At 41.8% G+C, this 122,085-nt stretch overlaps 1 protein-coding gene across 2 annotated transcripts; it reads left to right on the top strand.

Annotated features, from left to right (window-relative positions):
* Window positions 1–7,356: 7,356 nt before the first annotated feature.
* On the top strand, window positions 7,357–120,608 carry LOC115527059 (dynamin binding protein). 2 transcript variants are annotated; one of them, XM_030334442.1, is made up of 18 exons: window positions 7,357–7,427; window positions 27,693–27,828; window positions 45,311–45,465; window positions 47,208–47,330; window positions 58,320–60,296; window positions 97,342–97,535; window positions 98,381–98,480; window positions 99,427–99,574; window positions 100,391–100,408; window positions 101,125–101,324; window positions 103,343–103,473; window positions 104,420–104,524; window positions 108,682–108,810; window positions 110,684–111,016; window positions 111,411–111,590; window positions 113,163–113,361; window positions 116,796–117,337; window positions 118,959–120,608. In XM_030334442.1, the coding sequence occupies exons 3-18, from the start codon at window positions 45,321–45,323 to the stop codon at window positions 119,142–119,144; spliced, it is 4,710 nt and encodes a 1,569-aa protein (XP_030190302.1). In that variant the 5' UTR covers window positions 7,357–7,427; window positions 27,693–27,828; window positions 45,311–45,320; the 3' UTR covers window positions 119,145–120,608. The 2 variants fall into 2 exon arrangements, with proteins under 2 accessions (XP_030190302.1, XP_030190303.1); XM_030334443.1 differs by lacking the exons at window positions 7,357–7,427; window positions 27,693–27,828; window positions 45,311–45,465; window positions 47,208–47,330; window positions 58,320–60,296 and adding an exon at window positions 74,966–76,289.
* The last annotated feature ends 1,477 nt before the right edge of the window (window positions 120,609–122,085 follow it).

Below are 122,085 nucleotides of genomic sequence, written 5' to 3' on the forward strand. Positions count from 1 at the left end.
CCTCCAGAACTCTGAGAAATAAGCCTTTGTTGTTTAAGTTTATGGTAATTTGTTACAGCAGCTGGAGTAGACTAGGACAAAGGAGAGATAAGGGGCCACTAACTTTCTCATTTTCTATTAAGGACAATTAGAAAAATACGATTGCTATCTATTAGTATGATCAATTCATAAACGCCAAATATTAACAAAGATATAATGTCAGGATAAAAAGAGTCATATAAATCAAATTATTTTTTTCACTTTGCTAGAGAAGAGCAAATGTTTCGTCTCAGGCTGGCATTTGTGAACCAGTAGTTTAATGATGGGGCCTTAGTGGCTCAAATAACTAAAAATTTATAAGCGGAGTTTTCAGGCACAGCTGGATCCAGGTACCTGAATTATGTGGTCTGGACTTTTTCTCCACTTCTTGATTTCATTCTCTTTGGTGGTGACTTCATTCTCACATGAGCTCTCCCCATGGGGGGACCAGATGACCAAGCAGTCGCTTCAAGCTTCTGTTCTACCAGTCTAGCAACAGACTATTGATTCTTGGGCCTGACTCTCAATAGCACAAATCGGTTTATGTGCCTGTCTCTATGTGCCAAACAGTGACACTGATTGGTCAGTCTCGGGTCATATGCCCAACTCCTGGAAGGTAGGGGAAGGTTAAGGGTGACTTATAGTATAGTTGACCTTTGAACAGCATGAGGGTTAGGGGCGTTGACCCCCACCCCCGTGCAGTTGAAAATCATGTATAACTTTTGACTTCCCCAAAGCTTGACTACTAATAGCTTGCTGTTGGCCAGAAGCCTTATCAATCAACTAGTCACATTATGACATAATAGTCATAGTCAGTTAACACATGTTGTTATATGTTTGTATGTTATATGTACTACAAACTGTATTCTTACAATAAAATCAGCCAGAGGAAAGAAAATGTTATTAAGAAAACCATAAGGAAGAGAAAACACATTTACAGTACTGTACTGTATTTATCAAAAACAATCTGCATATAAGTGAAACTATGCAGTTCAAACGCATGCTGTTCAAGTGTCAAAAGTAAACGAGAGTTGGTTCCAATTTTTTTTAATCAAAAATTGTTATCAAATACAGAAGAATCAATGGTTATAGACAAAAACAACAAAAGAGCATTACAACTTTGTTAAATTCAAGCAACATTTCAATTTTGCTCTGACTCTTAAGTGAATTCATTCATTCCACAAACATTTATGAAGTATACCTATGTGCCAGGCACTTTGACAGGCAACAAGGATACAAAGATAAATTCATAGTCCCTGCCTTCAATGAATTCACCATCTGTAGAGAGAATGAGGGGCTGACACTTTATAATAGTATGTGAAGCAGTTGAGATCAGCCCTATCAAAGGCCAGAGAATCATAATCCATGTTGTCCTTCAGTCCCCTACTTTGTTTGGCTAAGGTCGACCTGACTTAGTACAGTATGAAGTCAGATGACTCTTTCCTATGAAACAGTGTACACTAATTCAAACAGATAATTATCATGGAGGAGTTGGGAGTGTGGGAGAATGTGAACTTGACCACAGCACAACAAGAAACAGCAATGTGGCCCAGCTGCTTAAATGGGCAATGCCTTCCCAGACTGTGCTAGAGACAGCACAGCCTCACATCAGAAGAGCACAGTCCCACCTGGCCCCACAGGTGTCAAGCTTCCTCTGGAGTGTGGTAAATAGTTCCAGGCACATTTTCAGGGAAGACATTGAAGGTCACAACATGACTAAGCCTCATGGACCCACCAGGATAAAATATTGCCAAGGGAAGACAAACATGGCCAATTCAGAGGACAGGTGTGAAATCAGTTGAGTGGGAAGCCCACATTGCACAATGGAAAGACTTGGATACTGGCAGAGAGTGGTTTGAATCCTAGCTTTGTCCTTTACAAGCTCCATTTTCTTTTTTTTTTTATTTTTTTATTTTTTTATTTTTTTAATTTTTTTTTTCAACGTTTATTTTTGGGACAGAGAGAGACAGAGCATGAATGGGGGAGGGGCAGAGAGAGAGGGAGACACAGAATCGGAAACAGGCTCCAGGCTCTGAGCCATCAGCCCAGAGCCTGACGCGGGGCTCGAACTCACGCACCGAGAGATCGTGACCTGGCTGAAGTCGGACGCTTAACCGACTGCGCCACCCAGGCGCCCCACAAGCTCCATTTTCTTGGGCAAGTCAGGTTATTTCCCAAGCATGGGTAAAGAATCATGAGTAGTACTCAAGATGTTCTTCAGGATAATTCAGGTGGCACAGGAGCAAACTGTGGGTGATGCTCTGACCCAATAATCAGTTGGCGAAAAATCGCTTAGTGAAAAAGTTGTTCTCTGATCGGTTTCTTTAGATCCTTCTGAATACATCAAGCTGAAAGTTTCTGTTTGGTCCTAACTTTCTAACACAGGTTAGTTTCATTTTTTAACGAATGCGGAGTGGCCTCCAGCTCAGAATTAGAATTTACTAACACTGTATATTATTTCCACTGTACGTATTTTAAGGATTATCGCCTATGAATTACAGTCCATACTGGTTTTGCATTTATGGGAAGGGTACAAAGTCTCCCTTAAAAAACAAACTGAGTAAATTTATTTTTATTTTTATTTATTTTTATTTTTTTTAAATTTTATTTTTTTTAACATTTATTTATTTTTGGGACAGAGAGAGACAGAGCATGAACGGGGGAGGGGCAGAGAGAGAGGGAGACACAGAATCGGAAGCAGGCTCCAGGCTCCGAGCCATCAGCCCAGAGCCCGACGCGGGGCTCGAACTCACGGACCGTGAGATCATGACCTGAGCCGAAGTCGGACGCGTAACCGACCGAGCCACCCAGGCGCCCCCAAAGTGAGTAAATTTAAATAAAAATATTAAACAAAAAATTAGAAACATGGTATAGGAATGATGAAAGTGTGGGAAGCAGTAGGCAAACTACTTAACTTCCAGAGCCTCAGTGCCTCATTGACAAGCTAAGAATGACAAAACTCCCTGGCTGGGTTGTTGTCAATCTGTGCCGGGAAAAAACAATCAATATTACTTGGAAAAGGCAAAGATGAGCTTGTTTATTTTGCTTCATTAATGTAGACAACCAGGAAAAGAAAATAAAGATGATTTGTAAATTTATAAAATATTTTGTAAAAATTATTGATTCTATTCAAATGGGGAATCCATTTTTGGGGGTAATATTTTTCTGACCAACAGATGAAAAAAAAAAAAAGATAATGCTCTTTTTTTTCCCAAAATCTTTTTAATGTTTATTTTTGAGAGAGACAGTGTAAGTGGCAGAGGGGCAGAGAGAGAGAGGGAGACACAGGATCCAAAGCAGGCTCCAGGCTTCAAGCTGTTAGCACAGAGCCCGACACAGGGCTTGAACTCAAGAACTGTGAGATCATGACCCAAGCCGAAGTGGGACACTTAACCAACTGAGCCACACAGAAGCCCCTGTATGGTAAGCTCTTAACTGAAGGCCAGGCCTCAATAAACATTTACTATAAAGTTATCTTCAGTTTTTCAGCTTCCCCTTTCTTTCCACTATCTTCTTCCTGATCCCCAGATACCTTCTCTCTTGTCTTCTCATGAAAATAGTAAAAGATAGGGTAATATCACTTAGATATACCTTGACGGATACATGAAAGAATGAGGTTTTTTTTCAAAGTATTACCTCAACTAGGCATTTGCATTTTAAGGCAGATTTGTTTACCCTGTTTGATTTTTATTTCTAATTATGAAGAATTCCTTATTCCTCATTAAACCAATTTCAAGCTTCTGTAAATAGAGAAGAGAAGGAGCTCATAGGGAATACTATATTAATGTATAAAAAGGGCCCTGAAGATAAACACAATACCATCTTTTCTTAGAACTCAGAGGCTTCCTTCCTCTTCTAGGAAGAACAAACCAGGGATTGGCTTTAGTCTTGCCATCTGGTGTCTATGCCTAAATGGAACCAGATTGCCACTGAGGTCTTCTTATAGGAGTTGGCCTTGCACTAGCACTAGACAAATGCCCTCCCTCCAGAATCGTCCCAACTCCTCCCTTGCCCAAGAGAGCATACTTCCTCTGCCCTTTCCTTCTTCCTCCATCCAACCTGAGTCCTCTCCTTTCTGTCCCGGTACATTCTGGCACCATTTTGATGAATAGTTAGTAATATTTCCAAGTGATGTCTTCCTTCTCTAACATCTTAGAATGCAAGCCTATGCCTTATATATTCTATCACTAAGATATCGAACCACGTCTTTAATAATAAAGATAGGAATATATTCTCTGCACTTCTCCCCCCACCTTTTTTTTTTTTTTTTTTTTTTTTTTTAGAGCTGGACCCCTGGCTATTCAAAGACTAACAGATGACTCCCACCTTGAGCAAAGCCAATTTAGTTTAGTTTCAGCAACTTGCTACTCTCATCAACTTGCCATCACTAGCAGCAGGTTGTGGCTGTGACATGATACATTCCAGAGGGAAGTCAGGGGGAGTTGGCTTTGATTTGGGGCCAATCCATGCCACACTGTTAGTGAGGCAGTCTATCATAACCGTGATGGACACTTCAGATGCAATATGTCCTGACAGGTTGAATTTAGGTTCAGACCTCAGAGATCAAAAAACGACACAACTAAACAGTTTTGATCAATGGGATTAACCAAAACGCAATTGAACCATTCCCTGTTTTGGCTTATTGAGGATTTTCCAGGAAAAAAGCCAGTCAAGCTTTTTCACTTTAACATTACACATCTGGATATTGTCATTATTGCTAACAGAGAAGTTCCACATACATTTATCTCCATTGATCCTTTTCATTCTAGTCTCTTAAAATTTAGGATATTTTATAATGAGTCAATAGGGTGACTGAAAATGAAATTTGCATTCTTTACCAAGACCCACCAGGCCCAGGATGATCTTCACCCCGTCTGTTTTCAGTTTCACGTCATAATATTTGCTCTCTTGCTCACACTGGCTTCTCTTCTGATTCTGAAACTCATCAAGTTGCTTTCCACTTCATGGACTTTGCACCTTCCGTTTCTCCTTCTTGAAAGTCACTTCCTCAGCTCTTAAATATTTATCTGATTCTTTCTCATCTTTTAGGTCTCAAGCGAATGGTTACATCCCCAGGGACTTCCCTGACCATTACTATATTCAAAGAAGCTTCCCACCACTTACCTAGGCCCTTATCAGGCCAGATATTCATCTAAACCACAGAACACAGAGATTATTTTCCCAGTTCCCTCAAAGACTGTATATAATTTGTACCATTCCAGTTGCACAGAAGTGAATTCACTATATACAGTGGATGCTTAGGGCACTCGGACTTCATTCTCTATGATCTAATCTATCTTATCCTTTGGTTTATTTCCTTCACTGCACTCATCACATCCTGTCACTGTTTGGTGTATCATTGGTTTATTTATGTATTGTTTGTCACCATACACTAGAATGTGAGCTCCATGAGGGCAGGAGGCTTGGTCTGTCTTAGGCTAAATCCCAAACATATAGCACAATGTTTATGGCATCGCAAATGTATAATAAATCTTTGCTGATGAGTGAGAAAATACTATTTTGCCTTTAATGATTTAGAATCTTTGCCATGCCCTAGGGCAATGATTCTTAAACTCCAGTGTACCCAGTAAGGAACCTTCCTCCAAAGATTCAGATTCAGTGATCAGAGCATTCCAAAATTGACTGTTTAAGGTAAAAGAAAAAGATCATGTTGGATTGGGTGTATGTTAAGACATTCAAAATTGTCTTTTTAAAATGAAATGCTTGATTTCTATTTCATCTTGATTTCATATGACATTAGAAACATTACAAAAGTACATCCAGTAAACACAAAATTGTGGTTAGTTGAATAGTGACAATATCTTCAAAAATAAAGGCTATAAATTTGCAATGTTAATTACTTATTCTTAGGAAGAAAAGTCACTGTTTCACAGACAAATGAAGTGTTTGTTAACAATTTTGTCAAAACCCAGAACGCTGATATTTTAGCAGAGAGTTTTCTGCCCACAATGTTCACATGCATCAAAAAAAGCAAAGGAGAATAGTATGGTAGTTCCTCAGAAAGAAAGAAAGAAAGAAAGAAAGAAAGAAAGAAAGAATTACTATGTGATCCAGCAGTTCTATTTCTGTGTATAGCCTCACAAGAACTGAAGTCAGCGTTTCAGACAGATATTTGTACACCCATGTTCATAGCAGCAGGATGGACAACAGTCAAAAAGCAAACGGATGGAGTTAAGTCGCTGACAGATGAATGGATAAACAGAAGGTTGTATACACACACAATGCAATATTATTCTGACACTCACTACAACCAGGATGACCCTCGAAGACACTGCTAAGTGCAATAAGCTAGTCACAAAAGGAAATACTGTAGGATTCCACTAATGTGGGGTGTGTGGTAGTCAAATTCAGAGACAGAAAGTGACAGTTGGGTGGAGAGAAACGAGTTAGTGTTTAATGAACATGGTTTCAGTTCGGGGACATGAAAAGGCTGTGGGGATGGATGGTGGCGAAGGTCGCACGACAGTGTTGAATGTCCTTCATGCCACAGAATCGTACACTTAAAAATGGTGAAAATGGCAAGTTGTATGTTACGTGTGTTTTACCACAAGGAAAGGGGAAAGGAAAGCCCACGAACGTTTTGAAATAGAGGTTTCTCTGTTGTGCGTACACAGTGACAGACTTGTTGAATTCTTCCGGATCTCCTAGGTGGATCCAGAAACGGAAGGCACACAAATTCAAGCGACAGGCCAGCAGTGGGACTCTGTGGCCTTTACCACACAAAGGGAATCCTGCGAGGATTCGCGAACAAGTTAAAAGCGGTCTCTCAGCCCCGCCCAGTCCTTACATCGTGTTACTCCTCGCTTTTAAATTCTCGGAGTTGTCCTGAGAGACTTTCCTCAGGGGAAAAATGGGACAGACAGAGGCGCGCGTCAACCTTGTGTAACGTGATAAAGGAAACTGCCTCGGGGCGGCAAAGAGGACGCCACCACAGGCAGGAACCGAACGGGCCTTCCCTCACTGGCATTTCGCCTCTTTTCCAGGCTGAAGGGCCGGGTGGGGTGAGGGACTCGCTCTGAGCCGGAGCCGCACGCGGCCTGGGAGGCGGCGGGCGCCCTGGCCGCGCCGGCGCGTGCCTCAGTTTCCCCGGCCAGAGGCCTTCGGAGCGCCGCCCCCTCTGACGCCGCAGGGCGGGCCGACAGGGGGCGCGAGCGCGGGGCGGGCTCCCGGAGGTGGGCGCGCGGGGACCGAGGCGCCCCAGGGCCGCGCGGCCGAGAGAGGCGGAAGCCGGGGCGGGAGGCGGGGAGGCGGGAGGCGGGGCGGCGGCGCTGAGTCACACCGGATCGGCCCGCCCGCCGCTTCCAGGGGCGGAGGTGACAGCGGCCCGGGACGGGCGGCCGCAGCCAGCTGCCCGCCGCGCCGAGGGACCGCTGGGCGGCGGAGAGCAGGTCAGGGCCGGGCGGGGAGCACGAGTCGCTGACCGGGGCGGCGGGCGGAGGGGACCCGAACCCCGAGGGACGCGCCGCGCGGTCCGGCCTGCGCCACCCCTTTCCCCGAGGCGGCCGCTGCCGTGGCCGGGAGCCCCCCGGGGGACGGGGGTGGGGGGCGCCGGCCCTCCTCGGAGCCCGGGTCGGGTCCCGCCCTGTGAGGTCCCGGCGAGTGGCAGAGGCTGGGCGGCCGGCAGTCAAGGGGATGCGGCCGTGGGCTCGTTAAACGGTGTCAAGCCCGGGGCTCTTTTCACTGCACCGCCCTGCCACTCGGGCAATGAGGCGGAATTTGAGAGCTGGGAAAGAATTCGGCATTAGCTCAGCCCCCTGATTTTACAGATGAAGAAATCTTCTGGCTTGCTCAGAGTCCCATCCAGTCGGTATGGGAGTCCGTGATTCTGTGTCAGGGAGGCAGGGAGGGATGATTTCCGAGGCAAGAGTAAGACCTGTTTGGCTAGAGATGCATGTTTGGTTATGCTGGAGTTTTGCTGTTACCCGCGCACACCTGCATTCCTGCCACAGGTCCTGACGTCCACCAGGCATCAGTTTCTCAAAGTGCTTAACCTTGAAAAGGGTGACGGTGCTGTCAGTTGCGTAAAGGAATATTGGGGTTACAGACCGGTCAGGTCTGCTGCACATTAGGTGCTGTGGAGAATGCTTGGGGTGTAGAGTTCGTTTTTAAGTGCAAAAAAAGAAAAAAACCCACCCCGCTTTAAATGCAACCTCATTATCCTTTATTTTCATCAGGCAATAATGAATGGCTCTCCCAACGTGATTCTGTTATATTGGTAACTTGCCTACTTTACAGTAATTTGCGGATCTTGTGTTGAAACACTTTCTTTACCTAATTAGTGATGCTGTGGTATGTGGCAAGCCAGTGGCAGGCTTAATGTTTAGGGTTTGAGCATAATTTTAGCTCCAGTTGTTTGAAATAGCTGAGTTCCAGGGGGGAGAGTAGCACTGATTAACCCCTAGTTGCATTTGGCAGACGAAGTCCCTGGCACCGGACAGGTGTGCGTTCTCAGTTAGTGCTGTGTTGATGACCCTCACAACAGGAATAGATTCCAGGTGATGAACGAGTTAGTTTATCCCTCCCCACCTGTGTTTCTCTAAATTATTGAATTAAAGGATCTCTAGCCCGTTTCCATCTCCTGACTTTATGTGTTAATTTGGAAACTGCCACTCATTGTGACAACAGAGAGTTTTCATAAAACAAGTCACTTTATCAGCATTGGCCTAGAGAAGTGAAAAGTGATTTTTCTTTTTCTTTTTTTTTTCCCTGGGTGCTTAATTTATTTGATATGAACAGGTTTCCGTTTTGAATGATTTCAATAGGTGTCAAGCCAAATTAAACATGCCTACTTTAAGACAATTTTTTTTCTGTCCTGCTTTTTATGTTTTATTAAAAAAATTTTTTTTTAACGTTTATTTATTTTTGAGACAGGGAGAGACAGAGCATGAACGGGGGAGGGTCAGAGAGAGAGGGAGACACAGAATCTGAAACAGGCTCCAGGCTCCGAGCTGTCAGCACAGAGCCCGACGCGGGGCTCGAACTCAAAGAGTGCGAGATCGTGACCTGAGCCGAAGTAGGCTGCTTAACTGACTGAGCCACCCAGGCGCCCCGCTGTCCTGCTTTTTAATTGGAAGATATATAATCAAACAAAGAAAAGTCCTTAAAGAAATCTGAAATAAATAACAGTATGATACCATCAGTTTCTTAGAAATAATGTACAACCTGTGATTACTTTTTTAATCTCAGCAGTGCCAAATGCCATACGTAATAACCTCTCAGCCATAGTGCAGTTCATAGAAATCAATCATATCAATCAAATGAAAAGGAGATTCAACACACAGATCTGAATGGAATTGCTTAAAATAAAAGCATCACGCGTTTAAAAATTACAGATACTTCAGTGTTCACTGACGTTCAGAGACTGGAATGGGGTGCTTTGTGAGAACAGCTAAAATCTGACCTGGGAGTGGGGTGTATGCGGTGCACAGATAACTTTTGCAATAAACTGAGAACATTCTGCCTCAGGAAATGTGATAAGATGTCATTTCTGTAGTGCTCCTATTGTATGTATTTTCGGCTGAGATATAATAATCTTTATAGACAATCTGTCCAAATATGTACAAGTTCTTTATTTTGCCTTGTGGCCCTAAAGCAGAGCCTTTCCCACTTCTTGTTTCCTTTTTTTCTGGCTCCTTCTCAGTGGCCCTCTTTCCCACAGAGACCCTTTCCCGTTCCTCTTTCATCCACATTGCAGTTCAGAGCCTCCTTCAAGCATTGCTTGAACTTACACCACTTCTTCTCCCCTTAAAGAATATGACAAATCCTAATTCTTGAGTCACCATGTAGGATCTCCTAAACACTAAGGGTGGGCGTTCATTTTTAGAACATAGTGCAAGACTCCTTGAGACTCTGGTTCTGAAAAAAGGGTTCAGTGGACTGCGTTTACGTTTTTATCTCCTGTGTACTTGGAGGCTGCAGTCGAGGAAGCCTTGAGAGCCAGCAAACTCACTTATCTCTGCCTCAGAAGGAAATCCTTTCATAGGATGCATGGTGAATCTTCAAATGTCTTATTGCCCTCAACCTTGCCACTTCACAGGATTGGGCTAAAATTAGCAAAAAGCTATTTTTCAAATTTGAGATACTTCAGTGATGTTTCAAATTGCAGATCCTTTTTACATTGTGAGGATTTTTTTTAAATGATAAAAACAACTACAGTGGAATGCAGATGGAAACTTGCATGCCTATTCCCAGTATAAGGCTTGAACTATTCTCTAGGCTTATTATCCTGTTTCTGAAGTCAATTTCTTACCTACAACATAGCATTGTTAACGGGATTATCTGCTTTGACATTCTCAACTGGGATTGGTTTCTAGCTAAAGTGTCCTGAACATTCATTCAGAATACTTATGAAAAGTTTCACAACAACCGTCGAATTAAATAATTTCTTATGCTCAGCTTAGGAAGACATCTGCATAAACTAATTTTCAAGATTGGATAATGTAGTCTTGTTGGTCAGGTGTTAGTGATGAGATTTCAGGGGCATCTGGCTGGCTCAGTTGGTAGAGCATGCAACTCTTGATCTCAGGGTTGTGAGTTCAAGTCCCACATTGGGCATAGAGCTTACTTAAAAAAATTATGAGATATTAGTCTCTCACCTGGAAAGGCAGAAACCTCAAGTAGCAGCATCACAGAACAGCTCTATAATAAAAGGGCCCTTAAACCAAAGGTGTTAACTTTTGGTTGGGTGCTTTATCCTTGATGCTATAAAAGTCAGCCACAGGAGATAAAATAAACATAGAGTAGCTAAAATGTATTATTTCATTTTTAGATTTTAGGGCTTTCTAACTTGAAGGATGTAACCACCGAAACTGAGGCAGCATGGTGGAGCAAATAGGGCATTACACTGGGGGTCTCAAGTCTGAACTCCTGGATTTTGGTTCTGATTTGTTGATTCATTCACTACATGTTCATTGAGCACCCCTGTCCACCAGGCACTGTTCTAGGTGCTGGGGATACAGCTGTGAATGAAACAAAGCCCTGTTGACATGCCATAGAATTCTAGTGGAGTGGAGGCAGACAGATAAAAATGTGAATGGATAGACTGTCACGTGGTCGTAGTGCTATGGAGAACTTGAAAGAGGTGTAAGTGGGAAAGCATAAGTCTAGGGGTGAGAGGGTGGGCAGGAGGCCTCCGCTAAGATCACTTTTGATCTAGGACTTGAAGGAATTGCGAGGGTGAGGGTGTGGGGCGGGGGGGCAGAGGGATGAGCAAGTTCCAGGCCCCGATGCTGCACATGTTTGGCATGCGTGAGGGATGGCGAGGCGTAGCGGCCACGCAGTGCCAAAGTGGGTGAGGGAAAAGCTGCAGCAGATGAGAGGTGGTGGAGTGGGAAGGGGCACATCAGTGTAGGCCATTGTAAGGATTTTGGCCTTGACTCTGAGTGAGGGGGAAGAAGCCAGTAGAGGGTTTTGAACAGAGTTGCTCATGATGACTTAAGTTTGACAGGCTCCCTCTGACTGCTGGGTGAGAACAAAATGGGGACAGGGCAGAGTCAGGAAGGCCTTCCTTTTCATGCTAGCTGTGTGACCCTAAACCGTAACCCTTCTCAGGGCCTTAGTTTCCTCATCTGTAGAATAACCAGGTCCTTTCTAGCTCTAGAATTTTAAGATTCTAGGTAGCGTGTAAGATTTCTCGGGGGAGGCTAGGGGATTGCCTACAACGGGGTTCTAAAAGTAAATAGCTTCAAATGACCTGAAAACTTGATTCTGACCTGCCTTTAGCTGAATCACTCCAAATCAAGAGGTAATCAGGTCTTTTCGGTCAGGTTGTCAGGTCATGAGAACAAAAACACTGCTTCGTGAATAATCTCTGCTGATCCCTTTAGTACTCTGCTGATCCCTGAATTTTCTCTTCCTGCTTGAAAAAGGATGAAGAGCTGTTACTCATCAACAGAGCTGGCAAGCCAAGTAGCTTTTGTTGTTAGGAAAGTTGGAAACTTTGGGGAAGGAAACAATTCTAATTTTATATTTATCATAGGTCATTGAATTCTTTTTTTAACATGCAAGGGGTCTGAAAGATTTCTTTTGCTTTTAACTCCCTTATCCCCTTCCCATTCCCTGTATGTATCGTAGGTACTTGTTCTAATGCACATGTGTTTCTTTTTGTCCGTATAGGATCTTGCAAAGTGGTGATGTTTGTTTTATATGTATTTCAGTTTATAATGTTGCATTTCATTTCGCTTCTTTTTTTCTCTAAGTACTGTTTTGAAGATCCATCTGTTTCTATGTGCACGTCTAATTCTTTGTTCTTGACTGATGTCTTACACTCCATGCTGTGTGCTCAAACCACAATTTTACTTATCTGCTGTCTGTGTGATAGATACTCAGGTTATCCCTACTCCCTAAGATATATATACTACTGCCATGAGCATCTTCATACCTGTCTGCTTATACAGCTGTGAGTATATATTCAGAAGGGTAATGGGCTTGCATATAATGAATTTGATTAAATAGTGCCAGATTCCTCTCCACAGTAGCGGCCCCAGTCTCTCTTCTGCCAGAAGTGTTGGAGGGTTCCTTTACCCTCACATCCCAACAGTGCTAAGCTTTACCCAGCTGTACATCTTTTCTAATCTTGTAAATACAAAGTGACCTCTTATCATTTTAATTTGTGTTTCTTTGGTTACTAAGGATTTTGAACATCTCTTATATATAATAGCTTCTTCTATAAATTGCCTATTCATATCTTTGCCCATTTTCTATTGGAGTTGCTATCTGCATTGTTCACGTTTAGACTTTGCAGATGTCTTCTCCTTGGTCAGCTGTTAATTTTGCCTTTGTTGTCCTTTGATCAGGAAACATTCTGGGGCAGTTGGGTGGCTCAGTTGGTTAAGTGTCCAACTTAGGCTCAGGTCATGATCTCACGCTCTGTGAATTCAAGCCCCGTGTCGGGCTCTGTGCTGACAGCACTGTCTTTTTCTGTCTCCTCTCTCTGCACTCCCCCACTCATGCTCTTTGTCTCTGTCTCTCTCTCTCTCTCAGAAATGAACAAATGTTAAAAAAAAAAATTTTTTTTAAAGAAACATTCTTAATTCTGATGTAATCAAAGAAATTCTTTGACATGTTTAATACTTGTGGAGTTTTAAGAAGTCCATTTCAGTAGCTATTTCTGTAACTCATCGAGAGCCCTCATTGCATGTGATGTTAGATAGCGATCCAGTCCTCTTACTCTTCATTTAATGAGGCAGTATTTCCAATAATATCTCCAAGAACATCCATGCTTTCCTCCATTGAGTTGTGGTACCCTGTCTCTCATCAGTGGTTTCCATGGATACAACTGGTCTGTCTCTCAGCCTCTCTTCTGTTCCATTAGTTTGCCAGTTATTGCTCTATGTTTTATTGCAATGATTTTGTAGTAAGTTCTCATGACTGGCAAGTGTCCTGTCTCTGTTCTTCATTTTTAAGTTTAATTAGCTATTCTTGGACCATTATTTTCCCATATAAAATTTGGAATTAAGTTTATAAGTTCCTCAAACATTTTATTTTTAAGAAATTTTTATTGGGGTTACATTGAATTTATAAATTATTTCAGAGAGGTTTGACATCTTTTTGATATTAACTCATTTCCTCCAAGAGCATGTAATTTGTCTCTCCATTTATTCAGCTTTTTTTAAAAAAAGAATTTTGTTTTATTTGGAAATAATTTAAAACTAACAGAACAGTTCTAAGGTTAGTACAAAGAGCTCCTGTATATTCCTTACCTAGATGTACCAAAAGTTAGCATTTTGCCATATTTGCTTTATTACTCCCTCTGCTGTATTTCTATGCATGTTTTTTTTTTTCCTGACCCATTTGAGTTAGTTGCCTTTTTATCCCTAAATACTTCATCAACTCATTTTTAAATCCTTTATTAGAAATTAAAATGTTTCTCCATAAAAGTCTAGGGGGGCATTTTTGGTTAAACTAATTTCTAAATACTTCCTAGTTTTTGTTGCTATTGTGAATCATGTCTCTATTATTATTTTCGATTTGGCTATGGGTAGTTTAAGAGAAATGGTGTTGATTATTGTATGATCTTGTATCTGACAGCCTTTCTTCCCCATCTCATACAAATAGCTGATTCTGGGTCCCCCCCCCCCCCGCGCCCCCTGCCATAGTTAATCACATTCTTTGAAAATAATGATAGTTGTTTTTTAATGTTTTTTTATTTTTGAGAGAGAGCGAGCACGTGCACGCAAGAGAGAGTGGGGGAGGGGCAGAGAGAGCTGGAAACAGAGAATATGAAGTGGGCTCCATGCTGACAGCAGAGAACCCGACGTAGGGCTTGAACTCACAAACCACGAGATCATGACCTGAGCTGAAATCAAGAGTTGGCCACTTAACCAACTGAGCCACCTAGGTGCTCTGAAAATAATGATAGTTTTATTGCTTCTTTCCCATCCTTATACTTTATATTCCTGCATTGGCTGGAACTTCCAGGACTATGTCAAAATAGTTGCTATGCTAGTGGTGTCTTTGTCTTGTTTTCAGTCTTTAAGAGAGTGAGTCTAAAGTTTTTCCATTTCATATACTATTTGTTTTAGGTTTCAGACTTGTTTTTTTTCCTTTTAGAGAGAGTGCACGAGCTGGGGTGAGGGGTAGAGGGAGAGAGAGAGACAGAGACAGAGAGAGAGAGAGACTGAGAATCTCAGCAGGCTCCATGCTTGTTGTAGAACCTGACATGGGGCTCAATCTCACAACCCTGGAATCATGACCTGAGCTGAAATCAAGAGTTGGATCTTCACCAGGCACCCCTGGTTTTAGATGTACCTGTGTCAAGTTAGGGTGTTCTCCTCTAGTCCTAGTTTATTGAACATTTTCATCATAAATGAGCATTAAGCCTTATCAGCTACTTTTTCAGGATTTGTCACCAAAGAGCTAAGACGGCATCGGAAAGGTGCGTACCCAGATTCTAGGCCTATGCTAAGGTTAAGTTTTAAGCAAAAGAAGATGAATAAGAGTCTTCAGTACTTCTGAGCCCTACTTATATAAATTTATGGTAAACATTTCATGTTTCTAATATAAGCTTATTTCACCATTAGATCAGCCTTTCCTCCTGTTAAGAGTCAGAATTTAAATAGCTGGTGTGAAGAATGGGAAAAAGAGCCATATTCAGCATCACAGCTGGGGCCGTCAGCATGATTGTAAATAGAAGACCTGTAAAATTATAGTTTGCTTACTCTGTGGATCCGTCTCTACTCCAGGTATAAATCTTATCCAAGTATATCTCACAGGCTATTGAGATACTTTAGCTCTTCAGCAACCGTAACTCCTGGGGAGTTGGGCAATTGATTTTCATGGCCATCTCTTTTGGTATATGGTTGGGTTTTTTTTTAAAGTAGCTATTTTTTTCCCAATTATAAAAACTGTACATCTTCATTGTAGAACATTTGCAGAAATATAGAAAAGCAATTCTTTCGTCCTGGCTTTTAGCACCAACTTGGAAAAATGTTGGTTATTTCTCTCTCTCTGGCCTTTTTTGGGGGAGGGGCAGAAGGAGGGGACGTGTTTGTGGAGGAGGAGAATGCACTTAAATTTGGGCTATATATAACTGTATCCCCCTTCCTCTTTCAAGGTTAGGCCGTCAACTCTTGTTGCTTTGATTGATCCTCTGAAAAAAGGCAAAAAGATAGGAGTAACTTATGGGGTGAAGTAAATGCATGCTGGTTACTTAGAAATTCTGAACAGGCTATGCCTGGGGGAGCCATTGTGCACAGAGAGCCCAGTCTCACTCTCCGAATATGGGGCAGTTGAAGCCCAAATGCTAATAGACCGAAGACTAGCTTGGCGCAGGAGAAGGGGAGAAGTCTGTCTGATGTCACTTTGCTTCGGTTCATTTAGGACTTTCCTTCTTTAGGCCATTTTCAGAAAAGAAAAATATGGAGAATATAGTTGTAATTTATCTTCTTTCGACTCTGAAATAAACCCAATACAGCTGTCTTGTTTCCCTCATCACCTGCTATGTGCTGAGTGGTGAGGGAGTGGTAACAAATAGCAGGAAGTGAGAATTTCTAGGTTAACATTCCTGTCAGCTGGAAGATTCCACATCCAACTGCCCTCCCCTTCTTACTCCCCATCCCTTTGTCTACTATTTTTTGGTTTTGTTTTTCATTTTGTCCTACCTAACACCTGTCACTTCCTAAAATGCTGTCTGCCTTCCCCATCCCTCAAGGAGGAAGTCCTTCAATGGCAGGGACCTTCTTTTGTTCACTGATAAATCCCAGGCAGGTGGCCGGCACATAGTGTGCTCTCAACAAATGGAAGCCGTAAAATGAATCAGTCTGTAAAGAGGCAGCTCTGTGATACACAGCAAGGAAATCTAAGGGAGGGGTGAGGAAAGAAAGTCCTCTCGGCCTCCTTTAAATACATGGGTCCAATAAGCCAGTAGAATCCCCGTTTCCTCCTTGACCTTGCGTACGTAACCTTCAACCAGCCACAGAGCAAATTTTTCTACCCCTGTTTCAGCAGTTCCTGTGGAGTGTAGGGTTTCTGAGAGTGGAGTGTGGGTGTCCGTGTTGCTGACAAGCACATGGTGGGAGGAGGGCCCCGGAGAGAATAATCAGTGCTGACGTTCTAGCCATGGGTTGTGGGCCGGGCACACACTCTGCATTGTTTTCATGAGGTGATTCTCTTAGGATAAATGATCTGCCCCATCAGCAGGAAAAGTTGCAATGGATGTGTCGGCCTGTGCTGAACTCCCCAGCCTCACACCCCATGTCCTCCCACTTTCTAGTTTATTCTGCCCTCCCATCCCCAGGAACGCAGAAACCTTTTGGCGTTTCTGCCATTTCTGGATCCAGTTCAGGATTGTCATGATGAACACTCATGTCGCATATACCTGGTTACTTTATTATAAAGCGAGACCTCAGATTATATTGGTGGTAGCACAATATAGGGCGCTAAAAAAAGTTGCCACAAATGCATCACAGTGTTGCCCTGGAGGCCAGTGTCACAGACCCAGTTTGTCTTGTACAGACCATTTTCTGACTCATTGTCCTGATATACTGCTTTTGCTTATTACTCTAGTGTTCAATACTTGTTACCCACTGTTCCCCCCAATAAATCTTAAACCACTGCCTGGCCCTCAAGTCTGATCCAAATCTATATATATATTTACTTTTATGTCCCCATTTTCTACTCTCATCATTTATCAGCTTTCTTTTCTACAGCAATAATGATAGCAATAAGTATACTATTAATTATAATTATGGGGGTGCCTGGGTGGCTCAGTTAAATGTCCAACTTTGGCTCAGGTCATGATCTCATGGTTCGTGAGTTCAGGCCCCACAGTAGGCTGTCTGCTGTCAGTGCAGAGCATGCTTCTGATCCTCTGTTTCCCTCCCTCTCTCTCTGCCTCTCCCCCCCACATTCTCCCTCTCTCTCTCTCTCTCAAAACTAAACATTAAAAAAATATAATTGTGAATATTTCATCTTTTATTTTACTGGGTTTCACTAACAGTCTGAATTCAAATGAAAGGGAAGGAATATAAAACAGCAATACTAATATCATAATGGCAGCTAATATTTTAGCCAGTCACCATACTAAAAAATATATCCTCATTTAATCTTTACAATGGTTTTATAAGAAGGTGCCAGTGTAATTGTCATCATACATATGGAGAAACTAAGGTACAGATTGGTTGAGAGGGGCACCTGGCTGGCTCAGTCGGTAGGGCATGTGACTCTTAATGTGAAGGCCTTGAGTTCAAGCCCCACATTGGGTGTGGAGCCTACTTAAAGAAAAAAAAAAATTGGTTGAGAAACTTGCCCTGAAGTTATACTGCTTTTAAGTGGTAGAGCTAGAATCTCAGACCCGTATCTATCTCCAAAGCCCATGCTCTTTTTTTTTTTTTTAATGTTTATTTATTTTTGAGAAAGACAGAGCACTACTGGGGGAGGGGCAGAGAGAGAGAAACACAGAATCCGAAGCAGGCTTCAGGCTCTGAGCTGTCAGCACAGAGCCCAATGCGGGGCTCGAACCCATGAACCGCAAGATCCTGACCTGAGATGAAGTCGGAGGCTTCACTGACTGAGCCACCCAACCCAAAGCCCGTGCTCTTAACCAGCATGCCATATGTAGTAGGCCTCAGGTAAGCAGGTAACTGAAGACAAGAAGTGACACACAATCTCAGGGTTATTGAGGACTGTCCTTTTCTCACGCATGCCATGTTATTTATTCACCAGTGCTCTGGGTTGTGGAGAGCACGGGAGGATTTTTCCTGGAGCCTGAACCCTCTGTGGGGGCTCCTCTCCAGATCCTGCACCAACTGCTGCAGACAGAGCAGGTGGCACCTCAGAAAGGATGGGCTCCGAAACTGTCCATCTGGGTAGCGTGCTTTGGCTTTTCAACCTTTCTCCTCAGGAAGTATTTAAGATTTGCAAAAATGAGGGGCGCCTGGGTGGCTCAGAAGACACAGAGACTGCTTCGGATTCTGTGTCTTCCTCTCTCTGCCCCTCCCCTGCTCACACTGTGTCTCTCTCTCCTTCAAAAATAAATAAACATTAAAAAAATAAATTAAAATTCCTCATTTGTTTCAATTTTTTAAACAATTGACTTGTTTGAATCAGGATCCAAGAAACGGGCACATACTGCATTTAACAAATGTGTTTCTTAGGTGGTTTTTAATTGATAAGTCCTCCTTACTTTTTCACTTTAATTTTTTAGTTACAGTTTATTTTATTGAAGAAACTGGGCTTTTATCTTCTAGTTTCCCACATTCTGGATTTTTAAAATGTTTTTTGACTTAACTTTATTGACCTAATGTGAGTTAAGTTACCCTTTTAATCTGTCAGTCACTACAGGAGGTTCCAAGTTATTCAACTTCCAGAAATAGAAAGGATTCACTGGCCCACATACTGCTTGGTCTGGCCCAAAGGTAATTTCTGAGGAGTCTTCCAGAACATCCCAGGTGACAGGGAATGATGTTATCAACAGACTCTCCATATTTCAAAACATTTAGCCTCAGAAAGAATTTTATAACTTCTAATTGGCAAGGCATTTCTGTGTTCCCTAGAGTTAGTGGAGAGAACGGCGAAGGCAGTGAGTAGTCTGCTTTTCTTCTTTTAGACAGTGTTTGTTGCTTTAAGGATTTCTGGGGCTCAGTGCCAGAACCTCCTTGGGATATTATTGTCTTACAGTTTAGATCTGCTTATCAGGAAACAGAATCCCCTAAGGGTCAGGTAGGAGGAGAATGAGTTTACATTAAAACCAGACGTTGGTTAGTGGCTGTTGGGGTCCTGTATTCTCAAGCAGCTAGCGGGACTGTGGCATATACTAGTATATACATTTTCCAAAACCATAGTTTTCATTACTTCTTGCTGCTGCCGCCTAGGTGTCGTTGGTGTTGTTTAGTAATTATGAAAGCTGGACCACTGTAGACATGAAGAAGTCCAGTTTTGTCTCGTTTTTCTTGTAGACTTGCTGCCTTGAGCTGCTAGTCACCTGCGATAGTTCTGTAGGGCAGTGAGTCAGTATTAAAGTACAAGGAATGAATATCGTGGAAGTACGAAGCGGTGCTTGGATTTATGTATTCACTGACTTGAAGATTGTAAGAATACAGTATCTCAGTGTCAACATTTTCATCTGGTTTCAAAGCCAAATGGTTAATAAACCAAGGCTAAAAATCTTAAACACAGAATGAGGAAGGCATGTAATCAATTTAAGTATTTTAAGTAACTTTATTATAAGGCTACCTGCTTATTTTAAGAGGTGTGCTTTCAGGCATTGATAATAAAGGAATGAATCTCTGTGCTTTTACCAGAATGTTCAGACTCTATTACACTCTGTAGGTGCAAGTTAGGCTTGGTCTTTTTTCTCTTCTGGTGACTCTGAAAACTAACAAAGTAAAGCATATTTATTATTGACAATTAAAGTGTTAATCAGAGCGATTTGATAGTTTACTGATTGTTGTTCCTTGCGGTGGTCAAGTAGCAATAAAAATAAGCACCTCACATTCACATCTGATCGCAGATGGCAACAACACATACATGAGATCATGTGTTTGAAAAGCAAGCTGTAGATTATTAGATTGTAATAATGTGTGTTGTAAAACTGTAGTGCCTTGCAGAGTGCTGCCAGCATTTTAGTGAGTCTAGAGTTTAGGGTATATGGGCGGTGGAGCGTGTCTGGAAATGAGGCTGAACTTGTGAGCGGGGACCAGGTCACGAAGGGCTTTGTACAGTCTGCAGAGGAGTTTTAGATAACTTCCACAAGTGATGATTGGGAATCCCTTGTGGAACTTCAAGCAGCAGAGACTGATAGAATTTTGTGTTTAAAAAGATAATCCTAGTCACAGTGTGGAAACTAGAACAGAAGGAGACGAGACTGGTAGGGAACCGGTTAGGAAGATGTCACAGTAGTCCCAAAGGAAAGGTGGTGAGAGTCTGAAGTAGGGCAATGGCAATCTCAAACTTGTACATTTCAGCCCCAAAGAGCAATTTTTAAATAATTTTTTAATGCTTATTTATATATTTTGAGAGAGAGGAAGAGAGAGAATCCCAAGCAGGCTCTGCAATGTCAGCGTGGAGCACGAACGGTGAGATCACAACCTGAGCCAGAATCAAGAGCCGGTTGCTCAACCAGGTGCCCCCCCAAAGAGCAATTTTTAAAAGGTTGATGTATTTGAAGGATTTAGTGTCAGTGATGCCTCTAGAAGTTCAGGATTTTTTTTAGAAGAGTAAATAAATTAATTTCATATCCCTCTTCTATCCCTGGAAGGCATTTGGCAAAGGTTTGCTTGGACCCAGATGCAGGGATCTCGTTCATAAACTGCTGCCAAATCGTTGTGGGTCTGTTGTGAATACACAGCTCATTTAGAGCTTAGAGTAGAGGGGGTGTCAGTTGCTTTGTCCTTGTGACCAGTAACCACAGAATCACATTGTTCCCCCTTCTCAAGAAGATTGTAGCAATTTTGGGCAGTGAGCCCTCCCGCCTCCCCCTCCCCAAGTTGCTACCTCCTCTGTATTTTTCATGTTACAATCAGTTTGAGTGATGATGATGGTTCTCTTACCCCTCCTCCTCCTTCATTATCATCATCATCCTGCTCATAGCTGACATTTACAAAATCTATGAGTACATACTATTTGCCAGGAAGTGTATTCAATGTTTTATCTAAATGGTTAAACTTAATCCTCCTAACACCCTATAAAATAAATTACTATTATTATCTTCAGTTTACTGATGAGGAAACTAAGGTTCAGAGTTCTTTAAGTAACTTGCCCCACGTACATAGCTTGACAAATGGTGGAACCAGAAATCGAACATAATTCTCTTTAATTTTAGAGTCTGAGCTCTTAACTGTTATGATGTGGTTACTACTTAATACAAGTTAGTATGATTTCTCTTTTTAAATTTGCTCTTTTTTGTAGCTCTGCCCAGTAAGGTCCATGTAATCAAACACAGTTTATTTACCCTCCATCTGCAGTTCATAGCAGGTATAAAACACAAATATAGAACATTTTTAAGACATGAAGCACAGGAAAAACTGTGGGGGAAAGTGGTGTGTGGGCAGAGTAGGGAAGCTATTTAAATTTCTAGCCTTTTTCAAGGCAGAATATTCATATATGCCTTCACTATTTTGCTTCAAGTATAGCAATTTTGGAAATAGGAAAGACAATTGTAAAAATCGAGATAACAATTCAGAAACTATAAAATTCATCCTCTTAAAGTGTATGATTGAATATGTTTTTTTGGAGTGTGTTCATAAATTATGCAACCATAACCACTATCTAATCCAAGAACATTTGCTTCACCCTAAAAAAGAAATTCTGTACTCATTAGCAGTCATTCCCCATTTCTTCCTGCAGAGACACTTTCAACCCTACAATATACCAAAACATATCCCAAAGCTATGAAAAAGATTTTGAGAAGAATATTTATCCATGATCCCCTTCTCTTTAACACAGATAATAATAATAATAGCAGCCAACATCTGTATAATGGTTACTATGTGTAAGGTACTATTCTAAGTGCTTTACGTATTAACTCATTTCAATTTCACTATGACCCTATGAGGCAAGTTCTATTATTATATCCATTTTACAGATGAGGAGATTAAGGCACAGGGATGTTGAGTAACTCACCTTAAATCATATAATTCTAATAGGGGATGGAGATAGGATATAAATCTGGGCAGTCTGTGGGGCACCTGGGTGGCTCAGTAGGTTAAGCGGCTGACTTCGGCTCAGGTCATGATCTCGCGGTCTGTGAGTTCGAGCCCCAGGTCATGATCTCGCGGTCTGTGAGTTCGAGCCCCGCGTCGGCTCTGTGCTGACAGCTCAGAGCCTGGAGCCTGTTTCAGATTCTGTGTCTCCCTCTCTCTGACCCTCCCCCGTTCATGCTCTGTCTCTCTCTGTCTCAAAAATAAATAAACGTTAAAAAAAAAAGTTTAAAGATAAATAAATCAATAAATCTGGGCAGTCTGACTTTGTAGTCTGTGCTCTTAATTATTACATCTGTTTTAACGGGATCATATCTACATTTGAAAATGACAAGAGGACCTTGAGAATGTTATGCTGAATGAAACCAGTCACAGAAGACCACATATTGTATGATTCCATTTATATGAAATGTCCAGAAGAGGCATATCTATACAGAGTATTTATAGAATAGCAATTTACAGAGTGTAAATTACTGGTTGCCTAGGGCTGGAGGTGGGGTGGAGAGGGTGGAAAGACTGTTGGTGGGAAATAGGAAGTGACTGCTAATGAGTATGGAGTTTCTTTTTAAGATAATGAAGATGGGGGCTCCTGGGTGGCTCAGTTGGTTGAGCATCTGACTCTTGATTTTGGCTCAGGTCGTGATCCCAGCGTTGGGGGATCGAGTCCTGCATCAGGATCCGCCCTGAGCATGGAGCCTCCCTAGGATATTCTGTCTGTCTGTCTCTCTCTTTCTTTCTTTCTCTCTCTCTCTCTCTCTCCCTCCCTCCCTCCTTCCCCCCCCCCCCGCCGCCCCTTTCCCCCGCTCACACTTACTTAGTCTCTTTCTAAAAAAAAAAAAAAAAAAAAAAAAAAGTGTTCTAAAATTGATAACAGTGAAGGTTGCAACTCTGGGAATATACTAAAATCCATTGAATTGTACACTTTAAATTTTTTTTTTTTTTCAGCGTTTATTTATTTTTGGTACAGAGAGAGATAGAGCATGAACGGGGGAGGGGCAGAGAGAGAGTGGGACACAGAATCGGAAACAGGCTCCAGGCTCCGAGCCATCAGCCCAGAGCCTGACGCGGGGCTCGAACTCACAGACCGCGAGATCGTGACCTGGCTGAAGTCGGACGCTTAACCGACTGCGCCACCCAGGCGCCCCTGAATTGTACACTTTAAGTGGATGAATTATATATATGTGAATTACAACTTAATAAACCTGTTTCTTAAAAAAAAATATGAAGAGAAACAACCAGAATTATTTTTCTTAGACTACCTTTGTCTTCATCTAAAAAAAATTTATATGTACATACACACACATCACCTTTTTCTCTTTTATTTGGGGATACTCAGTCACTTGCAACCAATTCTGATTCTAAGCACTCTGCTTGCCTACTCAGACATTCCAGATGCTTCCAAGTACCTAAAAGCCCAACCTCCTTAACCTGGAAGTGAGGCCTGTGAGATCCCATAGAGCTCTGTGGGAAAGAATAGCATGATTATCGGGAATGTGACTATATATTTTGTTTTTTTTTTTTTTATTAAATATAATTTATTGTCAGATTGGTTTCCATACAACACCCAGTGCTCATCCCAACAGGTGCCCTCCTCAATGCCCATCACCCACTTTCCCCTCTCCCCCACCCCCCATCAACCCTCGGTTTGTTGTCAGTATTTAAGAGTCTCTTAGGGGTGTCTGGGTGGTTCAGTTGGTTAAGCGACCGACTTCGACTCAGGTCATGATCCCTCAGTTTGTGAGTTCAAGCCCCGCATCGGGCTCTGTGCTGACAGCTCAGAGCCTGGAGCCTACTTCAGATTCTGTCTCCCCCTCTCTCTACCCCTCCCCCGCTCACACTCTGTGTCTCTCTGTCTCTCAATAATAAACGTTAAAAAAAATTAAAAAAAAAAAAAGAGTCTCTTATGGTTTGCCTCCCTCCCTCTCCATAACTTTTTTTCCCCCTTCCCCTCCCACCTGGTCTTCTGTTAAGTTTCTCAGGATCCACATAGGAGTGAAAACATATGGTATCTGTCTTTCTTTGCCTGACTTATTTCACTTAGCATAATACCCACCAGTTCCATGCACATTGCTACAAATGACCAGATTTCATTCTTTCTCATTGCCAAGTAGTATTCCATTGTATATATAAACCATATCTGCTTTATTCATTTGTCAGTTGATGGACATTTAGGCTCTTTCCATAATTTGGCTATTGTTGAAAGTTGAAAGTGCTGCTATAAACATTGGGGTACAAGTGCCCCTATGCATCAGTACTCCTATATCCCTTGAGTAAATTCCTAGCAGTGGTATTGCTGGGTCATAGGGTAGATCTATTTTTAATTTTTTGAGGAACCTCCACACTGTTTTCCAGAGCGGCTGCACCAGTTTGCATTCCCACCAACAGTGCAAGAAGGTTCCCGTTTCTCCACATCCTTGCCAGCATCTATAGTCTCCTGATTTGTTCATTTTAGCCACTCTGACCTGCGTGAGGTGGTATCTCATTGTGGTTTTGATTTGTATTTCCCTGATGAGGAGTGATGTTGAGCATCTTTTCATGTACCTGTTGGCCATCTGGATGTCTTCTTTAGAAAAGTGTCCATTCATGTCTTTTGCCCATTTCTTCACTGGATTGTTTTTTGGGTGTGGAGTTTGGTGAGTTCTTTATAGATTTTGGATACTAGCCCTTTATCCAGTATGTCATTTGCAAATATCTTTTCCCATTCCGTCAGTTGCCTTTTAATTTTGTTGATTGATTCCTTTGCAGTGCAGAAGCTTTTTATCTTCATGAGGTCCCAGTAGTTCATTTTTGCTTTTAATTCCCTTGCCTTTGGAGATGTGTCATGTAAGAAATTACTGTTGCTGAGGTCAAAGAGGTTTTTTTCCTGCTTTCTCCTCTAGGGTTTTGATGGTTTTCTGTCTCATATTCAGGTCCTTTATCCATTTTGAGTTTATTTTTGTGAATGTTGTAAGAAAGTGGTCTAGTTTCATTCTTCTGCATGTTGCTCTCCAGTTCTCCCCGCACCATTTGTTAAAGAGACTGTCTTTTTTCCATTGGATATTCTTTCCTGCTTTGTCAAAGATGAGTTGGCCATACAGTTGTGGATCCAATTCTGGGGTCTCTATTCCACTGGTCTATGTGTCTGTTTTTGTGCCAATACCATACTGTCTTAATGATTACAGCTTTATAGTAGAGGCTGAAGTCTGAGATTGTGATGCCTCCCACTTTGGTTTTCTTCTTCAATATTACTTTGGCTATTCGGGGTCTTTTGTGGTTCCATACAAATCTTAGGATTGCTTGTTCTAGCTTTGAGAAGAATGCTCTTGCAAATTGATTGGGATTGCATTGAATGTGTAGATTGCTTTGGGTAGTATTCACATTTTAACAATATTTATTCTTTCAATCCATGAGCATGGAATGTTTTTCCATTTCTTTGTATCTTTTTCAATTTCCTTCATAAGCTTTCTATAGTTTTGAGCATACAGATCTTTCACATCTTAGGTTAGGTTTATTCCTAGGTATTTTATGATTCTTGGTGCAATTGTGAATGGGATTAGATTCCTTATTTCTCTATCTTTTGCTTCAATATTGGTGTATAAAAATGCAAACGATTTCTGTGTATTGATTTTGTACCCTGCAACTTTGCTGAATGCATGTATCAGTTCTAGCAGACTTTTGGTGGAGTCTGTCAGCTTTTCCATGTAGAGTATCATGTCATGACTATATATTTTGATATAGAACTTAAAACAGTTTAGTGTGTTATATCATCCATTCTGCAAATATTTATGGAGGGCCTTCTGTGTACCAGGCAGTGCTCTAGGTGCTTGATTTATATCAATGAATAAAATAGACACAAGATTCTTTGCCCTGTAGAGTGTAGAGGAGATAAGGTCTAATTCTATAGGCTTCATAGAGGAGGTATTATTTAAGTTGGATCATAAAAGATACCAGGATTTTATCTAGATGATAAAAGTTAAGTGTGTTTGATGGAAGAGTGAGGTGCCCAGCCGGTCCAGTCAAAACATCTAGCATCTATATTGTGTCCTTTTTTAATGTTTTTAATTTAATTTTTTTTTTTTTTTGGCTGTGCCACAAATAATTTTAAAGTCTCAGTGGTTTATACCAACAACCATTTACTTTCATTCTCATGGGTCTCTGGCTACAGTTTGGCTAATCTAGGCTGGACCAGGTAGAATTCAAAAGGCTTTCATTTGGGTTCAAGTCTCTTTCCCCTTGTCTTCCCTCTGGGGCCCTGTCTGAAGAGGCAGTAACTTCCCAGGGCATGCTCTTCTCTTGGTGGGTATTAGAGCACAAGGGGACAGACCAAATCGTACAATATGGTGTAAAGCTTCTGCTCATATTCTCTACATTGGCACTCTCAAAGCAAGTCACATGGCCAGTCCAACAAAAATGTGACAGGCAACTGTACTCTGCCCACAGTGGGAGGCACTGTATAGTCACACAGCAAAGAGTATGGAGCTGTAATTCTGTTATAAAGAACGTGATGAATTTATTTTTATTTTTTTATTTTTGAGACAGTGAGAGACAGAGCATGAGCAGGGGAGGGGCAGAGAGAGAGGGAGACACAGAATCTGAAGCGGGCTCCAGGCTCTGAGCAGTCAGCACAGAGCCCGATGCGGGGCTCGAACTCACAGACCGCGAGATCATGACCTGAGTCGAAGTCGGATGCTCAACTGACTGAGCCACCCAGGTGCCCCAAGAAGGTGATGAATTTTGAACAGCAATTTGATCAACAAGAGTATTATAAGTACAAGAAATAGCTGGACAATGGGGCACCTGGGTGGCTCAGTCGGTTAAGTGTCCGACTTCGGCTCAGGTCATGATCTCATGGTCCGTGAGTTCGAGCCCCGCGTCAGGCTCTGTGCTGACAGCTCAGAGCCTGGAGCCCGCTTCAGATTCTGTGTCTCCCTCTCTCTCTGCCCCTCCCCTGTTGATGCTCTGTCTCAAAAATAAATAAACATTTAAAAAATTTATAAAAAAAAATAGCTGGACAAGGCATGAATACAGAAGCGAATAGACATGGGTATAGAAATGACTAAAAGGTGTCAAAGATGTTGTTAGAGGATTGGAACAAATTGTGAATTATGGTGCTCCACTGATTCACAATACTAGTTTTCTGTGTTACTGCTATCAATTTTAAGTCACAGCACTATGGTGTAAAGACAGTAAATATTTCTTTATTTATCTAACTCATATTTTACCTATCCCAAGTTCTCTTCCACCTGGTTGTTGGCAACTTTAATTTTAGGTATCATTGGAGTCCTTCCTTCCCTGCACCCAGTAGTATCAGAGAGATTCCTGGATCTACACAGTGGAAAACTGGAGGGGGAGCTGTATCTTTAGGCTACAGTGGTTGCTTCCTAATATTATGGAAAATCCTACCATTCACATATACAAATTTCAGAGAGTTTAAAATGTAGAGTTAAAAAAAAAGGTACTCTATGAACTCAAGAAGTTTAATATGAAACATTTGCGAATACAAAATGCTATGAAACGCTTCTGTCCTTTCTCTCCTAGATGGAAAAACCGGTATCAGACTTATATTCTCACTGTAAACAACTCTAAAACTGGGAAAACACAGGAGGCAGCTGTTTTCAGGCATCAGGCAATAGGCAGCGCTGGTCTGTAATCCTGGAAAGAAAGGAAACACCAGGTGAGTCCTGTATTCACCCTGGCTCTTTGCCTGGGAACATTTTCCCAATTACAGCCCAGGGAGGTGGCACTCAAGTGAGAGCAATGGGCTCCCTGAACAGAGGAGGAAGAACTCAGAGTTTAGGGCTACCAAAAGGGCTGAATTGTAGAACAGGGTACAGGAGGAGAGGGAGCAGCATGTAGGTGTAGGGGGCAGGAATCTGCTTGGGTATTTACCTCAGTTCGTTGGCCAAGGGTCAGGTTGGGCATGCACAGGGAAGACTCTGTGAGACCTGATGCGGAATGGCTGCTGTGGGGCTGAGAAGTGAACAAAGACACCTGAGGGTGCACAGTGCTCAGAAATGTTGGTGTTCTAGTCCAGCCAGAGTGAGAGAACTTGATGAGCATTTAAGGTATGAATTTGGGATCCCAGATAGGACAACTTTAGGAGTGAGTACAATACCCTATAGTAGGGGCACCTGGTGGCTCAGTCCATTAAGCATTCGACTTTGGCTCAGGTCGTGAGCTCATGATTCGTGAGTTCAGGCTCTGCATCAGGCTCTGCATTGATGGTCTGGAGCCTGCCTGGGATTCTCTCTCTCTCCTTCTCTTTCTGCCCCTTCCCCCTCCCCCTCAATAAATACATAAACTTAAAAAAAAAAAATACCCTAGAGTAAAGGCTGTACCTTAAGACTAGGGACAGAACCAAAATAAACCCACCTGACATGGCATAAAACCAAACCTATCAGGATCAAGAGGAACTTCCAGTAATTTAACTGCTTGTCAAACCAAAATTCAACACCCATTAAAGGAACACAACATAATCCAGACTGTGTACAACATATCATCCACCATACTTAGCATACAATAAAAATTACAAAAGCACAAAGAAGTGAAACTATGACAAGCAAAAATGTGACCCATCCTATGGAGAAAACATACAACACATCCTATGATGGTCCAGGTGATGGATTTAGCACACAAGGAATTTAAAGCAGCTGATATAAATGTGTTCAGATATTTAAAAGAAAAGATGGACATAATTAATGAATATATGGGGAACACTGGCAGAGAAATGGAACTATTAAAAAGAGCCAAATGGAAATTCTAGATTTCCAGATGGAAAAGTACAATAGCTAAAATAAAGATTAACTGGATGGATTCATGAGAGCAGGAGAGACATGCAGAAGAAAGAGTCCAATGAACTAAATAAACTGAATCTAAACTGAATAGCCAAGAGCAAAAAGATTGTAGCTAGGGGATAACAAAGCTGTAGTGACTGTGAGGCAATATCAAGTAGTTTAACATATATCTAATTGGAGTCCCATAAAGATAGGAGGAAAGACGAGGAAGAAATATGTGAAGAAATAATGACCACAATTTCCCTAAATTTAGTGACAGACATCAACCCACAAGTCCCAAAATCTCAGTGAACCTCAGACAGTAAATATGAAGGAAACAACACCTGAGAACACTGTACTCACCTGCTGAAAACCAAAGATAAAAACAAAAATCTTTTTTTTTTAATTTTTTTTTTATCGTTTATTTATTTTTGAGACAGAGAGAGACAGAGCATGAACAGGGGAGGGGCAGAGAGAGAGGGAGACACAGAATCTGAAACAGGCTGCAGGCTCTGAGCTGTCAGCACAGAGCCCGACGCGGGGCTCAAACTCACGGACTGTGAGATCATGACCTGAGCCGAAGTCAGACGCTTAACCCACCAAGCCACCCAGGCACCCCAAAAATCTTAAGAGTAGTCAAAGTAAAAAGATATGTACAGAGAACAAAAGTAATAATGATAGCTGACTTCTTATCTGAAATTGGCAGAAGACAGTGGAACAACATCTCTAAAGTTTGAAAGAAGAAAAACAAAACTGTCAATCCAAAATATTATACTAAGCAAGAATACCTTCCAGAAATGGAAGTGAAATAAAAACATTTTCAAATAAACTAAAGCTGAGAGAATTTGTTGCCCGGAGACTTAATATTGCAAGAAATGCTAACGGATGTTCTTTAGGCTGACGGGAAATGATACCTGAAAGAAACTCAGATCTGTAGAAAGGAATAAAGAGCACTAGAAATGGTAATTATATAGGCAAATGTGAAAGACTTTTCCTTCTTTATTTAAAGGACAACTGATTATTTATAACAAAAATGGCATTGTATTATCAGGGTTTATAATAATTGTACCAATTATTTATTGCTGTGTAACAGATCTTCTCCAAAATTAATGGCTTAACACAAGAAGCATTTATTGTCTTACAGTTTCTGTGGGTTGGGAATTCAAGAGTGGCTTAACTGGATGTTTCTGGTTCAGACTGTCATGAATTGCCATCGAGATATTGTCTGGGGCTGTACTGATCTGAAATCTTGACTGGGGCTCTCAGCTCTCCTTTTAAGATCTCAAATAGCTATTGGCAGGAGGCCTCATTATTCATCATGTGAGCCTCTCCATAAGGCTGCCCGAGTGTCCTCACGAATTAGTCTTGGAAATCACATACTGTCGCCACCACCACATTCTGTAGTTTAGAAATGAGTCACTAGCAAAGCCCACAATTAAGAGGAAAGGAACTATGCTCCTCTCTTTGAAGGGAGCGGTATCTAAAAATTTGTGGAGATACTTTAAGGCTACCACAAATATGTAGAGGTAATATATATGATAGAAATAATACAAGGTACAGGATGGAGTGGTAAATGGAATTATACTGTTGTACAGTTTATACAGTGTATATAAAGTGGTATAATATTAATTCTAAGTAGATGCATATTGTACTCTCTAGAGCAACCACTTGAGAAATCCAGAGGTATAGCTCAGAAGCCAATAGAGGAAATGAAATGGAATACTAAAAAATATTTGACTAGCTCACAATATTGCAGGAAAGAAGGAACAAACCAATGGGACAAGTAGAAAAGAATTGCCATACCAATAACACTAAATGTAAATAATCTAAATATGTTAATTTAAAAGTATAAATGATCAGACATCAATTAACTGTTTAAAAGAGAGGCATTTGAGAAATAAGTCAGAGAAAGACAAATACTGTGTGAACTCACTTATATATGGAATCTAAAAAAGGCCAAACTCATAGAAACAGAGTTGAATGATGATTGCTGGGGGCTGAGGGATGGGAGAAATGGGGGAATATTGGTCAAAGAGTACAAACTTCCACTTATAAAATGAATAAGTTCTGGGATCTAATATACAAGATGGTGACTATAGTTAATAGTACTGTATAGTATACTTGAAAATTGCTAAAAGAGTAGGTTTTCAGTGTTCTCACACAAAAATTCTAATTTTGTGAGATGATGGATATCTTAACTAATCTTATTGTGGTAATCATATTGCAATATATACATGTATGAAATCATCACATCATATACACAATATCATATGTCAATTATACAATGTCATATGTCAATTATATCTTCATAAAGCTGGAAGAAAAAAGAGATGTACTTTAAATATAAAAGCATAGATATGTTGGAAGTAAAAAAAAAATAGAAAAATATAAACCATGTAAACAGTATGGAAAAAGCTGACATGGCTATATTAGTGTCAAAGAAAGTAGACTTTAAGGAATATTAACAAGATAAAGAGGGATATGTTGTTATGATAAAAGTCAATTCATCAAAATGATTGAAAAATTCGAAATGTGCTAATAACAGAACTTTAAAATACATGAAGAAAAACTAACAGAATTAAAGAGAAAAACAAATCCCAATAAGAGTTAGGGGTTTAATTCCCCTTTCTCAGTATTGACAGAGCACGTAGATAAAAATCAACAAGGATATTTATGATGTGAATGCTGCCATCAATCACCTTAACCTAACTGACATTTATAGAACACTATTCTCAACAACTGCAGAATGTACATTATTTTCAAGTGTGGATAGAGCACTCACTAAGATAGACCATATGCTGGGCCATAAACATCTCGGTAAATTTTAAATAATACAGAGTATGTTTTCCTACCACAGCAGAATTAAACTGGAAGTTAATAACAGAAAGATCTCTGGGTATTTGGAGTATTTGGAAAGTAAACAATGCACCCCTAAATAATCCATAGTTAAAAGAACAAATCATATGGGAAATTGGAAAATATTTTTGGTTGAATGAAAATGAAAGCATCATATCAGAGTCTGTGGGCTGCAGCAAAAGCAGTGTTTAGAGGGAAAGTTGTAGCTTTAGATGCTTATATTTAAAATGAAGAAGGATTTAAAATCTGTTATCTAAGTTTTCACAGGAATGAGAAAAAAAAGAACTAATTAAACGTAAGGTTGAAGGAGGCAAATAACAAAGAAAGAAGAAATCAGTGAAATAGAAAACAAACAATAGATATTTAACAATGTCAAAAGTTGATTCTTTGAAAAGATCAATAAAATTGATAATCTTCTAGCAAGACTAAGAAAAAAAGAGAAAGCGAAATTTTCCAATATCATTACAGATCATACAGATATTAAAAGGTCAATAAAGGAATATTATGAACAACTTTATGCCAGTAAATTTGATAGCTTAGATTAAATGGGCACTTTCTTGAAAAATACAACTTACTAAAACTGAGACAAGAATATAAATTTTCAATAGCCGTATATCTGATAAAAATATTGAATATTTAATTGAAAATCCTTCCTTGATGTTCTACAGGCCCAGGTTATTTTACCAATAATTCTATCAAATATGTAAGGTTGAAACAATACCAGTCTTAACATAGATTTTTTTCAGAAAATAGAGGAGAAAGGAGCACTTCCCAGCTCTTTATGCGGCAAGCCTATCCCTTATACACAAATCTGACAAAGACATTTAACGAAAAGATTAGAGACCAATATCCCTTTGGGAGCATAGGTATAAAATCTTCAACAAAATAGTAGCAAACTGAAATTTGCACTATATAAAAAGAATAATAGGGGCACCTGGCTGGCCCAGTGTGCAACTCTTGATCTCAGGATTGTGAGTTCAAGCCCATGTTGGGTATAGAGATTACTAAAAAAAATAAACTTAAAAAAAAAAAAAAAGAATAATACATCATAAGCAAATAGGGTTTATTCCAGGAATGCAAGGGTGATTTAACATTTGAAAATCATTTTAATTTGCCATATTAACAGAATAAAGGAGAAAAAACGCGATTGTCTAAAAACGTTTATCAGTAGTTACAGAAAAAACCATTTGATAAAACTCACTTATTCATGTTTTTTGTTTTTTTTTTAAAAGGGCAGAACAAAACAGTACGTACGACTGAGGCAAAGTCCTGAACTATGCCCTTCATTTCTTTTGGCAGGAATCACAACTATCACAGACATGCTAGCTGCCCAGAAGGCCCAGCAAAAGACCCCATGCAATCTCTAGGACAAAGTTAATTAATTGCTCTATGATTGTGTGCATTTGCTCTTTGTTAGGAAACTAGCATTCCAACTTATCTCAACTACCAGACACAATTGTTATTTTCTGTAGCAAATCTGTAATCTTATTATTAAAATGTCATCTTAGTTTTCTATCTGTCATGGCAGTCTGTCATACAAATCTCCCACCTGTTTTGTTCTCTTTTTATCTTATCCTAGCTACTATTTATGCGTCACTCCCAGATTCAGGGTTTCCATATAGATACGTTATTTTCTTTACATATCCTACCACTGCTCCCTCTGCTCTCGTCAGAGATCTTTTCACACACGATGAACCTTTTTACTGTTGAATTTTACATTCAAACATCCTGATTTAGGACATTAAATCCTTCTGGTTGACACCGAGGAATCAGTCATTCATTGGGTTTGCCATGCCTTGGCCGTTACTCTCTGGTTCATTTTAAATAGAAATTACCAGAAGATTCCATATATACATTTTCAAGTATAGTGGCTCTAGTTTCTACAAATGGCAAGTGTGTGGGGTTTTTTTTAAAGATTTAATTAAAAAATTTTTTTAGAGAGAGAGTGCCCATGAGCGGGGAGACGGAGAAGGGGAGAGGGAGACAGAGAGAGAGAGAATCTTAAGCAGGTCCCACTGTGGAGCCCGACGCAGTGTTGATCCCATGACTCTGGGATCATGACCTGAACTGAAATCAAGAGTCAGCTGCTGAACCAACTGAGCCACCCAGGCACCCCAAGTGTTAGTTTTTGTTATTTGCTTGTATAAAGCTGCTGGTTCCTGTTTTCCATGGTGCTTGGATAGTGGTGCTCTTTGAGAGAACCTAAATCACCCATCCTAAGAATGGTCTCAGCTATGTTTAACTCCAGTTGGACAGTTTTTCTTTCCTAGTTTTCTTCCTCAGAATCTTTCGTTTTCAAAATTGCTTTCCTGATTCTTCCTTCTTTTTTTTTTTTTTTTTAATTTTTTTTTCAACGTTTATTTTTGGGACAGAGAGAGACAGAGCATGAACGGGGGAGGGGCAGAGAGAGAGGGAGACACAGAATCAGAAACGGGCTCCAGGCTCCGAGCCATCAGCCCAGAGCCCGACGCGGGGCTCGAACTCACGGACCGCGAGATCGTGACCTGGCTGAAGTCGGACGCTTAACCGACTGCGCCACCCAGGCGCCCCTGATTCTTCCTTCTAAAATATCAAGAGTATTTTATAAAGTAGGCTGAAGGGTAGAGAAACTCTTCATGTCTTTTTAAACCTTTTTCTTTAGCGCAGAACTAGCTTGCCCTAGAAACAGATAAGGGAAAGAAACAAGATGCCTACCTTGCAGATCTTTGTAACATTTATCCTCACAGTTTGGAACACTGGGTTACATTTTCTTGGTGTTCCCTGGAAACAGCCCTACAAACTGCCTGTCTTCACATGTTTGTGGTTATCTGTGGCCTCACCCTAAAGTTTCATTTTATAGTGTCACCTTCATCTGCACTTCTGCAACTGCTAAGGGATGTTTTATCTGGGCATTTATTACACACACAATCTAGTGGGGTTGTGAATTTTAATGTATCACTAAGCTGCTTAGCTCAGACATGTCCAATGTATTTACTCATGTGTCAGCAGTTCTTAAATTTCCACCCATAATTGAGATTCATGCATGATTTAAGAAATGTGTACCTGAAAGAGTACTTAGGGAACTCTTAGGTCGACCCATCTGAAAATATTTCTTTAATGGAAATATCCTCAACCTTGATAGGCCCTGAACTAGTAATTTTGGGACCTTCCTCCACCGGTGCAATTTTGTCAAAAAGACAAAATTGATGTAGAGACATATAAGCGAATTTTTACAAAATATTTTTTGGCCTCTACTTTATTTTAGATGAGAAGTATTTGGTTTAAACCCTGAAGGGGACTGAAGGGCCCTTCCATGATTGGCAGAAAGTCAGATATATATCCTGTCCATCTGCTGAGGTTGCTGCCTTCCAGCTTGGGACCAGTTTGAAATAAGCAAATGTAATGTAACTTGTAAGACAGTTTATAATAGTAGATTCCTTTCCTACCTTCATTACTCTGATCATTCCATCTAAGTCAGAACAGGTTTTTCATTTTTTCCTAGGAGTCCAACATTCCACAGCTTGTTTAACCAAAGTATATGTTGTGAGTCAGTGCTCTTGTCATCAGAAGAGCAGTAGGCAGAAGGAGGTTGAAGGAGGACAGGTTGGCCCTGACTGTGTTACTCAGCCTCGTGGGGGATGCCATGATCAAGATGAGTTCTACTTTTCCTCTTCATCTGTTGCTAGTTCTCTGAGTAGTCACCTGGCAGTGACTGTTGACCTTCTGTCCAAAATGAACTCCGGTGACATAAACCAGAAGGGGAAATGCTGTTTCCCTAGCTTCTCTCATTTCCTTCCTGAAAGGAAGAACTTCATTTTCTGACACCTCTGATCCTTTCACACAAAGCAAAGAGACTATTCTTTTTATCCCTGTATTTTTAAGAATAAGACAACTGCACAATCGTCTTTTTTCTTTTTTTAATTTGAGAGAGAGCACACGAGTGGGGGAGAGGGGCAGAGAGAGAGAGAGAGAGAGAGAGAGAGAGAGAGAATCTTAAGCAGACTCCATACTCAGCATGGAGCCCAACACAGGGCTCCATCCCACAACCCTGTGATCATGACCTGAGCCAAAATCAAGAGTTGGACACTCAACCCACTGAGCCATCCAGGTGCCCTCCACAATTGCTTTTTGAAATTAAATATTATTTCTTATTGCGCTATTAAAATTTTTTAAATGGATTTCCATTCCCAAAAGGTAATATTTTTGAGAAAGTCAGTTTCAAGACATAAAGAAACTCTCACATGCTCATGAAAGCATATTCCTTTGAAGGAACCTATACTGGAGAGTCCCCACAAAGAGGCCCCCTTCCCCAGCTTTTGTCAGGTAGGCAAAGATGTACCTGCTCCAGGGCTCCCCCCTTGCAGGACCAAACAAGAAACAAGAAAGGAGAAACAGCAGTCCTTCATTTAGGAAACCTCTTCAGAAATTTTGTTTTGGAATCCCAGAGTTTAGACTTACACTATGAATTGGGAAATGAAAGTGTCACTAGTGCTTTCTGAAAGAATAAATTTTCAAAACTCTCCTACATTGTATCCTACTTTCCTAATGGTAAAACAGATGGCTCAGAATTTTGAAACAAGAATTTAGAGTCTGGGTCCCACGCACGAGATCCATCAAAAGTGAGGCTATTTTTTTAGTGGAGTAATCCAGGCATTAATAATTTTATTCATATTTTTTAAAGGTTGCAAAATTTGCATCTCTAGCTCTTCTCTCTCATCTGGATTTAGAATGGTAGATTTAGGAAACCAATTTTATAGTTTTGCGTATTCTTTGTCCCCATTTTTTTTCATGCACATTTCTCAGAAATCCTGAAAATTCCTTTGGGCACGTATCCATCAGGGGCCTAGCAAAATATGGAAGGCACGCCGAAGGTGGATCATTTGAGGAGGTTCTTCTTTGAATGGAATGGCCAGGTGTGGGGAAAATAACAACCCCAGGCTTGCAGAAGAGCCACCCCAGGCCTGAAGGGGCAGGGAACCGGGAGCCAACTGATAGCCCAGCAGGGAAGGAGCCCGGGGAATAAACACCCCGACTTCTCTGTCCTTCTACCGTCAGCTCTTCTGCTATGCCACCCGTTGGCTGAACCCAACTGGAAGCCAGAGGCAAGGAAGCACCTTGCTGAGGTTCTTGTGGGTCAGCTCTGAGGAGCACAGCACAGGGTGCAGGGTGGAGGAAGGTGGAGGACAGGCCCAGGAGGGAAATGGCAGACCCTCAGCACACACTTATTGTTCAGTGTCCTCAATCTGTACCAGGCTCAGCTCTTTCCTCAAAAGGCTGGTTTGGAAATTACTTATTAAGCTGTGTGATATCGGTATCAGGGTAAAAGTTTATAGTTTGTGATCTCAGGATTTTTTTTCAGTAATACGTTCAGACTTGCAGATATGTTACTTATTAAAAATTACCAAAGTTCCCCAAGCCTTCTCTCCCTTCTATGACATACGTTTTAAAAACTCTTTTTTACTGTGGTAAATGTATATATAACCTGAGATTTACCATCTTAAACATTAAAACGATTTTTTTAAGTTTATTTATTTTGAGCGGGGGGAAGGGGCAGAGAGGGAGAGAGAGAAAATCCCACACAGGCTCTGCACTGGCAGCACGGGGCTCAAACCCACGAACCATGAGATCACGACCTGAGCTGAAATCAAGAGTTGGATGCTTAACTGACTAAGATACCCAGGCGCCCCCCATTTTGACCACTTTTAAGCGTACAGTTCTGTGGCATGAAATACACTGACACTGTTGTGCAGCCATCATCACCGTCTGCCTCCAGAACCCCTTCATCTTCCCCGGCTGAAACCCCATACCCATTTCCCCTCACCCCAGTCCCTGGGAGCCGCCATTCCACTTTCTGTTTCTTTGAGTTTGTTCTTGAATTATCATACAAATGAAATCACACAGTATTTGCCTTTTTGTTTGTGAGTTAGCATGATGTCTTCAAGTTTCATCCATGTTGAAGCACGTGCCAGATTGTCCTTCCTTTTTAAGGCTGAATGATGTTCCGTTGTATGTCTGCACCACAGTTGTTTTCTTTTTATCCCAAGTTTTTATTTAAATTTGGGCTTGTTAACATACAGTGCAATATTAGTTTCAGGTGTAGAACTGAGTGATTTATCACTTACATAGGACACCAGGTGCTCGTTGCAAGTGCCCTCCTGAATACCCATCACCCATTTAACTCATCCCCTCACCCACTTCTCCCCCCCAGTAATCATCACTTTGCTCTCTATAGTTAAGAGTCTGTTTCTTGGTTTGCTTCCTTTTTTTTTTCTCCCCATGTTTATTTTTGTTTCTTAAATTCCACATATGAACAAAATCATATGATATTTGTCCCTCTCTGACTGACTGACTTCACTTAGCATAATACTTTCTAGTTCTATCCATGTCCTGGCAAATGGCGAGATTTCGTTCTCTTTTATGGCTGAGTAATAATTCTGTTTTGTGTGTGTGTGTGTGTGTGTGTATAACATCTTCTTTATCCATTGGTTGATGGACATTTGGGTTCCTTCCATAATTTGGCTGTTGTTGATACTATAAACATTGGGGTGCATGTAGTCCTTCAAATTAGTATTTTGGTATCCTTTGGGTAAATACCTGGTAGTGCAATTGCTGGATTGTAGGGTAGTTGTATTCTTAACTTTCTGAGGAACCTCCATACTGTTTTCCAGAGTGGTTGCACCAGTTTGCATTCCACTAAATGTAAGAAGGTATGCTACATTTTGTTTATTCATCTGTGGATGGATAGTGGTTGCGTGTTACACATTTTATTTTATTTTTAAAAGTTTATTTATTTTGAGAGAGAGGGAGAGAGAGAGAGATCGAGCGGGGGGAGGAGCAGAGAGAGAGGGAGACAGAGAGAATCCCAAGCAGGCTCCACACTGTCAGCAAGGAGCCTGATGCGGGGCTTGAATTCACCAACCATGAGATCATGACCTGAGCCAAAATCAAGAGCCAGTTGCCTAACAACTGAGCCACCCAGGTGCCCCGTGATATACATTTTACTTTATGATCTTTTTAATTTTTATTTATTTTGAGAGAGAAAAGACACATGTACAAGTGGGGGAGGGGCAGAGGGAGAGAAAAGAGAGAATCCCAAGCACGCTCCACACTGTCAGCACAGAGCCCAATGTGGGGCTCAAACTCATGAACCATGGGATCATGACCTGATCTGAAATCAAGAGTCAGATGCTTAACCAACTGAGCCACCCAGGGGTCCCCTGTGATCTACATTTTAAAATGTGATTTATTTCTGAGTATGTTCTCATTAATACATTCACTATCATGACTGTAACCTATACATGTGCAGTGTGATGTCTCAGAAATCTACAAAGTGATATAAGAGGAAGGGCTATAGGAGCTGAGGCATGAAATGTGGAAGTGAGCATGAGCAGGAGAGGTGGGCATCATTTGGAGAAAGTGGGGAATGGGGAGACTTTAAATATGTGCAAAGATGGGGGAACCCACCATGGAGAAAAAAGGGGCATGTAAACAAAGGAAAAAATTCTGGACACAAAGTGCTTTATGGGAGCAGAGAGCATTTTGATTGGTTAGGATTGCACTGAGGGCTACTCAAGTGGGGTGAGGTGAGGCAAAAAAAAAAAAAAAAAGTGTGCTGTGGGCAGAGAAATTTAGAAAACTGGTTTACAAAGGATTCTTAGGGGGCACCTGGGTAGCTCAGTTGGTTAAGGGTACAGCTCTTGATTTTGGCTCAGGTTATGATCTCATGGTTTGTGGGACTGAGCCCTGAGTCAAGCTCTACACTGACAGCGCTGAGCCTGCTTGGGATTCTCATTCATTCTCTCTCTCTCTCTCTCTCTCTCTCTCTCTCTCAAAAAGATAAAAATTTTTTAAAAATTAAAAAAAAGAGAGAATTCTTAATTGGATTGTCTCAGTCTTCAATATACTAGTATTTTATGCCCCTCTTAGAGGGAAATAGTCCATAGCTTCCCCCAAGTTTACAGTGACCGTGGAGCTCTTGTATTAGAAGCTGCTTAGTGTCCTCAGAACATGTTTTGGGAAAATGGTGGGGACGAAGCTAAGCTTCTTGGGGGCAGGAACTATATCTTGAATGTTCTTTGGTACATCATGGTAGTAAAACTGGATTAAGAGGTAGCTGCCAAGGATATCAGTCGATAGAAAGTGTTAAAATAGTGAGTCACTAAAAAAAACTCAGTGCAGATTTAAAAACCCTCTTTCTCTGTCACTGTCTAACTGAAAGAGAGAGAAATCTCCTTCTGAGATTCATGGTCAAGTTATATGCAGGGTTTTATTTTTCCCTAGGTAGGGTAGATACTTTGGGATAGGAGTTAAACTATTTCGGACAGTAGAGGAGAGTTGAATGCTCCTGTCAGCCACCAACGGGATTAGAGAATAAATATTTAAAGAATATTGGTCAAAGGGTCATCAAAGTACAACCAAAGTTTCAGCCTGCATGGGAATTTGAGTCCGTTAGGCTTGATAAATATTTGTCCAGTATGTGAATAAATTAGAGAAAACAGGAAGACCTTGTGAATTTTTAAGCAACTGAACAACATGTAAAAATCAATAGTTTAAAAGATTAACTACGTTCATTGGAGAGAAATGAATTTTATCTTTGGCCAAGAAAAGAGGCAAGCGACACTTAAAAACAACAATAAAATATGTAAGCAGGTTCGGCTGGGTGGCTCAGTCGGTTAAGCGTCTGACTTCAGCTCATGTCATGATCTCATGATTTGTAAGGTTGATCTCCACGTCGTGCTCCATGCTGACAGCTAGGAGCCTGGAGCCTCCTTCGGATTCTGTGTCTCTCTGCCCTCCCCTGCTTGTACTCTGTTTCTCTCTCTCTCTCTCAAAAATAAACAAACATACAAAAAAAGGTAAACAGATAATGACCTCTAGTTAAGATATATATGCCAAAGTGCTGGAGGAAAATATCTGTGGTTTATTTTGAGATGCATCAAAAATAAAACAAAATGTTTGCAATATGTCAAAAAAATAACATGGATTGATAAATGGATAAAGAGATGTGTGATAAAATAACTGCAGTAAGATGTGAACAGTAGAATCTAGGTAGTGGGCGTAAAACTTTTTTAAGTTCACTGTGTAAAAATTTTTATAATAAAATGTTGGAGAACCAAAGAGAGGAAATTGGAAGTTTAGAAGATTTTGAGGGAAGAACCAGGGAGATTTCAGAGATGTGATACCTACAGTAAAAAGAACATGGGCACTGGAATCAAACAGACCTGAATTCTGGGTCTGGCTTAGCTTTTTATTTGCTAGAGATATAGCAAATATATATATATATATGTATATAATATGTATATATGCATATATGTATACATATGTATATATGTATACATATGTATATATACATATGTATACATATGTATATATGTATATATAATATGTAAATATAATATATCTAATATAGATATATTAGATATATTTTAATATATATATTAGATACACATTAGATGTATGGCCCAGTGGTGGCACTCGGATTTGAACCTGGGCACCCTGGCTCTGAAGCCTTGCTGTCTACCTTGCAATGCAGCAATGATTCAAGCTTCCAGTTCGGTGTCTGGCACATGGTAGATTATCATCCAGTAGCTGTTGCTATTAGTGTACCATCAACTGTAGAGGATGAAGTCCTTCTAGTATTTGATCTAGAAGATTTATATGACACTATTATAGGAGCTGGAAGGCCAAACTGTTTGTGGAAAGAGATGGTTAATTTAGTTTTCGATAAGTGGAAGTTGAGATTTTGATGCGAATAGTTTTGTGTATTTTCTAAAATCATTTGCTTGTTAAAAATTTGAAAGTGTGTTACGTGCTGAGCACTGCTCTAGACAAGTGAGCAAAACAGACAAAAATCTCTACCCTCTTAGGGTTTTGTGTTCTAAAAGAGTTTGAAGAATTAAGGACCTTTATATCTCAAATGCAGACTGACTCTCCAAAGGAAATGCCAGCGAGAGAAGAAGGTGGTGTTTTCATAGCAGACTTTCCTGATGTCCCTGACATCCTGCCGTATGGGCAGTTCTTTCCTCTGCTTTCTCTCAAGCCCAGCTGTGTTCTGATTTCCTCTGAAGTTCTTTTTACTTCCATCTGGAGTTGGTGGAACAGCTTATATAAGCTATTTATGATTAAGTTTCAAAATATCTGTCCAGGACTCTAAAACGGCCCAGACAGGAACAATAGTAGTTGCTTTTCATGGGGTTTACAGAGCAGAGAAGACGGAGATGAAATTCATGATATTCCATGTAACCCAGAGGGCACCAAGATCTCCTTTCCGGTCTCACACATGAGTCCTGTACTTTAGCTAGGCTCTGGCTCCAGCACCCTTCCAGGGTGTGTATTCCTCAGCGATTACGCACTCATTCCAACAGGGCAGGAGGTCAGTCAGTAACAGTATTCGTTGAGCCAGACCCTCCTCTGCTTCTGAGTCATTTTCTGGTACGCAAAAAGGTTGTCAGGGAGAAGCTTTAACTCTTTCAGATCACAAAGTTTACTCCTCAGCGTAACAGGGTCTGTCTCTTACATCCTACAGAGTGTATGCTGATTCTCTCTTTGACGTTTCAGATAAGGAGGTGTATATTTAGTCTGAGTGTGAGATGGAATTTGAGAAAACAAAGTAGAAGGAGAAAAATAATACCACCGTGGCCCAACCTTGGGGAGGTGTGTTGATAACGTATAGATGGCTAAGAGGTTTGCAAAGTATTATGCTTGTTTAAAAAAAATATTTATGACACCAGGCTTAATGCGGAAATCTGACATCTGGCAACTTCAGCCATTTGGAAGACAGCCAGAAAATCAGAAAGGGGCATCAGAGCACATAAAAAGTAACTGTTGAAAAAGTCTAGCTAACTAATACATGTAGTTTACTACCACGGAAGAGTTCGTTAGGTTTTCCTTTACAGCTTGTTTACATTTTATTTATCTAGGAACTTCTAATAATTTTGGCGGTGTCTGTATGGTCTTCCCTCCCCAGCAGACTATGAACAGCAATCTAGAAAGAGGATAGAAAAACTGATAGAGGACGTAACTGATAGCAGAGGGACAGCTGACAGCAAAAGAGAAAGACCCAAAAGTTATACGGTACTGGTAGGATGCATCACAACACAGTATACTAATGTATGGTCTTAATGAACTTGTGTCCATCAGGCAAAGAGTAAATTATGTTCAGTGTCTTTCCTACTAGCGAAGGCAAGAGAGGTATATAATTTTTTTTAATGTTTATTTATTTTTGAGAGAGAAAGAGAGAGAGAGGGAGACACAGAACCTGAAGCAGGCTCCAGGCTCTGAGCAGTCAGCACAGAGCCGGACACGGGGCTTGAACTCACTATCCATGAGATCATGACCTGAGCCAAAGTCAGACACTCAACCAACTGAGCCACTCAGGTGCCCCTATAATGTGTCTATTTTTAAACATGGTCAAAGCTAAACCAAGTTTTGACGTGTTGAAATGGTAGATTCCGTGGTGTTTTTGTACTTGTACTTGTATAATGTGCTATACATTGTCTGGTGATATATCAGTGAGACAGATTTGAGCTTGTAGCTGATTATGGAAATAATGTTTAGTAACAACTGCTCACATTTATCGAGCACCTCCTATACCAACCCTGTCCTAGGTGCTTTTACACTATCAGCATATGGTTAAGGCTTTAGGCAGATCTGGATTTCTGTTCCATCTCTGACTTACTGTATGACCTCGGACAGATTGCATCACCTCTCTGAGCCTGTGCCCTCATCTGCAAAATGGAAACTAATGATATGGGATAGGATTGTTGTGGGGACCCAATGAGGGACATAGCACAGTGCATGGCATATAGTAAGTGCTCAATAAATATTAGGCATTATTATCATTATTTTTATCATCATCATCCTTCTCATGATTATTATCAAAGTATGATTATCCCCATTTTTCTGAACAGGAAACTGTAGCCCAGAGAGTTTAAGTAGTTTATCCAAGGTGAAATAACTAATAAAAGTTGGAGCTGGCATTTGAACCTTGATCTCTGACTCCAGATGCCTGGTTACTTTGCATTCACATTATGCTGCCTCTTCAGCATGGGATTGTAATTCAATTTTTTTCTATACAGAGGGCAGAGGACGTAGGGAATGTTACTGGCCACTTCTCTTTTCCACTGTGGACCCAAGTCATCTCATTATAGACAAAAATTCCAGTCACACAGAGATAAGCTCCTTTTACTCAACAGTACAAATTAAATATGCAATATTTAATTGTGTTGCATGATTCATTAAAATTGTAAAGGTGCTCCACATTAATATCCTCAACTATTTGTGTACATCATTGTTTTCTTAGGTAATAAACTCAACAAAACTTGTAACCATCTTTTTTTTTTTTTTTTTTTTTGGTAACTAGGCATTTAGTGCTTTTTGATGTCATCATAGTTATATGTGAAAGAAAAGTTAGAAGCCTCATCTCTACCAACACCAGACAGATACTTGAGATGAATAAAGGAAAATAGGCTTGAGGCCTGGATACTCAGGAGAGCGTCAGGTGCTCTCTGTGAAACACCTGAGAGACAGGTTGCTAATCACGGGTTGTTGACAGCTGAGCACATGCCCAGTCTTTCCTCCTTTTCTGTTGTTTAAATGTGTATTGAGGAGGCTCCTTGGGCACATATGTCAAGGTGAAAGACCCCCTTAACAGTGCAAGGATACTATGCAAGCTTGGGGGATAGGTGTCTTTGAACTGAAAACACATTCTTGATTTGGTCTATTGTACTAAATCTTGTCTGGAAGTGTCATTTTTATATCGCCCTTTCTTGTTCTTTTCATGGATTTTTACTTTTCGGTACATTTTAAATCTTTGCCATTGAGGTGTGATCCCACATTCCTTTTTTGGGCGAGGGGGGCTAGGGGGTAAGTAGGATCCTGAATCCTGGCCCTGCTGCTATGAACTTTGTGACAAATTTTTCAACTTGCTGAGCGTAGGTATCCTAATCTTTAAGATAGTTCTGGGGAACTATCTTATTTCATTATAAATGAAATGCCATATTAAAAACCCCTACTTAAAAAAATTTTTTTTAATGTTAATTTTTATTTTTGAGAGAGAGAGAGACAGAACATGAGCGGGGGAAGGGCAGAGAGAGAGGGAGACACAGAATCTGAAGTAGGCTCAAGGCTCTGAGCTGTCAGCACAGGCTCCCCAAACCCCCTACTTTTTAAATACCGTATTTTAAAAGTACCATATTGACTGTACTTGAAAACTGTTAATTTCCTTATTGGCCCCTTCAGGCCTATTGAGATGTCTACATTCCCAACTTGTACCTTTTCTGTCAATCACAGATAGAGGTCACTTTTTTTTTTCCCCTGACTCCAGAAGTGCCATGAGAATCAAATGAAGAATGTATGAGGAAATCATTATTTTTGTCAGACAATACTTAAATTTCTTCAGAATATAAAGTACAAGCTTCTTATTTGCTTAGCTTTGACTTGATTCTAAGCTCTTTATATCTTAAGCTTTATCATTCTCAAGATATTGACCTATAGTCCAATGTCTTAAATAGTTAACACTTTCCAATGTCTTTTGACTTGTCTTTCCAGGTTATAAAACATGGAGGCTGGCTCAGTGGTTCGAGCCATCTTTGACTTTTGCCCTAGTGTATCAGAAGAACTACCGCTCTTTGTAGGAGATATTATTGAGGTGTTGGCAGTGGTGGATGAATTTTGGCTTCTAGGAAAGAAAGAAGATGTTACAGGTAAGAGGCTTATAATTCCTCAGGTACAAAATAGACCACAGGCCCTCCAATCTTTCCATATTAAAAAATAAAGGTTAAATGGGAAGCCCAAGTCAATAAACTACAGAATCCTTTTGTGTTTTTCCTGTGATTTTTACCAGTGGGGAGAGAATGTTTGTTATCAATCCATCTATCCTTATTGGTTCCTTCCAAAGGCTGAGATGGTTCGATACCAGCTGCCCCAGGCCAATTTTCTGTTCACATCTTTACCTATCCTTCCCAGGTCTTTGTCCTTTGTGCTCAGTGCCATTGTTTACCTTCTGAAAATACGTGTTATTTCTTTATTCAGAAACCTGTTGTTTGACATTATTTTTCACTACCAGTCTTTACTTGTGATTTGTGGAACGTAAGTCCCTCTCCACCATATTTTCTCTACCTGTCTTCCTCAAACGTTTTCTACCCTTTCTTTCACTCTGTTTTTCAAGGGATCATGATGCGTCCTGTTCATTCCTTCTTAGATCCATGGTTAGCCCAAATTTATTAAAGCTACCCCTGCCCTGGGTGCAGCTACCTTCCACTTCTTATACACCTGATTTCCTTTCTTCGAGTCTTTCAAATATATGTTAGCACCAGTTTCTTTCATTAATTAGCCTAGGGAAGGGTGAAGGTTTTTACCCCACACTATGCACCTGTGTTAAATCCGGTCCTTAACTGACATAGATTTATGTAATTCTGGGCTGCAGCTTGTTATACAGACTCTGTTAACACTTAACCCACATTTGGGAGATAATAGACTATTTCGCAATAGAAATGATAGCTCAGCTAAGACAAAAATGATGAGTAAGAGTTAGCAACACAAAGAGGATAGACAGAGAGAATTGCTTATCCAGAGGCCCTTGAATGACAAAGAACATGGAGGGTCCGAGAAAATTTCAGCCTGGCATGAGGTCTGAAAGGTTGAGGAAGGGAGAAGGTGCTGGGGAGAGGAGCTGGGGAGAGGAGCAGGAGCTAGATCGTGGAGGACAGCGTATGCCATGGTATGGAGTTATGGAATGGGATACAATACAGGTGCTTTAAGCACTGTCAGATTTGTATTTTAGAAAGCTCAGTGCTACAGATTGAGAAATGATAGGGAAGGGCAAAACCAAGGGCAGGGAGGCAGCCTGGGAGGTTGTTGCAGTGACCCAGGTGAGACATGCTGCTGACCTGGACCGAGGTGATGGGTCTGGAGATAAGTGGATGGATACAAGAGATACTTGGAAGGTGGAATCCATTAAACTTTCTGATGCTTTCCAACTGACAGGCCCTGTCTGTCTACTACCACCTATTAAAACGCTACCCATCTTCAGACTTAAATGCAGTCTTTTTCATAAAATTTTTTGTATTCTTCCTGAACCATTTTCTACCTTCTCTAATGTCCATAGCAATCTGTGCATTTTTCTTGTGTCACTAGATTTCAGAGTGATTGTTTATGTCTGAATTCGATTTTAAGGTCTTTGAGAGCAAGACCGTCTTACTCATTTTTCCCTCTGTAGTGTGTCTTGTCTAGAGTAGCACCCAGTTAATGCTTATTGGATTGAACTGCATTTTTTCTGCTCCGCATGAATGAAATTTTGTGTGCTGTACTTTTTCTATAGATTTTCCAATTATGAGTACTCACTTTTCAATTTAGTGTCTATAAATGGGCTCAGAAACAAAGTTATTATGTCCTGGTACACAGAAAATGAAATTTCAGTATTAGAAACGTTTGCTTTTACTTTCAGGACAGTTCCCCAGCAGTTTTGTGGAAATTGTGACCATCCCCAGTCTAAAAGAAGGAGAGAGGCTGTTTGTCTGTATCTGTGAATTTACATCCCAAGAATTAAACAGTCTTCCTCTCCACCGAGGTAAGTTGACCATTCAGGAGTAGACTGTTTACAATAAGTTGAATGGAGCTGGCCCATTTTGACAACTAGATTTTTTTTTTTTTTGAATTTTTAAAAGTGGCTAACCTCTGGAGAGTGTTTAGTAATAGCAAGATCGTGCTGACAATTATAATGCCTTATATTTGCATAGCATTTTATAATTTCCATAGTATTTGCTCACAAATACATTCTCATCTGATCCTCACCACAGACCTGGTAGCAAAGTGGATATTATTAACTGCATTTAATAAATAATGAAAATGAGATTCAAAGGATGTTACCTGCAGATGAAAACTTTTGGCCTCAGAAGGTCAAGTCATGTCACCTGATTGTAAGTCCAGCATTCTCTTTCCACTGCCCCATATTGTAGCCACACTTCAGACTACATTAATCTTTTTTTCCCTTAAAAACTAATATGGCTTTCCCAGCAACATTACTATTTATTACTATATAATAATCAAGCAGGAATTGTGGTATAGAGATTAAGAGACAGATGTCAAATAGCCCCATTTTGACTCCCTGTCGATAGGTAATATTACATTAAAGCTATCATCAGAACCAGTTTAAAAGGAAGTGATTTAAGGGGTGCCTGGTGGCTTGGTTAAGTGTCCGACTTTGGCACAGGTCATGATCTCACAGTTCATGAGTTCGAGCCCCACACTGGACTCTGCTGTCTGTGTGGAGCCCGTTTGGGATCCTCTGTCCCCCTCTCTCTCTGCCTCTCCCCTGTTTATGCTCTCTCTCTCTCTCTCTCTCAAAAATAAGTAAACATTAAAAAAAAGGAAGTGATTTAAAATGAATAGTTGTAGCCATGTCTCAGTGACATTCCAAGTATTTCTCACTTACTCTGATAGACATATGAACTTCTAAAGATGGACCATAAACCGTTTCACCAAGGATACTTGATTAAGTCCTCACATTTCTGCATGAGCACAGAAACCAGTAGTGTTCCACAAACTGATGTTTATGATGAATGCAATTTTTGTGATGACAAAGGAGGAGCCAGCAAAATGGTAGAATTTATTGGGCATGTTCTTAATATTGTTACTTGCTCTTTTGAGTATGGCCCTGAAGGACTAGGCTTAATTTCTTAAACCATGTGCACATCTGAGAGAGAGAGCTCGCAGAGGTGGGGAAAGAGAGAAACCTAGCAAACTTCCCTAACCCTTAGGCAGTGAGAAGGAATATTGAATTTAGATCTTAATCCTCAAAATCTGTTTTGAGAGTTTCTTACACTTTGCATTGACCCTCTACCTCTGTTCTGAACACTTCTTTGTTAATCAGTGTTGGAAAGGGAGAGAGAAATAGATCAAGATGTTATAGCAGGAAACTTTTATCTGTCTCCACTCACAGCTCTTCCACTGCGGGGAGAGGGGGGGTCTGTAGTCCACATCAGACCAGAGGGAGTGGAGAAAAGGCCAGAGCACAGTAGCTTCCATTAGAGCTGAGCAGAAGATATGGATGGCATGGATTTGTCCTTTCCTATACCTAGAGCAAATAAATGGTATAAGAATATACTCTGTGGGAATATGCAGTATGTCTACAACATTTGGGGAATTGGAAGATGTATCTTCTGGAATTCGCTTTTTTGCTTTATATCTTGTGTAGTCAGGTCTTAGATACTAAAAAGAGAGATTTTTCTGCTGAATGCCTTCCCTGGAAAGACTGGTATCATGGGTTCTGAACTTGCTTTGAAGTTAAAATCTGCCTCAGGAATCCCAGGGCCACAAAATAGATTCTTAGGAAGACCCTAGCATGGATCTTTCAGCCAGGAGCCTCCTGGACCAAGACTGACTCAAGCTCAGGCTGGGTCTTAGAACCTGTAGATGTTATCTTGATTAGTTTTTAAGCAAAGGAAGAGGATGCAGCAGGGGCAATACGCAGGAAGAGACTAGAAAGAGATATGCTAACTGTCAGTGTTTTTATCTGTTCTCTTCTCTGATGCTCTCCTTCCAGTGAGTGCACTGACTATTCAGCTCTGTTTCCTTCTATGCTTTTCATGTCTCTTTTAGCTCTGTGTCTTCTGATTTGAACACATAAGCCTTTGAGAATGGGAGAGTTAGATAGATGCACCTCTGCAATTTGAATTTTTCTGGGAAGTTTAGCAGGAGACACAGAAATGATTTTAATTTCTCTTGTTTTCTATGCACGACAGTACACATTAACAGATAATAATTTTACTTGTGGGAAACAAAACCAGTAAAAAAAAGAAAGTATTTTTTTATGCCACCTATAGTTTATAAAACTTGAGTCTAGGCTTCCTGATTTTCAAGTCTAGTGCTTGGGATGTCCCTTCTACTTCTTAGGTTGAAAATTGTTTTTTTCCATTAGATCAGTGTCTCAGCTCACGAGTGGTATACATTCCTCTAGCCCTGCCTTCTAGTACTATTAGTCCTATTCCCTGTTGTTTCTTTCTCTCTCCTCAGTACCTTCCGTGTAGCAGTGAAGCTTCCTCTGTTCTGTGTAAATAAAACTTTTGGTGATTGAATATATGTCAGGAGGGGATTTGGAAACCTTAAGAGCCTGTGGGATAATGTTTGAGACCTGTTTCGTTTTACCATGCTGCCTTCAGTTAATTGTTACCTACTTACTGTTCAGAAGTATCATTGGGATTAATAAGAGAAAAAATTATATATTTTAATTGTAAAATTATGTTATTAAAGATACATATGTATTTGGAGCTTAGGAGATAAGAATTCTGATGGCCGTAGATTTAAATCCATCTCTACAACTTAGTAGCTGTGACTTTAGGCTAGTTACTTATGTTATCTCAGCCTCAGTAGGATAATAATACCTACCCCAGGTAGTTGTGAGGGTTGAGTGAGGTTACGCACATAAAGCATCTGGAACAAGGTAAGCATGCAGTAAAGATGAACTGTCCTTCTTATTCTTAACCTGGGATTCCTGGACTTTGTGGATGTGCTCTGGGGGGACGTTGTGTCCTAATAATGACATGAAGTTTATGTGTCTGTACATTTTTCCAGGGAGATTCTATCTGGAATTGGAATCACCAGTAGTTCTTCCAGCAGGTGTCACCCTTTCTCCTTTCCACAAAGCCATCCAGTTGTTTTGGACTATTCCCTGTATTCTGAGTTATATTTAAACTCCGAAAACAAGGCTGTCTCTGTATGTCTTCTTTGGAAAAATGTCTATTCAAACCCTCTGCCTATTTTTTAATCAGGTTGTTTGGGTTTTTTTGGTGTTGGGTTGTATAAGTTTTTTATATATTTTGGATATTAACCTCTTATCAGATAAGTCATTTGCAAATATCTTCTCCCATTCAGTAGGTTGCTTTCTTTATTTTGTTGGTGGTTTCCTTCACTGTGAAAAAGCTTTTTATTTTGATATAGTCCCAAAAGACACATGAAAAGATGTTCAGCATTACTAATCATCAGGGAAATGCAAATCAAAAACCACGACGAGATTATCACCTTATACCTGTCAGAATGGCTAAAATCAAAAAGACAAGAGATAACAAGTGTTGGTGAGGATGTGGAAAAAAGGAACCCTTGTACACTGTTGGTGGGGATATAAATTGGTACAATCCTGGTGGAAAACATGGAGGTTCCCCAAAAAATTAAAAATAGAAATACCATATGATCTAATAATTCTAATAATTCACCCAAAGAAAACAAAAACACTAATTCAAAAAGATATGTGTGCCTGTATGTTTATTGCAGCATTATTCACAATAGCCAAGATGTGGAAACAACCTAAGTGTCCACTGATAGATGATAAGGAACATGGTGTGTGTGTGTGTGTGTGTGTGTGTGTGTATACACATACACATATACATATACATATACATATACATATACATATACATATATATACATACATATATATATATATATATGTATGTATGTGTATATATATGTAATGGAAAATTATGCAGCCATAAGAAAGAATGAGATCATGCCATTTGTGACGACATGGATGGACCTAAAAAGTATTATGCTAAGTAAAATAAGTTAGACTGAGAAAGACAAATACCAAGTGAATTCACTTATATGTGGAATCTAAAAAAAACAAATGAATAAACAAAAAAGCAAATCAGGCCTATAAATACAGAGAACAAACTGGTGGTTGCCAGAGGGGAGAGGTAGTGGAGGGATGGGCAAGCGAGAGATATAGACTTCCAGCTATGGAATTAAGAAGTCACAGGGAGGGGCGCCTGGGTGGCTCAGTTGGTTAAGCGGCCGACTTTGGCTCAGGTCACGATCTCACGGTATGTGGGTTCGAGCCCTGCGTCGGGCTCTGTGCTGACTGCTCAGAGCCTGGAGCCTGTTTCAGATTCTGTGTCTCCCTCTCTCTCTGACCCTCCCCCGTTCATGCTCTGTCTCTCTCTGTCTCAAAAATAAATAAATGTTAAAAAAAAAATTAAAAAAAAAAAGGAGTCACAGGGATAAAAGGCACAGCATGAGGAATACAGTCAATGGTATTGTAATAACCATGTATGGTGACAAATGGTAGCTATGCTTGTGGTGAGCATGGCATAACATATAAAGCTGTTGAATTACAGTGTTGTACATCTGAAATAATGTAACATTTTGTGTCTACTTTACTCAAATAGAAAAATTATTTTTATTTTTATATTTTAGAAAGCGAGAGTAAGGAGGGGAGAAGGACAGAGAGGGAGGGAGGGAGGGGTGGGGGAAGAGAGAGAGAGAGAGAATGAATCTTAAGCAGGCACCATGCTCAATCCCACGACCCTGGGATCATGACCTGAGCCAAAATCAAGAGTTGGATGCTTCACCGACTGAGCCACCCAGGCCCCCTCAAACAGAAATATTTTTAAACAGAGAAAAACAAGGCTCTCTCTTAAAGGATCAGTGCAGGTGGCCAGGGCCATTTACTGTTTTAAAAATAAACAGAGGGAGAAAAAAAGAGAGAGGGAAAACAAAAAACAAAAAAAGAGTATGAAAAGGAAAGTACAGAAAAAGAGGAGAGAAAAAAATTAGTGGGAATGATGAAATATCACTGATAATTGCCTCATATAACACAGAATGCTTATAACCTCATTTTCTAGGCCACCTCCTCACCCTCAAAAAAGACCAATAAAAAATGAATTCATAATTTTATTTTTTAATTAAATTTTTAATTTTAATTCCAGTATAGTTAACAGTGTTATATTAATTTCAGGTGTAAAACGATTCAACAATTCTATATGTTACTCAGTGCTCTTCATGACAGGTGTACTCTTTTTTTTTTTTTTTAATGTTTATTTTTGAGAGAGAGAGACACCAAGTGTGAGTGGGGGAGGGGGAGGGGGAGAGAGCGAGGGAGACACAGAATCTGAAGCAGGCTTCAGGCTCTGAGCTGTCAGCACAGAGCCCAGTGTGGGGCTTGAACCCACGAACCGTGAGATCATGTATGACCTGAGTCAAAGTCGGTTGCTGAACAGACTGAGCCACCCAGGTGTCCCTATGATAAATGTACTCTTAATCCCCATCACCTATTTCCCCCATTCCCCCCATTCCCCTCCGCCCCCAGCTCCCCTCTGGTAACCATCACTTAGTTCTCTATAGTTAAAAGTCTGTTTCTTAGTTTGTCTCTTTTTTTTTTTCCTTTGGCTTGTTTGTTTTGTTTCTTAAATTCCACATATGAGTGAAATCATGGTATTTGTCTTTCTCTGACTGCCTTATTTCACTTAGGATTGCACTCTCTAGCTCCATCCATGTTTTGTTTTGAGAGAGAGAGAGAGAGCATGCTCACAAATGGGGAAGGTGCAGAGAGGGGGGGGGGGGACAGAGGACCTGAAGTGGGCTCTGTGCAGATAGCAGAGAGCCTGATGCGAAGCTTGAACCTACAAACTGTGAGATCATGATCTGAGCTGAGGTCAGTTGCTCAACTGATTAAGCCACCCAGATTCCTCTCTGTGTTGTGGCAAATGGCAAGATTTCATTCTTTTTTATGGCTGAATAATATTACATTGTATATGTATGTATATATACACACCACATCTTCTTTATCCATTCATCTATCAATGGACACTTGGGCTGATTCCGTAATTTGACCATTGTAAATAATGCTGCAATAAACATAGTGGATGCAATAAACATACATAAACATGTATACCTTTGAATTAGTGTTTTTGTATTTTTTGGGTAAATACCCGGTAGTGTGATTAATGGATTATAGGATAGTTCTATTTTTAACATTTTGGATAAATTTATGTATAAATAACCTGATAAATGATATAATGCCCAGGCCATAAATTTGTGATGCCGTGTGTGTGACAGATGAGGGTAAGGTTCTCATATGGCTCATATGGAAATCTAAGTAAAACATGTGGTGAGTCTGCCTAAAGCACATAGTCTCCTGGGCATTGTGATTCAGGCTGGGGGGCAGGGGGACCTAATACTACGGAGTCAGACTACTTACATTTCAGATTCTAAGAAGGCTTGTGTTTGTTCTTACCATCTTATTCCTAATGCATTTCTCGTTCGAATTAAAAAATCAACCAGCAAACGTAAGCAGCCTGGCGGCTGGGATTATTTGTGCATGAGTGAAAGGCTCAGGCTGACTCTAAGAGTCACCACCACACTTCCTATTTTTCTGTTTTTGAAATCTGGGCGCTCTGTTCCAGCAGTTCCTCATATTGTTGTTTCAGAAGGCTGGAAATGACCACCAGGAAGCCTCTTCCTCAGGACTCACCTGGGATGCCAGTGCAATAGCTGCACGACTCTTTCTGATGCAAATGAGAGACGGTGCAAAAACTCAGTAACAGCTACAAAATAAGGGTGTTGAGCAAAATTAAATCTAACATGCTTTTCGGGGTTTAAACTGTGATTCTTAAAAAAAATTCACCTTTTTGGGGGCACCTGGGTGGCTCAGTCAGTTGAGTGTCCAACTCTTGATTTCGGCTCAGGTCATGATCCCAGGGTTGTGGGATGGAGCCCCGTGTCAGGCTCCATGTTTGAGTAAGCTTAAGATTCTTTCTTTCTCTCTTTCTCTCTCTGTCCCTCTCTCCCTCCTCTCCCAGTGCCCCTCTCCCCCGCTTGCACACACTCTCTTTGTCTCTCAAAAAAAAAAAAAAAAAAAGATCTTTTTTTATATAAAAGTAGTCAACAGAATGACAGTCTGCCAGGTAATAAAGCTTATTGAAACAGTCACCCGGGTGAAAACAGGAAAAGCAAGCCCTGTTATAAGGGTTTCATGGAGATCTGGCAACACAAGGAAAATATTGTAATTCTACAGTTTAGGAAAGCCAGTAGAGTGGGAGTTATGGCATGCCTTTATTCTTCTGATTCACCCAAAAGCCTCTTGTGCCTGGATAGTAGCCATGTCTCCAGTGAGTTTCTTCTGTGGTTCTGATGGATTAGCCTTAGAGGTAGTGGGGGAAAAAATCATTTATAAAATTCTCAGGACCCTAAGCTCTAACCAATGGATAGTGAGCCATAAATTAAAGGAATATAAAAATATAGGACCAAGACCCTATATATTTTTTTCAGGAATATCTAAGTAAAACATCAAATCAGTGAAAATGTGTTGGGTGCCTACCACCAAGTACAAAATCTTAACATTGGGTCCTGTGTAGTATATAAAAATACAAGTGTCAAAATTAGTGATGTAAATGATAATTTCTTTACTAGGCTACAGATGGCCAAAGTGGATATGAGTTTCTAAGGTCTTTTAGAGAAGGATGCTAGGGTTTCAGATAGACAGTCTTGTTTGTATAGGAGCTAATGAAAGTGTCCTTGTGTGGAATAGGGAGATAATATTGTCTGGCTGGGGTGGAGGCAGGGAACGGGTTACGACTGGATGTGGGTGCCAGGTTGCACTAAGGTAAAAACATGAGAATAGTCTTTTAATAGTTTAGTAACTAAACCTTTTTAGAGAGTTTAGAGCAAACTTATTTTTTATATATTTCAGATAATAAGAAATACTTTTAAATTTTATTTTATTGTTTTTTTTTTATTGTAGAGAGAGAGGGAAGCATGAGCAGGGGTGAGGGGCAGAGGGAGAGAGAATCTTAAGCAGGCTTCACGCTCAGCCTGATGTGGGACTCGATACCACAACCCTGGGATCATGACCTGAGCAGAAATCAAGGGTCGGACGTTCAACTGACTGAGTCACTAGGTACCCCAAGAATAGGATTTTTAGAGAAGAATCCTATGGGAGTAGTAAGAAGCCTTCATGCCTCACAGGAAAAAATTGAGCGGGGGAGGGATATGATAAAACTGGTACGTTTATCATCTCAGTTTGGCTGGAAGAGACTGGAGAAGATGAAGTCTGGGACAAGGTTTAAGAGAGTGAGATGGCGAGAATTGGACCAGGGCAAGTAGTGAGTGGAAACACTATTTTGAAAGAAGGCATTAAAGGAAGAAAGGAAGGAAGTAGGCTGGAGCCAGTTTCAGAGGGAAGATAGGATTGATTTATTTGGGAGTTGGAGTTGCAGAATCATCATCAAATTGGACAACGAATGCTTGCTCTGGAAAGGCATTGTATCAGACTCAGGAAATACAAAAGAGAAGTGGTACCTGCCATTAAGGAACATGCCATTCACTTGGTGAGAAGATAGGACAGACTTAAATTTTTTTTTTTTCAAATCAAGAGAAGTTGAGTATCCTAAAAGATACCCTAAAGTTGATACCCTAGAAGATAATCTAGTTATAACATATGCTTGACTATAAAATAACTTATGTGACTCTGGTAGGTGTTTGCTGTCCTGGTCTTATTTTACTTGGGCTGGTTGCATCCCTTGATCACCTCTGCTGATGAAAGTAAAATTGACTAGGCAGCCAGTAACAGGAAGACTTAAAAAGATTAAAACTGATAATCCACAAAATGAATAATTCATCATCAGATAATTAAGAGTTTGTTTTATAACAATTTATTACAAAACCATAGAGCAGTTCTTTAAGTTGGGGTGAATCCTCTAAGACTGAATTTTAATTTCATTTTTTTCCAGAAACACTGTGCCCCTATCCTTTCTTTACCTCACCTTCTTCAACAGTAAGACAGATAGACACTAACTGTTCAGTTTACATTTTGTGAAGTTAACCGAAACATTGATATTGGAACTATTTTCGAAACAAAAGTACCTATTGCTAGAACATGCTTTATTATGATGTATTTTCAGGATAAGAATAGTTCAAAAAGGCCTCTGGAGGATATAAATGAAGAATTTGTTGCCCACACCCTGTACCTCCAACAAAGAAACCATTCCTGAAGACTTGTTTTATTGTTCCATATTTGATATTAAATACGATTTAACATGAGAGAGTAGATGCATTGGTTCAAAGGATTACAGTGGACATGTGTACACACACATACATATATTTTAAATGTTTTTATTTATTTTTGAGAGAGAGAGAGAGAAACAGACTGACAGAGCATGACCAGGAGAGGGGCAGAGAGAGAGGGAGACACACAATACAAAGCAGGCTCCAGGCTCTGAGCTGTCAGCACAGAGCCCGACACAGGGCTCGAACCCATGAACTGAGAGATCATGACCTGAGCTGAAACCAGACACTTAACTGACTGAGCCACCCAGGCGCCCATATATATTTATATTTATATTTATATTTATATTTATATTTATATTTATATTTATATTTATATTTATTTTTATTTTTATATTTATTTTTATTTTTATATATTTATATATAAAATATATACACGTATATTTTAATGTTTGTTTATTTTTTGAGAGAGAGAGAGAGTGTGTGCACAAGCATAAGAGGGGCGGAGAGAGAGAGAGAGAGAGAGACACCACACAATACAAAGCAGGCTCCAGGCTCTGAGCTGTCAGCACAGAGCCTGACGCAGGTCTCAAACTCACAAGCTCTGAGATCATGACCTGAGCCAAAGTTGAACACTTAATTGAGCCACCCAGGTGCCCCAGATATGTGTATATGTTTTTTTGTGTGTTTTTTTTTCCTTTTTTTTTATTTTTTTATTTTTATTTTTTCAATATATGAAATTTATTGTCAAATTGGTTTCCATACAACACCCAGTGCTCATCCCAAAAGGTGCCCTCCTCAATACCCATCACCCACCCTCCCCTCCCTCCCACCCCCATCAACCGATACGTGTATATGTTTTATCATTTATAAACTAATCCAATGACACAGACTGTAAGAACACTGTTTAAAAGTAGTATTTTTCAACTTTTTGATCCTAGGAGCCCTTTTATACCCTTAACAGTTATTGAGACCCGAGGGAGCTCTTGCTTATGTGGGTTTTTGATATTTGCAATATTAGCTATTAAAACAGAAAATTTAAAAACATTTATCAATTCATTTTTTAAAACCTATTATATATTAACATAAACAGCATATTTTTAATGAAAAATAGTTTTCCAAACAACAATTTTAATGAGAAGAGTGTCATTCGTTTACATTTTTGCAAATCTCTTTAATATTTGGTTTAATACAAGAAAGCTAGATTCTCATTTATATTTACGTTCATTCTCATTGAACTGTGGTTTACTGAAGTATGTGAAGTATATGAAGAAAATATAGTTCTGACTTTACAGACTCTCCAAAAAGATCTTGGGGCTCCCCCAGGATTCCATGAACCACACATTGAAAACCACTTGTTTGCAGAAACGTGTACTATTTTGTCACTAAATTGTCAAAATTCACTAAATTCACTAAATTATCAAAAGTATTATACCCTGTGTGGCTCAGTCGGTTAGGTGTCTGACTCTTGATTTTGACTCAGGTCATGATCTCATGGTTCATGAGATCAGGCCCTGCGTCAGACCCTGCTGACAGAGCTGAACCTGCTTGGGATTCTCCCTGTCCCTCTCTCTGCTTCTCACCCACTTGCATACGTGTTCTTTTCTCTGTCTCTCTCAAAATAAGTAAATAAACATTTAAAAAAAAAAGTATTATACCCTTAAAACTCCAGATGTGTATTTCCCTGAAACTGACGTTTAAAATGATGAGTTGTACTATTAGTTATGTTAATACTCTTTTGGGGTGATGACTCAGGTCATTATCTTTGCTTCTCTTTCTTTAGGCGACCTAGTGATTCTCGATGGTGCTCCCACTGCCGGCTGGCTGCAGGGCCGAAGCTGCTGGGGCGCACGGGGCTTCTTCCCGTCCTCGTGTGTCCGGGAGCTCTGCCTGTCCTCACGGAGCCAGCAGTGGCACTCGCAGAGTGCCTTGCTCCAGATTCCTGAGTACTCGATGGGACAAGCCCGGGCGCTGATGGGGCTTTCTGCCCAGCTGGATGAGGAGCTGGACTTCAGAGAAGGGGATGTGATTACCATTACTGGAGTTCCTGAACCAGGCTGGTTTGAGGGGGAATTAGATGGTCGAAGAGGCATTTTTCCAGAAGGTTTTGTAGAGCTTTTGGGGCCCCTGAGGACTGTGGATGAGTTGGTAAGTTCTGGAAATCACGACGATTGCATTGTTAACGGTGAAGAAGACACCCCTACAGGAGAAGAGGAGAGGGAGCCCGAAGAGGATGAGGAGCAGCCAGGGACCTATGGAATTGCCCTCTACAGATTCCAAGCCCTGGAGCCAAATGAGTTGGATTTTGAGGTAGGTGATAAAATCCGAATTCTGGGGACGCTGGAAGATGGCTGGCTGGAAGGATCACTGAAGGGCAGGACAGGCATCTTTCCTTACCGATTTGTAAAGCTCTTTCCTAAAACAAGAGCAGAGGAGACCATGGACGTGCCAGAGGAAAGCAGCCCTGCTGAGATCCCTGACACTTCTCTGGATTGTTCTGAGAACTCCATAGTAGTAGAAGGAAGAAGACATGAAACTCTCGAATATAAAGCGGAGAAGTCCAACTGTGTTATTTCTGAAACATCTGCTTCTCCCCTGGAGCATCTGACTTTTGCGTATGAAGTAAACAAAAATTCTCATCAGGACGAGGGCACCTCAGGAGGGCCCCTGAGAAGCCCAGGCCTGGGGCACGAACAGCCTCTTGCCAAAGACTGTTTTGCAAAGGATCCTTCAGAGACTGTCAATGGGGTTTCCTCTCAACCTCAGGTACCTTTTCGTCCCAGACTGCAGAAAAACCAGTATTATTCTCCAGCGGGAGGGAGCCTCCTAAGCTCAGAGCAGTATCCTGACCCTGTTCCCTTCGAAGCAAGGACTAAAGACTACTCCAGCCTACCTCCCAGAGGAATGCACTCCCCACCAAAAACCCTTCAGAAGCCAGTGCGACCTCCTCACAGTGGCTCTAGTCTTTTTGTCCCTAGGGTAGTCAGACCCAGCCAGTTGAGCCCTCAGCTCCAGGGCATGGTAAGATGTGTTAAAAAGCCCCACAAGCTCAAAGAAAATGCCTCTGGCTTTTGTTCTGGATCAGAGGTGAAGCCTGGTCTGCAAGATAAAGGGTTCGCAGTGGAAGCAATGACACTTGTGCAGGGAGAAGGCAGCACTGACCTGGATTCTAAGTTGACACAACAGCTGATAGAGTTTGAGAAGAGCTTGTCAGGACCCGGCACAGAACCAGATAAAATTTTGCGCCACTTTTCAATCCTGGACTTTAACTCCGAGAAGGACATTGTCCGAGGTTCCTCAAAGCTACTCAGCCAGCAGGAGCTGCCTGAGAGGAGAAAAGCCCTAAGGCCACCGCCACCACGGCCCTCTGTTCCAGCGTCCACTTCTCCCCAGAGCCTGAAACCTGAACCTCCCTTGGCAGTGCGACCCTCTCGCCCAGCTCCCCTGCCTCCCCCGGCACAGCACAGAATGATATCCCCCAGGCTCCTAACCTGTCCCCATCCTAGCTGTGAGACCCCAGAAAAGGAAGGCCCTGAGAATATGGAACAGACTCCGGACCAAACTTCCCCGTGTCCGTTAGTACTGGTGAGGATTCAGGAAATGGAACAGGACTTGGATATGTGTAGCGGGGCTCAAGAAGAGCTAAACGTGACGGTGGAGGAGAAGCAAGATGAATCATTAAGGGCAGAGACCCTTGAGGACCTTGAGTTCTACGAGAGCAACATTGAAAGTCTGAATATGGAACTCCAGCAACTTAGAGGTGAGTGGTGAGGAAACAAAATGTACTCGCTTCTTGACATCCACAAGTCCATGTTAACAGCCTCCTTGTGCTTTTTAAGGGAGATGTTACCGTCTTCGACAAAGAATGATTTGCTGTTTCATTACCTAATTTCATATCACAATTCGACTGGTCTGTCTTGGTATCTCCTATGACCACTCACTGTAGCTTCCTGAGTTCACTTGATGCCCAGATAAAGAAGCTCAAACCTCATTGATGTTCATGCCTCCTGTTCTGGTGTGGTATGCATAGCAGTCAGGCAGCTGGGAAGTCCCTTAACCAGGCTGTAGTGAGGACTAACAACTCCTAGGCTAAGATTCATGAAAAACTGCATCTTATGTCTTTGTGGTTTAAGGACTGGGTTTCAATAGTAACCATAAGTCCTAACATGTATTAACTTGTTCATAATAAGGACTGGTTACCATTTGCTTGCACAAATAATCTTCACAGCCACCCTAAAGGCACTGGGATAATTCATACGGCTGCTTTATAGATGAGAAAGGTAAGATTTGCAGAGATTAAGTAGCTTACCAAGGGAACTGGGAGCTCTTGTTTTTAACTACTGCAGTTCACTGCTTCCCACCTTGCACATTCAAATATTCAAATTCTGTCCCTTAATTTGGGGGTGACCAGCCTCGGGGACTCCATTTGTATTCACCAGACTTATGGGAGAAATAAATTATAAAGGAGAAGGAGAAAGGAAGTGAGGCACCAGCATTAGTCTAGGGCTCGCGGAGAACACGGCTGTGTCACTTCGGGCAGGTGTGCCAGAGAGCTCCGAACCCACGTGTCCTCAGGAAGGAAAATAATACAAAGTAATGTGCGGATGTAGGAATTGCAGGATACTGATTGAACTCCCAGCAGGAGAATGGTGGTCCGGAGAGGCTGGCTCAAGAAGGCGGGCCAAGTACACACGCTCACCTGCCCCTCTACTTTAGATCACTGCAAGCGACTGGAAAAATAAGTTCCAACAAGAAAGAGTATTATGGGAAGGCCAGAAGTGGAGTCATCTTCTGAGAGAGGGGAAGCAGATGGTATTAAGGAGAGGAAACTTCTATCTAAACTATGCTCGGGAGAGGACCGCTATGCGAGCACGTTCAGGTCTGAGGGGACTGCAGCCTCAGAGGCGGGGCAGGGCCGGGGGGTGTCCTGGAGCAGATTTGCTGTGAAGGATCAGGGAAGAACTAGGGCACTTGGGCTGAACAGGGGCGGCAGCAACAGTTACCCTCAAGGGGACTCGTGAGGATGAGCTCTTAGGCATGTCCTCAAGAAGGTGATCACTTAGGGGCACCTGGCTGGCTCAGTCGGTAGAGCATGCAACTCTTGGTCTTGGGTCATGAGTTTGAGCCCCACTTTGGGCGTAGAGTTTACTTAAAATAATAAAGGGGACATTAAGAAAAAAAGTGATCATTTAATATGAGTACCTGAAGTCCTGGGGGGATTGCCAGATACCTTGATGGTTTCAGTGTGCCTGAAAAGGAGTTATAAGGGAATCTCAGTGCTGCATCCCCAAAGCAATAGCAAGTTCCAGGATCTTCCACCACCTTCCAACTTGTAAGTTTTGAGATACACCTGTAAACTATTCTTGCATTAGATATACGGGTGGCAGAACAAAAGTGTCTCAAATTTCAGGTAGTGGGAATTTCTCAATAATGAGGCTTTTTAGGAGGGCTTGGCTGGCTCAGTGGGTCATGCAACTTTTGATCTTGGGGTTGTGAATTCGAGTCTCATGTTGAGTGCAGAGATTACTAAAAAGACATTTTTTTTTAAAGTAATACTTTTTAGAATTAATTGTGTTCCACAGAAATGCTATGTCTTCTGTGCTTAAGGATCCCATGCAGTGTTTTTAAATGGATGTGTAGATTAATGGACTGGTACTAAGTGATGAAATGGGTATTCTTTTTCCTTCAACTGACCTTCTTTTTTAGGACTAATTTAATAATTTAGCCAGTGTTCTTACCGTGCTTTTTTTTTTTTTTTAAGTGCTAAAAGTTTAATAATGTGATAGATCTACAGTGGGTGTGTATAGTCTTAATTAAAAAGATTTTTCTTCATTTGAATCTATCAACAGCATAGGCTATATTAATGTTAATTTTTTTTCAATAAGTATTATTTATGTCTATTGCTAATGTGATGAAATTATTCCTTGCAGTCACTAACAGTACCTCATAAGGTCATCATTTTCTATTTTCATAAAAATGATATTCAGTAATATAGTCAGTACAGTGAAAAAGAAGGAAATCATCAGTTTGAGCACTAGGCTTTACTCTTCCAATGCTCTTGATACAGCATTCATCTAATTCTGATTGATATTATATTTAGTTGTTTCTATGCCTCCCAATGTGAATTTTAAACCTACTGAGAAGATATACTTTGTATTAGTGTATCATTTCCCACACACCTGCCAGAGTATTCTGCAGGTAGTAGAGACCCATTAAATACTTGATAAATTGGATATAGTTTAACTGAATGAAATTAAGTTGAAGTTGCATGTCTACTTCCCAGAGTTTTCATACATCTCCTACCTCTGTTTGTTACTTTGAACTTGGACCACTGTGGCTCTGGGGACTGTTGGAACAGAGATGCCAGTCCCCTTATCAGACACAGTTCATGGGTAGCAAAATAGTCCAGTGCTGTGTCAGACCCAAGGTAAGGTTCTTTGTTGTAGCTAGCTACACCTCCTTCTTAAGACTCTGGAATTACGGTGACATGAGGATTCATTTTGTAGAAGAAGCTCTATTTTTTTTTCAAATCTGAAATGTCATCTTTTATAGTTTTCTGTTTCCTGCAGGTAGCTTTCAGCTTGTTTTTTATTTTCTTTACATACGGTAAGCATAACTTTAGTATTAGAGTCTGCATATGATGATTCCAAGATATTATGTGTTAGTGGGGTTATTTTTGATGTTGCCTACTCCTCATTCATGTGGTCTAGACTCCTTATGTGTCTGATTATCTTTTACTGTGTGCTGGTCATAGTATTTGCAAAACGTTAAGACCTACAATGAAGGCACCTGATTCCAGAGAGGATTTGCATTTGTTTCTATCAGTTTTTTTGTGATCTGCTAATGTTCCCAAATTCCCAAAGGATAGTAATCCTTGGGATTCAAGAAAAAGAAACTGGAATCTCTGTTAATTCCTAAACTATAAATTATTCTGAATTTTAAACTATTTATTTACATGTTCTTAAATAATAATAGTAATACCATAATCATCTATAATGAATAATTTTTCTTTGTTAGGCTTATATTAAAAGTTTCAGAGATTATAATTTTCCTGTCTTATGCTAATACTAAAAGAGATTATTATATTATCATGGCACACACACATATACATATATAAGAAATACATATATAAGAGCGCAAGTGGGGCAAGGGCAGAGAGAGGGGGTAGAGGATCCAAAGTGGACTTTGCACTGACAGCACTGAGCCCCATGTGGGGCTTGAACTCACGAACCACGAGATCATGACCTGAGCCAAAGTCCAACTCTCAATTGACTGAGCCACCCAGGTGCCCCAACAAGATTATATATTTTAATAACATGTAAAAGTGTTCTCTACCTGATAATAGACTTTTTAAAGACTTTAAAGACTTTCTTACTTTTTAATTTAAAATAATTTTAGATCTGGGGCACCTGGGTGGCTCAGTCAGTTAAGCAGCCAACTTCAGCTCAGGTCATGATGTGTTTATGGGTTCAAGGCCTGTGTCAGGCTCTGTGCTGACAGCTCAGAGCCTGGAGCCTGCTTTGCATTCTGTGTTTCCCTCTCTCTCTGCCCCTCCCCGCTCACAATCTTTCTCTCTCTCTCAAAAATAAACATTAAAAAAATAAAATAATTTTAGATCTATAGGAAAGTTGCAAAAATTAAAGTTCTCATATACCCTTCACTCAGCTTCCCCTTAACCTTAACATCTTACATAACTATAGAATATTTATCAAAGTCAGAAAATTAACATGACAATAGGCAATTGAAAACATTAGAAGAGGGGAACATTAACATAAAATAAATTGTAAATAAAAATAATTTCAAAACTGTAAAGTAATACCACAAGTAATTAGTATTTAAAAGTTATTCTTAAAACAAGATTGTAAATACAAAAGCTTTATTTGCCCTGATCCTATTGATCATTGTTTTGTTAATATTCCAGGCATAAGAAAGAGTTTCCATCTTAGATTGATGTTGGTTGGATTATGAGTGTAGCTAAAAGCATCCTCAGGTGGGGCCACTAGGGTACATGTAAGTTCATCTTCTTTTTTAACAATGAAGTATTTTGTGTACTTGCTCTGATTTTGACTTTGCCATTGAAATCAATATTGTTTTTGCTAATTCAAAATTTAGACAATATTTTTGCTAATTCAAAATTTAGACAAACTGGGTGGCTCAGTCGGTTAAGTGTCCAACTTTGGCTCAGGTCATGATCTCACTGTTCGTGAGTCTGAGCCCCCTGTCAGGCTCTGAGCTATTAGTTCAGAGCCTGGAGCCTGCTTCAGATTCTGTGTCTCCCTCTCTCTCTGCCCCTCCCCTGTTCGTCTTCTGTCTCTCTCTGTCTCTCAAAAACTGAATTAAAAAAAAGTTAAAAAAAATTTAGACAATAAATTTTTAACTATTCATATCTGTAAAAAATTTTATTATATTATTATAATTGATGTACAACATTATATTAGTTTTAGGTGTACAACATAATAATTCAATATTAATATTCTCATGGTCTCTTTAATCTTCTGTTAAAATATTTATAAAGAACTATACCCTATAGCAAATATTAAACCCTGGAGAATGCTGGACAGTTTTGGGTGGTATTCAAATAATGGAACATTCACTGCTCTGAGCAAGATTTAACACTGCACAGAATCATTTGTCAGAGTTGCCAGTTTTGCTTCTAGAACTTGATATCACTTACAAAGTTTGTATGACAGACACTGTACAAATAAGCTTATTAATATTTATTTGCAAGAATGACTCACTGTTAGCAGCACACAAGGCCATGAACACACACACTTGTAAACATAACATAGCAAGAGCTACAAGCAAAACTAACTGATTAGATCCTGATCACTTTTCTGTGTACTCTTGTCTGGTCAACCTTAATCTTTCACTTTCTGTGTCAGTATTTTCTGTTCTTGCTTTCAACTTGGCATCGGTAGATGCCTTCAAACCAGTAATGTGTCTACCTTTATTATTAGGCTTTATTCGTAAAGGAGAATTATAGTCTTTTCTCTTGTCTTCAAGATTTCTAGGCTGATTTTTCTTAGGATTCAGAGAGACCTATACATTTCTCAAGAAACACTGAGAAGCATTTTCCACATGGAAGCATTAGTCCATCTCAGTTTGGTTCCTGAAATTAATTTCAAAGCTTAAAGTTCCATGGAAAACCAAGATATAGGAACCCCAACTGTAATTTTGCAAGAGGGCTGGTCCAATTCTGACTCACTCTCAGGGGTCCCTTGGGATCTTAGCTTATTTGGGGAAAAGGGCTGTTTTTAGATTTCTCGCCTTGGATAAGCTCTGGGCTTTGAGTTTTTGACCTTTTCTCCTCAGAGGACCATTGAAACAAAAGTTCCGTTTTCTGGAACTGGCAAGTGCTGTGGGGCAATGCCGCTTCTGTGGTTATTTGCTTGTCTGGATTCCAGTTTTCTTTTAGTTTTGGCCAGCATGCTACCATCTTGTCAGTGTATTGATAGTTCGAAGATTTTAAAAATATTTCCTCCAGCTTTTTAAACTTTTTTTTTCCTGTGAGAGGATTGGTCCAAATAACCTAAACTTTAATTATTAGAAATTTGAAAGCCCAGGATTAGTTTTAGAGAAGCCAGTATTTAGCTCCAGCTGAGAATTTGGAGCTTTAAATTTGGAATTACCACGTAGAGTCAGAGTAGAATCAGAGTAGGAGGCATCTCTGATTATAGCATGTTGGGGAATGAAATGCCATTTTGCAGGCTTCAGGATGGGATTCAGTTCAGTCATTCATCCAGCAAATGTTTGTTATAGGTACTGTGCTAAGGGCAGGGTAATAAACACAGATGTGCTCTCTGCTCTCAGAGAGCTTCTGGTCAAATGAGTTGCTAGTTAATAAATTAAGGTACATATCTAAAACACAGTATCTTCAAATCTGATAAATAGGTTGACTTCCAGAGCAATGGAAAGATTTGGGGTTAATCCACAGACACTCAGGTTTCCCAGTACATGTTACTTTTAGAACCCTGATTAGGACTACATAATGTAGCCCTGAGAGAATCTTCTTTTAGAATATCATAGTGTTTTCCTGTCTCTAGGAGAGGTTCACATGCCTCTCAATTTGACAAGTAATCAGGGTTGTACATTCATTTCTTTATTCAGCAAATATTTCTTAAGCACATACTAGGAGGCAGGCACTGGCTATCCATTGATTAATACAAAGGACATAGTCATAGTATTATTCATATTTGTGTATCTCTGAAACTCCAGTGATCATAGTGATGTTGACCTCTGTATGTAATCACACTGTTGAAGCCTTTGAACCATGGTCATAGTTACTTCAGTGTGAGTAAGGACCCCATTAGTTCTACATCAGTGCAGGGAATGGTAAAGGGTAGAGTCAGCCTCTTCCATATTGGGAGCCTCGCTCCTAAACTTTTCTTCCCTTGAAGGTAATGTCAAGGGAATGTTGACCAGAGACTCTCAGGGTAATTTTAAAAGGCTGTTGCACATCAAATCAGAATGTTTTTCAAGAAAGTAATATTTTCAACAACATACTGAGATCTAAGACCCACTAAAGAGAGCCATTCATTTAATAAGTTAGAAAATTACTGATATGGAAGAGTAACATCTTTATACTGAAGTGATCTACAATATTCTAGAAAGTATAGGGGCACCTGGGTGGCTCAGTGGGTTTGGCATCTAACTTCGGCTCAGGTCATGATCTCACGGTTCGTGGGTTCGAGGCCTGCATCAGGTTCTGTGCTGACAGTTAAGAGCCTGGAGCTTGCTTCAGATTCTGTGTTTCCCTCTTTCTCTGCCCCTCCCCTGCTAACACTGTGTCTCTTTTTGTCTCTCAAAAATGAAAAAATGTTAAAAATTTTTTTTTTAATTTGAAAGTATAGTTTATTTCTACATCCAGAAGTTATTTATTATTCTGAAGACTCCTTGGCGTGCCTCAGGTATTAAAAATTCTTTCTCAGGGCGCTGGGTGGCTGAGTAGGTTAAGTGTCTGACTTCAGCTCAGGTCATGATCTTATGGTTTGTGAGTTCAAGCCCCACATCAGGCTCTATGCTGAGTTCACTGGAGCCTGCTTTGGATTCTGTGTCTCCCTCTCTCTCTGCCACTCCCTCACTCACACCGTGTGTGTGTGTGTGTGTGTGTGTGTGTGTGTGTGTGTGTGTGTCTCTCTCTCTCAAAAATAAAAACTAATAAATTTTTAAATAAAAAAATTATATTGAAAAAATAAAAATAAAATAAAAATTCTTTCTCAAACTAGTAAAACACAATGAGTTAAACAGCCAAAACATTTTGTGGTCTTTCAAGATGTAAAAGTTTATGTGAAAGGAATAATAATCTTTCTTTCTGATTTGTCAGTACATGAGAAAAAAAAGCAAGTATCTTTGACTTGTGGCATGTGGTTCAGGATGTTGGCTCAGTAAAATTAGCTCGGTTACTTTAAATGGATTTTGTCTTGGTATAAAACAGCAACCAGAGTTAGAAGGCTTTAATAGTCTATGTTAATTCAGGACTGAAACTAGTTTTCCTTTTACAATAGGGGTTCAATGTGTGTCAAGAAATGTAGCTTGGAATGGTTGACTTAGTTATAATTAACCCATGAATCACTATTCTTTTTTTTTTTTTTTAAGTTAGTTAAAGAATCTCTATTCCTAACTTTGTAGCATGGCTTTGTGAACGTTTCCTCACGCTCAGCTCATGGCAGAGGGGAGGAGAAACTGGAATAGATCCAGGGATTTTAAGTATCGGTTTCAGATTTCACTGGGGCTTTGCAGGGACATAGTGAAAGGACCTGCCTGCCTCCTGCTAGCACAGACCCTTGGCCACAGTCATTCCTGCCACCACACGGCCACCTGAGTGTGTCCTCTCCCACCCTACACTTTGCCAGATGTAGCAAGCCCCAAGAGATGAGAAACTCCAGGGCAGTCATTTAATCTACATATATTGAGCTCCTGCTGTATTCCAGGCAGTGCTCTGGAGTTAGGGCAGTGATCTCTGCCCTCATGGGAGAGGCAAACAGTAAGTAGAAATATGAATATGTACTAGAAGGCAAAAGAAGCTATGGAATCAGGGAAGGCCTCACTGAAAAGTGACATTCGCGTGAAGATCTGAATGATTGTAGGGAGCCAGCCAAGCCATTTTTGGGGGGTGGGGAAATCGTCACAGGCAGATGTGCAGTTAGTGTTTGAGGAACAGCAAGGAGGCCAGTTCAGCTGGAGCTAAGGTGTGGGTTTTGTAGTTCATTGTTCAGAGTAAGACAAGCCACGGGAAGGTTTTGAGCAGGGGAGCGGTAAGATCTGGCGCATGTTATAGCGTCACTCTGGCTGCAGTGTGGAGGCCAAACAGAAAGACACAAGGGTAGGGGCACAGAGACCAGTTGGGAGGCTACTGCAGTGATGCTGCAGGCAAGAGGTGATGGCGGCCTGGACCGGGATGGTAGACTGGAGATGATGCGGAGTGCGTGGTCCTGGGTATATTTTGAGTCTGAGCCTGTAGGATTTGCTGGTGGATTGGGTGTGATGTGTGAGAGAACAAGAAGAGTCAAGGATGACCCCGCGGGTGAGCAACTGGAAGGATTGGAGTTGCCAGTAATTTCTCAATTCATGGTGAAGACCGCAGGAGATGCTGGTTGGTGGGGGAGGCGGGACGGGACAGAGGTCAGGAGCTCTGTTTTGGTCATGTTGATGAGCCCATAAAACATCCGGGTAGAAGTATTGATTAGGCAAGTTTGATATACAGCCCAGAGTTCAGGGGAGGGGTAAGGGTTGGAGACGTACATTTGGGACAAATCAATTTTGACAGCCCATAAACTTTATTTAAAGCCACAACGTTTAATGAGATTACTTCTTAAAAAAAAAGAAAAGAAAGAGTATAGATACACAGAAGTGGCCCAGGCACTGAACCTCACCATTAGCTGAAGGAACTGAAAGACAGTGATCATAATTATAATTAATTGAGCACTTACTACTTGTCACACAGAGTGCTAGGTCTTTGACACACTTTCATGAATCCTCCATATTGTGCATATATGACAAATGAGAAAGCCCAGGTTGACCCAGACTGTCACAGTTAGTAAGTGGTAGGGCTGGGGTTCAAATTCAGGTCGGTTTCATTGCACAGCCTTCTGTGCCCTGTCACTGTGCCACACCATGATGTTGGCGTGTTTCAACTTGAGAGAGGGATGCTTGATCTCTGAGAGTGGGTGTAGGAAGCAGCACCTGAAAAACCCAGAAATTCAAGGGCTCACAGAGGAGGGATCCCAAAAGACCCTTGTCAACTTACTTCCAAAATAGTTTATTGTCAGGCATAGCATTTTTTAGTACTCTCATCTGTTGAAAACTATAAGAGAATATATGTATGTCTTTATATCTTTCAAAAAAATACTTAACTCTTCTGCACAGATACACTTTTGGCTGCTTGCTTATCAGGAAGTCATACAGCTTTCCAACATGCTTACCCATTCATGCTAGCAACATCCCCACGCTGGTCGTTCGTCTCTCTGAGCCCTCACCTAACTCATAACCCTTTCAGTTCATCACGAGGTTATAAATTCTGAGACATCTTAAGTGCTTCTCACAGCCCTGTCTCATTGCAAATATTTACACCCTTCAGAGCATATCACATTTCCCCCCAAACACCTCTTATTTTCCAACACTCCAGCCCTTATTGCCTTTTACAGTGCTCCCAGAATCCTCTCTGCTTCTGCCTTCCCTCCTCCCAGTCAGTTGTTGCTTTTCATTAGTGCTTCATTTCTTCCTCTGCTGGGGAACTTAACCTTTAGATCTTAGGTGTCTTTCTTCTCCTTTATTTCCAGACCCTCTGTCCACACCACCAGAGGCTGTAGCACTGATGTCCTATGAGTAGCTTTAGCCGTAGTGGTCTCCTTTAAATTCTTCCTTTAGGCTGAGAGGCAGCGGCACTAAGATTGGAAACCACATTTCCAGTCCTATCAGTGTTCCCTGCATTCCTGCCATGTGCTAGGTAATTGCATATCTAGGAGAAGCCCTGGGGCACACCAGTGTTTGGGAGTGTAGAAGACCAGGAAGGTGAACTAGCTAGCAAAGGAGAAGATGCAGATAGTCCAGTGAGTGGGACCGATCCATTGGAGTGATTGCGTTGCAGAAGCAGAGGGAGGGCCTTGTTGCTGGAACACAGTCTTTGAGGCGTTAGGGGGACTGGGATCCAGGGAACCGCAGAGAGACTGGCCTGTTATCAGAGCCGCGACAGTTTCTCCATTTTAACAGGAGGGAAGGCAGAGTGTGTGGATACAGACACAGTAGGATGGTAGATTTGCTAGGGAAAGGATGAAGAAGCAGAAATAATTTATAAAGGAGGAAAAGAAAGGAAGTGAGGCACCAGCATTAGTCTAGGGCTCGCGGAGAACACGGCTGTGTCACTTCGGGCAGGTGTGCCAGAGAGCTCCGAACCCACGTGTCCTCAGGAAGGAAAATAATACAAAGTAATGTGCGGATGTAGGAATTGCAGGATACTGATTGAACTCCCAGCAGGAGAATGGTGGTCCGGAGAGGCTGGCTCAAGAAGGCGGGCCAAGTACACACGCTCACCTGCCCCTCTACTTTAGATCACTGCAAGCGACTGGAAAAATAAGTTCCAACAAGAAAGAGTATTATGGGAAGGCCAGAAGTGGAGTCATCTTCTGAGAGATGGAGAGCAGATGGTATTAAGGAGAGGAAACTTCTATCTAAACTATGCTCGGGAGAGGACCGCTATGCGAGCACGTTCAGGTCTGAGGGGACTGCAGCCTCAGAGGCGGGGCAGGGCCGGGGGGTGTCCTGGAGCAGATTTGCTGTGAAGGATCAGGGAAGAACTAGGGCACTTGGGCTGAACAGGGGCGGCAGCAACAGTTACCCTCAAGGGGACTCGTGAGGATGAGCTCTTAGGCATGTCCTCAAGAAGGTGATCACTTAGAGGCGCCTCGCTGGCTCAGCCTGTTAAGCTTCCAACTTCAGCTCAGGTCATATCTCGTGGTTCGTGAGTTCAAGCCCCGAGTCAGTCTCTGTGCTCCAGCACAAAGCCTGGAGGCTGCTTTAGATTCTGTGTCTCCCTCTCTCTCTCTTCCCCTCCTCTGCTCACACTCTGTCTCTCTCAAAAATAAATAAACATTTAAAAAACTAATGAAAAAAAATTTTTAAGGTGATCATTTAATATGAGAAGTCCTAAAGTCCTGGGGGATTGCCAGATAGCTTGATGATTTCTGAGGACCTGAAGAGGGGCTGGAAGGGAATCTTGGCTCAGTGCTCCATCCCCAAAGCCATAGCAAGTTCCAGGCTCTTCCATGGCCTTCCATACCTGTGACTTGGTTTGAGATACACTCGAGAACCATCCTTGCATTAGATATACAGGTGGCAGAACAAAAGTGTCTTAAGTTTCAGGTAGTGGGAATTTATCAATAATGAGGCTTTTTAGAATTATGTTCCACAGTAATGTCATGTCTTTTGTGCTTAAGATGAAAACATGACGAAACAAACTTGGAGAGCTTAAGTAACTTCCCCAAGATTCTACAGCTGGTGAGTGGCAAAGTCCAGACTCACACCTAGGGCTGGCAAAGCTGTGCTCTTAACCTCCAAGCTGTCCTGCTCTCTGCCTGGCATCTAGCACATGCCCCATAAACGCTGCAAACATCAGCTCCTCAAACCTGTCTGTACCTGCTGGGTAACCCATGTGCAGAGATGTGTTGAGGACTGAGACATAAGTTAGACATGGTCCTTGCCTCCAAGGAGCATTCAGTGTAATAAATGGAGTTACACGTGCATAATAAAGTAACATAGGTGAAATGAGAGAGAGATTTGCTCAGTGCTCTGAAAAACAGCAAGAACTGTAGGAATCAGAGAACATCACTGGGGCACCCTTAGTGTGGAAGTGTCGGTCACCAAACGAGAGGCATGACCTGCATAGTTAACAGAGACATTAACAGAAGTGTAGGGAGGCATGTGTTCTTGCTGGTTCTTTTCTAGTCTCCTCCCTCTTCTTCCTTTACCCTTCTGGCACCTTCTCTTTGTCTCCTTCTAAATCCTGCTGCCTGTCTTCTCTCCTACCATTGAATATAGCAGTATTTCTGTCTACTGGGGGCAAGGGGTGCACAGATAGTCACTGCAGCTGATCGCCCCCACTCTGGTGACAAACAGCAAGCATCAGGGCCCTGTGGCACTTTAGGGCCTCCGTAATTTATCCTCTTTTATATCTTCTCTTGGTTGATGTACTAGGTGTGTTTCTTACAGTGCTATCTTTATCAAAGATACAAAGTAGCTAAAGGGAACTTTGTTTCCAGTAACAGTGGGGGAAAGATTAATCTTTATTTTCAGTATTTAAAAGTGTGCCTGGCTTACTTTATGTGCCAGTCTAGATGCGCACTGTGGTCAAATGGCGAGGAACGGCCCTGTGGTGGCCGGGCTGGGGGGTGGTGGCAGGGGGCACGGGCAGACTCCAGGACTGGAGGCACAGAGGGAATGTCAGGGGAAGGGAAGGGGCCAGTGTGAGCACACCTGCCTCAGAAGTGGCCCACCTCAGACTTAGATCGTGATAGAGTTTACTTGTTCGTTTGCTTGGTTGGAGGGAAATTAAGGTTTTCTAGTACGTTTTTGAGTATCCCTGTTCGTCTAGTGCCACGAAGTCAAACAGATCTGAGTTCAGATTGTGGCCCTGGCTGGTACCAGCTTATGTGACCAGGTTATTGAAACTCTGAGACTCTTTCTTTGTCAGCAGTAAAGTAAGGGTAATACAGTACCCTCTTTGCAGGGTACTGAAGATAAAAAAAAAATTTTTTTTCTTTTTGTCAGCTTGCTAGCCCTCGCCCCGATTCTAGCACATTCTCACACTGGAAACATAGAAGCTTCCAGGGCTGCCGCTGCTATGGCTATTGGTTTGGAAGGTGTGAGGGAACAGAACAGAAACCTTCACATCAGAAGATTTGGCAATCCAGAGATTGCAGCCAAAGGGTGCATACTAGCGCCTTAGGTATTTGAGGAAAGGACAAACAAGTTGTGAGGAAAATGGAACATGGATTTTTTAAACTGAAGGAATCAGAGGTGTCATAGAGGTCAGTGGGCCTAGATGTCTACAGATGGGTACATCGAGTCCCAGAGAGAGTGAGTGGTTCATCCAAGAGTAAACATCTAATTATTGACACAGCATCTAACCCTGGTCTCCTCACGGTTCTGTATATTGTTTCACAAATAGGGATTAGACAGTGGTTCAAGGAACCGTTCCTGGACGTTGATAGATGACCAGTTAGCTAAAACAATCATCTTACCAAAGCCTGTCTCTGAGCACAGTACTCTCCCTTGAATGAAGTAAATGGCATTCAGTCCCTTGGGATCTGCCCCAACCTACCGCTCCAGCCTTTTCTCTTACTACTTTTCTACGTATTCCATCCTCCAAACTGTTCCCCATCTCCTAGTCCTCCATATGTAGAAAGTCTGGGGAAATCCTGCTTGTGCTTAAAGGCACTGCTCAAATGCCGCCACTTCCATGATACCCTCCAGCTGCCCTGCCGGGGACTTTGCTTTGTTGCATTGCCCTTGTGTTTGTCATAGCACCTGTCACGTTAGATCTTCTGTTGTGGGGTTGCTCCTGCATTGCAAGAGGCAGGGACTGACTTGTTCACTTTTTCTCTTTTCTTCAATACCTCACCTATAATAGGTGCCCATCTAATGTTTGTTGATCCACAGAGGTCTTTTTATAGGCACCTTTCTGCTTCCTAACCTTATTCCCCAGTTCCTGAATATTGCTGCATGATTGGATAGAGAAGAGATTTAGAAAATGGTTTTCATGCTTCTCTGGCATGGCACGTATCAAGGGAAGTGTGAAAAACATACTTAACTACATTCTTGTAGGGGACAGTTTTAAAATTACTCAGACACCAGATGAGAGTAAAAAGGAAGTTTTTTTTCTTCCTTTCAGTGGGATGCCCCATTGCGTCTGCAGGCAGGAGTTGAAACCACTTGCGATTTGAGTGTGTACTCACTAACTGGTAACCTGACTCCCATAAAAAGCAAAGCTCTCACAGGAGGAAGAGTTCTCTCTCTTAGGGAAATGGAGACCTGCAGAGTTTCAGATGTCTAAGGATTAGAAAGCTGAACTTGGAAGATGAGGAACAGAGGTCCAGTTTGAGCTGCACATGAAAACATTATTTATACCCCTGGTTGATTACAGAAATATCTAAAGAGGCCAATGAGATTGATAGATGACCTTACCTTGGCTTTTAGAGGGGGCTGTTCTTGCTCACTCTGCTTTTTCTATAAAACCTTTAGAACAGCAGAATACTTCCACCTTCAGCACAGAAAGCAGCCAAGCCAGTTTGACCAGCTTGAGGGAAACACCAAACGAAGCTGCCAACTCCAATCACATGAACACAAGTTACTAATTATCTTCTGGCCTCTGTGGGGAAAGATATAGCAGCTCACTGATTGGATCCGAGGTTGAAATAACTCCACATTTCTCTGTGCTCCCAGCTGGAGGAGCAAGAAGAGTGAGTGTCTCGAGCACTTTGGGAGACATTTTCAGAAGGACGGACACAGCCTTGGGCTAAACCGCACCTGTCCACATTTCAGCCCCACCCAGGCCCATGGAAGAGGGAAGCAAAACTGGAGTCTTTAAGTGCACTGAACATGTGTGAAACCCACAAAGATAGAACAGAAAGAGGAGCGGGCAGGAAAGGGCACTGGGGCTCCAGCTGGGAGTATGAAGATCACAGGAGTCTACAGAAGAGGGATCTTACAGGGCTGGATGGACTTTACAGAGAAGGCGCCTCGGATTCCAGAAACTGGACGTCAGGGCACAATCGGCCCTTCAGAAAAAGGCATTGTGGATACTGGGCTTTTGGGCAGAGTGAACCAAGTTCAGACCACGAGGAAGCAGAGGAAAGTGGAAAGGACTGTATGGACTATGGAAGTGTGATTCAAGGCTGTGATGGTTACTGGAACTCAGGAGATGTAGATTATGGGAATCTGAGCCCCGAAACGAAGGATAATTGGCTTACAGGCAGCCCAGAAAGCTGGAAAGGTGAAGGATATAGGGAAACAAATGGCTACGTAGATGGTCAGAATCTGAACTGTAATCCTGAGGACTCTAAAGAAACTGGACAACAGACTCGCCACAGTGGTTTGGATGATCCAGTGGGGAATGGTGGTCAACCTGAAAAGTGGCACGTGGACCACAGGAATTTTAATTATAATGCTGAGGATTGTAAAGAAACTAATATTTATTGTAGAAACCGCAGCAATTTATGTCAGGTTCCTGGGAATTATATTAATCATCAGTCTGTGGACTTCCCAGATTTGAATGGTGTCAGTGAAGGTAAAGAATTTGCCGAATACTATGAAGGGGACAAAGGTGTGTGTCAAAATGATAAAATCTATCCCAAAACAAAGACTCCTGTCGTGGATCAGAGTGACTTTGATACAGAAAATAAAGAGCACGACACTCTATTTGCAAACTGTGAGTATAAATTTCAGAATTACAGAGAAACAGATTCTGCCCATCAGATGAAGGATTTGGAGGACAGTGGCATGGACAGAGCAGGAATGATGGCCCTTGGGAGCAGAGGGATCTTCCCGGATGGTCTGCGGAATCAGTGGATGAGAGGGGATCGGGGAGAACACCATAGCGGCATTCCGCAGGGCCCTTCCTTAGGAAAGAATACCTGGCATTTAGAGGCCGAGAGAAAGACAAATGGCCCTGAGACTTGGAAAAGGAATAGTCGCTACCGCCGCACAGCACCCAGCACCCTGAGACGCTCAGAATTTGTGCAAAACAGGAAGAAAACTCAAGGTACGAACTCAGCCAGCCTTATTAGAATGCTAAAACATGAAAGTAGGTAATAGGGGTGGTTATCTAGGTACTAGGAACACCCATGTACTTAAGGAACCTGGCGCTTGAAATTCTTTTTTCAGTGTATCTTGAGTGAGAACAACCTTAGAGATTTAATCCCTCTGAGAGGCACTTTTCAGAGCAAGAGCAGATACAGTACTATAAACACACACCATGGCCTCCAGAACGAGACCGTGTTCTCATGAGAAATATCTTTATCATTCTTGGTTTTGTCAGGGGTCTCTAATCCCAAATATCTTTCCATTCTTTCTTTAATATTTCTTTGTCTCATGGGAATGGCAAGTTCATTACTGAGGCACCAAGCGAAAATTTATTTTCCTGGCAGGATCTTTCTCTCCATCTCTACACTTCTTTAGACGTTGGGGAAAAGAGGATTTAATTTGTTTCATAGAGTGTTTGTATCTTTACACTCAGGAATCTTAAGTGAATGATGAGCACTACAACTCTTCTGGAAATCAGAGGATTATTTATATTCTTCATGATGCTTTGTACATTCAAATTACTTCATCTCACTTCGCCTTAACAAAGTTTTTGTAACATGATACATTAAGAGTCTTTTATAATGTAGAGGTTGTTTCTTTCTTGCCAGTTTGTCTTCTGCTGTTCTCTGAAATGAATTATGTTCATTTTGTTTTGTTTTGTTGTGGTTGTTTTTATAATTACTGGATTCCCTGTTAAGTCTTTCTTTTTATTTACGCTATTCTCTCACGAAGCCAACTTTCTGGTGGAGGCCGATTTGAGGGTGGTGTAGGTTATGAGCAGAGGATAAGGGCTAGAGTCAGAAAATGTGAATGATCTAGAAACTCCATCTCACACCTTCCTCCTGAGCGGGAATTCTCTCATCTAGATCTTCAGAACAGGCTCACTGTTGGTGGGGACATGACAAGTCCCTGGTGTGATCCCAGAACTGCCAGTGGTTTATCCTGTGGTCTTCCGGCACAGGCTTAACCTAACCAGAATTTCCAGGGCATTGTTTTGGATAAATCAGGGTCTCCACCTGCATTTATAAAGATAAAAATGAAACTAAGCCCGGCTTTAATTGGAAGGCTGAGGTATTTAGCAGCTAGCCATTTTTTTCTAGGTGTGTTTTTGCTCTGAGATGATAGGGATTGAATGACTTCTAAATTCCTTCCAGTTCAAATCAACAACAATCAAAACACACACACACACACACACACACACACACAATTACACAAGTGATTCTGTGATTCCTTATATTGGTTTTTGTATTGCTCCTATTCCCTTCCCCCACATCTGTTCCGTACATGAACTTTGTTTCCTATCTTTAGTTCCTTATTGTATTAAGCCTCCTAAGTGTAATCTAAGTGTGTTTACTCTGTCTGACTTAACAAGAGTCAAGCCCTTCTCTCCCGAGTGGTGCAATTTGCCCTATGATCTCTCTTAAACCAGCTCAGTTCCCCCTTCTGTCACTTACATTTTTACAACTCTCTCTTTATATTCGAGGGCTTCAGTTTTGATGGCATTCCTATTTAGCTTAATTGACATCCCTAGTTTATACCACTAGTGTCCTCCTTGGCCTATAACAGAATCTTAGTCTGCCCTGAAATCCTTTTGCTTTCTAACATTCTTTGCTGGCTGTCTCACAGCACAGGCACCACTGTCCTTGCTGAACGTTACAGTTACAACATGTAATTACAGAAACAAGCGTTAGAGTCTGTCTTCTGCTGGGAGTTCACGTCTCAGCCCCACCATTTACTAATAGTATAACTTGAGGTGAATTACCTAATCTCTCTGAGCTTCGGATTCCTTATTTATAAAATGAAGATAATGACACCTGTGTCAGTGAGAGAACATAAATAAAACCCTTAAAGAACATAGTAGGCCTGGAACATAGTAGGTGCTCATAAATTGTGATTTCTTGGTCTTTTGTCCACCCGCCTCCCTTCAGCCTTACAAGTTATTCCACCAGTCTATCATTGCATGGTCCCCTCTCTCCTGAGATCCAGATTGACCCCCACTGAACATCTGCCCTCAGGCCCTGTGTCTGCAGGTGTGATTATCTACGTGGAATGTCCCATCCCTTCCTCCTCTCCCACCCTCCCCTGCCTCCCCCTACTCCATCTGAGAAGCAAGGTGCTATCTAATGGCCACTCCCAGCCTGTCTCTCAAGATAGAAACCAAGTCCTTCTACCATAATGTGCCCTTCCCTCACCTGCCTTATCAGTTCATTCTCCTATGGAGGCCTCAGGCTTAGAGATTGTTAGGGCATGCCTGTTAGGGTTTTGCCCTTAGTCCTAGGGTGTGGGCCCCTCCTCCTGAGAGGTGGGTCTTACTTCTAGGGTGCAGCTTTTTTGATGTTTCAGTACAACATGAAGTGTTTATTGAATCTCTTAACTTAGAGGGACTCAAATTTCAAGCCGTGTCTTCTCAGCCCCAAGCAGTTGTGAATATCTGCCAGGCTTTTTGGCCTCTAGCTGTTACTGCTTTCTGCTGGCTTCCCGGAGTCTCATCACCTGCATGCATAGTTCAAGGATTTGAGGGGAATTTCTGCACAGATTTTGGGCTGCTCTCTCTGTGGCTTCCTCTTTTCCAGGATTTCACTCATAATACCTAGCCGCTTCACAGCCCCAGAAATGAGCCTTTGACTCTTCAGCCCAATAAGATTGCCAGTTGTTGGCTTTCCATTTTTGCTTGATTTTCCTCACATTCTAGAAGACTAGGGATTGACTTCAGGGAGTAAAAATTGGATAAATATGGATCTTACCTAGTTTGCATCCCTTGTTTTGAGTCCTATCCCCTCTAGTTTTCGGCCTGCTTTTGGTTGCTTTCCAATACCTTCACACAGTTACTTTAAAAAAATGCCTTATCCAGGGTTGCTAATAGTTATCGATAGGGAGGTTGGTACAATGTAAGCTGCTTTCCCATTGCTAGACCAAAAGTCGGCACCAAGGGTTTACACTTGCTAGTAACATAAATGGTTGTGACGGGAAAGGGACGCGGTGCCTCAAATTCCGTGTTAACTATGGGTTAAGTGATATTAGGATATGTAAATGAGGAACTGTTACAGAGAGGAATAGGACATGGAATTCAGGTGAGAGTCCAGGCTTGGAGGTTCAGGATTGGAGGGCTCAGTAGCATCCTCCTGTCTCACTACACATCAGCAAGCCCAGTGTTTTATAAATAATGGGTAACCACCCATGACTGGGTCTTAAAGTCTCTTCCGTGGGTTATAAGTAGCATTCTTGAAAAATAAAAGTGAGTAGAAAATTTCGTAGCACATCTCATGTAGGAAAAGTATGCATGTGATACTTTCATGTGTGTGTGTGAGCGTGTGTGTATCCACACGCACGTGTTACATGTCATGTATATACTGAGTCACAGTGTAAAGTGTGGGCTACCGTAAAAAAAAAAAAATGTTTGAAAAACACTTAAATCTGACCCACCGTTTTTATAACCAAAGAACTGGAGCACAGAGAAATTGAAATATATGTCCCAAATCAGTCCCTAGGTCAGGAATAGAATCCAGGTCTCCCGATGCCCAGACCAGTGCTTTTACTGCGTCACCAGGGTTGAAGCCAGAAGCACAACTCTGCGTTCATGCCATATAAATGAACCTAGAAAAAGCAGAAAGTGTTGTATTAGGGAAGTCAGGGGAGAGACTTCAAGTGGAGGGGGGCGTAGCCGTGTAACATGCAGCAGAGATATGGGAGGCGTGTGGACCAAAGAAAGACCTTGCATTTGCCAGATGGGGTGAAGAAGAGGAGCAACCAAGGTGCAAAGCACATTACATGGGGTTTAGGAGAGAAGTGGTGATGAAGATATACACGCGATTCCTTTAAAGTTTGGACAGTAATTGCCGTGGAACAACAGAATCCAGGGAAATCTGTTTTGTTCTCTCCCAAGATGATAAAAACCAGCACAGATTTGAAGGCACTTTTGCCAGTGTTCCACAGGTAGCGCAGTTTTTAGGACTCTGTGGGTCAAGGTTTCTTTTCACTGCAAGTATACAAACATGATGTCTTTGTAGCTGCAGACTGTATTCAAACTATTGGAATAAAATGTCTGCCAGTCAATCCAAGACATTAGCTCTTCACCCTGGCTAATTTCATATGCTGACTAGAAGCCACGAGCGCAATAGATGCCAAGAGGTCTCTGCCACTCTGGAGACAGGGGCCATACTCCTGGGAATTAACTGGGCAGTAACTAATGGCCAGCAAAACAGACTGTGGAATTTCACTGTGGTTGGGTTGAGTCGTGCTGGCGGAACCACTGTCATTTACGTGCTGGACATTCTCAGAGCACCTTGTACCGCTCTCTCTAATTTCATTCTCTTATAATAAATATTAGCCACTCATCTATTTTTATCTAACAGAACCGTACTGAGCACCAAACACTGTGTTACGTTCTGGTTCCACCTAGATTGCCTGAAGATCCTGAGGAGGGATGAGGCTACTGTTCCGGTACAAGTGGGCTGCAACCAGCTGCCCTTGGGCCCAGCTCTTCACTTTCTGTGTCTCCTTCAGGGACCATCTTTCTCATGACGTTTGTACCCTTCTCTGAACTTCTGCATGGTCGCCTCTTATTGCAGACCAGCACTCCCCATTTACTCATAGTTTCTGCACCCTCTTCACTTTTCATTACATATAACCATACTCGTCCCAACACTGTCTTTGCGACATCATTGCAACTTCTGCTTCTATTTCTGTCTGAGCCGGCTGATAGTTCATAATTCAGATTCCCAGGAGAGTGAGTGTAATTGACTCACCTTGTGTTTTTTTTTTAGTCCTCATCATATGAACTAACCATTCATTGATTAGGTACAAATCCCTGGTCCAAATGGTAGAGGTGAAGTCCAGGATGGGGGGGGTCACCTGGTTGAAATCACGGCTACATGGATGACTGATGGTGCCGATTTGGTATGCAGTGGGCTCGAGGGGGCAGGCGATCTGAGGCTTGGCTGGCCCAGACCAACCCCAGGATGTGGAACTGGGTGGAGGTATCTTTTGGCTGTTACAGTGGCAGGGTACAAGGACTACTTGGGCTTAGAAGGCAAAGGCCAGGGACTCTAAAATTCTTCAGTGTGTAGACCTGTCCTATGCAATGTAGAATTGTCCTGGCCAAAATGCCAGCTGTGTCCCTATTGAGACACTGGAGAAGATGGATAAGACTTGTGCCTGCATTCAGGAACTTGCGGTTTCAAACAGAAAACAGCATATAAAGAAATAATTAAAATACAATTTTATAAGTCCTATAAGGGGAACTATTAGATACCTTTTCCCCTACTTGACCCTATTGCCTGTGTAAACTTGTGTAAATTATTTAATCCCTCTGTTGCAGTTTCTTCATCAGTAAAACCAGATGATGTAACTATGTGGCAGTATTATGAGGGTTAAGTGAGTTTATAGATACAGAAGTACCTAGAACCGCACAGTAGAACCCGGCGTGTAGTAATGCAAAATAAACATGAGCTGCCATCATCCTTTCACCAGTATACAGATCCCACATCCCCTTTGAATGCAGTTCAACAGGGATTTGGTAACTAGAACTTGTACTCAGCACTGTGCCAAGTATTGGGGGTATCCGGAGAAGGATGCCTCCCCCACCCCCAACACACACACAGAAGTTTCCAGATCAATTGAAGAGGCAAATGTAAAAATATGAATAATGTAATAAAGTACACGAGTATTTGGTTTAGATGGTGAATGCTGTGGACAGTCAGAAGAGGGAAAGCTGAGTCTTGAGTTATGGGAAAAGACTTAAGGAAGATGTTTGAACTTGAGCTAAAGCTGAAGAGAGTGAGTAATGGAGGTTGACGTAGGCAGAGAGAAGCAGGGAGAACATTCCTGGTTGGGGAAACTTTATAAGCAAAGATACATGGTTGTGGTGACAAGGAGGAACCACAGTGTGTGGAGCACTGGAGTATTAAAATCTTAGAAACCAGATGCTAGTTTGGAGCAGAGCCTGAGGAATAAGGCAAGCTGGGTCTGTCTGTGGGGAATCATCTCCTCGCTTGTAATCACTGAAACTGTGAGTGGATACGTTCTCTGAGGAAAGGAGCAACTAGGGAGAAGATCAGGTGTCTGAGAACTGAGCCACAGTTTGGGGGAAGGGGGAGGAGGAGGGAGGCCAGCAAGAAGCATAGGGCGAGATCATATGAAGAAGTCAGGAGAAAACCAGAGAATTTAAAATAAGAGAGAATGGCCAGTGCTTTGAAGTGGCCCAAGGAAATCAAGGATAATGCCATCGGATTTGTCGAAGAGGCTGTTGGTTGACTGAAAAGACAATATTGTTGGAACCGTGATGATTCAGAATTACTTGCAAAGGACTTATATGGGGGATGCAGTCATAGAATGAGGGCATGAAGACCACTCTTTCAAGACCTCTCACAAAAAGAACCAAAGAGGGGCGCCTGGGTGGCGCAGTTGGTTAAGCGTCCGACTTCAGCCAGGTCACGATCTCGCGGTCCGTGAGTTCGAGCCCCGCGTCGGGCTCTGGGCTGATGGCTCAGAGCCTGGAGCCTGTTTCCGATTCTGTGTCTCCCTCTCTCTCTGCCCCTCCCCCGTTCATGCTCTGTCTCTCTCTGTCCCCCCAAAAAAAATAAATAAATAAAAAAAATAAAAAGAACCAAAGACCTGTGACTGTAGCTGAAGGGGCACAGAGTTGGACACGGCTTTCATGTGTTTACTTTTTAAAATCAAGGTTTCTTGTTGGAGGATAGATGGGTAGGTAGGAGGTAAAGGAGAGGAAAGGGTAAATATGTGGAGGCAAAAGGCAATATATGTAGGGCCATATATCCCCAAGAGCTGGGAGAGAATTGAAGTCTGGGAAAGAAAATAAGATGATCCTGTGGTTGGAATGATCCAGTCTGGCGGACTCCCACCCAACCCAAAGACCTTGCGTCTGCCATCAGGAGCTGTATTCTCAAGGAAGGTTGTATGTTTTTTCCACAAGCCATTACCTAAATTGTTTTCGTATAATGTTTCATCAAAAACATAGGAATATTGGCCTGGGAAGATTTCAGGTCTCTGTAAAAGCAAAAGATATGAAGGAAAGGCAAGATGTCGAGTGTGGATAGGAAGAGGTGCCCTTGTGGGGCATCTCCTTTCACATGGACCTGGGGATATTAGAGGGTGCAGTGGGAGGAGGGGTGAATCAAAGCTGCTAACTTGCAAAACCATGGCAGGCCTAGCCTTAAGTGGAATGTCAAAGTGGGAGCTCAGAAACTTGACATACCCAGCCTGATCCCCCAGAGCTTTCCAATTTGATTATTTCCTGAGAAACCAGGAAGTGCCCATGCTGGGCATGAAAAGCCATGGGCTGTAAAGCCATAGTGCCCACGCACAGTGATTTCTGGTGGGAAGGGACATGTCTGTATACGTGGTTCCACAGCGGACCTCATTCCACCATATCAAGAAACCCCTTTTTTCTTTTTCTTTTTTTTAAGAAACCCATTTTTTTTCTTATCATAAACCAAGAGGAGACCGATAGAATATATTGCATTTCATTGAATCTAAAACACCATCTGTTATAAGACACTGAATGATTGTATGTACCAATAGAAAGAAAACTTCTGATTAAACATTACCATGCTATTACTTGGAAAACATATCTTGCTTTCAGAAATGCTAAAATGTGCAAAACTGTGCGTCTTAGTATCTACTGAAATGTGGAGATGCTTCTACTCAGTGCTGACCTTACAGCAATACTTAGACAAAAAATATTAGAGAATTCTTCTAGCTCTTTCCTCAGTGATTTGGAGATAGGGAATTCAGTTTTCTTGCTCTCCAGCCCCTGCCCTGCATAAAAGAAGATTTAAACCTCATTTACCCCAGTGCCATAGGGGTAACTATGTACAAAATTGTAACTGAAATTTTCATAAAAGTTAGGATAGTTCATGATTTTTCAAAACTCTTTGGGTAGGGGCGCCTGGGTGGCTCAGTTGGTTAAGCATCCGACTCTTTTTTTTTTTTAATTAATTAATTTATTTATTTTGAGAGAGAGTGAGCAGGGGAGGGGCAGAGAGAAAGGAAGAGGGAGAATCCCAAGCAGGATCTGTGCTGTGAGTGCAGAGTCTGACCCAGGACTCAATCCTACAAACCATAAGAGCATCACCTGAGCTAAAAATCAAGAGTTGGATGTTCAACTGACTAAGCCACCCAGGCGCCACAAGCATCTGACTCTTGATTTTTATAGCTCAGGTCATGATCAAAGGGTTGTGAGATTGAGCCTGGTGGCAAACTCCACGCTGGGCATGGAGCCTGCTTAAGATTCTCTCTCTCCTCTCCTCCCTAAAAAAATAAAAATAAAAAAAAAATTTTGGGTAATGTCTTCTATCCCAGCTATAGCAGAGTAGTGCTCAGGGCACTCTAAGTTATAATAATTGTTGCCATTTATTAAGTACCAGTTGCTGTGCTAAGAACTACGGATTAGGTATGCACAAAAGTCCAGTGGAGTCTAAGCTTTGTGATGGTGGTAAAGGTAGCGTTTCTAGAACCCAGCAATACTTGGCATATCGTAGGTGCTCAGTGAATGTGTGTTGTCAAATTCTATTTTGGGGCACAGAATATGTACATCAAAAAGTAAACACCCTAGGGTTTTAATACAGTGTTCTGTTCCAAATTGAGATAGTTCCGCTCTATTCCTAGTTTTCTGGTACTTATTACTGTATATGGATGTCAGATTTTTACAAATGTATTTTTTTCTCTATCGATTGACTTGGTCATATGATTTGATTTTCAAAAGTTGAACTGGCATCACACACCTAGAATAAATGTGACTTGGCAGTGTTTTTTTAAAAAAAGATAAAATAGGGGCGCCTGGGTGGCGCAGTCGGTTAAGCGTCCGACTTCAGCCAGGTCACGATCTCGAGGTCTGTGAGTTCGAGCCCCGCGTCAGGCTCTGGGCTGATGGCTCAGAGCCTGGAGCCTGTTTCCGATTCTGTGTCTCCCTCTCTCTCTGCCCCTCCCCCGTTCATGCTCTGTCTCTCTCTGTCCCAAAAATAAATAAACGTTGAAAAAAAAAATTAAAAAAAAAAAAAAAAAGATAAAATAGTACCTATTATTTTGTAATGCTGCTTAAGGAGGGAAGTTGAGAGAAAGGTCTAATCCAGGGACTAGAGAGGCCTTTGTATGGCTGGGCTTAAAGGACAGTAGGTGAGCAGAAAAGCAGGGACACCAGCTGAGCTTGTCATGTTCAAGGATTAAGAAGGAAACAAACACTGGAAGTACACTGTTCTAGGTTCCATAATAATCGCAGCATATGCCTAGTCCTCAGGGCTCACTAAAGGAAGTGGCCAACTGTCTACATGTGTCCAAAGACACTTACAAGTGGCACTTCTTGTGGGACTAGTTAGAAGTTGATGTGGTTGGGGTGCCTGGGTGGCTCAGTCGTCTAAGCGTCCGACTTCAGCTCAGGTCACGATCTCGCAGTTCGTGGGTTCCAGCCCCGCATCGGGCTCTGAGCTAACAGCTCAGAGCCTGGAGACTGTTTTAGATTCTGTGTCTCCCTCTCTCTCTGACCTTCCCCCGTTCATGCTCTATCTCTCTCTGTCTCAAAAATAAATAAACGTTTAAAAAAAAAAAAAAAAAGTTGATGTGGTTACTCCAAACTGAGAGGAGTAAGTTAAGTAACAGAGTAGGAAGTCATGTAAGATTTTAGATCTTGGAAGTAACCAACAAGGCCCCTTCGTTACATATACATGGAAACAATGGCCCAGAGAGGTCATGTAACATGTCTAAGATCACACAGGTAGGAGGGGAGGCAGGGCTCGATACCAGGGCTTTTGTAGTTTGAGGGCTATAGTCACTACACCTGCTGCCCTCTCAAGATCTAGAAGTAGCATCACTGACAGCCCCAAAATGGAAGCCAGGGGAGATCTAGGAGATGCCCAGAGCTTGTTTAAACCAACATGGCACTTATGATTGGGGTCCTAGGGAAAACATGATTTATATTTTCCTTGTATTGAGGTTTTATATTTTTCCATGTGTCAACTAGAAAATAAGATACTAGTATATAATGACAGATATCCAAAGTTTAATGAGATTTTACCATCAAAATATTGGATCATACTTGGAAATAATCTTTATTTTGAGAGATTGGGTTCATTGAAATAAATATAACCAAAACCCTTAATGCTTAAGTTGATTCAATTTTTTACTATTCTTTTGTTTCATGAGCTTATGTTTTGCCTGTTCAACTAGATTAAGTCAAATGGAAATAACTTTAAAGACATCTAGTTTAGCCCTATTCTGTTTGCTGTTCTTGAACACGGGACAGATGAAATGACTTTCCTGATGAGACTAAAGAAAGCTTTTGAGGGCATTTCAGCTTTCTCTACGTTTGCCCCATCGCCTAGCACTCTGGTAGCTCTCTATTAAATATTCATAGATGGGCCCCTGGGTGGCTCAGTCAGTTAAGCGCAGACTCTTGGTTTTGGCTCAGGTCATGATCTCATGGTTCATAAGTCCGAGCCTCACATGGGGTTCTGTGCTGACAGCATGGAGCCTGCTTGGGATTCTGTCCCTCTCTCTCTCTGTCCCTCCCCACTTGTGTGCACTCTGTCTCTCTCAAAATAAATAAATAAACTTAAATAAATATCCATAAGTTTTATAGTTATAACTTGAACAAGATTATAATTCAGGTGAATTGATGTGGGGGAGTTACACAGTTATAAAAGATACATAAAATACTGTGAGGGCAAACGGAAGGACTAAAAGTAAACCATCTCACAGAAGTTGAAGAAAGTCTAGTTTTATAGAGTATGTTAGAAAAATAGCCAGAGGGGCACGGACATGAGCAAATTTTGAAACATCACTGTAGTGTCATTATTAAAATTGGAAATATAATGCCAGAAATGGCCCTGTGCATACAGAGAAGACATAATCCAGAACAGGCCTTGACCCTTCACGGAAAGCACTGGTCTGGGATGCTGGTTTTGAATATGTAGCTTTATCAGCCCTGTGATCACAGGCAAGCTATTTCACTGGTTTGTGCCCCTGTTTCCTCATTTGTAAAATGTGAGCAATAATAACTTCGTTCAAGAGACTTGGTAAATACAATATCAGATGTGTGTGTGCTTAGAAAATAAAGCTTTGTGTATAGAGTTTTGTTGGTTGACTATAATCAAAGCTTGCTTATTAAACAGTGATAAATTATTTTTAGTGAATTATTTTATGAAAACTATCTTTGCCCTCTTGATAATTTCATTTCTGCTGCCTAAGGATTAAATAATAATAATAATGTCACACCATCAGCACACCCCTCTAGGATTTATGTGTATTTGGTAAGTGTCCAAAAATGGTGTTTGAGCTGGTCCTAGAATTAAACTTCCCATCCTGGCAGTGTAAGAAATTGCAGACTCCTGTACTTTGGGCACTTAACTCCTTTGCCCTCCTGAAGGCCACAGGGCCTGGAAAAGGAAAGGAGAAATGAGAAATTTTGAGCTGAGCTTCCCCCGAGGTGGAAACTTTCCCAGCAGGGATTGTGCTGGAAGCTGCTTGCCAAAGTAAGCGGGTGGTTAATGAGTACAAGCCACAGGGAACGTTTTTTTTCAGTTGCTGTTGAGATTTAGGACCTAAATGTGATGATTCCTCTCTGAAGTTGGGTGGCTGTGAGCCCTGAGGAAAAGCCAGTGACCACAGCCCCTGACGTTTTACTTTGAGCAAACCTTCTCCCAGTAGAGTTTTGTAGGTGCTGGAGGTGAAGACTTGGTGGGGGGCTGGGTGGCCTGGCCTGAGTCGTGTGGAGATCAGGAAAACCAGGATTTCTGATTCCTCCGGTTGGGCCTGGGGGGAAGAAGAGCAAATTTACAAAAGGTAGTGTGGTTTTGCTTTTCTTAGGAGACTGGCAAATTGTTGCTTCAGCAGTGTCTCCTTGCCCACGTTCTTCAGGTCAGGAAAGAAACCTCAGGTTATTAAAAAGCAAGGAAAGAATTTGAAATGGATTAACAGAGTAATTGAGAGCTGCTGGTATTAGAATATTCTCATCTTCTAGCAGATGTTCCCCCCCACTTTATTATTCTTTGTTATATCAACATTACATGTTCACTGTAGAAATACTAGGAAATACAGTCAAAGAAAGGGAAAGATACCTGAATTTCCATCACTATCAAGACTTACGCATTTTCAAATATACACACTGAAAGTATTTTCCCTTTTTAACAGAATTACAGTTCTTTCATTAACTATTTTGTAACATGCTTTTTCATAGACAATATTCCATGTTAATAAATATAAATGTGTACTCAGGGGTACCTTAGTGGCTCAGTCGGTCAAGCGCCCAATTCTTGGTTGCGGCTCAGCTCATGATCTCATAATCTCACAGTTCGTGACTTCAAGCCCCACATCTGGCCCTGCACTGACAGCATGTAGCTACTTTGGATTCTCTCTCTCTCTCTCTCTCTCTCTCTCTCTCTCTCTCTCTTTCTCTGTCCCTCCCCCACTCATACTCACGCTCTCTCTCAAAATAAATAAAAAAGAACTTAAAAAAAAATAAATGTGTACTGAATGGCTACAATAGTAGTCTGTCATACAGATATATGACATACTTTATTTAACCAGGCCGCTTTTTGGAGAAAGTTTGGCAGTTTCTGGTTAGACTGTTTGTAAATTTTTTTTACACATTGAAGAACTTCCCTATATGTACATCTTGTGCATTTGTCCAATGATTTACATGTAATAAATTCCTAACAGTAGACTCCTGGGTTAAAAGGTTTGACTTTTTTTTTAAGAAGAAGAGAAAGCATTAAAAGTTTCTACCTGCTGCCCTATCCCTTTGGGTATCGTGTCTTTCAGGGTTAACAAGAAAGAGCTGAGGTTTTGTGAAGGGGGCTCTCCCCTTCCCTGGGAAAGATGATTGATATGTATGTCAGAAAGCTGTCAAAAGACAGGATAAGATAAGTCTTTTCCTTTGTTTCACATGTGTTCAGCCATAAACTATCCAGAATACCATGGAATATTTACTGTGTATTACAGTACTAGATTTGATTCTGTCTGAAGGATTATTTACATGATACTAAATGGGGTTTTATAGATATAATCACAGGAACATATGCAGATATGCTTCAATACGTAATTGTTCACTTTATTGTGGGTGAACTGTGGCTCTACAGGGGTTAAGTTGTGCTTTGGAGCCACTCTGTTTTGTTAGTAGCTACCGGGTGGCCCCCAGAACCCACAGGTAGAATTTAGGTCACAACTCCCATGATTGGCCTGGAGGCAGAGTAGCTATTGGTCAGGGGCCCAGACAGGAGCCAGTCTTGAGCTTACTGGGCCAGTTACTGAGTTTGTCTTCATTCCTGCTCAGTATAATGGGCACAGTGTGGTTGTGGTGTTATGAGGATTAAATAAGCCAGTATTTATAAAGTGCTTAGATCAGCACTTTACACACACAGAAAGTGCCATAGAAGTATTTGTTAGAACATAAAGCTGAAAGGAGCTGCGCTAGATGGTGGAGGGAAGCCCCAATGTGGGCTCCCAACCAGATGGGCCTCACAAGTGAACGGTGAGATTTTAGACACGGTGGGAAGGGCTCTTTATCAAAGCTGTCATCTCGGAGATTGCTCAAAATTTCACCAATACAGACGTTTCTTAGTATGACAGTTTATTTTAAATTACTGGCAATACATTAATAGATTCTTGTGAGATTAAAAAGTGCTGATTCAGGGGCACTTGGGTGGCTTAGTCCGTTGAGTATCCGACTTCAGCTCAGGTCATGACCTCAGGGCTTGTGAGTTGAAGCACAGAGTTCGAGCCCCATGTCCCCATGTCCTGGAGCTCTGTGCTGACAGCTCAGAGCCTGGAGCCTGCTTCGGAGTCTCTTTCTCTTTCTCTCTGCCTCTCCCTGTTCATGATCTGTCTCTCTCTCAAAAGTAAATAAATGTTAAAAAAAATTTTTTTTTATTTGCAACTACATGGATGGAACTGGAGGGTACTATGCTAAGTGAAATTAGTCAGAGAAAGACAAATATCATATGACTTCACTCACATGAGGACTTTAAGGGATAAAACAGATGAACATAAGGGAAGGGAAACAAAATTAATATAAAAACAGGGAGGGGGACAAAACAGAAGAGACTCTTAAATGCGGAGAACAAACAGAGGGTTACCGGAGGGGTTGTGGGAGGGGGGATGGGCTAAATGGGTAAGGGGCATTAAGGAATCTACTCCTGAAATCATTGTTGCATTATATGCTAACTAATTTGGGTGTAAATTTAAAAAAATAAAAAATAAAAAAAAATAATAAATTAAAAAAAATTTTTTTAAGTGCTGATTCAGCTCAGGCCTCCATTGAGCCTTCTACCCTCAATCCAATTCCCTCCTTGAGGTGTGAGGGCGGTGTGTTCCCCTTCAATCCCTTTTCCTTTGGACTTCTGTATTATGTCCATTTATGGAAATGTGTAGTGATTTTTTGCAGGATTTCTTTTTTCTCTCTTTTCCCTTTCCTCTATTTTGTCTTGCAAAAAATAACCTTTTGTTCTGCAACTTTCTTTTCTTCCCAGTTACTTTCCAAGTGTCGGTGTTTGTGAGCTGTGAGCAGGGCTCCGGGTCCCTGTGAACTACTCTGTGCCGTTCTTGCTGTGCTGGGAGCAGCCCAGCTGAGATCTGCATTCCGTTAGCAGTAGGGTAAGGTCCCCAAAGAAGGAGGTCCAGGTCCCTGGGCAAAGCCCCAGCCTGGTGGGCTGGCCTGGGGGGCAGGGGGATGCTGCAGTAAGCCAGGTCCTAGGGCAGACAAAATTGACAAAGTTCACCCACTTCACAGCGTGGCCTCTTAAGGGAGAGGTGGATGGGCCTTCAGAATTCTTCCCTAAAAAGAGCATCCCCCCCGAACAAAGCTTAGTAGGGGCAGGCAAAGTGAGAGGTAATATTCTTGGGTTAAAAACCCCTGAAGTGAAATTGAGATGGTGTCAGGAGCAGGAAAGGAATGCGAGAGGGGAAGGGGTCTGAGCAAAGCTGGGCCGCTTTCTGCAGCTCGGTCCCTCTGGAGGATTCCAGCTCCATCCTTTAGAACCTCCCGGCGCGATAGCCTAGGGGGCTCGGGCGATTCATATGTAAATGTGGGAAAGCCTGGGGGAAATGCCTACCCTATTCAAAGGATTTGGGGGTTGCGGAGCATTCCAGAGCCCTGGGAAGACCATACTCGGCCGGTTACCCTGGGACACACACGTCCTCACCGCAGCCTTTTGGGGCCGCAGGTGCCTCCTGGGATGCCGGGCCCGGGGCAACAGGTGGGGCAGCCGGGGCAGCCTGGGACCTTGGGGCAGTTCTGAGATTTTCACCACCAAACCTGGAGCCAGCTTTCAGAGGAAGGAAGAAGTGAGTGGCTTTTCTCTGCTACTCTGCTTTGGTTTGTGGAGTTGCGGGTTCACTGGGTCCCTTCCTCACAACACCGTGGAAGGAGCCTGATGACGCGCACTAACCTGAGGGCTGGGGAGATCTTGAGAGGAGGTGGGATCAAGGTTTTGTGGGGCGGGGGGTGGGGGGGCGGAGGGGGGACTGGGTAGGGGAACAAAAGGAAAATACAACCCAGTACAAATTGTTTTATCCCAGAAAGTAAATCTGTGCAGTCAGCCTAGGCTCCAGCTCCTAAACACCTCCAGGGCCATCCTGGGGGGGGGGGGGGGGATCTGGTCCGCACCCTGCAGTGTAGGCTACTACTGGGCTTCCTCAGCTTTTATTGTTCTTATGGAAAAGCAAAATGTTGTAGTATCTGGACAGAGCATTTCTACGTGGTGCATTTTACCTTAATCTGGTGCGGACAGCATTTTCTGACCCAAGTTGGGAAAAAAACTAACTTGTGTCAAGTTATTACCTTGTTTATTCCCTCAGCAGCTTGGCAAAGTGAACATTATTACCTTCATTTTACGGATGAGGACATTGAGGCCCAGAGGCAAGAGTGGACTTGCCGGGGTCACCCAGCTAGAGTAGGGAAGTGCAGGGTTCACAGCCTGTCTCCGCTGCAGCTCGGCGAGCGGCGAGGCCACCTTCTCTCACTTGGTTGTCCCAGATACTAAAATTTTAGATCAGACTTTTTCCTTAGGACATATTTGGAATAATAAAAGAGTTTTACATTTGGAGTCATTTCAAGTCAGATATTTCTAGTTTGGCTTAATCTTGAGAAGTCATATGTGTGTAGAGTTTGAGGGGTCATGAAGGGTCATCTACATCTTCAGAAGCATGTAGAATAATTTTGTCAGAATTGCAGATACATCCCACAGGGGTTTTAAATCATGCTAAAGTGTTCCTGTTTTATTATTATTATTATTTTTATTTAAAGGCAGGCCAAGAGTTTATAAATGTACCTACAAAAAAAAAAAGCATGCTGGTAGGTTAAAAGAATTGTTACCATTTGTTTTTTTCTCTTTTTATAAAAATCTGAGTTTCTTAGTGTAGGTTGCTGGCGTTTGATTGATGAGTACTTGGTGGTATTCTAAGCTTTCAACTATAATAGTTAAGAGAACTTTGATTCCCGAGATAGAATCGTTTCCAGAGAATTTTCAAGATTTGAAGCAAATAAACAAACCCCTGACCTTTTCTAGTTGAGATTCCAGGCTAGGGAGGCAAAATGGTACAGGATTAAGTGCATAGGATTTGGATTGAGATGTATTTAGATTCAAATTCCACAGCTGCCATTTACTCTCTACATAACCTGGGACAAGTGGGGCAACTTCTCAAAACCCAGATTTTCTATTAAATCGAGTATCATACAACTTCAGAGTTTTGGCATGAATATTAAATGAGTTCAGGGACATAAATATGTAAAGCTCATTGCATGCGATAGGGATTCAATAAATGTTCTTCCTTTCAGAACTTTTTAGCCCTACATTAAAAATGAGTTTCTTCTAAAAATAACATATCATTATGTTGTACGCCTGAAACTAGTATAAATGTTGTATGTCAATAATACTAAAATAAGAAAGATAATAAATTATTTTATTTTATTTTTAAAATTTATTTATTTATTTATTTTGAGCGGAGAGAGAGAAAGCAAGTGGGGTAGGAGCAGAGAGAGAGAGAGAGAGAGAGAGAGAGAGAGAGAAAATCCCAAGAGATTCTGCACTGCCAACACAGAGCCTGACGAGGGGCTCGAACCCACAAACCGCGAGATAACGACCTGAGCTGAATTGGATGCTTAAACGACTGAGCCAGCCAGGTGCCCCAAAGATAACAAATTTCAAAAACGAGTTTCTCTTCTCAACTTGCCACTTATGACTCTCTATTTTTTTTTATCGTTTATTTATTTTTGAGACAGAGACAGAGCATGAACAGGAGAGGGGTTAGAGAGAGAGGGAGACACAGAATTGGAAGCAGGCTCCAAGCCATCAGCCCAGAGCCCAATGCGGGGCTCGAACTCACGGACCACGAGATCATGACCTGAGTTGAAGTTGGACGCTTAACCGACTGAGCCACCCAGGCGCCCCTCAACTTGCCACTTATGAAACCATAACTGAGACTGAGATTCTATTGCTTGAAATTGCATAAAAAGTGTAAAACAAGGCTATTGAAAATATATAATTAATTTAGGATTATGATTTAGCACTCAAGTGAAATGAGAGTTATGCTTGAAATTTTGTCATTCATTCTACCAAAAAAAGTTCAAGAAAAATATTTTTCTATTGTGTCTTTTTTTAAAACTTTATTTTGAAAAACAAACTTTACAGATTATTGCAGTAGTGCAAACAACCTCCTGTGTATCCTTTATTCATATGCACTGGTGTTTAACATTTTGCTGTGTTTTTGTGTTCATTTTTTCTCTCTACACACACACACACACACACACACACACACACACACACACACTTTTCTGACTGAGTATAGGTTGCATACATCATGTCCTTTCATAAGCTTCAGTGTGTATTTTGTATGAACCATGGATGTCCTACATAGATTTATCATTTTAGGAAAATTTTCACTGATTTGATAATTTATCTAATTTACAGTCTAGATTTCAACTTCCATCTATTGTCCTAGTAATGTCCTTTGTACCAATTTGTTCTCCAGATCAGGATTCAGTTCAGAATCACACATGGCATTTATTTGTCATCTCCTCAGTTACCTTTTTTTTTTTATTAAAAAAAATTGTTTAGGGGCGCCTGGGTGGCGCAGTCGGTTAAGCGTCCGACTTCAGCCAGGTCACGATCTCGCGGTCCGTGAGTTCGAGCCCCGCGTCAGGCTCTGGGCTGATGGCTCAGAGCCTGGAGCCTGTTTCCGATTCTGTGTCCCCCTCTCTCTCTGCCCCTCCCCCGTTCATGCTCTGTCTCTCTCTGTCCCAAAAATAAAAAAAAATAAACGTTGAAAAAAAAAAAAAAAAAAAAAAAAAAAAAAAAAATTGTTTAATGTTTATTATTCTTGAGAGAGTTAGAGAGACAGCATGAGTGGGGGAAGGGCAGAGAGAGAGGGGGATACAGAATCTGAAGCAGGCTCCAGGCTCTGAGGTGTCAGCACAGAGCCCGATGTGGGGCTCAAACCCATGAACCATGAGACCTGACCCGAGCCGAAGTCGGACACTCAACTGACCCAGCCGCCCGGGCGCCCCTTTAATTTTGTTTTAATGTTTATTTATTTATTCATTTAAGAGACAGAGCATGAGGAGGGGAGGGGCAGAGAGAGAGGGAAACATGGAATTCAAAACAGGCTCCAGGCTCTGAGCTGTCAGCATAGAACCCAACGCAGGGCTCAAACTCATGAGCCACAAAATCATGACCTGAGCTCAATTGCAAGATCATGACTAGAGCCGAAGTTGGATGCTTAATCAACTCAGCCATCCAGGCACCCCTCCTCAGTTATCTTTGATTGAGAACTCTCAGGCTTCCTTTTTCTTTCTTTTTCTTTTCTTTTTTTTGGGGGGTGGTAAACTGTACCCCCAATGTGGGGCTCGAACTCATGACCTCAAGATCAAGAGTTGCATGCTCCACCAACTGAGCCAGCCAGGTGTCCCTCTTTGTCTTTCAAACATGACATTTTGAAAAATGCAAATCCTCGGTTTGGGTTTGTCTGATCTTTCCTCAAGATTTGTTTCAGATTTTTTAAATGTTTTTTATTTATTTTGAGAGAGAGCAGCACACAGCGAGGGGCAGAAAGAGGAGAGAATCCCAGGCAGGCTCCCCACTGTCAGCGCAGAGCCCATCGCAGGGCTTGATCTCAGGAACTGTGAGATTATGACCTGAGCCAAAATCAAGAGTCTGGACACTTAACCTACTGAGCCGCCCAGACACCCCTCAGATTATGCATTTTTGACTGGGATACCACGTAAGAGATACTGTGTTTTTCTAGATATGACAAATGAAGAAACGTGATGTCTCTTTGTCCCTTATTGGTGATGTGAATTTTGATTACTCAGCTATTATACTCTCCCTTTCTCCACCATATAGAGTCACTATTTTTCATTTTTGTAATTAATAAGTGATTTGTCATAACTAACTAAAAACTTTGCAAATATCCTGATCATCATCAGACTCACCACCAACACCAGAAGTCTCCGTTGATGATTTGTGCCTGGACCAAATTTTATTCTGATATTGCAAAATGATGATTTTCTAGTTCCCATCATTTCTTCTGTATTTATTAGTTCACATTATACCATAAGAAAAAACATGGTCTTCTGCCCCATTTATTTATGTACTTATATGTTATCAATATGAACTCTTGGATGCTTATTTTAGTATTAATGGACAGTCCATTGCTGTGCTTATTTGATACTCAGATTGTACCAGATTTGGCCAATAGGAGCCACTTCAAGCTGGCTCCTTGCCTTTTTGAAATGCCTCCATCATTTTATTGAGCACTTTCTTACTTTCTGCCATTAGATGTTTCAGGTTCATCTGTACTTCCTTTGCCTCAGTCTTGCAATTATCCATTTCTCCAAAGAATTCTGTTTTTTTGGGAGGGGGGTTGTTGCTTTTTTTAGTGGAGAATTGTTTTTGGAAACAGAGTACAATTAGAAACTGGGTGCATTCTTTTTTAAACATTGGAATTCCTAAATTCTTAGAGAAGGGGCAGTGGGGAAGATTTTTGGAGATTAAAATCTGATGTGAAAGCCTAGTTTTCCGTAAGTAGTATAAGAACTAAGGTGTTTTGCATCTCAGATCTGGTAAATATATTCTTGTGATCACACTCAGACTAGTATATTTACTTACCAAATTTGTAGGTTTTTTAAAGTGGATCTTAAGAAATTTGAAATAAACTGAGCAGAGGTTGCTTCGTTGGTGGAATTGTTTTCAGTTGTTTATTTTCGTATTTAATGTTTATCTTAAATGAACAAATGCCATCCCATCTTTATAAATAACTCTCATCATCTGTATCTAACGAATAGGTTATTGTAAAAGCTAATGACAGGGTACATAGTTGTTTTAATTTTTAGATCATGAAGTATGGTTCTATACGGGTTCTTTTGGTTCATGATACCATTAAAAAGAACTTCATCTTTCTAGTACCTTTGTATTTTCTAGGGCATTTGATGTAACAGGGTACTCTAGTCTTCATTAATGTGTTGATATGGAGAATCTAAATAATTTTTGTATATTTCATTGTATATGTTAATCCTCTATCACAGTGACTGGAGCATGGTAGGCCCTACAGTCTCTCGGTAATTCCTATCTAACTCTTGTCTTCTCCTTAGTTGGCATTGTTATGTTCCCCATAATATTCTTTTTAATTTGCTGTATCAATGTTTTTAACTTCCAGATTGGTATTTCTGCTGTTGACCTCATGCATTGGGTTTTATACCTAATTAAGTGAAAGCAATTCTTTATGAGAACTGCACCTCTCTCAACCTCTTTCCTAAGAGGTTTAGGTTGGCCCTAAAATGGGCCAGCTACTCCTTTCTAAGACAAATTCTAGAAATGTTATCACCCAGATGAGAGAAGTTCTCAGCCCTTCATCTGTTCATGATTAGAACGGACGTGTGACCGGAACTCCTGATGGTTGACAGGTGTGAGACTTTGGTTCTCAAGGAATGTTTTCTGTTCAGCCTAAACTGTTGAAGAGTCTTGCTTTCAACACCCAGAGCTGCTGACCGGTTCTGTCTTCCGTTCTAGAAATGACGCTCCTCTCCTCCCAGTCCTCATCACCAGTGGCCCCTCCTGGGTCTGTGTACACCGAAAACCCAGAGCAGAGGATGCTGGAGAAGAGAGCCAAGGTGATAGAAGAACTTCTGCAGACGGAAAGAGACTACATTCGGGATCTGGAAATGTGCATTGAGCACATCATGGTGCCTCTGCAGCAGGCACAGGTGGGAACTGTGGGAGCAAGTTTGCTTTACCTTGAATGTGATTCTCCAAGCCTGGAGCATTAGGATATGGGCACTTTCCCCACAAGAGTTACTGGATTTCAAATAAAGTCTGTGGCTGCTGCTGCTGCCCTTACTTCAAGGGTCCCAACATACCTGTGTTGTCGACCTACCCTTTCAGCACCTGTCCCTTCTCAAGTCCACCGTTAACTTACCAGACTTACTGCAGTAGCTCCCAGGACGTTTCCTGCTGAAAACACTTCCAGGAAGTCTGGGTTGTCACTTTATTGGGAAGGTTGTATAATAATATAATACAGTCTGGGGATGAGGGGTTACAGCCTCCAGCACCTGACTGTACAGGGTGTATTCAGGAAACCCTGACTGTGGTGTATGTGCCAGGTACTTGTCTAGATGCTGGAGATAGGAAAAACCAGTTAACAGCACCCTGGGGATTTACTGTCCTTACTGTTACTTACTTGGGCATCAGGGCTTTGCTTGAGTTTGTACTTCTGGAGCATTCACTCCTAAGAACTAGTATAGGAAGTGGGCACTGCCATCAGATTTTGGGTACTGGATGGAAATTTGTATCCCAATGTAATTATGGACCAAATTGGTAGTAGTCATTTTACTAAGGTAGTGGAGGAGGGGAGTAAAGCAGAGAGTAATTGGCTTAAGGACAAGTGACACTAAAGATAATGTTGGCGCATTCCTATTTTGGGAACTTTGTGACATTGAGTGAAGATGACCTTGAACAATTTTGTACCATCCTTGAAGAGATGTTCCTAATATGAATGGTATGTCATTAATTTCATTTCCATGCGTTTTTACGTTTTGTTTCCCTTTCTCAGATACCAAACATTGATTTTGAAGGACTTTTTGGAAATATGCAGATGGTGATTAAGGTCTCAAAGCAGTTATTGGCTGACCTGGAAATCAGCGATGCTGTAGGTATGAGCTCCTGCCATTGCTTCAGAAGCAGCTTCCCCCCCCCTTTTTTTTTTAACTTCATGGATAGAAAGTAGGGGGTGAAGTAGTTTCACTGGTACTAAATGGGAAAATGAAGCTTTGCTAGGAAAATGAAGTTTCAGTTACTTAGTTCAGAGGTTATTTGGCCCCCTGCTTTGATGTGACACAGGATGTTAGCAATAGAAGATATTTTAGATGTCACATGGTCTGATATTTTCTAGACTGACGGTTGTAGACCATTAGTGGGTCATGAGATCAATACAGTAAGTTGCACCCAGCGTACTTTTTTCAATAAAATAAAATAGAAAATACCAGAGTGTACTATAAATAATAAGCATAGCTACAGGTTTTTAAAACTTACTTCTTATTTCAATTCTACATATAAGTACATGAGTCATGATTTAAAATGTTTTTATTCATGTGGGTCATTGTCAAAAAAATGTTTGAAAAACAGCGATCTACTTTTAATAAACGAGGGAACTGTATTATCTATTGCTGTGTGACAAATTATACCAAAACTTAGCAGCCTAAAATAAGAAACGTGTATTATCTCACAGAGCCTGTGGCTGAGGAAATCCCAGAGTCGCTTAGCAGGGTAGTTCTGGCTCAGGGTCTCATGAGGTTGGAGTCAAGGTTGGACTCCAACTGCAAGGTTGGAACCCTTGCAGACACCTTACTGTGTCTGACTGAAAGGGGACTGGAGGCAGTTTCCGGGACCAGTTCTGTGTGTGTGTGTTCTGAAAAATAAATACGTGATGACATGGTCCTCTTAAATTTTGCTTTAAGTAAATATAATTTTGAGCGGTTTCATGGAAATTTCTTATAAATTGGATGGATAGTCTCATTATTATTTATTGTGATAAAACTACATTGAGGATACTGAGAAGAAAGTTACTAAACACTCTGTATGTTTATGCATATTCCAAAGGGCCTGTGTTTCTTGATCACCGGGATGAGCTTGAGGGAACGTACAAGGTCTACTGCCAGAATCATGATGAGGCCATTTCACTGCTGGAAATCTATGAGAAGGATGAGAAGATCCAGAAGCATCTTCAGGACTCCTTGGCCGATCTCAAGTAGGAGTTTTGTCTGCTTCACTTCTATCATAAGTCTTTAGTTCTGCCTTGTAGAAGTCATTGCATGTATACATCTAGACTTCTTGTGACACGTATCTTATTTTATTTATTTATTTATTTATTTATTTACTTAATGTTTATTTATTTTTGAGAGAGAGACACACACACACAGAGTGTGAGCATGGGAGGGGCAGAGAGAGAGGGAGACACAGAACCCAAAGTAGTCTCCAGGCTCTGAGCTGTCAGCACATCACCTGATGCGGGTGCTTGAACCCACGAGCTGTGAGATCATGACCTGAGCCGAAGTCGGACGCTTAACTGGCACCCCAACATCTATCTTATTTTAAAACTAAAGTCCTGTTCTGTCACTTGCTCTTCTTATTCCCTTTTTCCTTGAAAATCTGAAGTGGCTTCCTGCTTTGTGTCTACAGATACAAAAGTGTTAAATTAGCATGTTCAGGTAAGAAGCAGCCAGAAAGATAGTTTGGTCCAAATTAACAAGAGTGTAGGTAAGAAGACCAAATTCACTTATTCTTGACCTTCAGGTGAGATTCTCCTGGAGTTAGAGAGGTAGGTTATAAGGATATAATGTATGTCTAAGTAGATCAAAGTGAAGTTAGGGGCTTATTAACTTTTTAGTGGACTAGATATGCCTCCACAGATATTCATAATTTTCCTTTTATGCCATGTGATTTTTTTTGTCTGCCCAGCTGATAAGGCATTAGTTGAACTAATATATTCTGAGAAATTGAAAATTGGCATTAGTATCACCTCTAAGCAGCTGTCTGTTTTCTTTTCATGCCTGCCGCCCTGTAGGAGCCTGTACACAGAATGGTAAGTCCCTTGCCCTTGACGCACAAGCTCATTTCTTTATTTTCTTCCTTTATAGACAGAAACCTAGGAATAGGTCTGCTGTGCTGTATTTTTCTCCATAGTTCTTCCCACCAAATGACACTTCATGTAATGTTTGCTTGTTGCCTGTCTCCTTCCACCAGGACAGGTCACTGCTAAATCCTCAGTACCTAGAACAGTACCTGGTGTTTATTAGGTGCCCAGAAAATATTCGTTGAAAACATGAAATTGGAAAGGAGGGTGAGAGAACACAACTATCTTTATTTAAGAATCACAGACACCACCAATAGGCCCTGTATTATTATTATTGTTTTTAATATGAAATTTATTGTCAAATTGGTTTCCATTACAACACCCAGTGCTCATCCGAACAGGTGCCCTCCTCAATGCCCATCACCCACCTTCCCCTCCCTCCCACCCCCCATCAACCCTCAAGTTTATTCTCAGTTTTTAAGAGTTTCTTATGGTTTGACTCCCTCCCTCTCTAACTTTTTTTTTTTTTTTTACTTCCCCTCCCCCATGGTTTTCTGTTAAGTTTCTCAGGATGCACATAAGAGTGAAAACATATGGTATCTGTCCTTCCCTGTATGACTTACTTCACTTAGCATAACACTCTCCAGTTGCATCCACATTGCTACAAAATAGACCCTGTATTATTGACGGTTGATTAAAAGTCTCTGTTTTACCCTCTCTTACAGGGGGTGCACAAATTACATTAACCTGGGCTCCTTCCTCATCAAGCCAGTCCAGAGAGTAATGCGCTACCCACTGCTGCTGATGGAGTTGCTGAATTCCACCCCAGAATCTCACCCCGATAAAGTGCCCTTAACCAATGCAGTCCTGGCAGTCAAGGAGATCAACGTTAACATTAATGAATATAAACGTCGAAAGGACCTGGGTAAGAAAAGCATACTTGCCGAAAAGGAGGAATGCCCTTGACAACGCTCTCCTAATCAGAAGAATTGTTACTTCACCAGAGATGGGCAAGGCAGAGGGTGGGTAACAGGGCTGTGCTTGAAGAAATGGTGGCAGAATTTGGGGGAAATGGGAAAGAAGAAAGCAATAACATAAGGAGAGTACAGCCGTGGAGCAGCAGAAGTAAGGCATCTGTGATCAAGCGTAGAGCAGTAAGTCTTCCCCAAGGATGTGAAGACTGGAGAGTGGCTTATGCAGGCACCGGTGATTCCCTTCGCAGCTCATTGAAGGCCATCCTTTTCCACCCGTGCCTAGATTTGTCCTCCTGCGTATGCCGGGTCGGATGTTTTACTACCTCCACTTCAGTTAGGAATTTTCACCTTCTTCCAGAAAACCCCAGTTTGCCCCATCTCTGGGTCATGTGACTCCTCTCTGGTCTGAGCCCCGCCCCCAGCACTGTGCAGCCAGTTGCCAAACCACCCAGCGCATTCTTTATTATGTGGAATGAAGCAAACCGTTTCTTTTCTCTTTTCATCAAACCTCTTATGAGGCTCTAATTTGAATGCTCGATGAGTATGCATGGTGACCAGGCTAACCTGGTTTGTTAGTCATATCCGCAAAGAATGGAGAGTATAACCTCTTTCTCTGCCTTCTGCTTCCACCTCGTCACCCACACTGGTATGTAATGTTGACTGTGCTGTTCAAGCCCTTGGGCTATCTAGCCCTTTGTCTTGGTTCATGTCTCCTAATGTAATGTCGTCTTCATCTCCTGCAACGATAAAGTGTGCCTTCGTGGTGCCTCCCAAGTTCTCTTGCAACCCTTCTGGCATCTCCAGGCTTTTCTTGATATTGTGCCTAAGGTATGACACAGTAGTTAATCACATGACTCCTGTATAGCTTTTTACTGTGTGAGACCATTGGATATAAATATCTCGTTTGTGGGGCACCTGGCTGGCTCAGTCAGTTAAGCATCTGACTCTTGATTTCAGCTCAGGTCATGATCTCATGAACTGTGAGACCGAGCCCTGTTTCTGGTTCCGTGCTGACAGCGCAGAGCCAGCTTAGGATTCTCTCTCGCTCTCTCTGCCCCTCCCCAACTTGCTCTCTTTTTTTCTCTCTCTCTCTCAAAATAAATGAAACCTTTAAAAAATACATTTCAGGGGGCACCTGGGTGGCTCAAGTCGGTTAAGCATCAGACTTCGGCTCAGATCATGATCTTGAGGTTTGTGGGTTTGAGCCCTCCATCGGGGCTCTGTGCTGGCAGCTCGGAGCCTGGACCTGCTTCAGATTCTGTGTCTCCCTCTCTCTTTCTGCCCTCCCCCACTCATTTTCTCTCTCTCAAAAATGAATAAACATTCAAATGAAAAATACATCTTGGGCGCTTGGGTAACTTCGTCTGTTAAGCTTCCGCCTTCAGCTCAGGTCATGATCTCACAGTTTGTGAGTTCGAGCATTGGGCTCTGTGCTGACAGTGCAGACCCTGCTTGGGATTCTCTCTCTCCCTCTCTCTCTGCCCTTACCCTGCTTGCTCTGTCTCAAAATAAATAAATAAACTTAAAGATAAATAAATAATACATCTCATTTGTACAGGAGACCATTTAAGATGGTCTTATAAAGCAAGTAGCGTTTCTTTCTACATTTTATTGGAGAAGGAAGTGAGGCTTAGAGAAGTCAACTGATTTATGGAAGGCCACACCTTGATGAAATGATGGACCCAGGCATTGAGCTCACAAGTTTCCTTGACTCCAAATCTTAGACTCTTCTCCTGACCCTTCTGCTCCCTTTGCTCCTCACCACCCCTAGTCTGCACAGTCTCTATCTGTGCTTTGTCAAGTATCCCGTCCGTCCATAATGGTGATCTTTATTCATGTTTTGTCTGTAGTCAGTTATGAGCTCACTGAATACAAGCACTAGCTCTAGTTTGGGTTGTTGATCTCATTTTGTGGCTCGTGTTGTAGTCTGTCCATGCTCAGAGAAGGGCTTTCTTGACTCACTCCCTAGTCCTCAAGTACCGAAAAGGTGATGAAGACAGCCTCATGGAGAAAATTTCCAAACTGAACATCCACTCCATCATCAAGAAATCCAACCGAGTTAGCAGTCACCTGAAGCACCTCACTGGCTTTGCTCCACAGGTGAGATTCCCACACTTGAAGGTTTGGCACATCTTCGCAGAGTTTTGGGGTTCCCCAGGGCAGCCTGCATGGTGTCGATTGCATGATTCCCCTCTTAGTACCTCTTTTAGTATTTGTCAGCTGGTGGATACAGGACCCTGCGGCTACTGGGTAGGTGAATCCACCCACCCCACTCCCTCAACCTTTACCCGTGCTTTGGTGAGCTGCTTACGATGTGTACAAAGACAAATCAGGCCAAATCGGTCACTATATCATAGTTAATGTGGTTTTAGATGCCCGTGAGGAGCTTATGATCTATTTGGGGAGACAGAATTGTAGACATGAAGCTAGAAGGGATTTAAGAGATCACCATCGTTCAACACCACACGTCACAAATAAAGAAACATAAAGTCTGCGAAATTGAGTAATTTGTAAACAGGTCATGCACATTGCTGAGAGTGGATCTGAAGTCACCAGGCTTCATTCTACTCTTCCATATATGCAGCGTGCAATTGGTGGAAAACAGCAGCTAGAGAACAGTCAGCTGTTAAGTTTTGCAGTTTGTTTTCTGGATGCCGTAGTACTTAAAACAGGACCTCCATGAGAGTGAGCTTCATGTTGGCAAGAGATTTAATCTAAACCTCAAAGAAAGAAGGTAGTTTGGCATAGGGGGAGGGGAGGGCATACCAGACAAGGTGACACCTCGAGCTAGGGCACCAGGGTGAACAAATATGGTGGGCTCCAGGGACAGGAAGAGAGCAAAGCTGTGAGGGTAAGAGGGCCTGTGTGTATTTTGGAGATCTTTCAGGGTCACATAGGGGTGTTTCGATTCAATTCAGTGTGACTCGGGGAAACCTCAAAGGTTTAAAATTTAGACAAAAGATATTTTTAAGAAAGACGCTTTTGCCCCTAGGATAGGTTGCGGGAGAATCCAAATCTGCTAACAGCACGTGTTTACTGTGAACAGATAAAAGATGAAGCATTTGAAGAAACAGAAAAGAACTTCCGAATGCAAGAAAGATTGATCAAATCTTTTATCCGAGACCTGTCTCTCTACCTCCAGCATATCCGGGTGAGTGAGGACAGCGCTCCGCTGAGAATCACATAGGGTGTAATCTTGTCTGCTTTCCTGCTTGCCAGCATATTGTGGAATGCATGTTGAATAATCTGGACTCCAACGACCACTGTGCCCTGACATACGTGTTCCTGGGAGCCCTGTAGGTCATTTAAGAGGTGACAGCATTTGGAGGATGAGCACGCTGAGTTAATTCTAGGGTGGCCCAGCTTCTTCCTCCCCCTGGCATCTCTACCTTCCCACCACCTTTTTCCTACTGTCTCCTCCATCCAGTTACTTGTGAAGCACTTGTCACAGTTCATTTTGTTAAGATCATTTTGAAGATCGGGGCGCCTGGGTGGCGCAGTCGGTTAAGCGTCCGACTTCAGCCAGGTCACGATCTCGCGGTCCGTGAGTTCGAGCCCCGCGTCGGGCTCTGGGCTGATGGCTCAGAGCCTGGAGCCTGTTTCCGATTCTGTGTCTCCCTCTCTCTCTCTGCCCCTCCCCCATTCATGCTCTGTCTCTCTCTGTCCCAAAAATAAATAAACGTTGAAAAAAAAAAAATTAAAAAAAAAAAAAAAACAAGATCATTTTGAAGATCGAAAAACACGAGAATGTCTCCTATGGAGGCATACTTTCTATTAATAATGTTGATTGCCATCTAATTTAGTTGCTATACAAAAGGCCCCTAAAGTTGTTAGAACCATGAATTGCTCTGGAGAGCTGGAGGGGCTGAGGATACCAGGCAGTATTTGCGTCATGGTCAGAGCCAGGACTAGAATCCTTTTTATTTTATTCTGTAAAGATATTTATTTATTTATTTATTTATTTTGAGAGAGAGAGTGAAAGCGCACATAAGTGTGAGCAGTGGAGGGGCAGAGAGAGAAAGAGAGAGGGAGGGAGAGGGAGAGGGAGAATCCCAAGCAGCCTCTGAGCTGTTAGCTCAGAGTCTGATGCGGGCTCAACCTCACGAACTTCAAGATCATGACATGAACCAAAATCAAGAGTCAGACACTTAACCTACTGAGCCACCCAAGTGCCCTGAGGAATCGAATCCTTTTTATTTGTATCTCTCATTCCCCTATGGACTTCATAGAATCGTGTTTATGGAAGCATATCGTATACCCCTGGCCCTCACACATGAAAATCTCATCCTGTGAAACAAGCAGTTTTCTTTAAAAGAGATCCTTTGCTTTTAAAAAAAAAAAAAAAAAAAAAAAAAGTGATTTTTTTTTTTTTTTAATTGAGCAGAAAGGTACAAAAAAGATACCAAAGGGATAAGTAAAAAGTGAAAATAATTCTTCCTCCAACCCGTCTCCTAGTCACCTTCTATAGACAGCTTGCATTTATCGGATTCTTCTCTCATCAGAGATGGTCGTGTGTGTGTGTGTTACACACTGTTGAGCATCTTGGGTTTTGCACACAATAGTGTTTTAGAAGTCGTTCTGTACCTATGCACACAGAACTGCCTTTTTTTTTTTTTAACACCTGCACACTATTTGATTATATGGATGTGCCATAACATATTGAACTTCTCCCCTATTGATGGACATTTAGACTATTTGTAGTTGGTAAACGAATTGATGCATTGGCACAAGGAACATCCTTATAGATACATCATTTTCTGATCTATGAGTATGTCTGAAGACCAGAGTCCTGGCTTTTCTCAGCCAAATCATATAGCAGTGTAAATTTTGATATTAGTAAATTTCATAGACATTATACCAGTGAAAACTCCCTACCAGTAGTGTGTGAAATGATTTCCTCATCCCTTGCTAACACAAAGTGTTACCAAAATCAAAATATCTTCTCTTTGCAACATAGGTTAAAAATGCTATTTCAATATAGTTTAAATTTGCATTCCTTGTGAATGAAGTTGAGGATATTTTTAAGTCATTATATTCCTTTTTTCTGTTGATTTGTCCATATTTTGAGGCACTTATTTATCTAAAAAAACTTTTTTAAGTTTATTTATTTATTGTTGACAGAGACAGACAATGCAAGCAGGGGAGGAACAGAAAGAGAGGGAGAGAAAAAGAATCCCAAGCAGGCTCTGCACTGACAGTGCAGAGCCTGATGCGGGGCTCAAACCCACAAACTGAGATCATGACCTGAGCTGAAACCAAGAGTCAGATGCTTAACTGACTGAGCCACCCAGGCACCCCGAGGCACTTATTTATTGATTTGATGGTCTTTTTCTTATCAATTTGTAGTATGTCTGTATACTACAAAGTAGCCCTTTGTCTGAGATGATGGTTTACAAATATTCAACCCCCCACCACCGGTTTGTTGACTTTTGAGTTTGCGTAAATATTTTCTCCATGTAGAAAATTTTTAGTTTTGCATGGTCTAAGCTTTTCTTTTATGGCTCTTAGCTCTGTGTCATACTTGAAAAGATCTTTTCTATTCCAAGATAATAAATATCTCCCAGGTTTTAGTATTTTTATTATTTCATTTTTTAAAGTTGAAGTCCTTGATCTGGCTGGAATTCTCTGTATAAGGTTGAGGTAGCAATCCAATGTGCTTTTTTTTCACCTGGTTTTCCAACTGTCATCATTTATTGAGTAATCCCCATGATCTGAAATGTCCCTACTATTCTTCTAAATAGCAAGCTCTCTCCCTTCATGTTTTAAGTATATAATTAGGTGAAAATTAGGGTTTATAAAACTTTTCAGGGAGCACATTGGTTTAAAGTGAAGAGATTTGGCAAAACGAATATTGGTATATCTCCCAAGTGTGTTCTCTGGTCTAGGACTTTGCCTTCCAGTCCCTCTGATTTTGATATTCCCCTATTGGGTGTTTTCTTCCCATATGTTCTAAATGTGTAGCAAGCATATACCTGAGCCCCCAACTCTTTTAAAAGGCTTATCTCCATAGCAGTGAGTGGGATATACGTAACCTTAACGGCCATTTGATGGGCAGGTCAGTTTGGTTCTGACTGCTAGCCAGAAATGAAGGGAGAAAATGTTGAACAGTTTCATCCCTGACTTTATAAAATGAAAAGCCCTGCCAGATAAAAGTAGCTGAGTCAACTGAGGGAGAGAGAGTGCTGGCAAGAACATAAGCTGAGGGACGTTGACTATACTTTGCTATCTACATTGGTGTGTGGACTACTATTTTGAGACTTTGCGACATTTCTTTAAAAGAATATAAGAGGACATCACTTCCACATTCATTCTCCCACTCAGGAAGAATTAGGAAGATTACAGTTTATCCTTCTGACAAAATGCTGGCTATGTCTACACATACAGGCATAGGACCTAAAGACTAGAGGTCTGCAAATGCCATGAAATAAAATGTAGTAAAATCAAACCGATGTATGAGGCACTGATGTTTTTTGCTTGGGGACTTCATTTGCCCTTGAAATACATTAATGGAGTTTTGGGTACATTTAGATTTTATTTGGGTTAATATCAAAGTAATAGGCATTCCCTGAACTTAAACTAAAGAAGGTGAAAGCCCAGCATCGTTTCAAGTAGCCAGAAAAAACCAGCCCAGGATTTAATAACGGTCAAGATCAGCCAGGAAGAGTTTACTGTGCACTCACTTATTTATTCATTTATTCAGCAAATGATAATTGAGTCCACGAACAAAACAGACAAAAATCCCTGTCTTCATGGAGCTTCCATGCTATTAGGGGTCTGTGGGAGGAAGATAGAGATAATAAGCAAACATTAGTAAATTATATTGTCCATGAGAAGGTATTTTTGCAGTGACAAAGGACAGAGCAGTCTGGAGTGCCTGAGTGCAGGAAGTGGGGCTATAATTCTGTATAGGGTGGTGGCCAGTGTCTTTGAGAAGGTGACAACACGAGCCAACACTTGTAGGAGGAGAGGCGATTGCTCATTATCGTGATCTTGCAGGAATCATCTTGGCTCAAATTTGTTAATTTACCTCTTGATGATTTAAAAAACCCTCAAATTAGGAACATAAAGAAATGCTAAAGAGCTGATAAAAACCCTCACCATTTTTTCTATAATTAAGAGCCTTAGGCTTTTCTCTGTGGCTCATAAATCATAGTTTATGAGGGTGAGCTTGTTTCAAAGCTAAAATACTGCGCCAGAGAGAAAATTATTAATCATGGACCCCTTTTGTCCCATTCTGCTACCCAGGATGAATGGTGAAGGCTAGAAAGTTCTGTTTGTCTTACCGCATTTGTTTCTAACTGGCTCCAGGAATCAGCGTGTGTGAAAGTGGTGGCTGCCGTGAGCATGTGGGATGTGTGCATGGAGAAGGGGCACCGAGACTTGGAGCAGTTCGAGAGGGTGCATCGTTACATCAGTGATCAGCTCTTCACAAATTTTGTAAGTGACTCTTTCCTCAACCCTCTTTTTATAGGGCGCCCTCTTCTTGGGATTCTTTAACATCCAGCTTGTGGAAAAGTTAATTCCACAGAGACATGGTGTGTGTGCATCAGGAATACCAGTCTCCCTCTAGCTATATTTGTATTGGGGTTTTATATTCAGAACAGTGGCTTTTCATTAGTTGAAAGGACAGGTTGGCCTTTGGGATTCAAAGAGTTTTTTTCTAGCTGTGATCAGTCTAGTTTGAAGAGACAGGAAAAGTGGGAAATTTAATCTGGTATCACTATTGATAACTCTGCATAAAAAAACAACTATCGGAGTACTAACTTAGAAAGGAATATGTAGGAATAGTTTAGAAGTTAACAAATGGATCTTTGATTTGGCATGAACTTCCTTAAAAAGACAGTACTAAAGACCAAATTGCCTGGGTTAATTCTAAATAGAGACATGGGATTGTTTGATCCTGAGTAGAAACAGATGGGTGGGGTTTGATGGGTTCTTGGAAATCCCAAGAATGGAATGGCTTAAGCTGAAGAAAGCATTCATTCTCCCTTGGGGAACTTGCAGGTGTTCTAACAACAGTAGCATCTTATTAAGTAATGTACTTAAGTGCCTGTATATGTATGTATGTATGTGTGTATATATATATATATATATATATATATATATATGTATATTTTTTTAAATTATTTTTGAGAGAGAGAGAGAAAGACAGAGCACAAGCTGCGGAGGGGCAGAGAGAGAGGGAGACAGAATCTGAAGCAGGCTCCAGGCTCTGAGCTGTCAGCACAGAGCCTGGCACGGGGCTCAAACCCACAAACTATGAGATCATGAGCCAAAGTCAGACACTTAACTGACTGAGCCACCCAGGCGCCCCTCGTGTTTATTTTCTTTACGTGGCAATATCCTGCCCCTCCATGTCTGTCCCTCTAGAAAAAATTAAAGACAAAAATCTTTTTTATTTTATTTTATTTATTTTTTTATTTTATTTATTTTTTATTTATTTATTTTTTAAAGAATCCTTTTTTTTTTTTTTCAACGTTTATTTATTTTTGGGACAGAGAGAGACAGAGCATGAACGGGGGAGGGGCAGAGAGAGAGGGAGACACAGAATCGGAAACAGGCTCCAGGCTCTGAGCCATCAGCCCAGAGCCCAACGCGGGGCTCGAACTCATGGACCGCGAGATCGTGACCTGGCTGAAGTCGGACACTTAACCAACTGCACCACCCAGGCGCCCCAAGACAAAAATCTTTTGAAGTAGAAATTGATATTACCAAGTAGTCATGATTAGAAAAGGTATTATGGGTGTATGAAAGCTTCTCTACCCCAGATTGATGTAACAAAACTACACCTTCAGTTAAATCCAAGCTGTATAGACGTGTGCACGTAAGAAGTGATACCAGACGCACTGTCCCATCCAGGTTGTAATGCAAGCATCACATTAATGTGTGTGACTTAGCATTTGTCATTAGCTGTGGAGCTGAGGTGGGATTAGCATATTTTGCAAACCGTTTGGCATCTGCGAATTATTGGATAAAGGTTATAAATTGAAGATTTTTGTAGAATGTGCAAGTCCATCTGGTGTTGGATCAATAGAACACTATTGGATCTGTGTGGGTTTAGCTCATGCGCTAGCAACAAAGCGGGTGGTACAGGATATAACAAATCAGCCTTAAGGGTATTTCAGAGAATAACAAATATATGTGGTGATGGATGTTAACTGGATTTGTTTTGGTGATCATTTTGCAATATATCCAAATATTGAATTACCACGTTGTACACCTGAACCTAATGTATCGGTTACACCTCAATTAAAACCCACAAATACCGGATACGGAATAACTGAGCGATGTGACTTTCTTGTCCCTGCAGAAGGAAAGGACAGAGCGGCTTGTCATCTCTCCCCTAAACCAGTTACTGAGCATGTTCACGGGGCCCCATAAGCTGGTGCAGAAGCGCTTTGATAAGCTTCTGGACTTTTACAACTGCACAGAGCGGGCAGAGAAGTTAAAGGACAAGAAGACTCTGGAGGAGCTGCAGTCGGCCCGGAACAACTACGAGGCCCTGAACGCGCAGCTGCTGGATGAGCTGCCCAAGTTCCACCAGTACGCCCAGGGCCTCTTCACCAACTGCATCCACGGCTACGCAGAGGCCCATTGCGACTTTGTGCGCCAGGCGCTGGAGCAGCTGAAGCCTCTGCTTTCAGTGAGTGTGTGTTGTCGTCCATCCGTGTGTCCCACCCTCCCCTGTCAGCGGTGGGGAAATCTCTGAGGTTCTCCAGGGGTTTTTCTGGGAACGCACATTTGGGTTTCTTGAGAAATCATTCAAACTAGGTAGATGAAATAGATCATCAGGTCAAGCTTGTCAGGCTCGGAATTCTCCATCCTTGCCGGTGCCTGTTGCTTCTAAACGGCGCTTTCCACCCTGAGGATCCGGGAGGAGCTGGCCAGCAGGGCCTACCTGTGGGAGCCTGCCTGCGGTGGCGCAGGAGCAGTGTGCTCTGGGTGTGGGAGCCACGCTCCCTGCACCCTGGCCAGTCCTGGGATCTTTCATCCGCTGTCTCTTCTTTCTCTCCGCCTGCCCTTCCCACGGACTCCAGTTGCTTAAAGTCGCCGGCAGAGAGGGAAACCTTATCGCCATCTTCCACGAAGAGCACAGCAGAGTTCTGCAGCAGCTCCAGGTTTTCACCTTCTTCCCAGAGTCGCTTCCGGCTGCCAGGAAGCCGTTTGAGAGGAAAACCGTGGACCGCCAGTCGGCCCGGAAGCCGCTCCTGGGCCTGGTGAGTGGAGGGCTGGCGAGGGCACAGGTGGAGAGCGGCAACTCCGGCGAGGGTGGGGTCCGGGCCGTGCTAGCCGTGACTTCCTCTTGTCTCTGAGGCCTGGCCATTACACTTCCATCATTGGGTTATTAAAAGGTTCAAATGAGATCATATATGGAAAGCACTTAGAAATGCCTAGCACATAGTGAGCACTGTACAAATAAGCTGTCTTGTTATTATTGATGGACCCAGCTCCGTCTACAGATTAGTGATGTAATAGGAGTTCAAACATAGTGCAGAATAAAGGTCCTCGAGCTCTCTCCTCTGTCACGGGCTCCTTCCTTCACTCTTCCAGAACATCACTGCTGGTCCTAGCTCGTGACCACCTATGATTTTTTCACACTCGGTATGTATTTCAAAATGCCCTCCGAAAAGCACTCTAGGATCTTAGTCTATACAGTGAATGGAGTTTGTAAGGGATTAATATTAATACTTTGATCAATTAATTAAGGAAACGGATTTAAGGGTATGTTAATTCTGCCAGGCTTCTCTGTGTTTGATCATGTATTGGAAAAGGTAATTATCTGATACACTGCCAAACTGTTAGCAGCTGACCACTTTTTTACCTGGAGTTATAGTCCTTCAGAACTCAGTTTTTCCACATTTTGAAAAGTAGGGTAAAATACACCAGATTATATGGGATCATAATCTAAAAGATTACTGATCTCTGTTTACAACATTTTGCTCCATATAATCTCATAGACATTAATTTACCTTAAAAGGGGGAATCAAATTTATTATTACCTTTGCTTTTTCTTTCTTTTTTTTTTTTTAAGTTTATTTATTTTCAGAGAGAGAAAGAGCAGGGTACGGGCAGAAAGAGGGAGGGAGAGAGAGAATCCAAAGCAGGCTCTGTGCTGACACTGTGGGCGTGGAGCCCAATGTGGGTTGAACCTACAAACCTTGAGATCAGGACCTGAGCTGAAATCAAGAGTCTGTCACTTAACCAACTGAGCCACCCAGATGTCCCTACTTTTGTTTTTTCTAATTTTTATGAATAGTAATTGTTTTTACAGATGGGGAATTCAAGATGAGGAAAGGCTCAGTTGTTCAGATTCATACAGCAAAATACAAGAAGTCCTTGTCATACTCCTTAGATATTTTGACTCTTTAGGTGGCACCTTTTTTTTTTTTGGTTAAGATTTTATTTTTAAGTAATCTCTATGCTTAGCATGGGGCTTGAAATCACAACTCTGAGGTCAAGAGTCGCATGCTGTACTGACTGAGCCAGCCAGGCTCCCCAAGTGGCACTTTAATCGCATTTTTTTGTCACGAGATAAACAGATGTAGAACTAAGTCTGTTCATTTTTCCTAAGAGCCACAAAGGCACTAAGCCATGAATATGAGAATATGATTTTTACCCAGCCACACGGACTGACTCAGGCACAAAAACATCCGATGGGAGTAGCGAGTAGCTGGCCGTCACTGCCCCCATTTCTGAGACTTAGCTTGTGAGTCAGGATTGAATATGGCTGCTGGGATGATGGCCAGGGAGGGCTTTTGTTGATCATATCTCTTGTGTTACCCTTTAAGCCAAGTTACATGCTACAGTCGGAAGAACTTCGGGCCTCCCTTCTGGCAAGGTATCCCCCTGAAAAACTCTTCCAAGCAGAACGGAACTTCAATGCCGCTCAAGACTTAGATGTCTCACTTCTGGAAGGTGACCTGGTGGGCGTGATCAAAAAGAAGGACCCCATGGGCAGTCAGAACCGCTGGCTGATTGACAATGGAGGTAAGAGTGTTAGACCTCAGATTACTGTAACTGTAAATGAGGAACAAGTTATTTTTGACCATACCTGAATCTTATCTTGGCCAGAAAAAAATGTGAGAGTATTTGATTAAGGGAGAAAAATAACCTTACAAGTTCTGTCCATCTTGAGAGTGTGTAAGGCCCAAGTCATTACTGAAACAAAACCTTTCTTTGTTTTTGTTTTTGTTTTTACAAATTCCAGAGGGGGCTCCATTACTTACCTTGCAGGATCTCACCATGTTTTACAGCTCTTCTGGGTGGTGCTTACGGCCCACCGGTTCTGAGCCCTCTCAGCCTGTTCTAAGCGAACCACAAAATAAGCTGTCCTCTTCCAAGCTCTGTAAACGTGTTTTGTGAGTGTGTGAATTTAAACCTGTAGGAAAAGATTTTTTTGTTTGCCTTTTGAGTTTTTTGTTCCATAACAAACAGTTTTATCTCTTGACTAGGGAATGCCTTTAAATATTTTTTTGTGTGTTTAATTTTGAGAGCAAGAGAGACAGAGTGTGAGCGGGGGAGGGGCCGAGAGAGAGGGAGACACAGAATCCGAAGCAGGCTTCAGGCTCCGAGCTGTCAGCATAGAGCCCGACGCAGGGCTCTAACTCACGAACTGTGAGATTGTGACGTGAGCCCACCTCGGACACCCAACCAACTGAGGCACCCAGGCGCCCTGAAAATGGCTTTAAAAATAGCTTAGGGGCGCCTGAGTGGCTCAGTCAGTTAAGCGTCTGACTTCGGCTCAGGTCATGATCTCACAGTTTGTGGGTTCAAGCCCCGTGTCGGGCTCTGTGCTGACAGTTCAGAGACTAGAGCCTGCTTCGGATTCATGTCTCCCTCTCTCTCTGACCCTCCCCTGCTCGCACTCTGTCTCTCTCTCTCTCTCAGAAATAAATAAACATTAAATTAAAATAAATAAATAAATAAATAAATAAATAAATAAATAAATAAATAAATAAATAAAATAAAAATAGCTTATAGTTTGTTTCTAGCAGGGGTGGTGGTGGGGCAGGGCTTGTAATAGAATTAAAGGAGAAGTAAAAAGAGTAATACTGATCCATATCCTTTCTCCCCAATTCCACAAATCCAAAAGCTCTGAAAAACAAGAATTCATTTGCCAAAATCTTCCCTTATCTGAACTTACTTGATAGTAAAATCCAAAGTGACGTGAGCCTACATATAATCATTACTCATCTCTTTTGATGCGAATAGTCATACATTTTAGAAACATGAATTGGTTTAATTATGAGGTGTTGACCTAGATACTGCTGGAGATGTCATAGAGTATATGTACTTGAGTCCTTTTCCAAAATTCAAAAAGTCTGAATTCCAAAACACATCTGGCCCTCAACATTTTATTTTTATTTATAAGTTTATTTATTTTGATAGAGCGAGAAAGGAGGAGGGAGGGGTGGAGAGAGGGAGAGAGAATCCCAAGCAGGCTCTGCACTGTCCATGCGGAACCCGACAAGGGGCTCAAACTCGGTAACCGAGAGATCATGACCTGAGCTGAAATCAAGAGTCAGATGTTTAACCAACTGAGCCACCCAGCACCCCCTAAATAAGCATTTTAATAAGGACTGTGGGCCTATATAATAAACATCTATGTTCACACCACTGGAATGTAAAATTGTGACATTCTCAGTTTGAAAGTATTTTGTGGATTTTCTCTCTTCCATCCACTCCTGCTTTCCCCAAAGAATGGAGGTTGGAGGTGGGAAAGGAAGGACAAGGATGGAGGGTGATGGGCCGGTGAAGCAGGTGACGGGTTCATAGAAAGACTCCCGGTCAAGATCCAGGCTGTTCAAGAGGCTGCTCCATCCCTGGGGCTTTTCTCTTCTCCATCCTGATGAGGGGTGGCAGGAAGCCCACAGTATTAGGATCAGCTGTTAGACCCTCTACCCCTCACCATCTGCCCCGGGGACCCCTCCCATCATTCAGCAGATGTAACAAGGGTGGCAGCAGTTTTCTTAGGTACAGAAAACACATTGAAGATGAAGACGGAGATGGCCCTTCCTCACACAGAGGTGACATTCTCCAGGTCCCTGCCTTGACAGATACTTCTTTCTTAACATAAAAAATGTTTCTGTGGATCAGGGATTTCAATCTTTTATGTTTAAAAGTTTTAGCTGAGGACTTCCTTGCAGTAGGGATTTGGATCTGACTTGGGTTCACCAACTGGGTGCAGTCAGAGGAGACTTAAATTCAGAAATCCGTCCAGAAGGGAGAGTGTTGCATCTTCCTGATTCCAGATTCCTGCTGTGATTGAGGTAGAAGTTCTGCTGGTATGGGCGGTTGTGCAGTAGGGTTTCGGGAGCCAGGCCCAGCCTAGCCCCTGATCCTTTAGACCTTCCAATAATTTTGTAAGCACCTGATCACTTGTATTAAAACTTTCTTCCCCACACCCCCGCCCCCAAAATAATAAAAGTTTTAGCCGAGGGCCCTCCCTGCCATCATCTTAGGCAATTTATTAAAGTGAACATGTGCTGTGCCTGTGTTGTGTATATACTAACTCCTATAAACCGCTTCCTACTTTAGACTCTTCTCACAGTATTTCCACCACATTCCCAGACTAGAAGCGGGATTCAAGTGCTCCAGATGGAAAGAGAGCTGGAGGCCCTTTCTGAGGGGCTCTGTCACTATGAGGATGGTTTTTAAAATCCCTTTTTCTGTACTTGGTGTACCTGAACACATCCTTAGTTAAGTCTCTCCTAGTCTTTGTTTCCATGATGTAGATATCCTGTTAAATTCTCTTCATATGTTCATTCTCACACATGTGGATGTGGTGATTTTTAATACTTTCCTCTTGAGTCTTCACGAGGGCTCCTGTCACTCATTGTTATGGGGTTGTAACGAGAACGCGCTGGCAGGCAGCCGGAGTTGCGTCTCCACCCACATCGGACCTGGGATTGAATGTCTCATCTTTTTTGTCCCTAGGCATCTTCTTTTGTCCCTCACACTATTGACCTAGCTTTCTTTTCTTCTTTTAAAGTTTTATTTATTTGAAAAAGAGAGCATCTGTGCTGACAGCTCAGAGCCTGGATCCTCCTTCGGATTCTCTCTCTCTCTCTCTCTCTCTCTCTCTCTCTCTCTGCCCCTCTCTGTCTCTCTCAAAAACAAATAAAGATTTAAAAAAGCATGTGTGAGAGCGAGCTCTAGTCAGGGAGGGGCAGAGACAGAGAGAATCCCAAGAGAATCCCAAGCAGGCTCCACGCTGGCAGTGTGGAGCCTTATTCGGGCAGGGCTTGATTTCACAAACCACAAGATCATGACCTGAGCCGAAACCAAGAATCGGGTGCTTAACCCACTGAGCTACCCAGGCGTCTCTTGACCTAGCTTTTCAACCACAGTTTTTTCTCTGTTGACTCCGCCTGCTATCCCTTCCACTAAAAGCTCTTCATGTTGATTTTTCCTCCCCGTAGTCACCAAAGGCTTTGTGTACAGCTCCTTCCTGAAGCCCTACAACGCCCGCCGCAGCCACTCCGATGTCTCTGTTGGCAGCCACTCCTCCACCGAGTCGGAGCATAGCAGCTCCTCTCCCAGATTCCCACGGCAGAACAGCAGCAGCACCTTGACCGTCAACCCCAGCAGCATGGCTGTGTCCTTTACCTCAGGGTCTTGCCAGAAACAGCCTCAAGATGCATTGAAGGAAGTAGACCAAGAAACTCTCAGTGCATCCTTAAACTTGGGTTGCTCAGACAGCAGTCTTTCCAGGTGCCCTTCAGACCCAGACCCCAGCTCCCAGCCCAGGCCATGGGACTCTATGGAAGCAGTCAGAGACATTAACCAGCCTGCCCCTGCCCTCAGGAGCCACAGAAACTCCAGGCATCCAGAAATGGTAGGTTACTCCCTACCAGGGCGAAATGGGCAGGGAAAAGACCTCATAAAAGGATGTACAAGAACAACCCAGTCTCTGGAAGACAGAAGTGAAGAGCCAGAAAGCAGTGAGGCAGAAGGCAACCAGGTAAGCGCTCCCAGTCACCATGTGGAACAGGTAGCAGGAAGGCTGGAGGTGTGGGAGCGGGGATGTCCCAGGCACGCCCAGGGCCTGTGCGGGAATCTGGGCTGAGCTCATGGGCGACTCTTAGAAAATCTGCTGTTTATCCCATCTACTTAGGTTTTTATTCAAACAGCTATTTTTTTCTTGCCATAGAATTTAGAAATAACATTCTGGCTCAGGTTCAGTTTTTCCCACTCTTTATGTAATGGCCTGTTCTTGTCTTATGAATTTGAACATAGCTTTTGTATCTCGAATTTTTTTTATTTTTATTATTATTTTTTTAAGATGAAATTTATTGTCAAATTGGTTTCCATACAACACCCAGTGCTCATCCCAAAAGGTGCCCTCCTCAGTACCCATCACCCACCCTCCCCTCCCTCCCACCCCCCATCAGCCCTCAGTTTGTTCTCAGTTTTTAAGAGTCCCTTATGCTTTGGGTCTCTCCCTCTCTAACCTTTTTGCATCTTGAATGTCTTATACCTACATATTTTAAAGTCATTTTCACATTCACAGCTGAGGAATCCCTGTCACCCACTTGTGGCTTTTGCTCACTCTTGCAGCAGGGAGTTTCTGTGTGTTTTATAACATCTGTCTGTGAGCTCATCTCCATCAGGGTTGCCTTTGTTTGAGAGACTCCGAGGTTACGGAGGTATTTGCTTCTGTCAAGCTTTGGATTCCAGAACCAGTTTTCACACTGGATTCTCAGCCCAGTCTTTCTATTGCCACATTCCTCAGTGCTACAGATGAGCATAGGGCATGCCCATTTCTCTGGCAATTCTGTTACTACTCACTGCCCAGGACAGACATCCAAGGTCTGGGCTCCCAGTGGGCAGTTTCTAGACATGTGGAAGGAGAAAATGGTCCTTTTTTAGATTCTGATTTTGTTTACAGAGCTCACTTTGAACTTCATCAACTCCTGTCCGGGCCCTAAGACTCCTCAGGTGTGTTTTCATCCTTGTGCCCCTCAGGCCTCTTGGCTTCCCCTTCTGATCACTGAGTACCACCCATCTTCCATATTGACTGAAGGTTCCTTCTCCTCTTTAAGGCAACTCTGAAAGAGTAAAAGAATATGGATTTTGGTTTTCCTTGAATCTGCCCTGTTCATAATGGTAGCCACCAGCCTTGGGTAGCCATTTAAGTTTTAGTTAAAATTAAATAAAATTAAAACTTAAGCACCTCATGGGGCACCTGGGTGGCTCAATCAGTTAAGTGTCTGACTTTGGCTCAGGTCATGATCTCACAGTTCATGAGTTCGAGCCCCACATTGGACTCTGTGCTGATAGCTCAGGACCTGCTTTGGATTTTGTGTCCTGCCTCCCCCCTCTCCCCCGCTTATGCTCTCGCTTGCTCGCTCGCTCTCTCTCAAAAATAAATAAATATTTTTTAAAAATCTCTTGAAAAAAAAATTAAGCACCTCAGTCTTACTGGCCATAATACTTCAAGTGCTTGACAGCCACACGTGGCTAGAGGCTGCCATACTGGATGGTGCAGGAATCGCACAACCCCACCACTGAAGGAAGTTCTTTTGGACAGTATTGCTCCAAGCAGTTTCCCATTTCCTAACTCACTTTCTCTCCCTCCCCAGGTCTATTTTGCTGTCTATACCTTTAAGGCACGGAACCCAAATGAGCTGAGTGTGTCAGCCAATCAGAGACTCAAGATCCTGGAGTTTAAAGATGTTACAGGAAATACAGAGTGGTGGTTAGCCGAAGTTAATGGGAAGAAGGGCTATGTTCCATCCAATTATATCCGCAAAACTGAATACACCTGAGCCATTCTCCCTCCCGCTCAACCTTGCTGCCTTCACTTTCCTTCTGCTGAAGGGTTCTGGTGGCCCCCAAGAGGGCACCTGCTCCTGGGACACAGGCCCTGTCTACATTGCTTAACCACGGCACAGTGGGGCACAAGATGGGTCTTGTTCACCACCACTGGGTTGTGTCAATCTTGATGCTCACTAGACTTTCTAGGATTTGAAATGGACCCTAGGGCTATGAAGGATTCAGTGACCATGAGAAGAGGCAAGTCGTGGGTCAGCCTTTGGGAATGAGAAGCCGCCAGCCGGAAAACCAGTATTGTATGTATGCTGGAAGCTGTGCTACAGCATTAGATGTTGGCGCTGGTTACACCATACTGAGTTTGGGGTGGTCCTGTGCTCCACGAACAAATGACCAGAAATTGACTTGGATGACGAATTCTCCGGGAGCCCTTTTAGACTGTGCTTCTGCATGTGGCAAGGAGTTTGTTGAGATTGTATCAAATCTGGTGTTTCAGAGCTTCAGTGTTCAGCACACACATTCACGCATACACACCCGCCCCTAATTCCTAAAAGTCCCTAAAACACTACCATCTGTAATCTTTTTCTTATTTATTTCAAATACTGCATTTCCAGATTGGCTCTGCAAAATTCTGTTGTTTTCTCTTTTTAAAAAATATTTACGGTCTGTATTTCCCTTCGATCTTTATCTGGAAGGTTCTCTTCCCTTTTAGGTGTATAGCCACCTATACTTTCAAACAGCCACCTCTGCTTTATCGAGTCCATGTGTGATCTCTCCTAGCCCTTCACCTGCAATCCAATAACTGATAGATTTTCTTAGGAGAACAGGCTCAGAGCTCCAGCAACCCCATGAAAAGGATTCGTTCCACAGGGAGCTGGAAGCAGTCTGGCTTTGTGGAAGACCAGATGCCTTTCTCCTTCTTCCACACCTACTACCCACAGAGGCAGAAAGCATAGCACGCGTGTCTTATATGAATTAGGATAAGCAGTCCCAGTGGTAGCTTATCCTAGACTTGGAAATAAGCATTCTCTGTTTCACCACTAGCCTCCGTGCTTCAGAGACCATAGTCTAAGCCAAACAGATTCTAAAGTGCCTGATCGTACCTCCCTTTGGCCTCAGGAAACGATTTGCTAATCCTTACAGAAAGAATCTCCCCCTAAAAGTTCTATTTGAGGAGGGCTCTTATTCTTAAGGTCTGCCTCAGATATGGAGCCTACCTTGAAACAAGAAACTATGAATTCTGTCTTAAGGGAATGAAGAACACCTCCAGCCCCTGCTCGTCCAAGTGCACCTTTGGCCTTAAAATCCTGATGAATTGGGAGACACCTGTGGACCCCTTAGCTCTGTGTGTCTGTGGGTTGGTCTGAAGGCAGCAACGCGAGTCTCTTGTGAATAGTGTTTATATTTAGAGATGTTTATATTTAAGTAGTTATTTTATAAATAAAAGCATTTCTAAGGGCCATGAGTGTGTTTTCTTGATTTCCCTCCATGTTTAGCTTGAGCCTAATCAGATTTCTGAGGGTACCTCTGTGACAATTCAAAATGATGTCTAGATTCTGGAAAATGGGAGGCTAACTGAAGAAATCCAAGTCAAAAACTCATTTTGTCAAATATAATTTCAACAGAATGACTGTACCCTCAAGACCCCCATGCTGCAGGCAATTGCCTGTTTGTTTTAAGCGTGTTTATCCTAGCAGAATGGAAGAGCTGAAGTCTCTAAACTGGAAGCCCTATGAGGTAAGTGTTTTCCTGATATTACAGAAGTGGAAGCCAGTGCACTAGCGGTTAAGTAACAAGGCTTGGAGTAGCAGCCAGACGGGGCTGGGGACGGGAGGTGGAGGATGATGTGTGGGTGACTGTGAAGCAATTGTCTGATACTGTTTTTTTTTTTAACGTTTATTTACCTTTGAGACAGAGACAGAGCATGAACAGGGGAGGGTCAGAGAGAGAGAGGGAGACACAGAATCTGAAACAGGCTCCAGGCTCTGAGCTATGAGCACAGAGCCCGACGCGGGGCTCGAACCCACGAGCCGTGAGATAATGACCTGAGCCGAAGTCGGACGCTTAACCAACTGAGCCACCCAGGCGCCCCGATTGTCTGATATTGTTAAGGGATAGAAAACATGATTGAATAGGTAGACTCTGTGGTACAGAAACTTACAGATCAACTAGGCCAACTCTTATTTTATGAACTAGGAAAATGAGATCTAATGACATTGTGACTTCCCCAAGTCACACATCAAGTGTTTGATGAATCCTGAATTTAAACTTGAGTTCTCTAGCTGAGTTTTTACACCTTGTTCTGGAGCCAGACTGTCTGGCTTGAGACACTTAAGAGCTGTGTGACCTGGCAATTTACCCAACCCATGCTTCAGCTCCCACCTCTAAAGTAGATGGTAACACTAGCCACCTCATGGGTTGTTGTAAGGATTGAATGAGTTGGAACATGGAGAGTGCTAGAACACTGTCTGATACATAGTGATAAATCGGAGAGCCTTGAGGTTCAAGTCAAGGAATTTAGATTTGATGAGTCTGGTAATAAACTCTTGGAAGTTCTTAAGTAGATTGCCTGTTTTAGGAAAGCTAAATGTTACAAGATGATTGGGAGGGACTACAGATCAAAGGCAAGAAAATCTAATAGGAAAAAAAGTTAACTGCTTCGGATATAAGAATGCTTGAGAGTGGAAAAAAGCATCCTATAAAGAATATGAAATTAAAGAAATGATGGAATCACTGGCAAAGAGGAGGTCATTGGGATGGGGACGGGTTTCTGAAAATGTGTCTTTTGTTTTAAACACTAGATGTCTGCTTGTCTTGCTTCTGCAAGTGTGGCTGTCAGCCCAGTGGCATCACCATCACTAACCTGGGAGCTGCTGGAAATGCAGGCCCCACGTGATTTGTGCACACATCCAAATTTGAGAACATCCGTCAAGGCAA

This window comes from Lynx canadensis, chromosome D2 (assembly GCF_007474595.2).
Source record: "Lynx canadensis isolate LIC74 chromosome D2, mLynCan4.pri.v2, whole genome shotgun sequence".
Lineage (NCBI taxonomy): Eukaryota > Metazoa > Chordata > Mammalia > Carnivora > Felidae > Lynx > Lynx canadensis.

What these genes read in the sequence shown, in the direction of transcription:
- LOC115527059 (XM_030334442.1), top strand. Translation starts at nt 45,321, where the DNA reads ATGGAGGCTGGCTCAGTGGTTCGAGCCATCTTTGACTTTTGCCCTAGT. An exon ending in TGCCTCTGCAGCAGGCACAG is followed by an intron (nt 97,536 to 98,380) that starts GTGGGAACTGTG and finishes TCCCTTTCTCAG; the next exon opens with ATACCAAACATTGATTTTGA. An exon ending in TCTACCTCCAGCATATCCGG is followed by an intron (nt 104,525 to 108,681) that starts GTGAGTGAGGAC and finishes AACTGGCTCCAG; the next exon opens with GAATCAGCGTGTGTGAAAGT.